General features: G+C 39.5%; 1 protein-coding gene across 1 annotated transcript; it reads right to left on the minus strand.

Moving 5' to 3' along the window:
- Positions 1 to 7831: 7831 nt before the first annotated feature.
- On the minus strand, positions 7832 to 117202 carry LOC134568671 (NXPE family member 1-like). The gene is made up of 6 exons (XM_063427321.1): positions 117169 to 117202; positions 103257 to 103360; positions 102437 to 103161; positions 39135 to 39196; positions 35696 to 35917; positions 7832 to 8645 (listed from the first exon to the last, which is right to left on the minus strand). Exons 2-6 carry the CDS (start codon positions 103353 to 103355, stop codon positions 8110 to 8112), a joined length of 1644 nt encoding a protein of 547 aa, XP_063283391.1. The 5' UTR covers positions 103356 to 103360; positions 117169 to 117202; the 3' UTR covers positions 7832 to 8109.
- Positions 117203 to 144179: the final 26977 nt, after the last annotated feature.

The following is a 144179-nucleotide window of genomic DNA, read 5'->3' on the forward strand; positions in this document are numbered from 1 at the left end:
TCCTGGCACTATAGTGGTCCTTTAACAACGTACCTTCAGATGTTTCAGCGCCAGATGTCCCCTCAATCCCAAGGAGGTTGTCTCTTCCCAGGAACTGCAGGAGCTCCTCTTCATAGGGCAGCAGGTCGGGTTCTTGTGAACCGCCTCCTGTCTTCCTGGAGGCGGCTGCTGCCTTCACCTTCCTCTTCACCATCCGCCTGATGTCGTAGTAACTGCAATGACATTTGTAATTGATTAATTACTTTAATATGTTTCTATATATATGTTTACTGACATGTTTAAAGGGATACTATAGGCACCCAGACCAATTCAGCACATTGAAGTGGTCTGGGTTCAGTGTCCCAGGTCGCTTAACTGTGTAAAGGTAACTATTGCAAGTGCAACTGCAATAATTATCTTTATGTGTTAACTCCACCTCTAGTGGCTGGCTACCAGATGGCCACTAGAGGGACTTCTGGGATGTTAGGCAACTTTTGGTCACCGCCTAAATCCCCCATCCCATGTGTATCACCCCTATTAACCCCCTGTCCCTGTGTGTCACCCCCATTAACCGTGCATCTCCCTTATTTAACACCACATTCACCTACACTGTGTATGTTACTACACAGTGAAAGCTGTGGTACAGAAATCCGTCAGATTTGTAGATCAGATTGCAATATCTGATGGATGTGCTGCACGCATGCACAGTACACCCATCCGATTGCTATATCTGAAGGATGTGCTGCGCGCATGTGCTGCACACCCATCAGATTGCTATATCTGATGGATGGGCTGCGCGCAAACGCATTACACCCATCAGATTTCTATAGCTGAAGGATGTGCTGAGCGCATGCGCGGTACACCCTTCAGATTAAAGGCCCAGCTGATCGAGTGTCATCAGAGGCGGAACACATGCTCGCGGTACCTCCACCAGAATTCTATACCTCGAGCCTGCCAGCGCGCAGCTGATCTCGCGTCACTTCTGGTGACATGGGGGCACCGGAAGTTACTTCACTATAGAAATCTGATAGATATAGATATCTGATAGAACAGCAGCGTTTTGCAACATGACAGCCACCCAATGCTTTCCTATGGGAAAGCATTGGATTTGCTGATCTTGTCAATTATGAAGATCGCAGCCAAGGAGGCAGAGCACAGCTCTGCTAGAAGGATGAGTAATTAAAGGGACACTACAGGCACCCAGACCACTTCTGCCCATTGGAGTGGTCTGGATGCCAACTCCCACTACCCTTAACCCTGAACTGTAAATAAATATTGCAGTTTTCATAAAAGTGGCGTCGCTGAAACCCCGATAGGAAAGCATTAAAAGCATTTTTCAATGCTTTCCAATGGGGAGGTCTAATGCGCATGTGCAGCATTGCCGCACATGTGCAGCATTGCCGCGCATGTGGATTAGGTCTCACCCCGCTGGGGTGGGGGGTGGGAGGGAGAGGGGACCTGCAGTGCCAGGAAAACGATTTGTTCTCCTGGCACTGGAGTGTCCCTTTAATTACAGTTACATTGCTGAGAGGGAGGTTAAACTGTGTTTTCACAGTTATAGTGACATGAATGCAAACATGTATTCCTGTCACTATAGTGTTCCTTTAAAGCTGAGCTGCACATGGAAAAAAAAGTTTTTTTCCCTCTATGTGCTTAAGTGACCCAACCCTCACTTTTAAAAGACTTTAAAAGCATAGCTGCCACTGGTGGGGGTGTGTAGCAAAAGCACATGGAGGAAAAAAATAAGTTTAAAAAAAACATGGCATAAAGAAAATAATGTTTTAGGAATATAAGTGCACTTACCGTTTCATGCGAATGACTACAGTAAGTTTACTGATAGTGCCAATACATTTTCATGCGATTGGCAGCGTTCGCGCATTAGACGGTTCGGGAGTGAGTTCGGGAGTATTATGCGTAAATTAAACGACATACAACATTCAATGCCATGCTGTTAGATCAATGTACAAAATTTGAAACGAATGGTTATACTGAGTTCGGTTGAAGCTATTCGGTATTTAGGGATTAGTTAGGGAACATAGTTTTATGTATTCAATTCATTTGGTTCAATTAAATCGTGCCGAATTAACACATGAGTTTATCCGAAACGAAAATATTAACGAATATCGTCCGAAAACGAATGGAAGAATTGACGAATTTCAGGTTCTGACTAAACTAATTTCTTTTTCGTACGAATACATTCATACGAAATGAATATTTCTGAAGTGCCCAAGTCTAATGAGTAGTTTGGTTCGTTTTAGAGGTTTGTAGAGAAAGTATATAGTGATCATGATTTTTAGCAATATCCAATATTTTTAAGGTGGTCTCAAACAAACATAAAATGCTATATAAAATTTGTGGGAATATCGAATAGTCGTGTACAGTAAATCAGAGAGGGCTCAGAATATCGAACCATCGATCGGTTACCTGGATGAAGTAGGGGGTCTATCTGTTTTATTAAATACGAGGTAATATGCTTTTAATGGGATAGGATGTTAGGAAAGGTGTGTGATTGGGATAAGTGGTTGTGGCTGTATTTACCTTATCCTGGGACCGACCTGGCTCCTAAGCTTAAGCCGCGCGTGGCTGGATCACTCCTGCCTCCACACGAGCTGCATGCGGCTTGATCTCCTCTTCTGACTTAGCCGCGTGCACTGACCGCAGTGATCGGTCACGTGGCCCGCCTGGCACTAGGAGCACGGCTCGAGTCACAAGCTCGCTCTAAAAGGGGCAGTGGGAGTCAAAAGTTGAATCAGGCTCCCATTGGCCCACGTCATTCCAGCACCCCCACACACGAACGTTTTGGGGGCGTAGGCATGACGTGGGCCAATCACTGGTGTTACAGTAGTGTACATTACAAAAAAAAACTAGAAATTTGACTGTGAAATAATAGCAGTCATTTTCGTTCACACGTGTGCGTTTTAGGGCATGCCAGGGCACAGTATCACACCAGTGCAACTCATATCTGGTGTAAAAGTAGTGTACATTAAAAAAAAAAATACAGGGGGCTTGTTGTCACCTTTCGGGGACCCTTGGTGTTGTACGTGGCTGGGTGGAGGAAGAGACCTTCAATGACATCAGTGAGGACAAGGAACGGGACATGGCTAGCTTGGTATCCAACCTTGTACAAATGGGGAGTTTGCGGTTGTGCAAATGGACTGTTTGCGGTTGTTTGCGGTGCGTTAAACGGGGAGTTTGGTCTGTCACTGTGAAGCGGGCGTAACCCTTACACTACCTGATCGATACAACATCATACCTGATGTTTTAAAGCACGTTATTCCAAACAATTTAGGAATGTTAGGTGATTTATGCCCTTTATGGATTAAAACCAGACTCTGCATCTATGTAATTTTCCATGGGAGTTTTGCCATGGAACCCCCTCCGGCATGCACAGTCCAGGTGTTAGTCCCCTTGAAACAACTTTTACATCACTATTGTGGCCAGAAAGAGTCCCTGTGTGTTTTAAAATTCGCCTGCCCATTGAAGTCTATGGCGGTTCGCCCGTTCGCGGAAGTTCCCGTCCGCCGTTCGCGAACACAAAATTTTGTGTTCGCGACATCACTAGTCCCCATACCAGCCTCCACCTATTGGTGGTGTGTGGGGGCTCTATCTATATTATTCTGGGAGGACTTAGTTTCTCCCTTCCAAGTCCCAGCACATGGGCACATGTATAAATAATTATACAGTGGCATCTAAACATCCCTCCAAAATATCTGAGTGGCTAGGGGTTTCCAATTCCCTAGCCACCTCCCTTAAAAAATAAATAAATCTGGGACTGTATTTAAAGCATGAAGTGATTTGAAGAAATGCCATGGTAAGAAATCAAACTAAGTTGTTGCTTTCAATTGGGGGGTGGGGTGTACCAGGGTACTTCTTGCACCCTACCCACTACAGCATGTGTAATGGTTATGGTGCTTGGAGTGTTCCCTTGGGTTTCAAATGTCCCGCTCACGTGATGACTTCCTGGACCGCCTTTCCGATGACATCTGCGTGACGCGTTTCGCCCGCCTTTCTGGGCTTCCTCTGACTTTATAAACCAGGACTTTTCAGTAGCAAGTTGCCCTGTTGTGGTTCTTGTATACCCAAGAGTGTGCTTTATATATTTTGATATTCTTGGTACTGACTTTGGTTTGTTTAATTGTTTCTCCGCTTTCTGTGTTCTTGACCTTGACTTGTTTTACCGTCTATGCTGTACTCCCCTACATTTGACCATGGCTTTCTCCTTAACTACTCTTTACGTTAAATCCGGTCATTCTAAGGCCCGGTAATACGTTATACCTTTATTTTAGCAGATTAGGGTCTGTATGTTTTGGGTTCTTCCAATCTAGTTCTGACAGTACAACAGGGCCATTATGGGCTCTATGGACCTGTCTCAGCAGATAGCAGTACAAGGAGCAAGAATCACTGCATGGATCAATTTGCCCAAGCAGATATATTGAAACGTACTGCTCATGTGCAACATGAGACACAATCTGATGCTGGTGTGTCAGCTATCAAGTCCTCTGCCTATGAGACCCCCACTATGCTTCGCCTGCTCATATGAAACCTCGACAACGCTATAGTGGAGATCCGTTGTATTGCTGAGGTTTCATCAACCAGGTTAGCATTAAGTTTTAAATTAATCCTCGCTCTCTCCATGGATAGGGCAAAGATTGCATTTCTAGTAAATCATTTAGCTGACAAGGCCCTAGCTTTAGCTAACCATTTATGGGAGTCCAATTCACCTGTTGTCCATAGCTACACTGACTTACTTTCGGCCTTCAGAAGGACTTTCAATGTGCCAGGTCGTGCTCATCATGCTGGCAAGTCTCTAATGAGAATAAGACCGAGATCTCGCTCAGTAGCAGAATATGCTATTGAATTTAGAACGTTGGCTTCCGAGGTTGTATGGACTAACAGTGGGTTGGTTACAGCATTCCCAGGCCCATTGCTACTGGGCAGGCAAACCAAGCAATTGCTTGGGGCCCAGAGCTGGCCCGGGGCCCAAAGCAGGGCCGGTGCTTCCTATAAGGCTGCAGCCGCCTGAGCGCTCTATATAGAGCCTCAGACGGCTGCAGCACTCCTCTCTCATCACCTCCCCTTCCCTGTAGCGTGGCCGAGCTCCTCTTCCTCCTGGCTGTCAGTCCGGCCGGGTACCGCGCGGTACAGGAGACTCAGTTTCGTGTTCCCGGCCGGACTGACAGGAAGTGCACACTGAGTGCTCACTTCCTTTCAGTCTGGCCGGGAACATAAAACTGAATCTCCTGTTACCGCGCGATACCCAGACAGACTGACAGGAGGAAGAGGAGCTCGGCCACGCTACAGCGAAGGGGAGGTGAGAAGAACATAAGGGGGGGGAGGGAGTAAAAAGAACATAGGGGGAGTAAAAAGAACATGGGGAGAGGGGGAGTAAAAAAAAACATGGGGGGAGTAAAAAAAACATGGGGGAGTAAAAAAACATAGGGGGAGTAAAAAGAACATAGGGAGGGGGAGGGGTGAGTAAAAAACATAGGGGGAGTAAAAAGAACATAGGAAGAAGGACACGGGGAGGGGGAGGGGGAGTAAGAAGGATACGGGGGAGGGGAGTAAGAAGGACACAGGGAGGGGGAGGGGAGGGGGGAGTAAGAAGGGCACACGGAGGGTTGAGGGGAGTAAGAAGGACACAGGGAGGGGAGGAGGGAGTAAGAAGGACACGGGGAGGAGGGAGTAAGAAGGACACAGGGAGGGGGAGGGGGGAGTAGAAAGACACGGGGGAGCAGTTTTAGATAATTTGCACATGTTTGTGAGAACTGAAAAATGTTAATGTGAGTGTGTGTGTGTCTGTTAGTGTGTGTGTGTGTGTGTGTGTGTGTGTGTGTGTGTTTTAAGTATGTTGTATTTAGTTATTGTGCACTTTTTAATGTATATTTGATTTTATGGTACAGTGGTGTTTTTTTGCAAATGTTCAATTGTTGAAAATGTTCAAATTTTATGCACAGTATATGCAACAGCAGTATTTGCACTGTAAACATTTGTTATTTATGCACAGTATATGCAACGCAGTATTTGCACTGTAAACCTTTTTTTATTTATATAAAGTGTGGGTCAACTTAAACTGTATGGCTATGCTGTGGTTCGTGTAGGCTTTGCGTGCGTGGGGGTGGGGGGAGGGGAGGTTGGGGGGCCTCCATGTCCATTTTGCTTGGGGCCCCCAAATTCATTCAAATGGCCCTGAGCATTCCAGGAGGGTTAAGCTGATAACATTCAGGATGAAATAGCTGCCATAGAATTGCCTTTCGACTTAAATAATCTGATCGCTTATTCTATGCATATAGATAATCAACTCAGAGATAGACATTCACAAAAGGCGAGACAAAGGAGAATGGTTATGCACCATGCCTTACCTCCCCCAGTTCGAGAGGTGTTAGTATTACGTGCCCCAGAACCCATGCAATTAGGTGTGGCAAAGTTAATCTGAGGCTGAGGAAGTATTCGGAAGAAGAGAGGGACTTTTGTCATCTTAGGGTCATCTCAGGAAGGAATGTTCCAGCCGTCCGGAAAAATCTTGCACCTAAGGCCTAACAGGGGGCCAGCCTTGGGTGTAATGACTCTTTGTCCCCTGAACCCGAAACATCTAGGTTAATATTGCCAGTTTATCTTAAGATCAAAGAACAGAACATCCTTGTTAAAGCCTTGATAGATACAGGAGCAGCAGATAATTTTATTGATTTCACTTTTGTTGCTGATTCTGCTGTTTCTGTCATTCTAAAGGCCACACCCTTGGCCGTTAAGGGCATAGATGGTAGACCACTAGGTACACCTCTCATCACACCTCGTCTCTATGACTGCGGGTATCTTGCATATGGAAAGAATTACATTTCAGGTTCTATTAAAAATAATAATAATAAAAAATATAGTACCTGTACATTGCAATAGTTGCCAGAAATGTAATCAGAAATATTTTTATTATGTAGGCATAGAACAAGAGATACATTGGAGTGTAAGAGATGGAATTAAAAAAATAACCCAAAGAGAAATATTTTGGATACATAAACTCAAAACTTTGCAACCATGTAGATTAAAAAAAAAAAAAAAAAAAAAAAAAGACATTGATTTATGTTGTTTCTTAGGTGAGTAATGTATATCAGACAGTTTTATGTATGTGTGTGTGTGTGTGTGTGTGTATATATATATATATATATATATATATATATACACACACACACACACACACACACACACACACACACACATACATAAAACTGTCTGATATACATTACTCACCTAAGTTTTATGTATGTGTGTGTGTGTGTATATATATATATATATATATATATATATATATATATATATACACACACACACACATACATAAAACTGTCTATATACACACACACACACACACACACACATACATAAAACTGTCTGATATACATTACACTATTAATTCAACTTTCATTCTTAATGACTATATATATATATATATATAGTCATTAAGAATGAAAGTTGAATTAATAGTAATACATTAATGCAGCAAAACATTTCCCAACAAAATAGAAAACAAAAGCACAAGTAGTAAAAAAAAGTAATATCAGAAAATATTAATTTTAAGTCAAATTTACCAAAAACTGTATCCCACAATTGTTGGCCATACATCACCCTTCACATACATCATCTCAGCAAATCACTAAGAAGTTTGCAACTTTCTTATCATTTTCCAAATATTAGCTGAGCTTAAGAGAAAACCATTTTCACTGAACTGCTGGGATTTACACAAAATACATAGTCCAGTATGAACGAAGATTATCTGTCCAATTCGATGCATGTACTTTGCTCCCCACTTTGCCATGCAGGCTGTCATTAAGGAGAGCGATAATTGTTTTCTTATTTATAAAAAACTTTGAGATACTTTTTAGATCATGGCATCACCAGTTAAGAAGTTGAGAAGTTTTAAGATGGGTAAGAACATTTTGGTGACATCTCTATAATCCACTAGAGAACTATCATAATCTATTAACAATAAATCCAATATTGCAGTTATATTGTTAACATAGGAAAATGAAAATGTTCCTTCTGTAATATGTTTACAATTAACCAGAGTTTGGTATCATGATATACCTTGTTATGAAGCTTTTTGAGAAATATTAGCAATGAGTATAAGTTGTAATTTATGAATTAACATATATATTCCAAGAACATATTAATTTGATTCTTAATGACACTTTCAGGTGGATGAACATTGTATGAACCAGAGGCTACTGTCATGTCCCAAGCATCAATCACTCCAATGTTAAGTCCTTTAAAGATGTCTTTGACCAAGAGATATTGAATGTAGCCGTGAAAGTCACTAAATCGCTCTACATCAGTGTTTATTTCCCTGGTATTTTCTGACTTTATGATGACCTTAGTGTCAGGGCTTCTCAAGAAAAGGCCTTCAATTGCCTTCCGTACATTGAGAAGTCTTCTTACAAACAAAGGTAGAGGAAAAGGTCTGAAATGTTGTCCAAGAGCAATGACAATAATTATATGAGGGCCACCAGCAAGCCGGTCAATTTCATGTGTGACAGTAGTATAGTCTTTGAGAGTAAAGAAACTCATAGTCACAAACGGGTGCCCATGCTTCTTCCATTGAATTAAGACCTGCCTCTCCAAGTCTAGAGCTAGCAATTGCTTGTGCCAGCCACTTCCATGAAGATCAAAAAATGTTAAACCTGCAAGAAAGTAAAGACATATTTTTTTAGTAAGATCAAAATCAAATTCTGTTTTCTAAAGATAAAATTGTTACATTTAAAAAATAATCATATTTTCTATGCTATCAAATACCAAGCACAAATCATATTAACTTGTACTCTTAAAGTTTTTTTAAAATAATGTTTTTAGTTTTATTGTTGAAAACTATACATATGCATGTGCTTAAAACTGCAACACAAATTATAAATTCATTTTTGTTTGACAGACAAGTATTTTAAAAAGTAAATTGACTCATAATATATTATATCTTGCATATAACCCATGTATCATGGCTGCCAGAAACACCTTTACACATTTGGTACATTTTACCCCTATATACCATCTCTTTATTTTCTAGTGAAACATTTTTTTTTTTTACAAATCACTTATTTCAAAACATATCTTTTTCATCTTTGCACATACAATATGTTTACATGTACATCTACTAAATGAGATGTTCAAATATCAAGCACATTTATATTTTACTTTATTGTCATTATTTTAAAGCATGAATCAATCTGACATTGTTTTCAGTTATGATACCCTGATCAGCAACAACATTAGAACCACTGACAGATGAAATGAATAACATTGATTATACTGTTACAATGACACCTCTCTGGAGATGAAATATATTTGAAAGCAAGAGAAGAGTCAGTTCTTGAATTTTAATTTATTGAAAGCAGGAAAAAAGATCTGAGTGACTTTTACAAGTGTCCAATAGTGATGGGTAGTTGGGTTAGACAGGGTTAGAGCATCTCCAAAACAGCATGTCTTGTGGTGCGTTCCCAGTATGCAGTAGTTAGAGCCTATCAAAAGTAGTGCAATGAAGAACAACCAGTGGACCGGCGTCAGGGTCATGAGCGCCCAAGTCACAATGATGTATGTGGGGAGCAAAGGCTAATCCATCTGATCAGATCAAACAGAAGAGACCGTGCAGCTCAAATTGCTGAACAACGTAATGCTGGCCGTTATAGGAAGGTGTCAGAACACAGTACATCACAGATTTCTGCATATGGGGCTGCATAGCTGCATTCAGGTCACAATACCCATGATGACCCCTGTCCACCTTCCAAAGCACCTTCAATGGGGATGTGACCATCAGAGCCAGACCATGGAGCAATGGAAGAAGTTGCCTTGTCTGATGAATCACATTTTCTATTTAGATTAGGTGGATGGTCGGGTGCATGTGCTTCATTTATCTGGGGAAGAAATGGCATCAGGATGCACTAAGAAAGCACGCCGGTGTTATATGTTAGGTGTTATGCTATGGGCAATGTTTTTCTGGGAAAACTTGGGTCCTGGAATTAATGTGGACATGTACCACCTGCCTAGAGATTGTGGCAGACCACGTACATCCCTTCATGGCAATGAATCATGGTCAATGGCCTATTTCAGCCACCCTGGAAAAAATGTTCATGAATGATTTGAGGACAAAGAGTACATGGTGTTGCCTTTGCCCCCAAATTCCCCAGATCTCAATCTGATTGAGCATCTGTGGGATGTCATAAAACAACAAATCTGATCCAAGGAGTTCCTACCTTATAACTTGCAGGGCTTAAAGGATCTGCTGCTAATTTCTTGTTGCTAGAAACCACAGGACATGTTCAGAGGTCTTGTGGAGTCCATGCCTCAAAGCATCAGAGCTGTCTTTGCAGTACGAGGGGCACCTACACAATACGAGGCAGGTGCGTTTAATGTTGTGGTGATCAAAGTATAGGCTTGTGCATGCCATGTCAGCTGTTACATTGGGGGGGACGGGACATTTTCCATGCTGTGCAATAAGAGCTTTCAAATTTGTTGGCTTATAAGTTAACCAATCAGAGTGCGCCGCAAGGCAGATAAGGGCATTGGGTAATTTTAAACTTCACTTCTGGTAATATGGGTTTATTATTGACTCCCAAAGGCTTGCATCTTTCTTTTATACAACCAAGAGTTTTTAACCATTTGCCTGCTTGCTGTAAAAAGTATAGTCCAGTCTGTATCAGTACAGGGCCATTCAGTATTAATAACTGAATAACCCCATGCACATTTGCTTTCTTGAGTTTATTTCACCATATTTTGATCACTATGTCCCATATGCTACTAAATTACCTCTATTTTTAACCTTTGTGTCACTATACCGAACTCCCTCTAGCATGTAAGCTCATTGAGCAGGCCCTCAACCCCTCTGTTCCTGGGTGCCCACGTGTCTGGTTTACATACATAGAAACATAGAAACATAGAATGTGACGGCAGATAAGAACCATTCGGCCCATCTAGTCTGCCCAGTTTTCTAAATACTTTCATTAGTCCCTGGCCTTATCTTATAGTTAGGATAGCCTTATGCCTATCCCACGCATGCTTAAACTCCTTTACTGTGTTAACCTCTACCACTTCAGCTGGAAGGCTATTCCATGCATCCACTACCCTCTCAGTAAAGTAATACTTCCTGATATTATTTTTAAACCTTTGTCCCTCTAATTTAAGACTATGTCCTCTTGTTGTGGTAGTTAGTCTGTTAGTCCACCCATTGTACAGGGCAACAGAATTTGCTGGCGCTATATAAATAATAAAATAGTAATCATTTGAATGTTTTAAAATACCTGATTCCCTTAGCTGAACTACTGGTCACTCTCTCCCAGTTTATGTCCCAATAATTAAAATCTTCAATAATTAAACTGCTATGTTTCACTGAGGGTTAATCCAGCCTCTAGTGGCTGTCTCACTAACAGCCGCTAGAGGAGCTTCCGCGATTCTAAGACACTGAACGTCCATAGGAAAGCATTGAGCAATGCTTTCCTATGGGCGATTTGAATGCACGCACCGCTCTTGCCGTGCATGTGCATTCGGAACTGAGAGACGGAGGGATCCCCAGCGCCAAGGGAGTCCGGTGCTGGAGAAAGGTAAATCGCTGAAGACACACACACACACACACACTCTCACGAACAGACGCATACACACTAGCTAACAGACACACACATTTACTGACAGAGACACACTCAGCGACAGACATACATACACACTCACTTACAAAACATACTCTCACTGACAAACACACCCTCACTAACAGACATCAAACAGACTCACTAACACACACACACAAACTGTAGCGTTACTTACCTTATCCGGGGGCCGGCCGCGGTCCTCTCTTCAAGCCGCGCGCGGTCCTGCGGCTGCACGAGCCGCGCGCGGCTCATCCGACTCTCCTAAGAGGAAGACGGGCAGTGACCGCGAGATGCAGTCACGTGTCCCGCCTGCAGCTAAGAGCGCGCCGCGAGTCTCGGGCGCGCTCTTAAAGAGACAGTGGGAGCCTAAATTGCAAAAAGGCTCCCATTGGCTCCTGTCATGCCAATCACCCCATACACTTACCTGTTGGGGGTGTGGAAGTGACAGGAGCCAATCACATTAGTTTGAAGGCTACTTATACTTACCCTTTTCCCTTAGTTCCTTGCCCTATCGTGGTTTCTGCTACAGTTCCCTTTAGTGCTTGTTGTGTTCAGTTGTGTTTCTCCGTATTTGACCTTGGCTTTGTATTCTGACTTCGTTTTCGCTTTATCCTTGTCTGTTCTGTTTGCCGGCTTGCTGATTCCTGTGTACCAGACCCCAGCTAGTTCTCGTTTACGCTGTCTCTTTGTGCCCTTAACCTCGGATCGTTCCTGACTCTGTACTTCTCCTATTACGTCGAGTCCGGTCACTCTAAGGTCCGGTAGACGTATCTCTCCTCTGTGCTGTCTTCTGTTTGGCAGGATCCTGCGTGTAGGGGTATATTCTTGCTACACAAACACACTCAGCAACAGACACACAGTAACACACCCACTGACACTCACTAGCAGACACACTCACTAGCAGACACACACACTAACACTCACACTAACACTCACGCTAACACACACACTAACACTCACACTAACTCACACTAACACTCACACTAACACACTAACACTCACACTAACACACTAACACTCACACTAACACACGCACACTAACACACACTAACACTCACACTAACACACACTAACACACACACACTAACACACATACTCACACTTACAGTAACACTAACACACACACTAACACGTTTTTTTTTAATTTAATCCCCCCAGCCTCCTTACCTCTTGGAGTGCTGAGGGGATTCCTTGGGGTCCAGTGGTGTCACCCCACGGCTGGTCCTGCGGGCGCGTGAGGGAGCACTCTCCCCTGAGTGCTTCCTCTTCAACTCCCTCGCGTGCCGCGTAGGGATGCCGGCACCGGAAGATGACGTTATCTTCCAGCTCCGGTATCAGTACGGTGCGTGAGGGAGCTGAAGAGGAAGCACTCAGGGGAGAGTGCTCCCTCGCGCGCCCGCAGGACCGGCCGTGGGGCAACAGCAGGGCCAGCCTTGGGGGGCCCGGAGCTGGCCGGCTCCTGGGCCCTCCAGGAGAAGAGGCTGGCCACAGTGCCTACATATCGGGTCGCAGGGGCGGCCTGGTGGGCCGGGCTGGTCGCAACCGCGATCCCTGTGACCCTGGTATGTACGCCACTGGTCTAGGTGCTGTAGAGAGTGTGTGCATAAGGAACATAGTGTGTATATAGGGGATGTAGCGAGTGTGTGCATACGGGCTGTAGTGTGTGTGTGCATAGGTGATGTAGTGTGTGTAGGGGTTGTAGAGTGTGTGCTTAGGGAATGTAGTATGTGCATAGGGGATCCAGAGTGTGTATGTCAGAAATGTAGTGTGTGTAGATGATCTAGTGTGTGTTTGAAGGGCCCAGAGTATGTATAGGAGATCTAGTGAGTGTGTATGTGTAGAGGATTCAGAGTGTATATAGGGATCTAGTGTGTGTATATGTGTAGATGATCCAGAGTTGGGCAAGGGATCTAGTATGTGTCTAAAATGTAATGTGTTTAGGGGTGCAATATGTGTGTGTGAGGGGTTCTGTAGTATATATACATATATGTTTGGAAGTAGTGTGTGTGTGTGAGTGGTGCAGTGTTTGGGGGCTGCTGTGTGTATGTGTGAGGTGTGCAGTGTGTGTGAAGGGTGTAGTGTATATTTTTGGGGAGTATAGTGTGTGTGAGGATGCTGTGTGTGTGGGTGCAGTGTGTGAGGGTGCTGTGTGTGAGTTGTGCTGTGTGTGTGAGTGAGGGTGCTGTGTGTGGGCAGTGTGTGTGTGAGGGTGCTGTGTGTGTTAGGATGCTGTGTGATGGTGATGTGTGTGTGATGTGTGTTAGGGTCCTGTGTGTGTAAGTGAGAGTGCTGTGTGTGTGTGTGAGGGTGATGTGTGTGTGTGTGCTGTGTGTGTGAGTGAGGACGCTCTATGTGAGAGGATGCTGTGTGTGTGTTGTGTGTTGTGTGTGTGAGAGAGGATGCTGTGTGTGTGTGTGTGTGTGTGTGTGATGGTGCTGTGTGTGTTTGGAGGGATTGTGTGTTGGGGGAGACAGGTTAATGCCAATATATATGTTTTTTTAATAATAAAAATAAACAAAATAAAACGCATTGTATTGTAAACGCATTGCATTGTAGCCTTCTTACTTTTAGCCTGGGAAGGGGGACCATGCTGCCATCCCTGGTGATCCTAGTGGTGAGTGAACTCTAGCCTGTGGGACTGGAGTTCACTCTTACGAGACCCGGAGTGTTGCCATGGCAACGCTCCGGATCTCGCGAGAGGAACCCTGTGGAGCTGCAACATAGAGCTCCTCCAGGTCCTCTCCAGTCTCCCTCCCTCCCTCCCCAGCCGGTGGCTGCATGTAACTGCCTGTGGGCCAGTGAGGGAGATCTTTGATCTTCTCACCAACCCGTCATGGACCTTGACCTCCCCTGCTGGCCTTGGCCCATGGCCATCGCGGCCCCTCAGGCATTTGCCCAGTGTGCCTGATGGGCAGTACGGGCCTGCTGATGACATCATCTGTCTGACTTTCAAATGTTTACCGTAAATTGCTCAATTCACTGCCATTTAGGAGTTAAATCACTTGGTTTATGCAGTCATACCTCTCTGCACATGACTCACACAGCTTTCCTAAACATTTCCTGTAGAGAGATCTAATGTGTAAACTTCCTTTATTGCACATTCCAATGAATTTAGAATTTCTTATCTCATGCTCTGTTAATAGCCTTCTAGAGTCGACTCTGCAGGATTCTCCTGTGTTTGATTAAAGTTCAATTTACAGAGCATGAGATAAAGACTTCTAAAGAAAGTTAACATCTGATTACAAATGAAACCATTTTTCAAGCTAAATGAGTGAGTCACAGCTAGGGTTGGGGTGGCTAGGGATGCATAAAGAGAAACATTTATTTAACTACTAAATGCAAAAGTATTGAGCAATGAAACTGCATGTGCATGAGCTATACACCCAAACTGCTTCGCTAAGCTAAAGTTGTGTTGATGCCTATTGTATCCATTTAATAAAAAAATCTAAACCAATATCTATGTTGAAAGAGTTGGTTATCTTAACCCCTTCACAATGCTTAACAGAAATTTTTGTTTCCATTTTTTACTAAACTTAACACCAGATCACTGTGCTCATGATGATTATAGGGTTAATGTTATGCTGGGTGTTTTGATGCCCAAGATAGACCATCAGCAGCCAATAAAGATGTGCCAGGTCAGAGGTCGCTGTGACATCCAGTCACAGCAATTATGGTGCTGCTGGGACATCTGATCCGCCTTCCCCACCTCTGTGTGAGTTGTGAAATGGAGAGAGATGGATTGTTGGGATACTTTGTACCCCTGCAAAGTAAAAAGTGTTAGACACTATCAAAACCCCCTTCACCCCATTCTTAAAAAAATTAACCCTTCACCTCACATCTGATCACTGCCTGCTGCGATCGGAATACTGATTCCAGTTTTTTAATGTGATCTGATTTTTGTTTTTATTTGCAGTGATTTTTTTTTAACCCTTTAGGGCTATTCGGTTAGCTGAGGGTGGATGTTGGTGTGAAATTGGGGTATGTAGTGCTACATATCCCTAGTTAGGGGTGAAAAGTTAAAAAAAAGTTTTAAAAAGTAAAAAAAAAGGATAACGTAAAAAAAAAACCCATTATTTAGTGAAAGTTTTTTTGACCATGCTTAGGAAGTTTAGTGCCGAGGAGGCCTATAATAATTTAGCAACAGACTAAGAGGAAAGAGACACTGCTTCAGATAGTGACGTTGGTGATGACTGCCAGATAATGCAGGACCCTCAGTATTGGAGGCTGTTTGTATTATAGTTACATAGTTACCATAGGCGTGCGCAGCCTATTGCATTAGGGTGTGCACCCTAAAGCACAAACACACGGCGCATGTGTATATATGTAATATATATTTATATATATATATATATACATACATAAATACACACATAGACACACACACACATACACTGCTGTATGTTTTTGCTGTTGATCCAAAAGAAGGCAAAAAACCTAGTCTGAAGCGCTTCCAATGTTGCAACAAACTAGGAAAAATGTCCTTCTTGACCCCAAAATAGCAGTCCGATATCTCCTTGGATCAAGCAGCTATTACCCCACTAATTAGAAATTATATCCCTGTATGTTATGTTTTTGCAAGTATTATCCAATTGCAGTTTAAACATCTGTATGGATTTTAATAAAACCATCTCTTCAGGCAGAGAATTCCATATCCTTATTGCTCTTTCTGTAAAAAAAACATTTCTTTGCCTTAGATGAAATCTCCTTTCTTCCAGCATAAATGCATGACCTTGTGTCCTATGTATTGCCCTGTTTATGAATAGATTTCCCCGAATATATTTGTATAATGTTATCATATCCCCTCTGAGGCGCCATTTTTCCAAAATAAAGAGATTACAATTTTTTAACCTTAGTCAAATATATCATCTTTTGGTTGAATGAAGGGTCAATTTGTTTTATGGATTGAATTGCTATTTACTGTGGTGAAGGTGGGGCTGAAACTCCGTGGCGAGGTATATAGGCTACAAGCGGGACATTTTTTGTCATAACAATTTAATTGTGTGTACCGGTGTCTGCGTACTTGCCCCCTATTGCTTTCTATGGATTGTCTGACAGATCAAAATTGGCATTAGCCAAAAGGCTTATCTGTCTGAAAGGCCCACATTGCAGTAATACTATTATGTAGCTACTTTTACTACATAATCACACAGTAATACAATAATGTAGTGTTTTAAACCATGAAATAGAGGGCGTGCTGTACCAAAATTAGAACGAGTTTCAGGGTTATATTTGCACAAGCATTCAGTGTACAGAATATTTTGGATCAGGAAAAAAATTTGAACAAGAAAAAAATTCTGCTCATACCAACTAAGAGGAATTAGAGGTAAATTTACCCATTTAACATCCACAAATATCTGTCAAAGGTACACACGGGGGCAGTGGCGTACTAAGGGGGGGTGGAGGGGGTGGTCCGCCCCGGGTGCCACCAGGGTGGGGGATGCCATGACCCTGGTCTGGGAGCTGGAGCCCCATCGTAGTTAGGGTGCCGTGCGGCCAGAACAGCTCACACACGCAAAGATCAGCTGAACTGGCTGCACGGAGGTAGAGTGGGGGCGGAGCTAAGCAAAATAGGGGCGGAGCCAAACAGGCAGCAGGGGCGGGGTTTAAAACGCCCATTACCCGCTGCTGTTACTGCTGCACCTGGAGGTGCAGCAAGATGGAATCCCTGCCTCTCCACCTAACAGGCTCCAGGGAAGGACTTCAGGGAATCCACTTCTCCTCCAGCTCATGTCTGTAAGTAATAGTGTGTGTGTATGTGTGTGTGTGACTGTGTCTGTAAAACTGTCTGCCTGTAACTGTGTATTTGTGTGTGAACTGCATGCCTGTAAGAGTGTGTTTGTGTGTGTGTGTGTGTGTTTGTGTGTGTGTGTCTGCATGCATGTAACTGTGTGTGTGTGTGTGTGTGTCTGTCTGTCTGTAAATGTGTGTGTCTGTCTGCCTGAAACTGTGTGTGTGTGTTTGTGTGTCTGTCTGCCTGTAACTGTCTTTGTGTGACTGTCTGCCTGTAACTGTGTGTGTGTGTGTGTGTGTGTGACTGCATGCCTGTAACTGTGTGTGTGTGACTGCATGCCTGTAACTCTGTGTGTCTATCTGCCTGTAACAGTGTGTGTGTGTGTGTGTGTGTGTGTCTGCCTGTGACTGTGTGATGTTGCCTGTAACTGTGTGTGTGACTGTAACTGTGTATGTGTGTGACTCTCTGCCTGTGACTGTGTGTGTGTGTGTGTGACTGTATATGTGACTGTCTGCCTGTAACTGTGTGTGACTGCCTGGCTATGACTGTGTGTGACTACCTGTAACTGACTGTATGTGTAACTGTCTGCCTATAACTATGTGTTTGACTGTCTGCATGTGACTATGTATGTGTGACTGTCTGGCTGTGACTGTTTGATGTTGCCGTCTGCTGCAGCCTTTTACTTTGTGTGTGTGTGTGTGTGTGTGTGTGTGTGTGTGTGTGTGTGTGACTGTCTGCCTGTGACCGTGTGTGTGTGTGTGTGTGAATGTATATGTGACTGTCTGCCTGTAACTGTGTGTGTGACTGTATGCTTGTAACTGTGTGTGTGACTGTCTGCCTGTAAATGTGTGTGTGGGGCTGCAGGAGTTTTGTATTGGGACAGGAGTCTTTATTAGGGGATTTGTGGAAGGGGGTTGCAGGGATTTTGTAGACGGGGGCAGGACAGGATTTATAGCAGGGGTGGGACAGGGTTTTTGTAGGAGGGGGTGGGGCACACAAGGGTTTTGTAGAAGGGGGCTGACAGCGGTTTTGCAAAGTTTCCAAATTTGTTTAATACATAAAAAAAAAAAAAAAGGAAAACATTTAAAAAATGTTACAAGTTTTTGGGGTTTTTTTGGGGGGGAAAGCCAAGCCCAGGATCCGCCCCGGGTGCCAATGCTCTAGGTACGCCCCTGCATGGGGGTACTGCTGTACTTTTGTGGGGTGGTTTGAAATAGCAACCTGCTAACATGCTCCAACATGGAACACGGACCCATCAACACCATCTGTGAAAATTCACACTTAAAAACTTGAAATGCTCCTGTCTCCTATACAACACTGTAACTTCACAAAATTGTGTCTAGGCCATTCATTTGGCTTATTGTTTTACTCAGAAGATGTAACTGAGCATAATTTGGGGGTATTTATCACAGTGGCACATATCAAATGTACAAAATACCCAGCCAATATGTGAATGCATGAAAAAATGCAATTTGTTTTTTACCACAAACACTGGCATAAATTGTTGTAAACATGGAGGCAAGTTAAGGCACAACATATGCCATATGAGTTACCCTGATAGTGCATAACTGAGAATATTATGAAGAAAAGCAGGTTGCCAACCCCATGTCAGTGCAATTGTAATACCATTGTTGCTTGATTTTTCGTTGATTAGAGACAATGGTTTATATAAGAAAGGTTGCACAATAAAGGAGTTACTGCTTGGAATTAAAAGTGATTCCAGGCATCATGGTACTTGTAATGTGCTCTTTAGAAAGAGCATAACATTTTATTTATGCATTGTGTTAGCAAAAATATAGATAAGAATACAAATATTTAAATATATATCTTCATCCCAACTGACAGGATGGTTCTTCCATCAAAAGAGCATGAATTTGTTTTTCTCTTAATAGAGAACTTCTGCTGTGTGCATGTAGCCAGGATTGTGCAGTAAAAAAACTGGTCTCTACCAGAAGAATCTAATCAATCTTAGAGGAAACTCAGTTCTTTTACAAGCTGCACACATTTTACAGTTTGTAAATAAAAGTGAAAAATAGAGTGAGAAAATAACCTTTACAGAATTCAAATCTAAAATTACACAAAAGATATAAAAGAAATGGTGTTTTGTCTTGTCATTCAACTAATGTGCTATATCTCCTCTGGTGTCCGTCTAGTTTACAGTATTACGACAAAAACCCACATACTAGAACATGTAGGGAATATCCAGAGGGGTTATCTTAAACACAGTGTCTCAGCGATGCTCCTAGTGCTCACCAAGGACCATCAGCACCACACCAGACACCATAAGCACTGCAGACCCCACAAACAGCCACCGCTTGGTTGGGGTCTCGCCGTCTCCTACCCCCCCTGGACCTACAAGGCTCCAGGTTCCAGTGGGTGAACCTCTCTTCCTTCAGAGAGCATAGCAGGAATAGCTCTTACAAGAGGGAGTATGATGGTCATAGCAATCCCTTGTAGTGATTATAGCAGTTCCCCACAACACGAGACGTGGCTGCGTGTTGAGGGTAAGAAGGTCTAAAGGTTTATTGGTACAGCTTGGATTTTTATACAACTTTTCAGGCCAGAGGAACGCCCACTGGACCTGATAGGGAACTGGGACACAAGGGACACAAACCAATAAAAACAGTGTAACAATGTCTGACACTCCCACATACAGTAAACAATCCCTCCCCTCTGCCTGTGATATAATGAAGGTTGTTAATGCATTAACTATATTATCCACAGGCAGAAAAACACACATTTTACACAAAGTAAAGAAAACACCCCAAAACACAACATATCCCCATACAAGTCACATCCCCTGATAGCCCTGATCTGAGTGAACAACATATCCAAAATTCACCCAGGTCAGAGCAGGGGTTGAATAAATTCCTGGAAGTCTCTTTTTGACCGACCGCACGCATGTTTTCATGCCCCAAAAAGTTCTGTTTGTGGGGACTTAGTTGAACTTAGCTGGAGGTGGAAATCCCAGCGGTGTTCGTGCCGTCGAGTGTCCGATTTGAGTTCCATGAACTTGATGATAAAACACTGCTGAACCCGTTTGACTAAATTAAATGGCCGCTGCCACGTGTTCGAATGTCAAATGGCGGCCACTTCGACAACTTCAACACTTCGGCTGTATCCGAAGTGCCACTTCGACTACTTTGACTGTAGCCGAAGTGCCCCTTTGAAAAGGTAAATTTGTTCCAATAGAAGTAAAAGAGGCAGAAACAGTGCCTTAGAACCAAATAAGTTACAGGGGCCATAGTCACATGGTAAAAGGCTGGCAAGTAGTCCTCTCCAAAACCCAGTGGCGAAGTGACTTTTGTCACAATAATAAAGATCCCTCATGTTTACATTTTGTGACCTTTTTAGAAGAAAAAAATTAATTGTTGAGGAAAAGACAATTCCAGGGAACTTAGCAAGGTGGAAAGTAAATAGATTTTTGAATTACAAACTTTAAGCCCTTATGGCTTGAATTTAGATTTTAAATGAATCAATTTTTTATAAAATAAATATATATTTGTGTTCTGGACCATCTCAGTTCGGGGCCATCTCAGTTATGAAATTAATTGAGATAAAGTTTTTTACCTTTAATAAGCAACGTCGATTGAGGTGTGCCGATACCGATGTAGGTGATAGGCCTGTAAATAAAGTGGGCAAAAGGAATACCAATCTTGCTCAAAATATATTTATTATGAAACAGCATGTTATAGTACATACATATTTATGAGGACATCTTAACGAATGCCCTTTGTATTTCCTGTGCTGCTTGGGGTTTATATACTATGTAAACTGATGACTTCCAGCGACCTAAGGTCTTGATAACATGGACTGGAATTGTAGTGGGGTAGAAGTATTACCGTATATACTCGAGTATAAGCCGACCCGAATATAAGCCGAGGCCCCTAATTTTACCCCCAAAAACTGGGAAAACTTATTGACTCGAGTATAAGACTAGGGTGGGAAATGCAGCAGCTGCTGGTAAATTTCTAAATAAAATTAGATCCTTAAAAAATTATATTAATTGAATATTTATTTACAGTGTGTGTATATAATGAATGCAGTGTGTGTATGAGAATACAGTGTGTGTATGAGAATGCAGTGTGTATGTATGAGAATGCAGTGTGTATGTATGAGAATGCAGTGTGTGTATGAGTGCAGTGTGTATATGAATGCAGTGTGTGTATATGAATGCTGTGTATGAGTGCAGTGTGTGTATGAGTGCAGTGTGTGTGTATGAATGCAGTGTGTGTGTATGAGGATGCTGTGTGTATGAGTGCAGTGTGTGTGTATGAATGCAGTGTGTGTGTATGAATGCAGTGTGTGTGTATGAATGCAGTGTGTGTGTATGAATGCAGTGTGTGTGTATGAATGCTGTGTGTATGAGTGCAGTGTGTGTGTATGAGAATGCTGTGTGTATGAGTGCAGTGTGTGTGTATGAGTGCAGTGTGTGTGTATGAATGCAGTGTGTGTGTATGAATGCAGTGTGTGTGTATGAATGCAGTGTGTGTGTATGAATGCAGTGTGTGTGTATGAATGCTGTGTGTGTGTATGAGTGCAGTGTGTGTGTATGAGAATGCTGTGTGTATGAGTGCTGTGTGTGTGCATGAATGCAGTGTGTGTGCATGAATGCAGTGTGTATGAATGCAGTGTGTGTGCATGAATGCAGTGTGTGTGTGTGTATGAATGCAGTGTGTGTATGTGTGTGTGTAATGCAGAGTGTGATGCAGAGCCTTGGTGGGGGGTGGGCATTTTTATTTTTTAATTATTATTTTAATATTTTTTTGTTTCATTAAATTTTTTTATTATTATTATTTTTGTATTTTATTATTATTTTTTATTTTATTATTATTTTTATTTTATTATTTTTATTTTTTTTATTATTATTAATATATATATACACATTTTTTGTCCCCCCTCCCTGCTTGCTAGCTGGCCAGGGAGGGGGGCTCTCCTTCCCTGGTGGTCCAGTGGATGTGCACTGTGTAGGAGGGGGCTGTGGGGGCTGCAGAGAGATGTTACTTACCTTTCCTGCAGCTCCTGTCAGCTCTCTCCTCCTCTGCCGGTCCGTTCAGCACCTCGGTCAGCGCCCAGTGTAAATCTCGCGAGAGCCGCGGCTCTCGCGAGATTTACACTGTGAGCTGACAGAAGAGTTGAACGGACCGGCAGAGGAGGAGGAGAGAGCTGACAGGAGCTGCAGGAAAGGTAAGTAACATCTCTCTGCAGCCCCCACAGCCCCCAGTCTGTATTATGGCAATGCAAATTGCCATAATACAGACTCTGACTCGAGTATAAGCCGAGTTGGGGTTTTTCAGCACAAAAAATGTGCTGAAAAACTCGGCTTATACTCGAGTATATACGGTAACTGCAATAACTCCGCTAGTAGACTTAATCAGCATTCAAGAGAAGCGTAGCGAGCCAATCCCATTCCAATTTCCCAACAACTGGACAATACACAGCTTTGGGAGTTTTTATTGAGCCACAGCTGGCTTTTATACAATTCCCCATGCAAGGGGTTTCTTTAATTACAGTCCAGGGGTTTTCCCCTGGTGGACCTTGTTGGGAATAGGCAACAAAGGCACATTTCCCAGACTCCTTTTCTGTACTTGGAAAAAAATTGCGTAAGGACAATGATAAAACATGATAACTCCCATAATATTAATCAGAACTCAACAAAAGACACTTCACCGAATAGCAGGGATCTGAGCGCAAACTCTGTCAAAATACCGCTCAGATACATTTGGTACAACAGGAACGCCATTCGAGTGAAGGTTAAACCGGTCAACCACGAGGCAAAGCCCCAAAACAGTTCCATGTGGTTGTATGCTTTGACCGGTTTTCTTTCGGGAGTTTTCACTATGACACTAACGAATACAATTGTTCATGAAATGGGTAGTCGTGTGCCTGGTGTTCATTTATTCAATTCAGTTGAATGCCACTCTTTCTAGACGAAGGGAAATGAGCGCACGAACAAGATGGAAGTACATCGTGTTTGTGCGGTCGAGTGTCCGATTATAGTTCCATGCACTCGACGACCAAACAACGCTGTGCGTTTGTGCGCAAAGATGGCCACCGCCACGTGTTCGGTCATACGAACGGCGACCACCCATCCGACCATATAGAACTTTGTGGTTTTCTGGTGTTACAATAGTCAATTTGAGGCACATGACTCCTTTGGGTGGTCTCCACATTCAGTGGTTGGTTCAACTGATGAACATTATATCCATATTCTGTTCGGGAACCTCAAATAGTTGAACCAACTCAGCCTCTTATACAAATAAGTGGCTAGTTTTGCCACAGGAATGTCTTGGCTTTAGGCTGTAGATGCTGCCCCTATCCTAAATGAGTGTCCAGAATATTTGTTGGAGTTCAAGCCGAGTCGCGTCAATAACAGGCGTACATACACCATGAATTTAGAAGTGGTGAGGATAGCCCCGTGAAGTGACAGGAGAGGGAGTGAAGTGTGAGTTGGTACAGTAAGTAGGTAGGCATCAAAAACTTTCACTGGGCACCATAAATTGTCGGTGGGGTAGTATGGGATATGAACGGGCTGACCCATCTGATTAGTTTTGGTTGTGGGTAGGCTCAGAAGGTAACGGTCTTGCTGTTTGTTGAGGTATGAGGTGCAAAGGCAACCTTGACCATTATGTTGGCCCCCTAATAGTGGATTCTCGTGGTCTGAGAAAGTCGTAGAAAGCCAAGTATATGGCTGTTTTGATGATGGAGTTAGTAAGAGATTGAATGGTGCTGTATATAGTAAGTCTGACATATGTTTGAACAATTGCATGTCAATTGGTAATCTACGTTGTGGGGTAAGACTGTTGGCCTTGGATATGCCCTTAAATATGGTCTTGATGGGGTAGGCTGTGAGGAAGCTTGGATTGTTCGGAAAAGCTGAGAACATGTGGTGTTGCATTCTGGTCTAACTTAATGGTTTTATGAGATAGCTTCAAGTTGAGGTGGCAAAAAGTGGCGAAAGCCACCAAGGTTGTTATGTCGAACCAGTTGGCCAGGAAGTGTTCTGTCATGAACCTTTGGTACAAGAAAAACGCCCTGTCGTATGCGCTGTGTGTGTTTTTGCATAGGGCAAGTTTTGTCAAAACTTTACTATGGTGTAGTAAATCATCTAGTTCATAATTAGATCTTGGAGCAGGGGGCGGTCGTGGCCAGTAGTGAAGCGGTAGGTAGGGACATTCTGAATGCCTAAAATTGGAAATGAGATAACCGGTCTGCAGCAGTGTTAAAAATGCCTGGTACATGGTAGCCTAACAGGTAAAACTAGTGACAGGCTGCCAACCACATCAGTTTCCTAATAAACCTCATTATCATTAATGAGGATGAGTGGCCTTTATTGATGATGTGGCAGATTACCAAGTTGTCTGAAAAGCATCGCACCCCATGTCACTGCTGCTGCTACTATAGATTAAACCTCAAACAGTGCTGAGTTCTTGCAGAACCCCTCTATGTGTCGCACTTCCTGTGGACAACTACCCAAAAGCCATTTGTTTCCAAAAATGGCCGCTAAATCAGTGGGTGCTGCCGCGTCCATCCAAATAGTAGGGGAGTCTATGGATACTTGTGGGAGGAACATGCTTCTCCCGTTCCAATTTGAGAGAAACATGTTCCACATATGGCCTGATGGTCAAGGGACATACGGCAAGCAATCATTGTGTGGAGGTTGGCGTTGTTTGTGCCACTCGTGCCTTCCCCAGCGTCTGTATTTTCAGTATTGGTTTGCATCAGCCTTAACAGCTGTCAGTAGCTGGGAAAGGGATGCTGCGTCTGTGTAGCTTGGCTGTGATGTGGGGAACAGTCCATGATCTTATGGACACTGGGCTACCGGTGTCTCCCTTGCATGTGGGGGTAGCGGACCTGGCCGGAGTACTGGGGATTGAGATATCGTCTCCATCTAACGAAACAAAACCTGGGACATACTGAAATATAGGAATCATATGCTTAGGATGAGGACATATAATGGCATGCTAGCTAGTGCCAAGAGGCGAAAAAATCACTAGGTTGGTGACAAGTGAGTTCCTACTAGTTGCCAAGTGGCTTGAAAGGCTCTACCTATGAATTGGCGCAAGGGGTATCCTGCGTGGTGTTGGCCTCTCGGTGAACATATAACCAACTGGTGTGTTGGTGTGATGAGTGAGGCCCTTTCTATGCACAAGCAAGTCGGCTAGCTATGCCTTGGCACATGAGGCATATTACCTCTTGCGTGGAGGATGGGTGTTGGCCTCGCGGGATCACTATGTCTATGGTGGAGAGTGCCTGGACAAAATTACCTAGTTGGCCTCTACACGAACCTTTTCAGCCAGCTACCTTATTAATCTTAACCCTGAGAAATGGAGCGGGAGCAACGTACCTGTCAGTCAAGTGTCTGCTTGTATATGCCTCGTGGTAATCTGAGCTTCCTGCTAAGAAGGGAGGCCTAAACAACAAGGTGAACAATACAATAGAAGGAAGGGGGTAATTATATACATGTTTGTATGGAATACCAAGTCCTGCTGAAAGCCTCAACCATACGTAGTCTTTGAATCGCCTACCGCCTACCTACCTATGACTTTAAGGTGACGTGTCAAGCTTGTCTTAGCTTGAATTAGGGACAAGGTTTTGATGACAAAATGTAAATGTAATATGGACTGACAGTGAGAAATAAATATACCCAATGGGATGAAATAACAGTAGGGCTGCGTCACATACAAGGGAGCGACTTATTAAATGAAACTGAAAAGATATAACTGGTATGTGAGCGCTCCAATTAATTATGCAGATCTACATAAAAATCAAGATGAAAATATCAATAAACTTAAAAATGACCAATCTCGCCGAGATCACCACAATAACCACCATAAACCACAATTGAATGTACTGGGTGAGTCTTATCTGAATCAGAATACTCTACACATATATATAAGAGTATAACAAAATATCATTTATTGTATAATAAACTAATCATAAAAAATGAAACAACATCTCAAAACGTCCAGTATCAGATGTAATCGTGATGAATAGTAAGGGGCCCCTTATTCATATTCTTGTCAACAAAGGACTGATGTAAAAAATCCGAGATGTGCACATTAGCATAAAAACTATATGTGAACTCAAAAAAGTTCAAGCAGTAGGCTCCAGTCCAGTCCGTGAAAAAAAATATATAAGTGGATAAACGGATAGTGCCCAGACGACCAAGCCGTCTTACGGAGAGGGAGCTCAAACACCAGCCAAACACCCTGGTCAAGACTAAGAGGGAAGCGATAGGGATGGCCCCAAAGGTGAAAAATCACATCCAGATATGGAAAACTATGGGGATATCACTTCAACAACTTACCCTATCCGTCCGACCATCGGGTGAGAAACTGGGAGCACATAAACTCCAAACCGTGAGGGCTGCAGGAAAAAGGCCGTTCTCGCCAGGTCGCTTGCCGAAAATCAATGGCGGGTCGTAAAGGACGAATCGGCTGGGAAGTTCAAATCCGTCGGCGGTGTGGTGAGGTAGCAGACAGCACGTCTACGCGTTTCGTCCTAGCTGGAGGACTTTTTCAAGACAATGTCTGCTGTCTAAGAGCCGGGTTTATATACCCACTCTTAATTGATTCATAGAATGGTCATGATTGTTAATTGATTCATAGAATGGTCATGATTGTTAATTGATAAACTGAGATCATTACAGATCTAAAGTAAATGGTCATAATTGTTAATTGATAAACTGAGATCATTACCGATCTAAAATAAAATATGCTGCAAGTGGATAGAAAAACACAAAATATAATAAATGAAAACATATATCCTTATTAGGACAATCTCATATTATTAACATCGAAAAATTTTATATATATAGACATAAAATAAAGATTAAAAATATATTTTTATTTTTACTTTTATTTTTACTAATAAAGTATTTCAATCTCAAGTTTAACAGAGATAATTAATCAATCTTGATTTGTGAGCCTTTTTTTAAAAATAATAATAATGATAATATAGTAAGGTTTTGATGAGCCAAGCTTGTCTAAGCTTGGGGTCTTGAATCTGTAACATATGTCAAAAGTGTCATTGTGGTTCATTGACTGCCTATTCAGTACAGTCTTGAACCTTGCATACACATATGCTCCTGATAAGTGAGGTTGCAGTAAAATACAACATTAAGAAATGCTTAAACGTAACATGATGCATGTACCGATAAGTAGGAACACAAAACTTGAGACCTCTGGTATAGGTCAATGAATCACGCAAAGCTGACCTAGAGATCAAAATGACAAATACTGAGTGAAATAGACAAACGAATGCCATGTTCCAGGCCTAACATATTAGCCAATCACACTGAATGTAGGCACTAATATCCTACAAGGAAAAAAAACCAATGTGTGCTGGCACTCAATTAAGTGTTAGGTGCCGGTATTCGAGGTATAACCCCACAAATAACCTCCAATAAATATCATACAAAAATATGAATACCGCACTCAATAAATGATGTTAAGTAATAATTAAACCTATGCTCAAATTCATAGTATTTATTGAAAAGCTTGTAAGAATAATTCATAAAGTTAACGGTATTTCATCAAAGTAACACATAATTCATCTTATATACACCAACTATGTACAAACATCTATCTAGACACAGTATCCTCCTATGTGTAATGAGTAGTTCAATAAGCTCAAAAAATGAAAAATAATGAAACGAAATGAACAAAAGAGAAAAAATGAAAAAATATATTTGAAAAAATATAGAAAATCTATATTGAAAAAATGAGAAAAAGAGAAAAAAAGAAAAAAGGAAAAAAATGAAAAAATGAAAAATATGAAATAAAATACAAAAAATGAGAGAAATGGAAAAAATGAAAAAATATACAGAATGCTAAAGTCCTGATAAATAAGAGTCCAGTATATAGTGCACTATATGTTTGCCCACTATCTGTGGGTTGGTCTCACCAATGTCGTCTACTTCTTTATGTAGTATCCTGTAGGAAGATGCTGTAGTCTGTGAGAGATGGTCTGAATGGAAGGGATGGAACAAATTCCTGATAGTAGGAAGAGTGATCGCCACCCTGTATCCGCTGGTGGCTGGTCAAACCTGTTTTGATGAATGAAGTTAATCAGCAGTATCAGGCTCTGTTAGAAGCGAATTGAAGTCACTCGTAGGGCTTTCCTTGTGAATGGGCATGGGCTGTATGGGCTGTATTCATCAAAACAGGTTTGACCAGCCACCAGCGGATACAGGGTGGCGATCACTCTTCCTACTATCAGGAATTTGTTCCATCCCTTCCATTCAGACCATCTCTCACAGACTACAGCATCTTCCTACAGGATACTACATAAAGAAGTAGACGACATTGGTGAGACCAACCCACAGATAGTGGGCAAACATATAGTGCACTATATACTGGACTCTTATTTATCAGGACTTTAGCATTCTGTATATTTTTTCATTTTTTCCATTTCTCTCATTTTTTGTATTTTATTTCATATTTTTCATTTTTTCATTTTTTTCCTTTTTTCTTTTTTTCTCTTTTTCTCATTTTTTCAATATAGATTTTCTATATTTTTTCAAATATATTTTTTCATTTTTTCTCTTTTGTTCATTTCGTTTCATTATTTTTCATTTTTTGAGCTTATTGAACTACTCATTACACATAGGAGGATACTGTGTCTAGATAGATGTTTATCCTACAAGGAACCCTGTTACTATACAGAAATGTCTATTACATGCAACAGTACCATAACTGCAATCTGTAAATATCCTAACAAGGGCACCAGGTGGCGATATGCCAGTCTGTAACTGATACCAGGTGTAAGAAAAGTCTGAACCTGCTTAAAAGTCTGAAACCTAATGTGAGGCTTAAAATTCAGAGGGAGCCTGCTAAGATAGGAGATGATTACATGGCCACCCAATAAAACCCTGTTTACCCTAGGAGTTTAACACTAGTATCCAGGTTTTATAACCAGAAACATGTACATAGCACAGAGGGAAACTCTTACGATTATTGATAGCAATTTCTAAGTTTGCTTTATAAAGTATTCACTAATAATTCCAGTGATACTTGACATATCTTTGCGTGTGCATAGTACAAAACAGAGATAAAATTAAATGCATGCACAAACAAAACAATATCTATATTGTATACATATATCACCTATCTGTATCTTTCTTAAGTATGGACTGTTGTGATGGATTAGTGTGATTCCCGCTATGTGGCCTCAGTGGTGGCTAAGAGTGATGAGAGTGGCATTCCTGATGTGAGCTTCTCTGCCGGCCTGATGGGAAGAGGCAGGCAGAGATACTGTCCCTAACAGGCCGAGGTAGACCGCAGGTGTCTATAGAGGGAGCCTAACACAGTTCCAAGTGACCGACAGCCAGAACCAAAATCCGCATGTCATTATTACAGCGTGATCTAACCCTGGATCTGGGATTTTTTCCTAGTCGGTCGACAACCTTCGTAGATCATCTATGTAGAGGATTCACCTTACTAGGTCACCTGGAGCTTAAATTTTTACCCTACGTTCAAGATGTTCTTGACGCTGTGGCCGGTGGGGTGTCGGAAAACTTACCTGGAGGTTATGCAGCCACTACGTTCTCTGGACCGTTCACTTTGTTCTTTCCTTTCAACGCTCCCCATCTACTGTTGTCCATTCCTACATTGGCGAGATGGGTTTCATGTCTACTATATTGGCTGGTGTCAACATGTCGTTTGTTGCATCCCACTTGGCACACGGGAGTTTGACATCCAAGGCCTCGGAGAGCGGTTGTCGTTTGGAGGATACATTCCGGGCTGTTGTCTAGTGGCGAGTGTTGAGTTTTGTGACTCTTTATTCCAGGCCGATTGATCGCATTGCATCTCATACGGTGGCTCAGCTTTGAACTTGCATAATAGGAGCCTCCGTGTCTTTAATAAAATTCCCAGATTTTACTATTAACATGACGTAAATTCATGATTTTATTAAAGACATGGAGGCGAGTATTATTCCCGCCCACCCTCCCGGTGTTGGGTTTCGGATGAGATGCTGTTGGACTTTCAGGTATTTGGCAATCCAGTCTGTTTGTTGTATGCGTTTATTGTGTATATTTACTGAAGACGTTTCAATTTTCCATGGTTTGGTTCTAATGGTAATTTTCTCTATTATAGGTTTGAGTTCCTAGACTGCTCCTGACGAATTTATTTGGTGAGTTTCAGTTTCGAGTTTGGATTTTACCATATTTCTCTCTTTTTTGTAGCTTGAAGTTCGGTTTGTTGCCGTCTCCTGTTCTTACCGGTGTGTGACGTCAGTATCTGTTTTTCCTGGTCTTCGGATCGCAAGAAAGAGGGGGACTGTGGGAGACACTGTTTTGTGATTGGTTGCCTGTGTGCCTATGCAGTTTTTTCTTTAATTTTGATATATTTATATTTCTCTATCTTTGCTGCTGAGAGTAATAAAGAAAGAGATATGCATAATACTCGCCTCCGTGTCTTTAATAAAATCATGACTTTATGTCATGTTAATAGTAAAATTTGGAAATTGTTTACTATTCCAACTTCTGAAACAGTGAAGTGGTGCTTATCTAATTATTGTGACACCTCTAAGAATAAATCATATATAAGAGCACCCATCAAATTCACAAATACGTTGATCATGAAGATCTATCATATGTAGCCAGTTTTAAAAGACATATTGTGTATATTATTCATAATAATTATTCAAAGTAAAGCTTGTATCAACTATGAATATTTTATTTCCACTTTCTTTATTAATGCAATCCCTCTTCCTTTTATTTTTCCACCTTCTTTACCTTAATTTGACCTTAGCGGATAATTAAAAAAAAAATTGCTTTCTTTTTTTTTCCCCCTTTCCTTCCCATTTAAATGTAATGTGCGTTAAGGTCTGCAATCTAGAAAGTTTTAGCAAACCTCTAATAAACAAAAAATAATATGATAATAATATTTAAACCACATTATGTGTAATATTATCAAGTATTCAAATTGTATATTTGAGTCTCATTCTTATTTAGTGATATAAAGAGTGATTATCATAAGTTATGACACCCTAACAACAAATAGTGACTATGTTTAAAAACATTTAACAGTAGATATATCGAATTTGCATTTAGTGTGCTGTTTATTTATTACTTATACCTTAGATTTAAATAAATATGTTTCTTAAATAGATGCTTTTAAATAGATGTTTTTCAAATGTGATATCTTTCAAATTTGATGTCTTTTAAATATGATGATTTTTAAATATACTATTTTTCAAATAAAGTTGATGGATATGATTAGTTTATCAATGTGGATGTATTTTCCTAAGATTTGATTAAGTTTACACTCTGTAATATACTTTGAAGATTTTAGTATGTTTGCCATTAGAAGTTTGCCAAATCAAGTGGTCTGGCAATGTCTAATGTCCTCGGGCACAAAGTAACAATAATGTTTTTCTGCGTGTCAGGCTGAACGTGCGCGCATGCGCGGTAACGTGCTTCGTCACTTTTGCCGCAATGCGCACACGAAACGAGCTGAGCGAAAATGAAGATTTAAAAAGCTGGAACAGCTGAGGACATACAGCTCTCGAAAAAGTCCTTTGGACGAAACGCGTCGAGCAGAGATACCTGTCATCACCTCCCTAAAGACTCCATCATCTCCTTGCCTGGCTGATCATTTCAAGAGGCATTGACATTGGAACTACATTTAAAGGGATTTTAACCCATGAGAGGTTGACAAGCGTTTTTGCACAACTAGACATAAGTCTCTTTGTGCCATCTTCTTTGTGAGTGTGTATTTTTATTGTCATTTTGGATGTTTTCTGTCATTAAATACTTCACTATGTATGTTTTTATTCCTCTTTTCATATGATCACCATGCAATATATATGGTAAATATACGCACGACTTGTGATTGTGGCGCCCCCACTGGTATATGTCTTTGTACTATACTTCTGGTATACTTGTATAAATTTTTGGGAATTGGGAGTGATCCCTTATTTGGAGTGGCTGTCCTGCACTATTTATGCACTTTATCCCATACACCGTTTTGATATTTTAGGATGATACATTTTTAAACCACATTGTGAAAAACACCAATTGTTTACTATTCCAACTTTTTAAACAGTGAAGTGGTGCTTATCTAGTTATTGTGACACCTCTAATAATAAATCATATATAAAAGCACCCATCAAATTCACATATACGTTGATCATGAAGATCTATCATATATAACCAGTTTTAAAAGACATATTGTGTATATTATTCATAATAATTATGCAAAGTATTGCCTGGATCAACTATAAATATTTTGTTTCCACTTTCTTTATTGATGCTTTTATATTTCCACCTTCTCCCTCTCCCTTTTATATTTCCACCTTCTTTACCTTAATTTCAGCTTAGCAGAAAAAAAAAATTCTATTTACATTTCATCTATCTATTCTAATTTTTTTTTAATTGCATCCATTCCACAAGTTTCTCATTTGAATCAAATGTCTACCTTTTATCCTCATGAGTTAAACTTATTTTTAAGGGATATAGCCATTTATATTTGATCTCATGCTTTCTTAATATTTGAGTAGCCATAGTAAAAGTTTTTCTTTCTGTCTTGTATCGTATGATATATCTTGAAAGACTTTTATATTACGGAAACGATCCGAATTTGGCTGTTTTTCCCTTCTGGTTTTTAGAACTAATTCCTTGAAATCATGAGAATAAAAACATGCACTTATATCTCTTGGACTATCTGACGGAATTGTTTTCGGTTTGTATATTCTGTGGCATTGTTCTATTAATTGATCATGATCGTTTAATGAAATTCCCAGAGCGGTGAAATAATCTTTCAAAACTTGTTTTATGTCTTCATGTCTTCCCCCTTACACAAAATTTCTGAAACTAAGATTTTTTCGTCTGCTGCGGTCTTCCAAATCATTTAATTTAAGTTCAAGATCTAACATCCTGCGTTGTTATTTATTGCTTTCGTCTTTTAAATTGTTTACACAAAAATTAATTTCCTTTACTTGGTCTTCAAACTTCTGTAACTTCCCCGCTAATACATTTATTTCATGCTTAATTTCCACTTTGATCTCATCTGCCATAACGGCCAGTTCCTTTTTTATATTCTCCAAATTAGCACTCAAACCTAATTGTAATTTTGCTGTTGTAATAGGTTCTTTAACAGAAATATGTTTTCTAGCATCTAGCTCTAGACTCTCTAGGCTTGTGGTTGTGTCGTCCATAGAGGGTTTAGTGGTATTTTGTGTATCTCTTTTTTGGTGAGGTGAAAAATACGTGGGGAGTGTTTTGTCTTGTGTATTATCTTTCTTCTCCTTTCGCGTAATAGATTTGGGATCATGGGATTTTTTAGAAGTCATATTTTAATTGACTTATTGTATTTTCCAACAAGGGCAGTGTTTAAAGGGCAATCCTTTTCTCTTTACTTTCCCTTTTTTCCCCTTCTTTTCCTTCTTTCTTCCTCTTTTTGTCCTTTTTTTCCCCCCTTTTTTTGCCTTTATATTTTTTCTCCCCTTTCTTTTTGCTTTTTTTTTCCTCCTTTCTTCTTCTCTTTTTCTCTTCCCCTTTCTCTCTTCTCTTTTCTTTTTTTTTTTTTACGTAGATATAAATTTAGAGTTGCATTGTATTGGACATTATATACACTGCTGTTTCAAACTGTATTAAACAGGCCTTTTGTAGAAAGAAAAAATAGAGAGCTTAACCTGTATTCAGAATTCAGCGTTTGACTTTTGTGACATGGTGAGAGGTAAACAGTACCTTATCCAGTCAGAAGGATTTTTTTAAAAAAAAATTTGCCTTTACCTTTGGGAATTGTCCAATATCAGCATTCCCCTCTATCGGTCGAACCAAGTCCACTGAAGACCACCAGAGAGAAATGTATATCTCCTGACGTACAGCAGGAACAATCACCTCAGGCACCACAAGCAGCCTGCGCCCAGCATGAGGAGAAAGCGTAGCCGCGGCAGAAAGACCTAGAAGATTCTTTAATGTCGAAATGTCGAAATCACATTTCTTCTCAGGGAAGATAAATTAGTGAAAGATTAGTCAATTATGACTGGAACACGTCAAATATTTTCTGAGGAAATGGACGGTCACATCGAAAGATTAGCCTTGTTCATGATCCTCCGAAGAGGGATTTCCATGCACTCAAACTCCCCATAGGGACCGCACCTCCTCTTCCATCACAACGGCTTCAACACGTCAGCACGTCAGCACGTCATGACGCAGGCCCCCCAGCAAACTCCTATCTTAATGTTACAATACGTTTTCAGAATTGGGCAATGAGGTTAAACCAAATCATATTATAAAATGGGAAGAGGAGTTGGGTAAATCCTTTCCTCTTTCCCAATGGTTACAAACTATTAAGATAACTAAAACAGCATCCCATAGCCTCTCTCATTGGGAAGCATTTGTTAAAATATTTATGAGATGGTACTTTGTAGCTCTTAGATTGGCACATATGCATGCTCAGAGATCACCATTATGCTGGAGATGTTTATGCGAGACAAGGTGCTTACAACACATTTTTTGGGGAGTGTTCAAGGTTAAAGCAGTTTTTAAAACTATTAGTAAAGTGATAAATAGAATTGTAAAAAAGGAAAAACCTCCCTTTCAGCCAGAATGCTATTTACTTCATTTAATCCCTTCTTTAGCTGATTTGCCACATAGGGTTGTGATTCTTAACCTTTTGGTGGCTGCGAAAATTAGTATTGCGGCTCAATGGAAAAAAAAGAGAGAGAGAGAGAGAGAGAGAGAGAGGAAGGAAGGATAAGAAAGGAAGGAGTGAGAAGGGGGAGAGAAAGGGGAAAAATAGAGAAAAAGAATAGGAAGATGGAAAGATAAAGAAGAAAAAATAAAAGTATATATGTGCATGTGCATGCGCATGTATGTAGGTATATGTAGATGTATGCGTATGCATGCATATGTGTATGTATGAATGTATATAAGTAGATATGATGGTTAAGCCTGAGTATAAGAAGGATTTCAATGTAAAAGGATAAGAGCTGGAAGGATGAATATAAATAGGACAAAGTCAAATTAAAGACGTGTACAACTGGAGGCATAGGGATGTGTTTTTTTGTGTTTTTTTTTTTGTTTGATAATCAAGTGTATTATGCAAGAGAATATTAATTCTATGTTTTGGTGTTTATTTCTTTGCTTGTTTGTTTGTTTATTGTATTTTCTCTGAACTGGAGAAATGTATTTACATTTATTGTAAAGAAAAAGAATTAATAAAAATGAAATATTGAAAAAAAATGTCTCAAAATTTTACACTGATATGTAGTTTAGCTAATCTGACCCGAAATTTAACATTCACCTTTAAGTCATTTTGAATTCCTGATAATTCTCATTTTGGTGACTAGCCTTAATAATGCAAATTTTCTTTATAAAAACATACATACATAGATATGAAACAATATCTTAGACACTTACCTTTCATGAGTTTTGGAAACAATTCAATCCACTGGCGGATAGTTGAATCTCCCATGAGGTAAATCATTTTTCCAGACAAGCACTCGTTGATTTGAGACAATGGTTCATATGAAGAAAGATTGCAGAATAAAGAGTGCCAAACATTGTTTAAGAAATAGCCACCTGGAAATGGTGGAGACATCCCAATTCTACATTTTGGCTTTACTTCAATTGTACTGTTTCCTGAAACATGAACACGTAAAAAAAATACCAGGTGCAAAATACAGTTTGACTTTTCACTTAGATGTTCTATGGTTTTAAATATTAACTCACAGATATTTTGTACAGGAAATAATCCTAGTGGATGGCACTCCTGGCACTAAACCCCTACAGCATGCTGCAGGTTGTTTTTTTATTTTGGAGGGGTGAAGGGGGGGGGGATTATTTACAATATTTGGTGGCACATATATGATGCTAAGTCTGCATCCAGGATAAAATGCTTCATATTGGGAGCATGTCATTGGAATTTGTGTCTTGTACCATTTTGATATTTAATATATAAAAGTGAACTGTGTATAATGGGAATTTATATGCTTTTCATTCAGAATATGTAGTTGGAAGCATCTGTTTTTTTCATCACTGGTTTAAAAAAAAAAAAAGAGCTGAATGTGACAATAATACCATTAGCCTCAATGAGTCACATTCACATGAGCACATCATTGGGCATATGAGCAAGGTGAAAAGAAGATTTGCAACAGGGTTGATGTTCCAGGAGGGATAATCCAAATGGCAAATGATTTAGGTAAACTACAAAAATGGTCAAAGCTGTGGCAGCTGACATTTAATGTGGATAAGTGCAAGATAATACATATTGAGTATAAAAAAAACCAAGGGCAGAGTATAGAACATTTCATACACACTAACCTCAACATCTGAAGGAAGGGACTTAGGAGTAATTATTTCAGATGACTTAAAGATAGGCAGGCAATGTAATAGAGCGACAGGAACTGTCAGCAGAATGATTGGTTGTATAGAGAAAGGTATTAGCATAAGCAGGAGGGAAGTGCTCATGCCATTGTATCAAAGATCTCCCTCACCGGCCTCCTGGCAGTTTGTTAATGGAGCGGGAAGAAGCTAGGACCCGGAAGCCTGCTGGACAGGAGGAAGATCCAGGAGGCTGTGATCCTCCCGCAGGTATGCAGGTTGGCGCGTTGCCACGCGTTACCATGGCAACGCTCTGACAGGGCTCTGCTTACGGTAAGAAAATAATGAAATCAGGCACCAGTCGGAGGAGCTGCAGGCTAAAGTGCATGCAAAACTAATGGACCACCAAGGATTGCAGTGATCTGTCCTCTCCTTCCAGGCCAGAGGTAAGAAGGATGGGGAGGGAGGGGGGAAGGGGGGGGCAGGGACTGGGGGGTTGTGCATAACATTTTCTTTTCCTCTTTTTAAGTTAAAAAAAAATGATTTTCTCCCAAATCCCCCACCACAATATAGACCCCTGACACACACTACACCACCTCACACACATACTGCACCCCCAAACACACACACACAGAACCCCTCACACACACACAGCACTCCACAAGCAAACACACAGCACTCCTCATGCAAACACACACCTCACACACACTCTGGACCCCTCTCACAAACACAGCATTCCTCACACACATACTGCACCCTGTCACACAGACACACAGCATCCCTCACACAAACACACTGCACACCCTCACTACACCCCCTCACACACACACATACACACACACAGAACCCCTCGCACAAACACTTTGCACCCCCCACATACACAGCACCCCCCACTAACACACACTGCGCCCCTCACACACACACACTGCACTCATCTCACACACACTGCACCCCTCTCACACACACTGCACCCCTCCCTCACACACACACACTGCAGCCCTCTCTCACACACACTGCACCCCTCCCTTACACACACACTGCAGCCCTCTCTAACACACACTGCACCCCTCCCTCACACACACACACTGCAGCCCTCTCTCACACACGCACAAACACAATCTGCACCTTTCTCACACACTCTGCACCCCTCACACACACACTGCATGCCACACACTGCATGCCACACACACACTGCACCCCTCACACATACTGCGAGTAGCAACATCATCAATACCAGCTAACATCACACCAAAGAGAAGCAGTTCCAGCCATCACATTAGGAGTGAGTTAATTAAATGTTAGATCAAATACAGTAGGCTAAATTTTAAGTTGATAATTTTGTATGGCCCGCGAATGATGTTTTAAATATCCAAATGGCCCTTGGCAGATAAAAGGTTCCCCACCCCTCAGGAAACATTACTTTACAAAAAAGGGTAGTGGATGCATGGAATAGCCTTCCAGTTGAAGTGGTAGAGGTTAACACAGTGAGGGAGTTTAAGCATGGGTGAGATAGGTATAAGGCTATCCTAGAGTTAAGTAAATGCCTACCTATACACATGGCATAATTACCTGTGAAATGTGATCAAGTATATGGAAACAATAAGAGAAACTTGATAAAAAAAGATTGCAGGCGCATGTACATTCAGTAAGCAAACCTTACTAGTGTACTGGTGATGTTACTATGACAAGGACTGGAAGATGCTCCTTTCTTTAAATGTAGTTCGTTGGTTGGACAGTGCAGAATGAGGATTAGTTCCAATTAGTTAGGCTGACAGAAAATTACTTTACAGAGATGGAATAACATTAGGTGTCGGAGGCTGCTGCAGATGGCAGCGAGATGACTTATTCTATGGTCTTGTGGGAGGCGAGTGAGAAGGCTGTACCCTAACAGTCTTATTGGTGGCTCTCAATGCTTACTAAAGGTCAAGCAATCCAAGTTTGCTGTATTGATTATGGTGCCAAGAGTGCCCTGGTCCCCCCATTGTAAGGAGTCAAAGTGTTTTTGAATTAAAGGTTTAACTTCTTGCAAGAGATCCTGCATGACACAGCTCTGCAATTTCCTGAGAGCTGGAGACTTCCTGGCAGGAACGTCTGTTAGCTCATTGGCTGCGACCAATCAGCTGACATTTATTCCATAGTAATAATCCTAAATCATCTTTGCAGAACACCACAAGACAATTCTTGTGGTAATGCCCCAAGAGCCCTAACCTTTTAGGAATAGTCCTTTTAGTCTCCCACCTCAGACATATCATTATCAAACGTGTAAGCAAAATATTTTGTGCCATGTGCACATCAATATAGTTTTTACCTCACTGTTAATCTAATTCATCTGTTGCTTTATCTCTGCAAATATCATTAAACAGAATTAGCCGTAATCATACAGCCTTTCTACATACTATGAAATCATTGGGACATCTGCAATGCTTTATTTTGACATGACATGACGTCTATGGTGTAAGATCATACCAAAATAGATAACCAATGTTTTAGCTTCATATGTATTCTATTAATAATTAAAAAAAAATGGCAAACTTACTCTGACATTTCAAAACAGCAACTTCTTCAACATTTATGCCGATCTCCGCTCCAATCTTTGATCTTTAATTCAATGAAAAAAAAATTACCTCAACATAGACCACATTTTTTTTATTTTTTTTTTATTTTAACTATCCCTACTCTGAATATGACACAATTGAATAAAACTTCAAAAATAACTTGTGAAATGTGTTAACCTATTTTTTGAGGTACTCCATTATCTTTTAAATTTATAGTAAATATTTTGTAAATGATGAATCCAGTTCAGATAATTCAAAGCCAGGTCAAACATGCAAATGGAGAGGAGAAAAACATTGTTCAATTTCTTCTCTTATTGTTATTGCTATATTTTTTTCATATAATTCAATTAAAAAAAAGATATATTATAAAGATGCAATTACACCATAAACAGATCAAGGCATCTTTTTTCTAAATGACCTTCAAATTGCAATATGAAATAAAAACAAAAAATGGATTATAGGAAAGAGGGATAAGTAGGTTCCTAGTGAAGGTCATTTTTCTCCTCCTTTCTCTTTCTTTTCTTTCTCCTTTCTATTTCTCTCTACTTAGTTTCTCCTTCCCTTTTTCTGTCTTCTCTTTTCTCTGCCTTAACTTTTCAATGTAACATTTTTCCTTTCCTCTTCTCTTCCAATCATTACCAAAAATATGATGGACCAATGTTCGAGAAGAGTCTAAGAATGGTCTTCACACCATTGAGCCAACGGAATTAGACTAATTGATATGACAGGTCATGCGTCCCATCATATCTCTCTGTTCTAGATCCTGCAGTACTTTAGAGATAGTGAGCATTTCACAATCTAACAATATCTAATTTTACTGCAGTTAGTATATAAGAAATTAAGAACCTATGTGATATTTGAGGACATGAAGTATACAATGCCAATAACAAAACCTTAATAGTAAATAGAATATTAACACCTTTTATATTTGGAATACTTTTTTGGCAGGGTGGGAGGGGGGTTAAATGAGTGCCAGAATTGTACTAGAAGGGGACCAAACCACCACATATGTGCAACATTCCACAGCCAAGCCAACATACCACATCCAAGCCAACATAAATGAAACTGACAGCATTATTTACTACAGTGGGAATCCAAGGTAAATTCAAGGTGAATTCTAAGTGAATATGAAATTTAAGGCTAGAGTATCTGCATGTTTGCAGCCCATTTGTTTTGACCTTAAATTCGAAATTAATTTTGAATTCACCTTAAATTCTCACTTTAGTGATAAATCCTTGTGAGAATGACATATGTGCACAGGAATAAAATTGTTTTATTAATTTAATTGTGAGCAACACATATAGAAAATTTACAAAGGCTATACTGACTGCTAAGTGCAAAGGACACAGTTTAAAACTGTGATAAACAGGGAGGTAGGATGGAGGCACACATCTGCATGATAGAGTGTTTATCAATATGTGTTAAATGTAAGGATAAAAAAAAACATTAGTAGTGACTGTCCCCATTCAACATTGTGTTTTATTTAACTTTTAGCATGTTTATTTGGAATGACACACAAGGTAATGAAAAATAAAAATGACAACGTATTTTATTTAATTTGTGATTAACTTTAAGTGGCTCTACCAGCCATGTGGCTCTACCAGCTTTAACAATTGCCTATATGCCTAATAGATTGCACTATCCACAGTAGTGTAATGGAGAGAAAATTCTGAGGACGGAATAAGTGAATTTAGGCTTGGAGTGGATAAAGAAAGGGTAGCCGATAGGCCTATGATCATACGTCAAGATGAAAAAGGGGGGAGGGGGAGAAACAGACCTAACATGAAACTTTGGTGTATTTTTTTGGTCATCAGTTTCAACTATGAGGGGATCATTGGATGCTGATAGCAGATTAATGCATTCTAGCATGCCTACGGGGAGTGCTATGATCCCGGTGTGTAAACACTGAGAAAACCTGTGAACTAGACATTCCACCAAGTGAGGGGAAGGGTGAGATCTTAAATAGTACATCAGGCTGTAAATGTGACCTTGGTCAGTCATTGTTTGAGATTCATGTGCCTGCGTTAAAATTATTGCAGATTTGTGCTTTGACCAAAAATACAATGGGCTGTCCAAGTTTATCTTTCAAACCTCCCTGTTCAGGTTTGCCAGAGAAATTTTCGTAAGCAAGGGAAGTAGACAGGTCCGTTTCAGAAGGGCACAAATTAGTGGAATGGGATGTGGATGAATAGATTACATGAGGTTTCAAGCCCGTGAAATGCCGGCAAATCAGCTCTGAATCCAACTGGCTCCAGTAGGTTTGAATATTAAATTGAGCCAGAGCTGCTGCTGCCTTGAGTTGATCATGCATCCCAGAAACAGAATTGCTTGTACCCGAGTAAGTTCCAACTTCTCTGAATTCGGGAAAAAATTAAGATTCTGAAAAAGATTGAACACAAAATGGCCTTGTATCCTGTTGCCTTGTTTTCAGTGACTCTGATCCTGCTTCCTTTGGCCTTGTATCCGGTGGCATTGCATCCTTTTTGACACTGAAGTATATCCTGCATCTCTGAGTCCTTGGTGCCTGTTTGGCCCTGCCAGTATACTCCTATTGGCCTACAAGACTATACTTTATACTCTGCCTGCACCTCCCATGCTATACCTAGGTTTATTGTATTTGGCATTGTATTATTGTAATTGTATGGTTATCCTGTGTCTTTTTTGTTTTGGTTTTCACGATATATTTATTTGTACTCACATTCATTGTGTGCTGTCATTACTCTCTGCAAATTGGGTTCCTGCACTTAAAGGGATATTGCTGTCTCAGGGCAGCACCCCTTCCTACCGTGACATAGCCCAAACAACATGAGGGTTATGCTTAACAAGCCATGGGAATCCAAGTGTAATGGGACAAGAAGGGGCAGCAAGTATCTGGAATGTGATGAGTTTTGGGGAACACACAAACTCAGTGTTTGGGTGATCAACCCCACTTCCCAACACACAGGGTCCACCAGTGCAGCGCTTTAAATATATTTACACTTACCCCTTAATATATGTAGGGGATTTTCTACATGTAAAAAATAAAGATATATATATATATAATAGTGTAGTATATTACTTTACAAATATATCTTAAAGTGAGTGTGTGTACAATAAACATTTTATAGAGCCTTTTTTGTTATCCGCTCTAAACAAAAGGCAAGTCTGGGCCTTTTAGGTGGCACCAGGAGATCTTCTTCTGTGGTTTTTTTCTGCAGCAGCAAAATGGAGATAAAAGCTGAGAAACAGGAACAATCTCGGTGTAGCTAATTTAACAATTAAATAATAAAATATAAAATTGCCTGCTCACCTTGTTTGGAGCCTGTTAGATAACTGGCTCCAACATTTTCACTTAGTGTAAAATTCCTAGGGTGACACTTCCCTGTTGGAACTGGAAATTCAGGATGAAGATAAAAAGGGGGACTTTTAAATTTGAAAAGGTGTAAATTTATTACAAATAAAATAAAAGTTGAAGATACAAATATATTTAAACAATAAGTCCTGGCAAGGCTCCTCCTCTTTTTCGTAATTGACCAATCCTGGGAGGCTTCCCTACAGCTGTTGCTGGTATTTCTCATAATGAGAAGAGTTACGTCCTGGTTGTCCGTGAAACCGGAAGTGATGTCTGGTTTTCAGTCCGTCACGTCACATCCTTTGTAGTTCACTTTTTCTACATGAACCATATTACTCCTCTCAAGATTTTTAGCGATAACTCATTACCGGTTTGTTCCACTCGATTATTCTCATGTATATTTTATTAATATTAAGGTATATGAGAGAGGAAAAGAAAAGGGTATAAGTTTTTTATATATGATCTTCATCAAGAAAATAATTTAATATACATTTAAATTCGTAAATTTGCATCAAAACTTCAATTCCATAGATTTAAAGTGAAAGTATGCACACAATAAAAATACATTCCTAAAAAATATGTCAAAACATTATAAGAAGTTAACTATAGGAAATGGCCTAACTCAAAATCTTCATTTGGACCCATGGGACTGAGGGTATTTAAATTAAAAATCCATCTCATTTCACATTTCCCTAAACGCTGTATGATGTCATGTTCCCTCCAATTTGGTGTCACTTTCTGTATTGCTAAAAAGTTTAAGAATTGTGGATCACAATTATGTTTTTCCTTAAAGTGTCTTGATACACTGTGTTTCTCGTATCCATTTTTAATATTCCTGATGTGTTCATTTAATCTTACATGTAGGGAGTGCTTGGTTCTTCCTACATACCATAACTGGCATGTACAATTAAGCAAATATACAATATTTTTTGAGAAGCCTTTAAACGCTTAGTGCATTTATATTGATGTTTTTTTTTTGTTTTAATTATCTTTATTTAATAATTTTTGTTTTGTACAGTCAGCCAATATATTAGATGATATTCGTTAAACATATCAAAAGCATTTGTGGATTTTGGTTTTAGTTTACATCATATTCAAATCACAAATGTATTGTCCTGTTATAAAAAATATCGTAAAAAAATACATCATAAAGCGTACTTTGACTGACTTACTAAAAAATAAATACATCTTTCACACATTCATTCATACTTTCAGACTGAGAGATAGATCCATCCCAGCTAGTTATCATCAGTCAGGAGTAAAAAAGAAAAAAAACATAGTAATTGTGCATATTGTTACTTCAGTATGGGCAGGGATTTAGTAAGCGGGGAGGCCATATTGTTTAGGGTGAACATCATTGAGTCTTGAATTGTTTTCCATTGATATCGATGACTATCTATGATCGTTCCTTTAAGCAAAATAAGTATTATAATCCTATCCAATAAAACATCTTGATGAGGGACAACTAATGATCGTCCAGGACTATATCAATGTTTCTATACATAGAAGAGGTAGATAATAGTAAGTCAAACCCACGGTTCCCATTTATCTTGACATTAGGTTATAAAAATGTAATAGAATTACCCGTTTTTTCACCACCTTTAGATCATTACAATACTGTTATAGTTAACAAATAGTGGGGGGCTGCCCATTTTCATTCATAGATTGACATTAGGTTATAAAAATGTAATAGAATTACCCATTTTTTCACCACCTTTAGATTATTACAATACTGTTATAGTTAACAAATAGTGGGGGGCTGCCCATTTTCATTCATAGAATGATATCACTTTGTTTAACCACAGTTTGTAAATACCTTTTTCAAGAGCTGAGCTCGATATGTTATTGGTAAGATTATTTTCCATCGAGAGTTGGTATTTGATTTGATTAATAAGATGTGTTTTTTGGAAGGGAATAGATGATTTCCAGTTTCTGGCAATTATAATTTTGGCAGCCACAAAGCAATGAGATGCTATGCATTTAGTTTTTTGTGTGTCCAAATTCCAGTTATAATGTAAAATCGCTACGGCTGGATTTTGTTCCAATCTTTTATGAGACAACTCATACAAAACATCGTAGGTCCATGACCATAATATCTTTACAATCGGACATTCCCACCAAGTATGTATATATGTCCCAACAAACGACCCACACCTCCAACATATATTCTGTGAATGTGGGTACATCTTTGATAGTCTAGATGGAGTATAATACCATTTATATATTAATTTAAAATGGCATTCTACCAAATTTATACCATGTAAATATTTTGTTAAGTGAGAAATAGATGAGCACCATTGTTTTTCTGATATTCATATGTCTAATTCTTTTTCCCAGTAATCTATGATCTTTATAGCTATCTGACCTATTTCTTTTAACAGGACATTCGCCAATGATGTGACTTTTTTCTTGGATCTATTACAAAATATGATTTCCAATTGGTTAGAAATTGTAGATATATTATCAATAATAGAGGAGTGTAAGTAATGTTGAATCCTTAAATACGTAAAGATTTCTCTAGATGGTAATTTATAGGTATCTACGATCTGTTGAAATGATATTAATCTATTGTCAATAGTGATGTACCGAACTGTTCGCTGGCGAATAGTTCCCGGCGAACATAGCATGTTCGCGTCCGCCACCGCGGGCGAACACATGCGGTGTTCGGTCCGCCCCCTATTCGTCATCATTGAGTAAACTTTTACCCTGTACCTCACAGTCAGCAGACACATTACAGCCAATCAGCAGCACACCCTCCCTAGCAGACCCTCCCACCTACTGGACAGCATCCATTTTAGATTAATTCGAAAGCTGCAACCATTTTTTTTTTTTTTTTTTTTTAGTGCATATAAATGTTACAAGTAGATACTACCCCCAGACACTCTGTGTTACTGCATATACTCCCTCCAGACACTGACACAGAGCAGAATAGGGACTGTTCCCCCTACATAGGGTCACTTGGCAGATATGGATTGACACCTATCCTAAGGATCCCTGATAAACACTGACACGGAGCCCTCCATGGGTGAAGATGGATTAATTTTTTTTTGTGCTCGGGTTTTTTATTTTATTTTTAAGTTCGACGGGTATGATGGCTTTTTATTTGACCTTTTTTGGGGCTAAAAAAATGAAGATTTTAGAAGAAGAAGACGTTGAATAGTAAGTTGAATTTTACTTTACAGGGTAGTAATTTTATTCCCCCTTCACTATTTTTTAGGGTGAGGGGGGTAGGTAGGGGCTTTTTTATTTGGCTGTGTGACTAGGGGCTTGGGGACACACACTGCATACACTATACACACACTACACACAATATACACACACTATACACACAATATACACACACACTGTACACACTATACACACACTGTACACACTATGCACACACACACTACACACACTGCATACACACACTACACACACTGCATACACACTGCACACACTATACACACTGCACACACTATACACACACTGTACACACTATGCACACACACACTACACACACTGCATACACACACTACACACACTGCATACACACTGCACACACTATACACACTGCACACACTATACACACACTGCACACTCTATACACACACTATACACACACTGCATACACTATACACACTCTACACACACTGCATACACACTGCACACACTGCATACACTATACACACACTGCACTAACTATACACACACTGCATACACTATACACACACTGCATACACACTATACACACACTGCATACACACTATACACACACTGCACACACTATACGCACTATACACACACTACACACACTACACACACACACTGTACACACTATGCACACACTGCATACACTATGCACACACTATACACACACAGTACATACACACTGCACACACTGCACACATTATACACACACTACACACACTATACACACACACTGTACACATTATTCACACACTATGCACACACTATACACACACACTACACACACTGCATACACACACTATACACACTGCGCACACTATACACACTATACACACACACTATACACACTCACTATACACACAATATACACACACTGTACACACTATACACACTCACTATACACACAATATACACACACTTTACACACTATACACACACTGCATAAATATACATTTAAAAAAAATTGCAGCTGTTTTTTACATTTCAAAGTTGGGGAGGGGGGTGCCAAATAAAGGATCCGCCCTGGGTGCCAAATGCTCCAGGTACGCCCCTGTATAGAGGGGAGCCATGTTACTCTGTATATAGAGAGGAGCCATGTTTACACTGCATATAGAGGGGAGCCATGTTACTCTGTATATAGAGGGGAGCCATGTTACACTATATACATTGGAAACATGGCGTCCTCTATATACAGAGTAACATGGCTCCCTCTATATACAGAGGGGAGCCATGTTTACACGGTATATAGAGGGAAGCCATGTTATTCTGTATATAGAGGGAGCCATGTTTACACGGTATATAGAGGGAAGCCATGTTACTCTGTATATAGAGGGGAGCCATGTTACACTGTATATAGAGGGAGCCATGTTACTCTGTATATAGAGGGAGCCATGTTTACACTGTATATAGAGGGGAGCCATGTTTACACTGTATATAGAGGGAACCATGTTACACGGTATATAGAGAGGAGCCATATTTACACTGTATATAGAGGGAGCCATGTTACTCTGTATATAGAGGGGAACCGTGTTTAGACTGTATATAGAGGGAAGCCATGTTACTCTGTATATAGAGGGGAGCCATGTTACACTGTATATAGAGGGAGCCATGTTACTCTGTATATAGAGGGAGCCATGTTTACACTGTATATAGAGGGGAGCCATGTTTACACTGTATATAGAGGGAACCATGTTACATGGTATATAGAGAGGAGCCATGTTTACACTGTATATAGAGGGAGCCATGTTACTCTGTATATAGAGGGAGCCATGTTTACTCTGTATATAGAGGACTGTTTGCGGTGCGTTAAACGGGGAGTTTGGTCTGTCACTGTAAAGCGGGCGTAACCCTTACACTACCTGATCGATACAACATCATACCTGATGTTTTAAAGCACGTTATTCCAAACAATTTAGGAATGTTAGGTGATTTCTGCCCTTTATGGATTAAAAGCAGACTCTGCATCAACTGTGTAATTTTCCATGGGAGTTTTGCCATGGATCCCCCTCCGGCATGCCACAGTCCAGGTGTTAGTCCCCTTGAAACAACTTTTCCATCACTTTTGTGGCCAGAAAGAGTCCCTGTTGGTTTTAAAATTCGCCTGCCCATTGAAGTCAATGGCGGTTCGCGCGGTTCGCTGGTTCGCGAACATTTGAGGAAGTTCGCGTTCGCCGTTCGCGAACCGAAAATTTCGGGTTCGCAACAACACTAATTGTCAATCATAATATCAGAAATAGTATCTATACCGTGTTCAAACCAAATATTCAAGGATAAGTCAGTTACATTCTGCTCAATTACCGCCAAATAACAAGTCTTTGGTATCTTGTTTACATAACCCAACAGTTTTTTGATTTCTTGCCAGGTGTTTAACGATTGGCTAAGTATATATGATTCAATCTGCGTAAAAAATTGGGATTTACCCAGTAGTTCCTTCCATATCAAGAGTTCCAATTTATTGGGCATCACAACCTGTGACTCCAAAATATGCCAAGGTTCATCTAAAAATTGTGGGTCTTGAAGACAGAATATATGTCTTATCATATTTGCATAATAAGTAATAATAATATTAGGAAAATTTAAGCCCCCATTCGTTATTCTCTTAGACAAGACTTTAGAACTAATTCTCGTTTTTTTGTTTTTCCATATAAACTTGGAAACATATGATTGAATCATATTTAGCCAAGACCTTGGAATTTTCATAGGTACCATGGAAAATAGGTAGGACCACTTTGGCAGTATATATGAGTTTATAATGTTAATTCTGCCGATCCAGGTAGTCTCCAAATTTTTCCACTTTTGTAATTTATAATTCATTTCTTTGATCATTGTAAGAATATTGATCTCCATTTTATCCTCAATCTCTACTGGTATAGTAATCCCAAGATATTCTATTTCCTTATTAGACCAAATGAAATTATATAGATCCGATAATCTCTTAACCGCATTCTGTGATAGGTTGGTATACATGGCAGTTGATTTCGAGATATTAAGCTTGAAATTGGAAATCAAACTGTAAGATTCTATTTCTTGCATAAGAAAGGGCAAAGATGATTCTGGTGAGGTCAATGATATCAAAGCATCATCCGCATATAAGGATATTTTTAATTCGGTGTGTGCAATGGGGAATCCTTTAATATTATAATTATTCATTATAGCGATAGCCAAAGGCTCCAGAGTTAAAATATATAAAAGTGGGGATAGTGGGCATCCCTGTCTGGTACCGTTTCGGAGTGGGAACCATTCAGCTAAGATGTTGGGGCCCACTGTCCTAGCAGGGGGGTTGGAATACAATGCCATAATTGCATTACAAATTCTGCCCTGGAAACCAAACACAGTCAGTGTCTCCCTAAGATATCCCCACCCGACCCTGTCAAACGCTTTCTCAGCATCTAGAGACAGGGTCAGGAGGGGAATATTGGATCTATTGGCGATGTCCAATATGTCTATTATTCTTCTAGTATTGTTAGAGGACATACGACCTGGCACAAACCCAATTTGATCTCGATGGATCAGTTTATCGATAACGGTATTTATTCTAGTTGCAATAATTGCAGAATAGATCTTCATGTCAACATTTATTAGGGCAATGGGTCTGTAATTTTTTGGATCATTAGGGTCTTTTTTAGGCTTTAAAATAGGGATTATGTTGGATTGGAGTAGTTCTTTGGGTGCTGATTTTTTTTCAATGATCTCATTAAACAAATCGGTTAAGGGAGTAACCAATAGTGGCATCATATATTTGTAAAATGCATTTGTATAGCCGTCAGGGCCAGGAGTTTTATTCCAAGGTAGTTTTTCAATTTGTTGTTGAACTTCTGCATGTGTAAATGGTAAATTAAGGAACGCTAATTCTGCAGGAGAAATATTTGGAATCTGAATGTTTCCAAGATATTTTAAAACATCACTATTTTGAGGAGTATCATTGAGATTATATAACTGTCTATAATACTGGTTAAATTTTTCTTCTATTTGAGTTGGAGTGGTATAGGTACCATTTCCATCTATTAGTTTTTCCACTCTATTTCTAGCTTGGTGAATTTGTAATCTTTTTGTAAGATTTTTAGAGGCTCTGTTTCCCATATGATAATAATTCACTTTTAATTTGTTTATATTGATTTGAATTCTTTGTTCTTCTTTAAAGTTAATTACATTTTGTGTTTGTTTTAATAAAGCTCTTAGTTCCTCTGAAGATTGTTGTTTATTTAAATTGGAGAGCCTGTAAAATTCAATATATAGGTCTGCCAAAGATTGTCCATTATTTTTTTTAAAGATATGTCCCATTTTAATCAGGTAACCTCTTGTTACTGCTTTTTGTGTACACCAATTAGTCGAACAAGAGGTATCCTGAGGGCAATTCTCCTCAAAAAAATGGGTTATTAGAGACTCTAAGTAATTTCTATTCTTCTCGTTTTCAATTAGTAAATTATTGAGTCTCCACGAGGAAATTCCAGAATGGGGAACAGTGCCTATTTCCATAATAATGAAGCTATGATCTGCCCAAAGATTTTGCTTAATCCTAACTGTGTGGATAGTTTTTAAAGAATTTGGATTGGTTAAGCATAAGTCTATCCTAGAAAATGATCCATGTACATTTGAATAATGAGTATAATCTCTCTCGTAAGGATTGTAAATACGCCATGGGTCACAGAGATTATATAATTTACATATATTACTAAATCTTTTCGCTTGTTTGTGTATTTTTTTGTCTGTATTAATCAGCACATGGGATTGTTTATCCAAAGTAGGATTTAATACACAATTAAAATATCCAGCAATAACCAATGTGCCCTTGGAAATTTTCTCTACCTTGGTCATTAGATGGGAAAAAGTAGTCATTGGATCTACATTAGGTAGGTACAAATTCACCAGCGTATATAACTTATTATCGATATTGCACACTAAGATAATATATCTAGCCTCTTTATCCAGTTCACAATGAATAACTTCCAATTTGAGGTCATTCCTAAAAATAATTGCGACACCCCTTTTTTTTCTATCAGTCAAGGACGCATGAATGATTTTTGAGTATAAGTCTCCTCCCCAGCTTTGTCTAGAATTTTTAAGCCAATGGGACTCTTGAATGAAGGCTATTTGAATTTTGCCTTGAATTAAAGAATGATATAGCCTATTCCTCTTGTTATTCGTATTTAAACCCTGCACATTAGAACTCAATACTCTCAAAGATAGTATACTTCAGTGTTTAGGTGATCTATCATCTCAGTCTGATTAACATTCCTAATTTTCGGGAAGGGCAGGCCGATTGAGGTCTGACCCCACCCGGAAATATCGCATACCTTAGGTAGAAATTTCTACCCCATCCTATGGAGCCCATAAGGTCTCCGGAGTAAATGTAGCAAAACTACATATACATTGGGGAGGGCTCTGAGAGGGAAAAAAAAAATTAATTCGATATTTATACAGAGATGAAGACCTTGTAAATAGAAAATAAATTAAGTTGTTATTTTTAAAGGATAATATAATATATATCCTCTGAAAGTTAAATTTGTGATTTATAAGTTGTGTGTTATCAGCGTTATCAGAGAAATTTAAGATAAGAATGTATACATAGTATATGTTATCATACAGTGATAATAGACCGCAAGGGATTATCCTAAGTATAGGTATAAAATTGTGATATAATAGTGATGTGTTTTACTAAAAAAAAAAAAAAAAAAAAAAAAAAAAAGTGAAGGAGTTTGCCCTAATTTCTATATTGACAATGGATCCAAAATATTTATAGGGTCTTTAAAGATATTGTCAATATCATATTAAATAGTGTGTGGTAATCATTTTCATAGTCAGAGGTTGAATATCATTCTATATAAATGAATGAAAGGAGAATAAGGGAAAACAAAAACAGAAGAAGAAAGAGTAGCCTCGTACATAAATATTAAATTGAGTGTCTCTCCTCTTTTCCCTTTCCCCCTCCCCTTTCCGCTTTCCTTCTCTCCTTTCCCTTCCTTTCCTTTCCCCTTTCTCTTTTCTCTCCTTCTTTCCCTTTTTCCTTTTTTTAAGATATTTTAGTGTTTATCCTAAGGAATGGGTATATATTTTGTGTCCCATGTGTTATCCACATCTATATAAAATTTAAGATATCAATGTGTAGATAATGTGTGTATATCTTACAAGTATTAATAAACCAAAGATTACCCTGAATATAAGTGTGGAGTTACGATGTGTTAATAGTGTCTCTACATCGATCAACAATAAAGAGAATAATAGGATTTATCCTAGTTTGTGTAGTGACTATACGTGTATAATTTCTATAATGTCTTTAACAAGAAAAATTGTCAATAGAAAAAAAAAAAAAAAGGAACGCCCTAGCCCCCCAACGAGACACTCTATATTCCTATTCTGTTGTCAGATTCTTTAGTTTTAACCATTGTATAAGTTTTATATTCGAATCAAATGTCTCCCTGATGCCTTCAAAAGTGAGGGCTATTTTTAGTGGGAATAGCCATTTATATCTAATGTCTGATTTTCTGAGAATTTGTGTAGAAGGGTAGAAAGATTTTCTTCTCATTCTGGTAGCGAATGATCAACCTGGATAAACCTGGATCTTCCCAAATTGGCCGGTAGTTGTCGGATTTGATCTTGCAAGCCGAAGTACTTTGTCTTTAAATTCCGATGAGGTAAAAGAAACGATAACGTCTCTAGGTATGTCTGCTTGTAGTGCTTGGGGTTTGAGCATCCTATGACATCGTTGTATAATATTGTCCGATTCACAGATGGGTAAGTTCATGGCTTGAAAATATTGATATAAGATCTGTTTTAAGTTTTCCTGCGGTCCTGTTTCTGGAAAATTTCTGAACCTCAGATTATTGCGTCTACTTCTATCTTCCATGTCGTTTATTTTCAGCTCAAGTTCTTGGATTTTTTGATTCATTTGTTTATTTTCGTCTCTGAGAGAATGAATATGAGAATCGATTTTGGCTATTTGATCTTCAAAATTTTGGAATCTTGCCATAAGTACGTGGATTTCCTGTTTAATTTCGAATTTAATTTCAGCAGTACTTATTTTTAATATGTTCTTGATTACAGACAGGTTAGCGCTTAGGCGATCTTGTAATTGAGAAGCTGTGATCAGATCCTTATTATCCTGAATCGTAATGTTTCCCACATTAGTCAATGATTCCTCCAGATTGTGTTTATTATTTTTTGTATTATCTTTCTGCTGTTGTGGAGAGAAATATTTAATGTGAATATATAGCTTTTTTAATTTTGTTGTCTTAGATTTTTCTTGAGGCCTTAATGAAGTCACTGCTTAGTTGACCGGCCCTTGTTGTCAGTTTTAATGAGATAGCAGAGATTTTAAGTCTCAAGTTTTCCACTTAGACAGTAAGGATAATGCAGTTGTAGAGTATAATTATGCATCAATTGGCTGTCTTCTTTTAGTGTGAAAATGTAGCCTTTTTAATTTTGTAGTATTAGGTTTTTCCTGTGGCCTTAATGAAGTCACTACTTAGTTGACCGGCCCTTGTTGTCAGTTATAATGAGATGACAGATTTTTTAAATCTCGGGTTTTCCACTTAGGCAATAAAGATAGTGCAGTTATAGAATATGAATATGCGTCAATTAGCTGTCTTCATTTAGTGTGAAAATGTAGCCTTTTTAATTTTGTCTTAGATTTTTCTTGAGGCCTTAGGCCTTCTTGAGGCCTTAATGAAGTCACTTCTTAGTTGGCCGGCCCTTATTGTCAGTTTAATGAGATAGCAGATATTTTAAGTCTCGCGTTTTCCACTTGGGCAAAAAGAGTGCAGTTATAGAATATAATTATACATCAATTGGCTGTCTTCATTTAGTATATATATATATATATATATAACCTTTTTAATTTTCAATATATTATTAGAAAAAAATAGTAATTCGATATATGAATTTATGATTTGTAGTATAAGTTATATCTGGGAGAATTATGAAGTAGTAAACTTATCTGAGGTTTCGTCTTCCTGTTTCATGCAGGGTTGCGATTTTGCTAGTTGTTATGACTTTGTATTGTTCAGAAAATTGAAGTAGACATTAGTGGGTATCCATGCGATATCGTCAACGTGTAACTCGGAAGCCGGTAATACACCAGTAATACGCCAGTAGTAAGCCTGCTAACCCCTGCTTTTATATTATAAAGAAGGCCCAGCTCGGAGAGTTTGGTGTCTCGTGTGGGAAGTTTAGGCGTTCATAGCAGCGTGGTATATCTCGCCATGCTCTACAGAGTCCTCCGCCCCTCCTCTTCCGTCACGCCCGCCGTCAGTACGCCGTCAGCACGTCATGACGCCCGCATTTATATTGATGTTAAAGCATATTCAGTTGCTATTGATCACATCAAATGACATGAGATATTTATAAAACTCATATTAGATGTTTGTAATTAACTAGTAGTGTATGTGCCAAACAAGAAAAGAAACGTAAAAAAATAAAAATTAATGAAATTAAATAACAAGATAAGAATAAAATTAAGGAGAGGAGGGCTATAAATTAATTACATACAGTGATATTGGATATCATATCAAATGTTGAAAAAGTAATTATAGTCTCAAAAATAAATAAATAAAATATGTGGAATAAAATAAAAAAATAATAATAATAATAGGAAATGATTGTAATTGGTCAGTGTCCAACTTGTCTGGTTACAACTACATGTCTGTTCGTCCACCCATTGTAAAGCGCTGCGGAATTTGTTGGCGCTATATAAATAATAACATAATAATAATAAAATAAATAATCTTATCCAATTATATTAAGTATAAAATTACTTAACTAAAAGCTAATATTTTCTGGGTAAAAGCTGATACAAAATCCACCAGACTGGGTTTCATGATAGCTCATGATAAAGATTGATATCTCAAACTGCAGACTGGAATATTAATCAAAATCATGAAATAAAAATTAGAATATCAACCGTTATCCAGGGGAATATTAATCTACATGAATCTAGGGAATATTTACCAGATAAGAACTCTTATAACTAAAGCTGCAAAAATGTAGTTACTGGATTAATTAATCATAATTAATTACTCTGAAAACAGTACTGAGCTGGTTAAAATTCTGTGCTAGCTGGTAAATAGTGAAGTACTGAACTGTTCGCTGGCGAATAGTTCCCGGCGAACATAGCGTGTTCGCGTTCGCCGCGGCAGACGAACACATGCGCGGTTCAATCCGCCCCCTATTCGGCATCATTGAGTAAACTTTGACCCTGTGCCTCACGGTCGACAGACACATTCCAGCAAATTAGCAGCAGACCCTCCCTTCCAGACCCTCCAACCTCCTGTACAGCATCCATTTTAGATTCATTCTGAAGCTGCATTCTTAGATAGAGGAGGGAAAGTGTAGCTGCTGCTAATTTGATAGGGAAATTGATAGCTAGGCTAGGGTATTCAGTGTCCACTACAGTCCTGCAGGACTCATCTGATCTCTGCTGTAAGGACAGCACACCAAAAAGCCCTTTTTAGGGCTAGAACATCAGTCTGCTTTTTCTTTTTCTTTTTTTTTCTGTGTAATGTAATTGCAGTTGCCTGCCTGCCAGCTTCTGTGTCAGGCTCACAGTGGATACTGTGCCCACTTGCCCAGTGCCACCACTCATATCTGGTGTCACAATAGCTTAAGCTTGCATTTAAAAAGAATTATTTTTTTCACTGTAATAGATTGAATAGCAGTTAGTTGTCTGCCAGCTTCTGTGTCAGGCTCACAGTGGATACTGTGCCCACTTGCCCAGTGCCACCCCTCATATCTGGTATCACAATAGCTTAAGCTTGCATTTAAAAACCCCAAAAAATTTTTCACTGTAATAGATTGAATAGCAGTTAGTTGTCTGCAAGCGTCTGGGTGTCAGGCCTTCAGCGTGTACTCTGCCAACCTCTGCCAGTCCACTTTGCCACTCATATCTGATGTAACAATAGGGTGCCTTTAAAAAGAAAAAACGTTTTTCACTGTAAGCTAATAGCAGTCAGTGTCCTTCAAGCTGGTGTGTCAGGCCTTCAGCGTGTACTCTGCCAACCTCTGCCAGTCCACTTTGCCACTCATATTAGGTGTGACAATAGCGTGCCTTTATAAAGAAAAAAGTTTTTCCACTGTTATAGATTGAATAGCAGTTAGTTGTCTTCAAGCGGGTGTCAGGCCTACAGCGTGTACTCTGCCAACCTCTGCAAGTGCACTTTGCCACTCATATCTGGTGTGACAATAGCATGCCTTTAAAAAGCAAAAAAGTTTTTCACTGTAAGGAAATAGCAGCCAGTGTCCTTCAAGCTGGTGTGTCAGGCCTTCAGCGTGTACTCTGCCAAACTCTGCCAGTCCACTTTGCCACTCATATCTGGTGTCACAATAGCTTAAGCTTGCATTTAAAAACAAAAACATTTTTTTCACTGTAATAGATTGAATAGTAGTTAGTTGTCTGCAAGTGTCTGGGTGTCAGGCCTTCAGCGTGTACTCTGCCAACCTCTGCCAGTCCACTTTGCCTCAGAGTGGTTAGGCGGAGCTGTGGTGCGGGCCTGCTGCCAGGTCACAACCGGATACGCCTCTTGTACTGCGGTTTGAGGAACAAAAGCTGAAGTCAGCTCCCCCAGGTCGTTGCCCAAAATAACGTCAGCGGGTAGGTCCTGCCTGCCCCACCTCCACGTTTCCGTGCCCCGCTCCACAATTCAAATGTACCCACTACTTTATAAATGGCTCCACCTGCCACCCATACAGCATCACAGTCTCCAGTTAGGAGGACCGACCAAGCATCTTTTTCTATCTCACGGTTCCTAAAATCGCTGCCATATACACGTCCACTGATAGGGGATGCAACAGGGATTAAACTGATAAGAATAGTACAACTTAACACACCTTTATAATAACGCAGAGAGAGGCAACGCAGAGAGAGGAGTCTGAAGAAGAGGAGTCAGAGGAGGAAGGTGGCTTTGAGGAGGTGGAAGACCAAACACAGCAGGCGTCCCAGGGGGCTTATTGTCACCTTTCGGGGACCCTTGGTGTTGTATGTGGCTGGGTGGAGGAAGAGACCTTCAATGACATCAGTGAGGACAAGGAACGGGACATGGCTAGCTTGGTATCCAACCTTGTGCAAATGGGGAGTTTGTGGTTGTGAAAATGGACTGTTTGCGGTGCGTTAAACGGGGAGTTTGGTCTGTCACTGTGAAGCGGGCGTAACCCTTACACTACCTGATCGATACAACATCATACAGTAGGTCCCCCCCCTCATTATTTTTATGGCCCCACCCACTGCTCTCGGGTGGGGGGGGAGGACAGTAAGTCCTCCCATTGTGATTTATGCCCCCCACCCACCGCGCAGGGGTGGGGGCCGGGGGGGGAGGACAGTAGGTCCCCCACCTTATCCTTATTTACTGAATATTTCCCTGTATAACAATGTTTGGCATTTAGTGAATATTCCCTATTCTGCTCTGTGTCAGTGTGTATCAGGGTCTCTGAGGACAGGTATCAATCCAAATCTGCCAAGTGACCCTATGTAGGGGGAACAGTTCCGATTCTGCTCTGTGTCAGTGTGTATCATGGTCTCTGAGGACAGGTGTCAATCAATATCTGCCAAGTGACCCTATGTAGGGGGAACAGTCTCTATTCTGCTCTGTGTCAGTGTGTATCATGGTCTCTGAGGACAGGTGTCAATCCATATCTGCCAAGTGAGCCTATGTAGGGGGAACAGTCTCTATTCTGCTCTGTGTCAGTGTGTATCAGGGATCATTAGGATAGGTGTCAATCCATATCTGCCAAGTGACCCTATTTAGGAGGAACAGTCCCTATTCTGCTCTGTGTCAGTGTGTATCAGGGATCCTTAGGATAGGTGTCAATCCATATCTGCCAAGTGACCCGATGTAGGGTCAACAGTCCCTATTCTGCTCTGTGTCAGTGTGTATCAGGGATCCTTAGGATAGGTGTCAATCCATATCTGCCAAGTGACCCTATGTAGGAGGAACAGTCCCTATTCTGCTCTGTGTCAGTGTGTATCAGGGTCTCTGAGGACAGGTGTCAATCCATATGTCAAGGTGTCAATATGTCATATGTCAGGTGTCAATCCATATCCATTGTGATTTAGGAATGTTAGGTGATTTCTGCCCTTTATGGATTAAAACCAGACTCTGCATCAACTGTGTAATTTTCCATGGGAGTTTTGCCATGGATCCCCCTCCGGCATGCCACAGTCCAGGTGTTAGTCCCCTTGAAACAACTTTTCCATCACTTTTGTGGCCAGAAAGAGTCCCTGTGGGTTTTAAAATTTGCCTGCCCATTGAAGTCAATGGCGGTTCGCCGGTTCGCGAACGTTTGCCAAAGTTCCCGTTCGCCGTTCGCGAACCGAAAATGTAATGTTCACGACATCACTACTGGTAAAACATTGTCTTAGAACTTTTTGTATTGATCACCTGAGTAATTAACGAAATCTGTCCAGCTAAGTCTAATGAATGGTGTTTACAATAAGCAAACAATCCACATATGTTTGTAAATTGTAGTAGCTAAGATTATATTTTAAGATCCTGAAAAATTCTGTCTTTAAATTATAATAATCCATACGCTAATAAACTCATATGGTTCCTTATAATTTAACAAATAGTAAAATTCTATTTGCTGACTGCCTTAATCAATAGTGTATGAAGAACATATTCCATATACTAACCTGGTTAATTGAAAGTGTCATGAACTAACAATCCTATCACTCTAAAGAGTGTGAAATTGTTACTGAGACTGATACTGTACTATGCCATATCTTGGTCAAAATTATTGAAAACTATTCACTAATTACCATGTATATTTACACTTATTGAAAAAAATAAATATTCTAATTTTTATAAAAAGTTGTGATATTAATGTATGAAATATTACATTCGAACAACGTGCTCTAGATCCAAGAGTTAAATAGTGGGAACTCTTCACTTTTAAATTAATCATTGGGAATCTGCTCCAATAAATAATTTTTATACAAATATTATTTTTAATTAATGAAAATTAATTAATAATAATTAATCCCCATAAATAACCTCACAGAACAGCGGCCACCCAGATGAATACTTAGAACACTGCGGTGGAAAGTTTTACAAACGGTTAATTAGGCTTAACAAGCTCCCGGGTGGAACAGAGCTTTTTAAACAGTATTTTAGCCAGGTCTATTGCAGGGGGGCATAGTCTTGAGGCAGGAGGCTAACAAGCAGGCAGCTCCTAGATCAAGGGAAGAACTCAAGGGAAGACTAACCAGGTACCTGACCTGCTGCTTGCCGGTATCTGAGTTAGTCAGGCAACCCACCCAAAAACAATTAGTTGGCCAGGTAGCCTCCGGTGCCAGGATCTGTCCTACAGGTCCAAGGCTGCTGAATGGGTGTCCGTCCCCCCCGGTCTCTCTAGTTATCCAGGTTTGGTGCAGTCTGGGCTTAGTGGGTAGAGGCCAGCAGCACTCTGTCCCATAGCCAGTGCTTTTGCTGCATGGGCCTGTGTGTGATCAGGCCCTTGACAAGGAAGAAGGGGAGGGCAGAGAAGCCAACAGCTTTCTTTTTTTTATGGGTGTGACTGCTACTTTTCCCCAAAGCTCAAGTCCAAATTCTGCTCCTGCTGTTCGCTGTTCTGAGTGAATAATGTCTCCTTTAGGAGTTGTTGTGTCTACTGTAGTGCTGTTAGTGATGCCAGCACTTTTTCTGGGTGGACCTGGGGACAGTCTGGCACTGCAACACTGAGACTGGTAGGGCAGAGGCTGGAGAGGCTGCAGAGGCTAGCAGCGCTCTGCCCTGATGCCAGCTGTTCTGCTGGGATGGCCAGTATATCATCAGGCCCTGGATAAAGGGAAAAGGGAGGGCAGAAGCCAGCTGCTCTCTGTCCAGATGCAAGCTCTTCCACTGGAATGGAGTCAATGGATACTGCTGTCTCAGCCTCTACTCCCAGGACCCATTTTGGAACTTGCTGCTGTGGGAAGGGATCGTCCACCTCCGCCCTCTGGTATTCCTGCTGTGGCTGTTGAGGGTCTAACATGACTGTAGATCTGGTGCAGAGACCGCAGTCCCATCTGCACCATTTGGTACAGGGGTGCTGCCCCCCTGTAGTTAGGAAGAGGGACCAGTTGTCTCCTCTCCCCAGGATGCTTTCTGCCGTAGGGTAGAGGGGCCGACCATCTCCTCTCCCTGTAACTCCAGCTGCCGCTGGGGAGAGAGACTGGTTGTCCCCTCTCCCTGCATTGTACACTGCTGCTGGGGAATACGACTGTCCCTACTCCAAGTACTTCAAGCTGCAGTTGGGGATCTGGGCCGGCTGCCCAGCATCCCTGTAGGGCGGTGGAGAGACCTCGGTTCTATCCACCTGCCGACTGGGGTCTTCCCAGGGCCAGTGGATGAGGTCCCCTACTTCTGGAGCTGGTAGGGAAGCAGGGGGTACCAAACCCAGGTTTCTCCAGCTGTGGGGTGGTATTTCTGGGTCCGCTACCCAGCTCTCCTGCTCTCCCTGCAGAGTATGTTGGGGCCGAATTGAGCTGAGCAGGTGTTGGTTATCCTGCTCCAGCTCCCATTCAATGGTTACCAGATGGATCAGGTTTGGTCCTAGGTTGCCAGCTATAGGAAGATCCAGCTGGGCTTCCCTATAGTCGCATATGTCCCAAAATCGGGACTCTCCAGCACTCCTGAACTCCGGTTTGGCAAAGTCCTCCCATAATAGGCCAGGCCATCGTAATCCTTGCCATTGGGCTTGTCATGCTCAGCCATTCAGGAAACATGCTCAATCGTGTACCACCATAGTACCTGGTACGCTTCATCAAGCCACAGTTCCTTCCCTACCAGTCTCTCGAGCTCCATCACCCACTCATCCAGGGGCTGCTCTCCCAGGAGAGGCATCCGCAGCACCACTCATACCTGTAGCCGCCGTTCCTCACTGGGGAGACTCTTATCGCGACGATGCTTCATCCCAAAGCTCCTTTCTAGTGACATCTCTGTAGTCCAGTATGTTCTCCTCAAATAAAGGCCCATTCCGTTGGGCCAAGTGGCGCTGCAACCTCCAGTGAAATTCTTCCTCATCGTATAGGAACGCTGTCCAGGAGCTAGCTGGCTCCATACTGCTGCAGACAAGGATGCTGTATGGGTACTAGCGTTGCCCTCAATTATAATTCCATAACGATTCCAGTGTCTCCAGGATGCTTCTATACTCACTAGGAAACCATCCCACTGCTGCCACCAAATGTGATGGACAGCCTGGCACTCCGACCGGGTGCCTCTGCCAATCGCTGCTCCCTTGCTGTCGCCGAGTTCCATAAGCACTGCACCAGACACAGCTTAGCTGGGGTCTCGCGTCCTTTCTGGTCCTGGACCAAACTCCTGGATCCAGTTACCAGTGAGAAGACTTCTCCTCCAAGAGAGTATAGCAGGTATAGCAGTGTAGCTCTTACAGGAGCTGGTGATTATAGCTGGCATAGCTGTTCCCTACAATCGCGAGATGTTGCAGGGGGAAGATGAACTGTTTAATGTCAGCCACAACTGGCCTTGTATACAGGTCCTAAAGCAAGGGGCACTCCCCCTGGACCTGAGAGTAGACTACAGTAAAACATACACACAATTACATTAGCTCTCAGGTCCAGGACACTCCCACATAAAACAAGATAATCCCTCCTCTGAGATAACTGAGTCAAGCACTGCAATTATCTGCAGGCACAGAAAACATGTGTTTTTACAAAATCCCCATAATGCCTTTAACCTCTTAAGGAAACATGACATGTGTGACATGTCATGATTCCCTTTTATTCCAGAAGTTTGGTCCTTAAGGGGTTAAACACATAAAAACCCCACAAAAGTTACATCCCCGGATACCCTCGATCTGGGTGACCAACATATCCAAAAATCACCCAGATCGGTTAAGGGATTTAGGAATCTCATGGAAGTCATAATTTGACCGACAGCACACATGGTCCCATGCCCAAAACAGTTCCAGAGAATCAGGGCTTGCAGTCAGTCTAGTTCAGTAGTTTAAAACCCGAACAAACTACCGAACATAGTCAATGTTATTACCCTGGAGATTGTTCACATTGTTTGTGGGAACGTTTCCACCGAACAGTGCCCTTCTAAGTTGTGTAGAACCGAACAGGCGATCCTGGAAGTCCAGCGGTCTTCGAGAGTTTCAGTGTCCGAAAACAGTTCCATGAACTCGCCAACCAAACACCGCTGCCTGCGTTTGCGGGAACAAGATGAACGCAACATCGTGGTCATTCATGCGAACAGCAGCCACCCAGACGAACACTTAGAACACTGCGGTGGAAAGTGTTACAAACTGTCAATTAGGCTTGACAAGTAGTGATGTACCGAACTGTTCGCCGGTGAATAGTTCCTGGCGAACATAGCATGTTCGCGTCCGCCACCGCGGGCGAACACATGCGGTGTTCGGTCCGCCCCCTATTCGTCATCATTGAGTAAACTTTGACCCTGTACCTCACAGTCAGCAGACACATTACAGCCAATCAGCAGCACACCCTCCCTAGCAGACCCTCCCACCTACTGGACAGCATCCATTTTAGATTAATTCGGAAGCTGCAAGCATTTTTTTTTTTCAATTTATTATTTTTTTTTTTAGTGCATATAAATGTTACAAGTAGATACTACCCCCAGACACTCTGTGTTACTGCAGATACTCCCTCCAGACACCCTGTGTTACTGCAGATACTCCCCCCAGACACTCTGTGTTACTGCAGATACTCCCTCCAGACACTGACACAGAGCAGAATAGGGACTGTTCCCCCTACATAGGGTCACTTGGCAGATATGGATTGACACCTATCCTAAGGATCCCTGATAAACACTGACACGGAGCCCTCCATGGGTGAAGATGGATTAATTTTTTTTTGTGCTCGGGTTTTTTATTTTATTTTTAAGTTCGACGGGTATGATGGCTTTTTATTTGGCCTTTTTTGGGGCTAAAAAAATGAAGATTTTAGAAGAAGAAGACGTTGAATAGTAAGTTGAATTTTACTTTACAGGGTAGTAATTTTATTCCCCCTTCACTATTTTTTAGGGTGAGGGGGGTAGGTAGGGGCTTTTTTATTTGGTTGTGTGACTAGGGGCTTGGGGACATACACACCATACACACTATAAACACACTGCACACACTATACACACACTACACACACACTGTACACACTATGCACACACACACTACACACACTGCATACACACTGCATACACACACTGCATACACACTGCACACACTATACACACTGCACACACTATACACACACTGCACACTCTATACACACACTATACACACACTGCATACACTATACACACTCTACACACACTGCATACACACTGCACACACTATACACACACTGCACTAACTATACACACACTGCACACACTATACACACACTGTACACACTATGCACACACTGCATACACTATGCACACACTATACACACACACTACATACACACTGCACACACTGCACACATTATACACACACTACACACACTATACACACAATATACACACACTGTACACACTATACACACTCACTATACATACAATATACACACACTTTACACACTATACACACACTGCATAAACATACATTTAAAAAAAAATTGCAGCTGTTTTTTACATTTCAAAGTTGGGGAGGGGGGTGCCAAATAAAGGATCCGCCCCGGGTGCCAAATGCTCCAGGTACGCCCCTGTATAGAGGGGAGCCATGTTACTCTGTATATAGAGAGGAGCCATGTTTACACTGTATATAGAGGGGAGCCATGTTACTCTGTATATAGAGGGGAGCCATGTTACACTATATACAGTGGAAACATGGCTCCCTCTATATACAGAGTAACATGGCTCCCTCTATATACAGAGGGGAGCCATGTTTACACGGTATATAGAGGGAATCCATGTTATTCTGTATATAGAGGGAGCCATGTTTACACGGTATATAGAGGGAAGCCATGTTACTCTGTATATAGAGGGGAGCCATGTTACACTGTATATAGAGGGAGCCATGTTACTCTGTATATAGAGGGAGCCATGTTTACACTGTATATAGAGGGGAGCCATGTTTACACTGTATATAGAGGGGAGCCATGTTTACACAGTATACAGAGGGAGCCATGTTACTCTGTATATAGAGGGAGCCATGTTTACTCTGTATATAAAGGACTGTTTGCGGTGCGTTAAACGGGGAGTTTGGTCTGTCACTGTGAAGCGGGCGTAACCCTTACACTACCTGATCGATACAACATCATACCTGATGTTTTAAAGCACGTTATTCCAAACAATTTAGGAATGTTAGGTGATTTCTGCCCTTTATGGATTAAAAGCAGACTCTGCATCAACTGTGTAATTTTCCATGGGAGTTTTGCCATGGATCCCCCTCCGGCATGCCACAGTCCAGGTGTTAGTCCCCTTGAAACAACTTTTCCATCACTTTTGTGGCCAGAAAGAGTCCCTGTTGGTTTTAAAATTCGCCTGCCCATTGAAGTCAATGGCGGTTCGCGCGGTTCGCTGGTTCGCGAACATTTGAGGAAGTTCGCGTTCGCCGTTCACGAACCGAAAATTTCGGGTTCGCGACAACACTATTGACAAGCTTCCGGGTGGTCTCTGGTTCGTGCGGCTGTTGGTGAACCGAACTATATAATCCCAATTGCATGAACAGAGACTTTTTTAAAGTATTTTAGCCAGTTTGTTCCTCCTTACCTCCCTGGGCTTGGTTTGCTGTGTTGTCCCATTCTGTCACAGCAGCAGGATTGTGAGACAAAGGCTAGGAAAATAGACTCTTTGTTATGCTTGTCTTGGAAACTGTTATTATTGTTCTTTGTAAGTTTGGTAGGTTTTGAGCTTGTCGTGGCTCAAAACCTGGTGAGTTTAGGGGTATCTGTTTATACCCCTACCATGGTTAATTAAAACATTGGCACTTTACTTTATGTTCATGTTAAAAATATTGTTATATGTTTAGGTATTTAGATACTGATCATTGCCTTTTTCTATATAATTGTGGAGGATACTGATGTGGTTTGGCGGGGTAAGGGGCAATTACTTTTTCAATGTTAATTTATTTCAAATATATGTATACACACATATACATATACACATATACATATACATATATACATATACATAAATTTTCAGCCACATTTGCAAGCCCAGGTAAATAGGTGGCCGAGTAATGGTAAGTTCTGAGGGAAAAAAAACTGTAATGCTTCATAGGGCAAAGCAGCCGTAACAGCCCTATCGTTTTTACAACAACCCCTAAATGGGAGCATTCACTCAGAACAGCAACACCAGCCTTTGGGCGTAAAGGATCACTATAGGGTCAGGAACACAAATGTGTATTTTTGACCCTATAGTGTTAAAACCACCATCTAGCCCCCCTGGGCCTCTCCTTGCTCTCTAAATATAGCAAAATCTTACTCAAGTCTGAAGCTGTAGCTCTGCATGCTTTTGCCTCAGCATAAGCAAGCTGTCTGCTGACATCATCACAAGTGCTGGCCTGATCCAATCACAGTGCTTCCCTATATGATTAGCTGAGACTTGCTTAAGAAGTGCTTGCTTAAGTGTTTAACTTAAAATGCAACTTATTTTAACTTGTCCAGTATCAAAATGATTTAACTCCTTCATGGCAAGCATCTTTAGTACTTAGTAGAGCACCTTTTGCTGTTATGACCCTCTGCAAATGAGATGCATAGCCAGACACCAGCTTCTGGCAGAATTCCTAAAGAATCTTAGCCCATTGTTCATGAGCAATGGCCTCCAGTTCGGCAATATTCTTGGGTTTGGGTGCTGCAACCTCCTTATTCAAATCCCTCCAGAGATTTTCTATGGGGTTCAGGTCAGGTGACTGTGATGGCCACTGTAGAATTTTCCAGGATTTTTTTTGCAACCAAGCCTTGGTAGAATTTGAGGTATGCTTGAGATCATTGTCTTGTTGGAAGGTCTCACAGATGGCATTAGGTTTTCTCCTAGGATTTCCTGATACTCCACTGAATCCATCTTGCCTTACTGCAGGTTTCCAGTGTGAGAGGATGCAATACAGCCCCAGAGCATCAAGAAACCACCACTATGCTTAACTGTAGGCAGAGTGTTCTTTTCAGTGTAGGCTTCATTCTTCCTACTCCAGACGTACCGCTGACCCATTGGGCTGAAAAGCTCCAGTTTTGTTTCATTGCTCCACAGAACAGAATCCTAAATCTTCTGTGGCTTATTTATATAATTTTGAGCATGTTGGAGCTGACTTTTCTTGTGCTTTTGGCCCAGTATTGGTGTACATCTTGGAGTTCTGGCACGGAAACCTGCATTTAGTACATGCCTTACTGTGCTTAATGAATCCTTATTGCCTGTGCCAGCAAGTCTTAATGCAGGTCTTTTGCAGTCTCTCAAGGGTTTTTCCACAACCTGCCTTCTAAGAAATCTGGTTGCAGCCATTTATAATTTCCTTTTTCTTCCCCATCCAGGTAGTGTAACAACTGTTCCTTTAACTTTGAACTTGCCAACTATGCTTCCAACTGTGTATCCTGTTCCTTGTTTGTGAAGGGTGTTGGTATCCTGTTCCTTGTTTGTGAAGGGTGTTGGTCTTCTCTTAACGGTGCGGCCCATTATTTTGACTTAGTCATATTTCTAACATGCAGTCAAATGTGACACTCAGACCCCTAGCCAGTTCAGGTATATTAAGTGTTCCGGCTCAAGCATACCTGCTGCAACTACTCAATTCCTTGATTGGTTACATCAGGTGTGCTTGAGACAACAACTGTTTTGCATATTTGTGCTGTTTTGAGGGATTCTATTCAGGGGGCTGAATAATTTTGAGACTCGAGAAGTCATTATAAGCTGAGTTTTCAATAGAATTTGGGGAAACCACCTGAAACATCCATTGTGTTGAGCTATTTAAATTGCTTTTGTTTGATTTGTTCATTGCAAACAGCTGAAAGTCTTTACATTTTGCTTTGCTGGCTGTGTTTGTATTTTATTCTGTTTTTAAGATGTCTTTTTTTACCTTTAAAAATCCTTGGATTTCATAGATTTCTGGCTACTTTTTTGGATTTTATTGAGAACATTTTGACAACTTACATATCCTTGTTGAGGATCATACTTAAAAATCAGAGCAGGTGCTGCTCTAAAAACTGTACAGAAAACTGTAAAGAAAGCGCTATATATTTATTTTGTGTTTCATATGCCACTTCTGTTTTGGGGACATCTGCTGCTTACACATCCTTGAGTGTGTATTATATTGCTCAACACTACATTACTAGAGCTTTCAAGAAGCTATGTTGCCTCTAGATAATACACTATAAGCCTCTGTTTGTTACATACTATTGTGTTGTTTGCGTTATCGTACCTCCTGAAGAATACCACCAAAGACTGTGCTATGACGTATCATTCCAGAGTTTGAAGAGTAAGTTGAGGAGGATCAATACACTTGATCCTTTACAAGAGAGTTTTTATTTATATCCATTTCAAACATCTGTAGTTTATGTTACAGATTCATATATCCGTTCACTCAACTACCAGCCTTTGTCATGAGTAATTTCCATATTGGTAACCTAGTCTCACACTAGGATCAATGCCAAATTCTTTACCAAGTGTCAATTTCCTATCTCTCACTCAAAGGTTTTTCTATTGCTCCTGGCAGTGCTAGCTAATAGATACAGCACACCGCTAACGATAGTTTGACAATGTCCCCAAACTAGGCAAATCTAGGCAAAATTATTATTTTTTTCCTAATACCACACCCCCCAAAATAAGTATTTTCTTTCCTCCAAACAGTTAAAAACTTTATATTGGTAAAATAATATCATTCTAGGATAAGAGACAAAATGCCTGCCATCCCAAGCGCCAATCTCCCACTTCAATTTTTCTTTCTTTTGCGTAATGCTAGAAGTAGTCTCACAGTAGAATCAATGACCCAAACTATCAGTCACTCCGACACAGGCACAGCAAGAGTAAGAACACACAAAATCATTGCAGATCTGTCTTCCTCTGTGGCTGAAGCCAAAGTGTCTACAAGAGTCCTGTTTTGAAGTATAGTTTTTATTGCTCCTTATTTTTCTCCTCAATTGGTCACTTCACTTGATCTGTGAATAAAAGAAACATTTTGTGGATGTCCCTTAACCATCGATCATCTTTATTTATTTTTTTGCTACTTCTTAATTGGACAGGAGATCCAGCCTTCATGATTGAGTAGACATCTTGCCCATCAAGGGAAGTAAACTGTTTATTTGACCTCCCCCCACCCAAAAAAAATCAAGCAATCAATCAATCAATCTCCTCACCTTTCCACATCCTTTTTTATTGTTCCAGGAACTACACTATTAATCACTAATGGAAATGACCATGGTCTGGCACCTGCTGATTGGTTTCCCTGAGATTTTTGCATGTGGCGGTTTGTAAATCTGAATTTATTATATTATTATAACTAAATGCATTTATGGAATCAGAGAGGCTCTCTCATGGCATAGTGCTGGTTCCCTTGAGAACAATATCTTGAATCTCACTCCTCATAACACAGACTGCAGACTTCATCACATTAAGTCTTTAGTAACTTAAAATAATTTTACTATACTTTTTGATTATGCACTCCTTCTGGGCTTAATATTAGGTTCTCTATGTTACCCCCATGTATTTATTTAATTTATTTTCCTCACCAGTAACTATATCATATCTCTGGCACTGTAGAATGTTGCAAATTAAAAAATCTGTCTCTCACAAGAAATAAAAAAAAAAAAATGAAAGAAACACAAATCGTTAAAATAAATTGATTAGCATTTGCAGATGCTAGATACAGCAGCAACCTAACCACTAGACTTGTGTATGGGGACAATATTTGGTTAATTTTTGGTTAATTTAAGTTAGAAACCCTGAAATTCTGTTTGGCTGAAATTCTGTGTTTATCAATCCAGAACAAACCAAAATTCTGCTAAAAAATTCAGAAACTTCCAAAATGCAGATATCTGTTATAAGGTGCTGTTTAGCAAGTAGCTTCCTAATTTGGTACCTTTATGTGAAATTGCATATTTAATAATACCAAATCTAAGTGCTGTTAAGTAGATAGCTAACTAATTTGGAGCCCTTATGGGAGATTGACCTTTTTAAGGACATAAGATCAGGGTGATGTTTAGCAGATAGCCACCCAACTTGATAACCTTGTGTGGGAATGCGCTATTTAAGGATACCAAAGACACGACATATATATTGGAAGGCTTGCTTGCCTTGAAGTTGTTGGAGGAGCTTATGGACCTTTAAAGGGGACTCCCCCCACCCACCCCCCTCTTCCCTACTGGGATAGGTCTGACGAGATTCTGGCTGATGAGTACAGAACCATCTACTTCCAGTTCAAAGGTCATGAACACAAACTGCCTGAACTCCAAACAAGCTGGTCTTGGCCTAATGTGGCCCACGCAAGTATTTGTTTTACCTCACTCTAGTAAACAGGCGCCTCACTAGAAGCTCATGGGGCACTTCCGCATCCAGCCCAGCCACGGCTTCTAGAGCTTTTTTCAACAAAACCATAAGTTTGTTTGTTTGTTCAGCCATTCGCATATGGAAAATTGTACTAGTAACTCAAATTCAGCCTATTTTAATCGTACATAGCATGCCTCATTCTTACTGTATTTGGCAGTGATGCCTCGTTCTGCTTACTGTATTTGGCAGCGATGCCTCATTCTGCTTACTGAATTTTGGTCCACACTAGGCCATATCGACTTTTATCATATGCATTTTAGTTAGTCATCCTGCAATTTAATGTTTTACTCTACATTTTAAAGTTGTTGTTTTTTTTGTCTGTCCTGGGCATTCATGCACTTTTTGAGCCTTCATTGTTTAGTAATCACATGGCTAGGTGTTGCAACTGACTGTCTAAATTTATGTCAGGTCCAAACTTGGGCCTATACACGTGGTAAAGGAATGAAAATATATAAACTTGTATATACATTCTCTGTACACATAAATATAAAATTCCTTCTTTTGTGTAAAGGAGAATATCTTTTAAATGTCTTAAATCTTCTTACTGAATGACCTCAAATTCATAAAACTATCATATGCATTTCAGTAAGTCAAAATATATAAGATACACCTAGAAAAAGTAAAAGCAGAGAACATACATAGTGAAACACCATTAAGTAGAGTGGTCCCTGCTAAAAGTATTGCACTCACAAAATAGAAGTGTGTTTCAAGTCCGTCAAGGTATATTTGAAGATCTTGTAAAGGAATTCCTTATTTCTCAGGCATACATGCAAAAAAAGAACTGAACATAGTATAGGACTGTAGATGTAATAAAAAATACAATTTATTTGAAACACTTATGTAACGGACCGTTTCAGCATAAAAGGGAATAAAATCCGTTTAGGCGATAATCCCCTTTAGATATACCAGCAGCTACTGTAAGCACAGATTTCCCGAACTCCCAAACTGCAAGGATTCACCAACTCTCGAACAGCAGACACACAAACCCTGGAAGCAGCCGAACAGGAAAAGCAATACGAACAGCTTACACTCCTGGCAGTCGGCATACAGTCCCCTTTCCCCCCCAAGAAAGAGACAACACTCCAGCTTCAGGGTTAAACAGCAACAACACTGATTTATTCACACACAGGCTTATATGAGATTCCCCCATGCAAGGGAGGGATTTGCAATACACCAATCCAGTTTAAGGTACAACCCACAGGTTCCCTCCCCTCAGATAACCAGTTAACATAGCCGATTTCAGTTCCATGAATTTGGCTACACATACCGCTGACCTCGTTCGAATGAACAAAGATGGCCGCCGCCACGTGTTCGTTTGTCGAATGGCGGCCACTTCGACTACTTCGGCACTTCGGCTGCATCCGAAGTGCCCATTTAAAGCTGCAGCACTGTTCCAAATTATTTAAAGGGACAGTCTTATACAATCCCATCTGCTAAAAGAGTCTTTAACAGGTAATACCTTCCAGGGGCCATAGTCTTAAAGGGTATTGTTACCCAAAGTCTCAATATGGCCCCAGACAGTTCTTAAAGGGCCAGCAGCAGCCCAATATAGATCCATTAGCCCAAATAACCCAGGGGCCATAGTCAGCAGGTAGGAGGCGGGCAAACAGGCTTCTCCAGTTCATAGTGGCGAGGTTGGTTTCGCCACAACTTACAAGAAGTGAAAAGTAAAAATGCTCATCAGATATCTGTGTCCCTCCTTCAAGATGGTAAATGGAAGCAGCAGGTAACAGGAATCACAGGCAGTAAAACAAAATAGCTCTACGCGTTTCGTCTATATATAATAGACTTCCTCAGGAACAGTTGAATAAAAGCAAATAATACAAACAAACCAAATAAATCACAATCAAAAGTCCCATATGTTCAGTCTTCTTTTAAATGTCCCCCTCGTCGTATTCCGCTTTTCATCAGCCAATCTGGGCGCATATGCGTTCCACCCGATCAACCCGCGGCAAGGGGGACCGGACAGGGAAGTGAAAATCAAAAAAAGAAAAAAATTGGAAAAGCATTGAAAAAGCACATTTAGAGTTGACAAACTTATATATTAATATAATATCCTATATAAAATAAGATCATGAATATTCAGGAGGTCAAAACATGTAATACATTGGTGTATATATAGATCCACCAGCACCATAAGATGTTACAAAATATAAACAGTTGTGGTTACACTCATAATCATAATAAAAGAGAGAGAACCTGGAGTACACAAAATAAAACACTTGTAATGAAAAAATAATAATAATCAATTATAAAAAACAAAAATAATGATGATAACAATAGAACAAATAAAAATAATAAAAATAAAATTAAAATTAGAAATAATAATGATAATAAAAAATAACAAATATCAAAAATAAAAATAATTATAATAATAAAATAATAAAAATAAAAATAAAAATGAATATATAAAAATAAAAAAAGATCTATAATAAAAAAGATATATAAAAAAGAAAAAAAAAGAAAAGCAGACTAAAGAAAACAAATTAAATCAAACTCTACATTCAACCCATAAGGTTGAAGGGTTTTTAGTTTGTGAATCCAGACTATCACAAACTAAAAACCCTTCAATCTTATGGGTTGAATGTAGAGTTCGATTTAATTTGTTTATTTTAGTCTGCTTTTCTTTTCTTTTTTTCTTTTTTTATCTTTTTCTTTTTATATATTCATTTTTATTTTTATTTTTATTATTTGTATTATTATTATTTTTTTATTTTTTGATATTTTTTTTTTCTTATTGACATTATTATTTCTAATTTAAATTTTATTATTTTTTATTTTTATTTGTTCTATTATCATTATTATTTTTGTTTTTTATAATTGATTATTATTATTTTTTCATTACAAGTGTTTTATTTTGTGTACTCCAGGATCTCTCTCTTTTATTATGAGTGTAACCACAACTGTTTATATTTTGTAACATCTTATGGTGCTGGTGGATCTATATATACACCAATGTATTATATGTTTTGACCTCCTGAATATTCATGATCTTATTATATATAGGATATTATATTAATATATAAGTTAGTTTGTCAACTCTAAATGTGCTTTTTCAATGCTTTTCCAATTTTTTTTCTTTTTTTGATTTTCTCTTCCCTGTCTGGTCCCCCTTGCCGCGGGTTGATCGGGTGGAACGCATATGCGTTCCAGCTGCCGGGGAATGACGCAATGAGAAGGAGACCGGTCTTCTGGGTTGGTGGAGCGCATATGCGTTCCACGGACATTAGGCGGAAGTCCCTATATGGACATGGATTACAGATTACACAGAACACCTGACATCAAGCGCCCAGATTGGCTGATGAAAAGCGGAATACGACGAGAGGGACATTTAAAAGAAGACTGAACATATGGGACTTTTTATTGTGATTTATTTGATTTGTTTGTATTATTTGCTTTTATTCAACTTCTCCTGAGGAAGTCTATTATATATAGACGAAACGCGTAGAGCTATTTTGTTTTACTGCCTGTGATTCCTGTTACCTGCTGCTTCCATTTAACATCTTGAAGGAGGGACACAGATATCTGATGGGCATTTTTACTTTTCACTTCTTGTAAGTGTTTCAAATAAATTGTATTTTTATTACATCTACAGTCCTATACTATGTTCAGTTCTTTTTTTGCATGTACGCCTGAGACATAAGGAATTCCTTTACAAGATCTTCAAATATACCTTGACGGACTTGAAACACACTTCTATTTTGTGAGTGCAATACTTTTAGCAGGGACCACTCTACTTAATGGTGTTTCACTATGTATGTTCTCTGCTTTTACTTTTTCTAGGTGTATTTTATATATTTTGTGCTAATTTGTGAGGATTTGAGGAATCCTTTTTTACATCCTAGAATATAAGGGAAGTTACCTTTATTTTTATCTTTACCATATATTGCTGCACTTGGGTGGTCTGTTGAGAAACATATACACATATATTTCAGTAAGTCACCCTACATTTAATGTTTGTCTGCCTTTTGGGTATTCAGGTACTCATTGGGCCAACATTGTTTGGTAATTTACTGTATAGTAGATATACCCCAAGGGACAACTTGCATGCATTTAATAATGCAATTTTCATTGGAGTATAATCTAAAACAGCAAGCTAAACCTGCAGTTCTCTTGTCTGCTGCTTTTGCATTCCCTTACTTTCTAACACCAACCAGACTTTCTTTGTATGGTCTACATGCACTAGGAACACCATTCAGTCATGTTCAGTTTAAGCAATGAAGTTTTATATCTGATGCTAATATTACTGAGATATTCTAGCATTATTATAGCATTTCCTGTTGCTTTCAACCCTAATCTGCTATGCCAGCTGTGTAAGCATAAGTATTTATCATCCTCCTAAGCATTCCAGGTGTAGGTGTTTTTAATGTTCGTCTTATATCTCCTGTCTTTTCCTATGTATTATGTACGGCGATCACGGCCGCTAGCCTGTTAAGCCACTCTGGCCTCTGTTCCCGTTTTCATTCTGTCCAATACCTCGTTTTATTGGCCTCAGTGCGTGTGTATTGTGTGATGTTTTATAAGTGTTTATATACAGTTTCTGTTCTTTTCACCATTTCATAAACTAGATGATTATTTTGTAACTATCAGGTTCTCTACCATCTCATCAACAACATGTCTTAGTTACATACACAAACTCCACATCCATTCTCTGATTCACATCCTATCTTCATCCGCATTAATCCCAACACAGCCCGCACAGCCACCCTGAAACTCAGGATATAAATTGGGATACGCATATTTCCTACTCTTGGCATCACTATGCCTTTACAGTGTGTGTTCATATACCCTGTAATGTGCAACCTGCCACAGGCTAGTTCGCCACCTTGTTTGGTCATTCATTAAAAAAATTTTACATTTTAGATTAAGAATATAATGTATTTTTTTAGGTTCTGGGTAGTACGTTTATAGGCACCTAGTATACGGATAACATTATTTTACAGTTATGTAGCGGTACTATTTCCTCAATCTGATTATCATAATGCCACAAACAGGTATTACCTTTGATGTGGCATATTAGATGAGTTACGATAGACGATACGCTTTGGGCCACACTGTCTATATTTACATATGCATTTCTGCACAGTCTATGGTTTTGCTTACAAACATATTTATGTGTCATAAATAGAGATGTCCCGAACGGTTCGCAGGCGAATAGTTCCTGGCGAACATAGCTTGTTCGCGTTCGCCACGGATGGCGAACATATGCAATGTTCGGTCCGCCCCTATTCATCATCATTGAGTAAACTTTGACCCTGTACCTCACAGTCAGCAGACACATTCCAGCCAATCAGCAGCAGACCCTCCCTCCCAGACCCTCCCACCTCCTAGACAGCATACAATTTAGATGAATTCTGAAGCTGCATTTTTTTTTTTTTTAGACAGAAGTGTGTTATATTTGAGCATGCTAGGCTGAACGTGCATATATCATGGCTAGTTGCACTGAGGGTATGATTATATAGCAGTACATTGTTGTGAAAGATGGCTGTCATGTTTAGGGTGTAGCTTGCACGTTATCAACTGTGTATTTATATCAGCAGCTCCACCACTAGTTATAAATCAAGTGTGAGTCGCCCCATGAGATGAGACTAGTGAATAACATAATACATGAACGATTAAGGTAAAGGCATGTAAGGAACTACGGCAATAAACTCTTTAGGAGGTGAAATAATGGCATGTTTAAACGCTTGCTACTTTACAATTAGTTAATGTGCAGTGAGCAGGTCATGTGATCAAAGGCATGGTGTGGAGGATCGTCTATAGTGGGACATGCTTGGCAGGCTGCTGTTTACTGCTTGTGCTCATCCGATCCCTTCTGGGCGCCAGGTGCAGACCCTGGGAGTCCCTGATACCTGGAACAACAAAGGCAAGTCTCTGGCTAAGTGCCGGGTTCACGGCTTGAGGTGGTGGAAGCTTGTTTTGTCGGGTGGTCGGATCTGTCCCGGTGGTGCTTCACGTCCGGTGCGGGATTGTAGTGGCTTAAGGTGGAGGCGAGTGCTTGACGTGGGGCAGGCTCTGCATTTCTGTTTGTGCCTCCAGTCCCATCTTCGATGCCTTTTGCGTTGGTGGATTTTAATGGGGACTGCTTCGCTTAGCTGTGGTGGAGCTTGTTGGGGCTGTGGTGGAGCTTGTTGGGGCTTCCTGCTTGTTATTTGTTATCTTGTTATTTGTTATCTTGTTATCCAAAATTGATTAAAGAGTCTGTCCAGGTTAGACTCAATATCCTGCCATGCTTTGCTGGTACCAGGAGGACACGCGGCTGCCGCCATATTGGGAGAGTCGCAGATGAGTATGTCAGCCTGGGCGGCTATGCTCTGTGCGTCCATTAGCTCCAGACAGCCTCTCAGGGGTGGACCGGGATAACCCCCACCGGTCCGAGGGCGGGGGGTAACGGAGCTCCTGCCGGGAAGTAGCTGCTCCTGGGCATCCCAGGATCGGGAGATCGTCCGCCTCTCCCGCCCGGTGAGCACCAGGCCACACTTGCCACGCGGAGGTAAGTAAGACTCTGTCGAGTTGCTGACCACTATTAACCATGTCGGGTGGGTCAGGTAGGAGCAACATTGCTGGGTCATCCCCTTCTGGGGTGAAATTCGCTTGTTGATAGCTGCTTAAAGTGAGATATTGAGGGAGCTCACACGAAGTAAGCGCATTCTTAGTAAGAGGAGGGACAGTGTAGCTGCTGCTGATTTAATAGGGAAATCGATAGCTAGGCTAGTGTATTCAGTGTCCACTACAGTCCTGAAGGACTCATCTGATCTCTGCTGTAAGAACAGCACCCCAAAAAGCCATTTTTAGGGCTAGAACATCAGTCTGCTTTTTTTTCTTCCTGTGTAATCTAATTGCAGTTGCCTGCCTGCCAGTGTGTGTGTCAGGCTCACAGCGTATACTGTGCCCACGTGCCCAGTGCCACCACTCATATCTGGTGTCACAAAAGCTTGCATTTAAAAAAAAAAAAAAACACTTTTTGACTGTAATATAATAGCAGTCAGTTTCCTTCACACGTATGCGTTTCAGGGCCTGCCAGGGCACAGTGTCACACCAGTGCAACTCATATCTGGTGTAACAGTAGTGTACATTAAAAAAAAACTAGAAATTTGACTGTGAAATAATAGCAGTCAGTTTCCTTCACACGTGTGCGTTTCAGGGCCTGCCAGGGCACAGTATCACACCAGTGCAACTCATATCTGGTGTAACAGTAGTGCACATTTAAAAAAAAAATAATAATTTGACTGTAATAGATTGAATAGCAATTAGTTGTCTGCAAGCGTGTGTCAGGCCTACAGCGTCTACTCTGCCAACTTCTGCCAGTGCACAGTGCCACTCATATCTGTTGTCACAGTAGCTTGCATGCATAGTACCACTAATCGAAAAAAAAAATGACAGGCAGAGGCAGGCCACCCCGCAGGGGCCGTCATGGTCGTGGTGCTGTGATTCCCTTTGGCCCTAAAATAATGCCCAGTGTTCAGAGGCCATGTACTCTGAACTCGAAAAGTTTGAGGACATAGTTGACTGGCTAACACAGGACACCCAATCTTCTACAGCTTCCGCTCGGAACCTTGACGCACCATCCTCCTCCAGCTTAGCTTCGGGCACCTCTCAAGTTACCACTCGCCCGCCTGCCGCCACCACCAACACTAGCACCACAGCCGCTTCACTTGATCTGTCAAAGGAGTTATTTACACATCAGTTGGAAGAAATGAGTGATGCGCAACCATTATTGCCAGAGGATGTAGATAACAGGGATAGGTCTCAGTCAGGCAGCATTACACACATGGACATACGGTGTGATGATGATGATGTTGTACCCGCTGCTGCTTCCTTTGCTGAGTTGTCAGATACAAGTGAAGCGGTTGATGATGACGATGCGTCCGTGGATGTCACGTGGTTGCCCGCTAGAAGAGAAGAAGAACAGGGGGAAAGTTCAGATGGGGAGACAGAGAGGAGGAGGAGACGAGTTGGAAGCAGGGGGAGGTCGTCGCAAGGAGCTAGTGGCACGCTGTTGCCACCACCAGAATGCCGTCATTGCAGAGCTCAGCAGTGTGGCATTTTTTTTGTGTGTCTGCCTCTGACAACAGCGATGCCATTTGCAACCTGTGCCAAAAGAAACTGAGTTGTGGAAAGTCCAACACCGACCTAGGTACAACTACTTTGCGAAGGCACATGATCGCACATCACAAACGCCTATGGGATCAACACATGAGTACAAGCAGCACACAAACTCAAAGCCGCCATCCTCCTCCTGGTCCAGCATCTTCAGCCACATCAACTACTGCTGTCCTCCTTGCCCCCTCTCAACCATCCGCCACTCCGTCTCTCGCCTTGAGCAGTTCCTGCTCATCTGCCCACAGTCAGGTGTCTGTCAAGGACATGTTTGAGCGTAAGAAGCCAATGTCACAAAGTCACCCCCTTGCCCGGCATCTGACAGCTGGCTTGTCTGAACTCTAAGCCCGCCAGCTTTTACCATACAAGCTGGTGGAGTCTGAGGCGTTCAAAAAATTTGTAGCTATTGGGACAGCGCAGTGGAAGGTACCCGGACGAAATTTCTTTGCACAAAAGGCAATCCCCAACCTGTATTCGATTGTGCAAAAGGAAGTAATGGCATGTATGGCACACAGTGTTGGGGCAAGGGTCCATCTGACCACTGATACCTGGTCTGCAAAGCATGGTCAGGGCAGGTATATCACCTACACTGCGCATTGGGTAAACCTGCTGACGGCTGCCAAGCATGGAATGCGTGGCTCTGCAGAGGAGTTGGTGACACCGCCACGACTTGCAGGCAGGCCTGCTGCCACCTCCTCTACTCCTCCTACTCCATCCTCTTCCATAACCTCCTCGGCTGAGTCCTCTTCTGCTCCTGCATCTTGCTCCACATCAACGGCACCCCCCCCCCCAGCTCCCCAGGTACTATTCCACATCCCGGATACGGCAGTGTCACACCGTCTTGGGGTTGACTTGCCTGAAAGCAGAGAGTCACACCGGACCAGCACTCCTGTCCGCCCTGAATGCACAGGTGCGTTAACGACTATTTGTATGACCGGGGTGCTAGGACAGCCTCTGGGGAGCTGGGAAATTTTTTGCCATGTTACTGGACGCTCATGCGCAATGCCTGTAGGCTCATGCGTCCTTTTGAGGAGGTGACAAACCTAGTCAGTCGCACCAAAGGCCCCATCAGCGACATTATACAATTTTTTTTCTTCCTGGAGCAGGCCCTGCGAAGAGTGCTGGATCAGGCCGTAGATGAGCGTGAAGAGGAAGAGGAAGAGTTGTGGTCACCATCACCATCAGCATCGCTTGCTGAACCTGCAGCAACGCTGGAAGAGGATTGTGAGGAAGAGGAGTCAGAGGAGGAATGTGGCTTTGAGGAGGAGGAGGAAGACCAACCACCACAGGCATCCCAGGGTGCTCGTTGTCACCTATCTGGTACCCGTGGTGTTGTATGTGGCTGGGGGGAAGAACATACCTTCAGTGAGATCACTGAGGATGAGGAACGGGACATGAGTAGCTCGGCATCCAACCTTGTGCAAATGGGGTCTTTCATGCTGTCGTGCCTGTTGAGGGACCCTCGTATAAAAAGGCTGAAGGAGAACGCTACTAGACCCCCGGTATAAGCAGAAAGTGCCTGAAATGTTACAGAATTACTGCAAGTCGGAAAGGATGCCGCAGTTCCAAAATAAATTTAAAAATATGCTTTACACAGCGTATAAGGGTGATGTCACAGCACAATGAGAATCTAACAGGGGAAGAGGTGAAAGTAAACCTCCTCCCACGACCACGCCAGCAAGCACAGGATGCTTTACAGACGTGTTTTTGATGGAGGACATGCGGAACTTTTTAAGTCCTACGCATCGCCACAGCCCTTCGGGGTCCACCCCTTAGAGAATGACTCGACCGATAGGTAGAAGACTACCTCGCCTTACCTGCAGATATCGACACTCTGAGGAGCGATGAACCCCTTGACTACTGGGTGTGAGCTATCCCAATTTGCGATAGAACTTCTGGCCTGCCCCGCTTCAAGTGTCCTGTCAGAAAGGACCTTCAGTGCAGCAGGAGGTATTGTCACTGAGAAGAGAAGTCGCCTAGGTCAAAAAAGTCTAGATTACCTCATCTTTATTAAGATGAATGAGGGATGGATCCCGAAGGGACTGACAGTGGGCGATACATTCGACTAAAAAAGGCCTGATGAGGGGGACGTTACAGGGATTAAACTGATAGGAATAGTACTACTTAACACACCACTCCTATCTGGTGGCCCATTAGATTACACGCGCAGTGCCCCAAATTTGAAGTAGGAGGACCAATCAAGCATCTTTTTCCATCTCCCGGTTCCTAAAATCGATGCCATATACACGTCCACTGATAGGGGACGTAACAGGGATTAAACTGATAAGAATAGTACTACTTAACACACCACTCCTATCTGGTGGCACATTAAATTGCACGCGCAGTGCCCCAAATTTGAAGTAGGAGGACCGACCAAGCATCTTTTTCATCTCCCGGTTCCTAAAATTGATGCCATATACACGTCCCCTGATAGGGGAGGTAACAGGGATTAAACTGATAGGAATAGTACTACTTAACACACCTTATAATAACGCAGAGAGAGGCAATGCAGAGAGAGGAGTCTGAAGAAGTGGAGTCAGAGGAGGAAGGTGGCTTTGAGGAGGTGGAAGACCAAACACAGCAGGCGTCCCAGGTGGCTTGTTGTCACCTTTCGGGGACATTTGGTGTTGTACGTGGTTGGGTGGTGAAGAGACCTTCAATGACATCAGTGAGGACAAGGTACGGGACATGGCTAGCTTGGTATCCAACCTTGTGCAAATGGGGAGTTTGCGGTTGTGCAAATGGACTGTTTGCGGTTGTTTGCGGTGCGTTAAACGGGGAGTTTGGTCTGTCACTGTGAAGCGGGCGTAACCCTTACACTACCTGATCGATACAACATCATACCTGATGTTTTATAGCACGTTATTCCAAACAATTTAGGAATGTTAGGTGATTTATGCCCTTTATGGATTAAAACCAGACTCTGCATCAACTATGTAATATTTCATGGGAGTTTTGCCATGGATCCCCCTTTGGCATGCCACAGTCCAGGTGTTAGTCCCCTTGAAACAACTTTTCCATCACTGTTGTGGCCAGAAAGGGTCCCTGTGGGTTTTAAAATTCGCCTGCCTATTGAAGTCTATGGCAGTTCGCCCGGTTCGCCCGTTCGTGAACATTTGCGGAAATTCGCGTTCACCGTTCGCGAACGGAAAATTTTATGTTCGCGACATCTCTATCTACCTCTATTCTGAGCCATTAATATTAGTTAGCTCCTGGATTATCTGCACTATCCTTCTGAGTGTTTCTCCCTGTCATATTTATGTGTCATGTCTAATTATATTTTGAGATTTCCCTAAATATGATTGCATGGTGTAACACTACATTTCCCGTCTGCGGATATTTGGTCCTGTGGCTTTTCGGGACGCCATGGGGCCTTTATGGGGGGGTACAGTGGTACTCATGAGGTCTTGCTAACATCCATTTCCTTATGTCTTATCAAATCCTATTCTTTTACAGGTTATCAATTTGGAGCATCATTTGCTCTTCAGAGCTCGCACCCATTTGTCAGTTACGGTTCTTTCTGTAGGTTACAGACCTCTCTTTCCCCTCTCTGCCTCCTTTAAAGGATACTGCAGATTTCAGTTACAGGTTACAACCATACCATACAGAACTAAACTAACTCTTATACAAATTCAGGTAAGTTTTTAGCCACATGACTCCCCCGTAATATAGTAGATTTTACTGGCTTAAAGGGATCTGGGTGACCAATAGATGTTAAGTTTCTGGCATCTCTGCCTTGGAGTTAGTGGTCCCACGAGGCCAACACCCATCCTCCATGCATGAGGTATTATATAGCCACCTCGCAGATGTGTATTAAACAGTATTCTAGTAACCCTTAGGTGAACTAGTAGTTGTGTGTCGGGGACGACCCTATAGGGGGTAACCCTACTATCACATTAGATACTTTTAGATAGTTACTTTTTTGGAGTCATTACTTCATGACTAAGTATAGTTTTGTTTAAATAGCTCAGTGAAAGGCATTTACTACTTTATATTATCTCTTGTTTGTCTATATTGTTATCCCTTGTATATATTTTCTCTATCCCCTGTATCCCTGAGGTTTAAGGTTACTTTACCTTTTTTAACCACATCTATTAAACGTTAGATTTTAAGTGTTTAATTTATTTAGGATCCCAGTTAATTACAGATTATGTACTCTCTCTCTCTTTATATTTAACGAATTGGATCAAGGGTTAATCCTAGGCCCCTTCCCCACACCTCTCTTTGCTATTTGGTGGACAAATCCATTAGGTGTTGTCACAGGGAAACATTCTTTTAACCCCTTAACGACGAGTGACAGCAGGGGAAAGCATTAATGAAGAGTGACAGACCTCGTCCGTCACGTGTTAAAATTAACCCCCGATCGCCGCAGTGCCAGCGATCGCGGGGTTAACGCTGTTGCTGGGTGCCTCCGAGTCAGGGGCAGACAAATCCCAATATCCCAGCCCATGTGATCGCTGTGATGTGATGGGGTGTGATTTTTAGTCATCTGTCTGATTGGTTACCGAATCTTGGCTTGGTCTACCGTTTATCCTGTCTTCTCTGATCCTTGACCTCGGCTTGTCCTATCGTTGTTCCGTTTCTCTTTACTCCTTTGACCTCGGTTTGTATCTTGACAATTATTTGCTTGTATAGCCCAGCCATTCTAAGGACCGGTATTACAAGTTTCTCTCTCTTTGTAGTCTGTCTGTGTTTTGGTTTTGGAATCCATGACAGCTTTGCCCGGGACGCAGATGACTGGGAACAACCCCGGATAAGTTTACCCCAACTATTCCCCCTTTTCACAGCAAATAGTATGCACTTGTTCATAATTTGAATTGATGAGCTGCCTATACTTAAAAATATATGTGGCCTTTGAGAGGTAATTTGCAGTCCTGAGCTGCTAAAATGAGACTTGGACTCAGCATCCACTTTTGAAAAATATGGAAGTGGTGTGTCTCCAATGTGCCCCTTCAACATCCACATAACCCTGAAAAATTATTTTTTACCAGATACTTTGGCATCTATTGGTGAAAAATGGGGGCATGTTAAGGCACAAAATGCAACTTCTGAGATACCCTGGAGTGTCTACTTTTACAAATGGTAGGCCTTTGCGGGTTTTATTGCAACAGTCAAACTGTTATAATACCCCAAACTTAAGCATAGGCTCATTAAATCCGTGTCTCAAAATTCTACTGTGAGTACTGAAAAGGACAGGTCTCCTACATGGCACTGTAGCTTCACAAAATAGTGCCAAAGACATACAATGGGGGTGTCCTTTTACTCAGAAGACTTGGCTGAACATAATTTAGGGGGTTTGAACTTAGTGGCACGTGTGAAATATACAAAATGCCCAGCAAAAATGCAATCCATATGAAAAAAAACGCACAAAATTATTTTTTATCAGATACTTTGGCATCTATTGGTGAACAAATGGGGGCATGTTAAGGCACAATATGCACCTTATGAGATACCCTGGAGTGTCTACTTTTACAAATGGTAGGCCTTTGCGGGTTTTATTGGAACAGTCAAACTGTTATAATACCCCAAACGGAAGCATAGGCCCATTAAATCCATGTCTCAAAATTCTACTGTGAGTACTGAAAAGGACAGGTCTCCTATTTGGCTTTAAAAACTAGTTGGAATCGTCACTGTTAAAACTTCTTAATTTCTTCTTGTCTTCAGTTGATTGATATATATACACGTCTTTTGTATATATAGTCTTGGGCCAACTTTACAAAATACACATGCGAAGTTCTTTGTTATAAGTTTGTGTGCCAAAAACAAAAAAAATCACAATTTTACTCCAATATTGAGCAGAGGTTGGCAGTGAAATGGCTATGTAGAAAGTGTCAAAACAACCTTAGGTAAATAGCCTGTGATGTCTACTTTATATAAATATATATATTTTTGTGTGGCAATTTTGTTTTCTTTTATGGCTATTAAGCTTACAAGACAAACATACCAAATTCTAAAATCGCTCCACATTAAAAGTTTATTTTACTCCTTGTGCTTTGTGACCTGTAACTACCAAAAAAACGTAAAATCCCAGACACATTATATATTCTGTAAATCAGAACAACTAAATTAATTTAATTTCAATTACTTTCCTTAACCTGCACTAATTATGTACACACAAAACTTTTCATTTTTTTTGCATATTTCAGTTTTTTTTATAATAAATAAGCATTTATATATATATATATATATATATATATATATATAAACAATACACAAGATCCAGCGCACTCTCCTATCCACTAAACAGCAACTTCAATGTTGACAGATTTTATTAGTTTGTAAAAGTTTTTTTTAAAAACACCTAATCTAGGCAAAAAAATGGGGATTTAGTTACATTATATGATCATACATTGCATAAGCCTGCCACAACGTCAATGTACCCCATCTTTGGCAGGTCCTACTCTCACAGTCTAATGTCTGCTCTTATGAGATTAACCACTTACTTGGGAAAAAATTCCATCTGAGGCTCTCTGCAGTACAAGGCTAAATAGGGACCTGAGATGAGGCACCTGTAACAGGGAGGGGTGCAAAACCAAGGAGTTGTCTAGACTCCCAAATATATATAGGAAACATGGGGGGATGGTTGCACTCACCTAAACATGCTTAAATGGGGTGCTGCTGGGGGCCATATTATACAATAAACAATACACAAGATCCAGCGCACTCTCCTATCCACTAAACAGCAACTTCAATGTTGACAGATTTTATTAGTTTGTAAAAGTTTTTTTTAAAAACACCTAATCTAGGCAAAAAAAATGGGGATTTAGTTACATTATATGATCATACATTGCATAAGCCTGCCACAACGTCTTCTGTATTGTTTATTGTATAATATGGCCCCCAGCAGCACCCCATTTAAGCATGTTTAGGTGAGTGCAACCATCCCCCCATGTTTCCTATATATATATATATATATATATATATGTGTGTGTGTGTTACATCAAATTAAAGCCCTTTCTGTCCTTTAACCCCTTAAGGACCAAACTTCTGGAATAAAAGGGAATCATGACATGTCACACATGTCATGTGTCCTTAAGGGGTTAAAAAACGGTATATAATATGTGTTGGTGCAATTAATTAGTAAAATGCAAATTGCAGTTGAACACAAACAGCAAAAAATGCTGTTGTCATTAAGTGAAAGACAAGCTTCTGAAGCTCTGTCCTTAAGGGGTTAAAAAGAGGCTGATTATTGATCTTTCTGCACCTCACTCCTCCACCATCCCCAGTTTAAATTCTTTAATTCCATCCAAGGATTTCTTTCTACAATATGCCACGATAGACAATGCGGTCCAAGCTATCATATCAGCTGGTGTTGGGGCATGGTTAAGTAAGACCGACATTGTAAATGCCTTTAAATTACTCCCAATTCATCCTTCTCTATGGCATCTTCATGGTGTTAAGTGGAGAAACCAGCATTATTTTTTTTCAATAGGCTGACCTCTGGTTCAAAAAGTAGCCCAAACATCTTTGATACTTTGTCAAAGCCTAATGCTGGTTACTTCTTAATTCATGTAGATGCCCATCAGTACTACACTATTTAGATGATTTTCTCATCATAGAGTGTAATGATAATCCACCACATAATCTACAGAAAACCATACAGCAGTTTGAGAGTTTGGGTGTCCCAGTTTCGCCTTCCAAAACAGAAGGTCCCGACACCATAGTCAGTTTTCTTGGCATTCAACTCGACTCAGTGGCTATGGAATCCAGCTTACCAAGGGATAAAATTTAACGCATCCTAGCAGGTATTGATGATTACTTACGACTCGGTTCCTGTAGCCGTAAGGAATTTCAATCATTGCTTGGATTGTTAAATTTTGCGATGAGAATAATCCCTCAGGGCAGGCCATTTATTTCACGGCTTCTTTATTTATTACCATGTCTTCCCCCCGAATACGGAATGGTTTCCCTTGATCACCAGGACACAGCAGATTTACGGATGTGGCAGAAATTCCTATGTCAGTGGAATGGGAAATCTATGTTCATCCCTCCTATTTCCGACAATTCCCCAATGTTCTGGTCAGATGCAGCGGCTTTCACTGACTTTGCAGCTATTTGTGGTGACCAATAGCTGTGGGACTGTTGGCATCCCGAAACGGAAGCTTTTGAGGCTTTTAATCTGACTTCAGAATTATTTGAAGTGTGGCCGCAGCAGCGGCCTGGGGACACTCTTGGTCTAGGCAAACTGTACAGTGCTTTTCTGACAATCAAGTGGCATGCTATATCAGTAATAAGGGTTGTTTCCCTTCTCTCATTATCATGAGGTTCATGGTAGCTGCTACTCATCAATTCTTTATATGGTGTACACATGTTCCCGGTAGTCACAACACGGGGCTTACCATTTATCTCGCTTATGTTTTTTTAGGAATTCTTCCAACTCTACACCAGTGGCAACTCCGGTCCCTCAATTTCAAGACCTCATCATGGATTGGGTCAACTCCTGACGCATTGCAGAGTACTGTCACAATACACCCTGTCCGACAACCCTAGACGGTCATACAAAAGAGCTGTCAAAATTTTAATTAGGTTTACTAAAGGGTTTCATGTGGTAGACACTTTCTCTATGGAATCTTTAGTAGCTTTCACTTCCTTTTGCCACCTAAAATTACAACTATCTTATAACGCAATTAAACTGTATCTCACAGGGTTACAACATCACATGCTGTCCCTATATCCAAACAAACAAACATTCTTATCCTCATATCAAATGAAAACTGTATTAATAGCAATACAGAGATGCAGCACACCACAAACACCTCAGAGATTACCTTATTCAGGTCTCTATCATATATCTTGGACACTTCACCATTCGAACCAGAGACTAATCACACTTTTAAAGCCGCCATATACTTGGCCTTTTTTTTTTTTTTGTATAAGTGTGTATTCGTATTTTCATCATAGAAAAACACTATAAAACATACATACAATTATTAGACGAACGTACAATTGTAAAATAATCAATATTGTTACATTACATATAACATTCTTCAGATGTTGGGAAAGTGCTGGATTGGTGCAGGAATATTCTTGTCCTATATTTTTAAACTTTACTTCTTTAAGCTCTAAAGTACATATTTTACTCAAACTTCATGTAAATATTGATATCAGATCCAAACATTTTTCTCCTAGCAATTTATTCTTATTTATAGTGCTTTTTCTCCAACATATACCCGTTTCCATCTTTACTTGTGTTGTTAGTTGTTTTACCCATTGTATGTAACACATTTCAGACGACTGTTTCCCATTCCTTGCCACAAGAATTTTTACAACTAAAAAGCTGTGTGTGACATATTGAAAGAAATATTGTAATGTTGTCAGATCTGTCCAACCCAGATGCAATAGTGCTGTTACTGGCATTTTGTCCATTTTAATTCTGACACACTTGTATAAGAATCTATAAACCTGATCCCATAGTTTTTTTAATTTTGTCACATCTCCACCTTATATGTATATAGCTTCCTACATCACCAGCACATATTTGACATGCTAGCATTCATTTTATTTTACTAGATGCCATCTGTTGCATACTTTAAAATGCTTCAAACAGTATTATATTTTGTATGTTTTTCTTTGTTCTAACTAGAGTTTCGCCCCTAACACAGATATAAATTTCAATATTGCACTTAATTTCCCATTTTCTAAACTGTTTTGGCAACATAGTTTTAGATATTGATCTTATCAACGAATAACATTTAGATAATAATTTTGTTGATTTTCCGTTTTCAAAAATGTGTTTCAAATATAATGAAATTTTACTTTTTCCTTAGTCTAAATGTTTTAACAATGATTTAACTCTTAAGTATTGAAATATTTCAGATGTAGGTCGGTTGTATTCTAGGGCTAATATGAATGTTTTCATTCTTCCCTCTTTTATTGTATCATTTACATCTCTAATATTATTTTCTCTCCATAGATCTAATTTTAAATCATCTGTTAGAGATTCCAATATTTCTAGTTCCATAAATCCTATATTTTTCATCTTTTTTTCTTATGTTATACCATTAAGAGAAAATATTAGTTAAAATTATATTTCTATTATCTTTCAATACCAAGGATCTTTTGTTCTGCCAAATTAGCTTATTTAAATCTTTCTTATTCAAAGATTGTGTTTCGAGAATAAACCATCCTGATTCTCTTACTTCTTTTTTAGTTAGTATCTGAGTATGATATATTATGCTAGCTTCATGTTTTTTTGATACTGGGGAAGTTCATACCTCCCTGCCCCAAGGGGTTGGTCAATTGCTCTAGATTAATACGAGGTCTTTTCCCTCTCCAAACAAAATTTCTAAAACTTTTCTGTATAATCTCCAACCAGCTAGCAGGTATTTTTAGAGTGATCATTTTGAAAAATTAAGTACATTTGGGAATTATATAAGCATTTATAATATTAATTCTTCCCAGTCAGCTTAGTAGCAAAGTGTTCCATTTTTTTTTAAAGTTAAACCTGTGCATTTCATCAACTTCAGGAAGTTGATCTCTGATATTCTATCTATATTATCTGACAATATACCCAGATAATCTAAACTTCCCTTAGCTTCTTTGAAGCCATATGGATCTAAAAAAATTTTTTTTCTATCCACGTCACAATTTATTTACAGAACCACCGATTTATCTATGTTTATCTTATAGTTAGATGTTTCTCTATATTGGGTTATCTCATCCATCAGATGAGCAACGGAAGCAAATGAATTGGTCAGGGTCATTATAGTGTCATCCACATACATACACAATTTCAATTACTTGGCGGCTGCTGGGATCCCCGTAATACCCAAATTTTCTTATTCTTATTGCTAGATGCTCCATCAAAAGTATATATAGTATTGGTGACAGCGGGCATCCTTGACGGGTGCCATTGCCTAACCGAAACCAATCGGAGCATAAATCTATTCCCACCACTCTAGCCATCAGTTCTCGATATATAGTTTTAATTGCTGCACTCATCCAACCACTAAAGCCTTTTCTGCATCCAATGACAGGGTCAGAAGGGGATTCTTCGTTCTCTCTCCCAATCCAAAATATATTGATCAAGCGCCTTGAACTGGCACCTGCCTGTCTGATAGGAACAAAAACCAATCTGGTCTTCATGGACCAGGCCCGGGAGCACTTTTTTTTAACCTATCTGCCAGTATTGCTGAGAATAACTTTGAATCTACATTTATTAATGAAATCAGACAGTAGTTCTTAAGCTCTTGAGGATCTTTGTCTTTTTTTTTTTAGAATCGGTAGAATATTAGCCTGTAGCATTTCTTTTGGCCCTACACCTTTTGCCACAGTCTCATTAAAAGCATTTAATACATGATCCAATAATATATCTTTGTAAATATTGTAGAAACTATTAGTCAGACCATCTGGGCTGGGAGTTTTTAAATTGTCCAATTTTTCCATGGCTTGTTTAAATTCTGCCAAAGTAAAGGGTACATTCATGGTGTTATTTTGTTCCTGTGTTAGTTTAGGGAAATGTATCTTTGAATAACTTGTTATTTGGTTTCCTTTAGGTTGTTTTGGGATATTGTATAGTTCTTCATTATATGCTTTGAAGATCTTAGCTATAGTTTCTGCATTCTGCTAGCATTGCCTGCTGTTACATTGTCTTCCTACCTTTAAGTCATCTGAAATAATTACTCCTAAATCCCTTTCCTCAGATGTTGAAGTAAGTAGGGTATCAAATATCCTATATTCTGTCCTTGGGTTTTTACATCCAAGGTGTAGAAGTTCATTTTCATTTTCTCTAGGTTTTTATTAATGCGTTCCATTTCTTTTTTATTCATTTTATTTTTAATATCTTCGAATTGTTTTATAGTTTCATTGGATACATGTTTTTGCTATTTTTAGATCGCTTATAGTACTCTCTCTCTCTCTCTCTCTCTCTCTCTCTCTCTATCTATCTATCTATCTATCTTTATATATATAGATGTATATATGTATGTGTGTATATATATATATATATATATTATTCCTCCCTCAAAACGCCTTTTTCTCTTTGAATTTTACTTTTAAGCTTTATCAAATATCCTCTAACTATGGCTTTGAAGGCGCACCAGGTCGTTGCATACGGCAATCCTTCCGTTTTGTTTTCAATAAAGTACAATTCTATTAAGTTTCTAATTTGATTTTGGTTTTCTATATTGGACAGAATATTATCATCCAGGTGATACGTATTAAAAGGTTTGTATTTTCTCTTTTCCTTTATATCAAACAAATTATAACTATGACCCACCCATGGATTGTCCTTTATAATTTTCTGCATTTGTTCTACTAGGCTGTTCTCTCCCAAAACCAAATCAATTCTAGACAATGAGTGGTGTACTCTCGAGTGGTGTGTGTATTCTTTGTCTTCTGTATGATATACTCGCCATATGTCCAATAAGTTATTTTCTTGCATAATAATTCTTAAGATGTTAGTTTCTTTAATTGTTTACTCATTTTTCTATTTTCTTTAGTTAATTTTTTTTTATATAATACCGTATCTGGGACACATATAAAATCCCCTGTCATAACTAACAATCCTAATTTAACTTTTTCCACTCTTTCCATTATCTTCTTTAGATACTTAGTTGGTAATACATTTGGCAGATGCAGATTTACAAAAGTATAGTTAACCGATTCTATTTTACAAACTAAAATCTGGTATCTACCTTCATTGCCTACCACAGAGTAAATTATCTCCTTATTGAGCCTTTTTGAAAAAATAATAGCCACTCCTCTTTTTTTTTTTTTTGATCTCTCTATAGATGCTTGTGCGACTGTCAGACAACTCATATTTCCATCTGATTTTGTCCTCCCTTTTCCAGTGAGTCTCTTGTATCATTGCTATATCTATCCGTTCCTTTTTGAGTAGTTCATATAAAAGTTTTCTTTTAAATGGGGTGTTTAAACCCTGTATATTCATAGAAATTCACTTTAGAGTTATATCCTAATTATTTACTCATTTTCTCAATCTCCGCATTCCCCACAAAAGCAATACATACAACTTCTCCTATAAAAAGAGGCTCCCAACCCTCTCCGTATGTATTCCTTAACATAATTGCCCATAATGTCAAGGGCTAAGATCTACTAAATGATCTCCAAGCAGGAGTATTTAAAGGGTGGATCTAGGCCAGTGATTTCCATGCATAAGATTCCCCTTTTTATTGTTGACAGTTCTAAACAGATTCTGTTTGGGTACCAAAATCTACGGTTATATATGTTTGGACCATTATATGTCGAACACAGAGCGTGAATAGGAGCATAAAGAAAGGAGTTAAAACTAAAACGAAAACTTATACTGTGAGTTTGCTAAGTGAGTAAATATCTCGCTTCTTACGTTAAAATGTTCTTATATACACTGTTGCTATATAATACCCTTGAATTTATGTTTTCTTTATTTATTATTGTGTATATTTTTCTTTATTTTATCTATTCCCCAATGTGCTCATCCTAATTGCTTGATATATTATTTATTTTCTTTGTTTCAGTTTCTCACTCGAGACTACCTATGCTATTATATTGTTGTTTTGTTCCCTTTCCTTTTATCCCTTTTCTTTCTTTCCCTTTCTTTTGTGTGGAAAATATCTATTTTTCTCCTATCTCTTGGCCTTATATATTTACTTTTCCTTTCCTTCTACCAGTGCTTTTTTTGCATTGTATTGTAAATGTATCCAGTAATCACTCTTCTAATTCCTATAAAAGAAAAGAGAGGGGAAAAAAAGCCCTTTGTCATAATCCTCTGTGTTTTTTCTTATTACTGTTGTGACGGTTAACTTTGTGTCTTGCTCAATCCGCTATTTAGTGTCCTGTGCATATTTACACAAAAATAAAAAAACAACAGCAACTTTTCTTTCTCCTCCTCTTCAAGCTTTTCATATTGTGTCCTTTTATTTATTTATTCTTTTCACTTTATTTGTTCTGTTGTCCATTCCTCCAGTTCTCTTGCGTCCACGAACGATTTCTTTGTATCTTTCCAGAAAACTGTTATGGATCTGTTAGGCTCCCATCGGTATCTTATATTATGTTGTATAAGTGGCGTCAATGCTGTGGAAATTTTTTTCCTCCCTATTCTTGTATTTAGTGAGAGGCCTTGATAAATGCTTTGAGATGTTTTTAAATCTTTTAAATCTTTCTTCTGTTATCTTCATAGTTCTGCTTGCTTGGATAATTTGTTGTTTTGTACGAAATGAGTAAAAAGAGACCAGCGTATCTCTTGGACATGATTCCGGAATGTTTTGCGGTTTTCTCACTAGGTATATGTTTTCAATCACCAGTTCTTGATTTGAGAGTTGGATGTTTAGCATTGCAAACAATTCCATTAAAAGTTATTCTATTCTCTCATAGGTAATGTCCTCAGGAATATTTTTTATTCTTATATTTTTCAATCCTTGTCTGTCCTCCAATTGTTTTATTCAGGTTTCTAAGTTATTCAGATCCGTCTTCATTTTTTTCCTGCTCCTCAGATACTGCTGTATATTGAGATACAATTCTTTCTTGATTTTCCTCTATTTTGGTTATTTTCATACCAAGTTCTTCTATTTTATTTAATTGACTTGTGCTGGTATTTAGTTCCTTTTTTAACGTCTCTGTTTGAGTTTCCAGGTTTATTTTAATAAAATCTTGAAGGTTAGACATGGAATTTCTTCTCTCTTCCCGTAGGGATTCTTCTCCATAAGAGTTATCTACTCCCTGTTTATTTTGACGTGAGAAAAAGGCGGATATGTGTTTGTCTTGTTTATCTTTTTTTAGTTCTTTTTTTGGGGGAGGGGGATTTTTACCATAGCCATGTTCACTGCTTAGTTCACCGGACCCCTTTTTTTTTCTTTTCCTTTTTCTTTTTCTTTCTTATAGCTTGCTCTTTTTACTTCCCCTTTGTTTTCCTCTTTAATCTTTTTCTTCTTGTTATTATTTATAGACAAAACTTTATGGTTTCCACTCATATAAGTTATGCTAAACCCTTTCTTTTTCTTCCCTCAAACCAATTTTCCTTTTTATTTTCCTTTATCTTTCTGTATTTTTTTTTTACAGGGATTCAGTGTTTTTCGGCTATCAACATAAATATCACTTTTTGAACTTCAAAACATGCCATCACCAGTTCTTTCTTTTTTTTTTTTTTTTTAATTATTAAATATATTTGCTTTTAGTGGTATTTCCCTACCACCCCCTTTTGCCTCCTGGGTTCACTGTCAGTGTGCTAATGTAGTTGGTTTAAATGTTTTTCAACTTCCTGTCTGCCACCTCCACTCTTCAGCACGCCACGATTAGTGCTCTTGTCTTTCCCTTCTCCATGCTCCTCTCTGTTCAGACGCCACTTACTCTGCCGGCCCGTCAACCCCTTAGAACCCGCCTCCTGGTGCGTACACACATCATGTCATCACGTCCCACCCATTTTCTTAAGAGCTTGGGCATATACTTGCCCTTTTATGGGTTCCTTAGACCTAGCAAGTTCACAAAATAGGGTCATGCCTTAAAATATCACAACTCATTAAACACGAAGACCATTATGTGCTCTCTCTGCAACACACCAAGACCAGTCAACCGGGTCAAACTGTAGAAATCCCTTATTACCCCACATTTAATAAATGATGTCCAGTGAAATCATTAGATATATATCTTGGCCACATTCCAATTACCTCGCAGTTAACCTTTACTTATCTTACATGGGACCATTCTCCCTACAAGCAAGTTCATGCTTTATATCAGAATCCTTCTAATGAGACTAGGTTTTAATCCCATACATTATTCCGGACACTCATTCTGGATAGGTGAGGTTTCAGCAGCCTCCAATAGGAACCTTCCAGCCCATGTTATCAAATAATTGGGGCGCTGGAAGTCAACAGCCTACTGCCGATACATACGTCAACCAGAGAAAGAGATAAGACAAGCATTCCAACACTTAGCATTGTATATGTTGTGATAATGTTGGGGATTGTTGAATGAATCAACTATTTTTGGCACACTTAATTTTTGCCCACTTTATTTACAGGCCTACCGATCTGTCGGTCTTTGGCACACCTCGAATGTTGTATATCTCTACAGGTATGGTAAGGTGTCAAGTCCAAGATATGGCTTCTTGTTGCCCCATGTTGCCCCATATTTGGCAAAATACTGTATATACTTGAGTATAAGCCGACCTGAATATAAGCCGAGGCCCCTAATTTTACCCCAAAAAACTGGAAAAACGTATTGACTCGAGTATAAGACTAGGGTGGGAAATGCAGAAGCTACTGGTAAATTTCTAAATAAAATTAGATCCTAAACAAATTATATTAATTGAATATTTATTTACAGTGTGTGTATATAATGAATGCACTGTGTGTGTATGAATGCACTGTGTGTGTGTATGAATGCAGTGTGTATGTGTATGAATGCAGTGTGTGTGTGTGTGTGTGTGTGTGTGTGTGTGTGTGTTGCAGAGCCTTGGTGGGGGGTGGGCAATTTTTTTTTTTATATATTTTTTTAGTATTATTTTTTATTATTTTTTTTTTCGTCCCCCTCCCTGATTGATACATGGCAGGGAGGGGGGCTCTCACTCCCTGGTGGTCCAGTGGATGGGCACTGTGTAGGAGGGGGCTGTCAGGGAGCTCTTACTTACCTCTCCTGCAGCTCCTGTCAGCTCCCTCCTCCTCCGCGCCGGTCCGTTCAGCACCTCTGTCAGCTCACAGTGAAAAATGCAAAAAACAAATATGAATGCTAACTTTGGCCAGTGTTTGCGACTAAGTGGCTACTTATATTAAAAAAATATATAATGAATGCCATTCTATGTGTACCGTATATACTTGAGTATAAGTCGAGTTTTTCAGCACATTTTTTGTGCTGAAAAACCCCAACTTGGCTTATACCCGAGTCAATTTACATTGCCATAATACAGACTGGGGGCTGTGGAGGCTGCAGAGCACCTCTGCCAGCTCCCAGTGTAAATCTCGCAAGAGCCACGGGGTCATAGTGCGGCTCTCGCCAGACTTACACTGTGAGCTGAAAGATACAAAGAAGGTGTGGCTATAAGGCGCTTAACGCTTATTTGGTGCAAACTTATTTAGTGTAGCTGCTATATGCACTTATAGTGGATACTCCAAAACCACTGAAATGTTGAAACCAAAAAAAACAGAATACCAAGCAGTGAGTTTAGAGTGTGAGAAATATTAAACCACCACTTGATATAGGTGCAGCGCTTTCACAGTATAATGTAAATAATCCTTATGCACTTACCCCTTACAATAGGCACGGGGTGTACATGAAAAATAAACAAAGGAAATATATAGGGTAGTACTGTCAGATAACTTGATAATAGAGTGAAAAATATAAAAGGGGGAACTCACATTGTAAAGAGCCTTTTATACGGGTATAGGCTCTAAACACATCAACCAGTGTGCCTTTCAAGGTAGGCAGCAAAACCTAGAAATAGAAGATGCTCCTTTCTTCCTTCTGTCTGCGAATTATATCTCCAAAATAAAGCACAAAAGAAGACTCCTAGTGCAGATTTATCTTCAATTAAATATTGTAGAACACAGGTATAAATTTGGTGCTCACCTTTTATAGAGCCTTTTGGGGACTGGCTCTAAGTGCTGTAGGCATCAGTGTCAATTTAGAGGTGACACTTCCCTCAGGTGGATACCAGATATATGGAGGAGATGGAGTAAGGGTATTTAAAAAATTACATTTATTGAAAATCACAAGAAAATATATATATATATATATATATAAAATGCATACGAAGTTGCATGTATAAGTATACTACTACTAGAATGTCCAATCTCCTCTTCTCCCAGAAACGCGTTTCGCCGTCCTTATCGGCTTCCTCAGTCTGTACTTGTGAGTCTGCTGGTATCCAGTTTATAAAACATCAATTCGCGCCCTTTTCCTCGCCGTCCTGCAGCTGAATTTCATTTCCTGGTTAGATGCCGTCGCGTCACTTCCGGTTCGGCTTGTATTGCCGATACATCATTTCCGGGCTCCAGTTGTTCCTACAACTCCCAGCATGCTTCAGTTTGTCCTTCCGTTTTTTTCGAACCTGCATGTAGGGAATGAGCTGTGCAGGAAAAAGGGGTCCTCTACCATTGCTCAAAAGTTGATATGTAATTAATGTATTTCATAAAACTCTCTTTAGGGTAAAACATTTATCAACTATCCTGGTATATTATAGCATACATATTTTTTCATATTCAACCAGGAACAGCAAATAGTTTTCAAATAATTTTCAGTATGAGGTAGACAGGGATATACAAATGTTAATATTTAAAACATACAATGGTCATTATTAGTTAAAATTTCCATAAAAATTACGTTTGCATAACAAATAAATGAACAATAAATAGTATAAAAAATATATATGGTCGAAAAAATGTATTATAAAAAATGACATAACTCAAAATCAACGTTAAGACCAAAAGGAACAAGGGTATTAAGGTTAAAAATCCATTTCATTTCTGTTTGGCCAAGTTTTTTGATTACATCTTCCCCTCTCCAATTTGTCTCCACCTTCTCAATAGCAAAAAATTTTAAAAAACTTGGGTCACTATTGTGTAGTGTTTTAAAATGTAGGGATACATTATGTTTTTCATAGCCTTTTTTGATATTTCTTACATGTTCACTGATACGTATATGTAGGGGGCGTTTTGTTCTCCCCACATAATACAGATCACATGGGCACTGCAGGATATAGATAACCTTCTTGGAGAAACATGTGGTCATAGTTCTCAATTTATATTCCTTTTTGTTATGGGGGTCTTCAAAAGATGTAAGGTGTCTCTTACTGCTGCTAGTGCCCCTACAGGCCAGACATTGTCCACACCCAAAAAAACCTAACTTATGAAAAAAAGGAGTCGACTTTTTTTCTTTGATGTACTAAAACATAATGTATCCCTACATTTTGACCATTGTATGTTTTAAATATTAACATTTGTATATCCCTGTCTACCTCATACTGAAAATTATTTGAAAACTATTTGCTGTTCCTGGTTGAATATGAAAAAATATGTATGCTATAATATACCAGGATAGTTGATAAATGTTTTACCCTAAAGAGAGTTTTATGAAATACATTAATTACATATCAACTTTTGAGCAATGGTAGAGGACCCCTTTTTCCTGCACAGCTCATTCCCTACATGCAGGTTCGAAAAAAACGGAAGGACAAACTGAAGCATGCTGGGAGTTGTAGGAACAACTGGAGCCCGGAAATGATGTATCGGCAATACAAGCCGAACCGGAAGTGACGCGACGGCATCTAACCAGGAAATGAAATTCAGCTGCAGGACGGCGAGGAAAAGGGCGCGAATTGATGTTTTATAAACTGGATACCAGCAGACTCACAAGTACAGACTGAGGAAGCCGATAAGGACGGCGAAACGCGTTTCTGGGAGAAGAGGAGATTGGACATTCTAGTAGTAGTATACTTATACATGCAACTTCGTATGCATTTTATATATATATATATATTTTCTTGTGATTTTCAATAAATGTAATTTTTTAAATACCCTTACTCCATCTCCTCCATATATCTGGTATCCACCTGAGGGAAGTGTCACCTCTAAATTGACACTGATGCCTACAGCACTTAGAGCCAGTCCCCAAAAGGCTCTATAAAAGGTGAGCACCAAATTTATACCTGTGTTCTACAATATTTAATTGAAGATAAATCTGCACTAGGAGTCTTCTTTTGTGCTTTATTTTGGAGATATAATTCGCAGACAGAAGGAAGAAAGGAGCATCTTCTATTTCTAGGTTTTGCTGCCTACCTTGAAAGGCACACTGGTTGATGTGTTTAGAGCCTATACCCGTATAAAAGGCTCTTTACAATGTGAGTTCCCCCTTTTATATTTTTCACTCTATTATCAAGTTATCTGACAGTACTACCCTATATATTTCCTTTGTTTATTTTTCATGTACACCCCGTGCCTATTGTAAGGGGTAAGTGCATAAGGATTATTTACATTATACTGTGAAAGCGCTGCACCTATATCAAGTGGTGGTTTAATGTTTCTCACACTCTAAACTCACTGCTTGGTATTCTGTTTTTTTTGGTTTCAACATTTCAGTGGTTTTGGAGTATCCACTATAAGTGCATATAGCAGCTACACTAAATAAGTTTGCACCAAATAAGCGTTAAGCGCCTTATAGCCACACCTTCTTTGTATCTTTCAGCTCACAGTGTAAGTCTGGCGAGAGCCGCACTATGACCCCGTGGCTCTTGCGAGATTTACACTGGGAGCTGGCAGAGGTGCTCTGCAGCCTCCACAGCCCCCAGTCTGTATTATGGCAATGTAAATTGACTCGGGTATAAGCCAAGTTGGGGTTTTTCAGCACAAAAAATGTGCTGAAAAACTCGACTTATACTCAAGTATATACGGTACACATAGAATGGCATTCATTATATATTTTTTTAATATAAGTAGCCACTTAGTCGCAAACACTGGCCAAAGTTAGCATTCATATTTGTTTTTTGCATTTTTCACACACAAAAAAAAATATGAAAGCTAACTTTGGCCAGTATTTGTAACTAAGTGGCTACTAAAAAAGACTGGACAGCTCTCTAATTCTCTAGTTTTGCAAATGGTATGCCATCATGGGTGTTGTTCTCATTCCTGGGCTACGATACGGTCTCAAAGGCAACATTACTAATTTGGCAAATTTCAATGTGTATAAACTGAGAAATTTAACTTTCCAAAACTCCATAAAAGCTGTTCATGGGTGGTACTGTTGTACTCGTTAGACGTGGCTGAATACAAATATGTGTATTTTATTGCCATAAAAGCTATAGTATTATGACATTCACAGTTAAAATGCAATGCAGAAAATGCAATGCATAACATTTCCTAATTTCTCACTTTTTTTACATTTTATTCATATTAAGTTATGTTTCTTATATAAATATTATAAATATTTGATGTGAAATGAAAGCCATGTTTCTCCTGGACAAAATTATATATCATATATTCTTTCACTTAATGTGAAAGAAGTGAATTACGGTTAAACAGACATATAGCATAAATTCCAGGTTTTGTTAATGTTTTTTTTTTATAATCAGAACTTGTACAATTGCCTCCATCCTTAAGGGGTTAAGGGAAACAGGTTTTTTTTTTTTTTAAACCTCGTAAACAGCACTCTCATATCTCAATTAATAGAAGCACAACTTAGTATAGTTGCTTGTCTGGATCTTGTCATGACTTACAATGTCCACTTATTTTCAAACATTCAGCACTAGGAAAAGAGGGACCATAATATGGTATCATTTCAGATTAATAAAAAAATATATATGTGCTGTACAAAAATGTGTAATGTTAAAAAAGGCCTTGCAAATAAAAAGTTTTTTTAAGTATGTTTCTGCCAAAAACATTAGGGGTGAAAGTGTTGGTCCATTGAAATCAATGATGGGTGAAATAATCAAGGAGGACCAGGACAAAGCAGAAATCCTAAATGTTTTTTTGCTTCAATGTACAGGGAAGAAGAATCTATGGCTGTAGATTTGAAAATCCCTGTTACAAAATCCCTACAGCAAACAGGTAGTTGGTATACACAGAATAAAGTGCTACCGAAATTAAATAAAGTTAATGAAAGTAAAGCCACAAATCCAGGTGGTGTTCACCCACCCATTCTTATGGAGCTTAAGGTAGAAATGTGCATACAACTCTTTTAAGCTATCAGGGTTCTTTTCTTTCAGGAATTGCACCAGATGACTTGAGAAAAGCATATGTAGTGCCTATATTTATAAACGGTTCAGTTTAGAATGAAATGAAACTTCACATCTCAAAACTACTAGTTCTTTAACCCCTTAAGGACACATGACGTGTGTGACATGTCATGATTCCCTTTTATTCCAGAAGTTTGGTCCTTAAGGGGTTAAATTACTGTATAATGTACAATGTGTAAGTAATGTGACCAAATTCTATTATGAAATAACATGTTTCATATCTCATCACACCAGACAACCTTTTTTCCACATGTTTCGTACCACCGGTATGCTTTCTGGTAAACTCCAAAGAAAATTCAATATATTTTTTTTCTTCAGTGACTTCGTCTTGCCACGCATCTGTGAAGACTGGATTATCCTTTTGTAATTTTTTCCCCATCTCAGCTTTGCCTCTTTTCAGCGCTTCCACTGTTATCATTTGCCTCTTGCTTGCTTCTCTGACTATTGCTTCCATACCTGTCACTGACTTTTGGATGAACGTCTCGAGGCAGAGTTGCTATTGTGCTGTATTTTTATGTGTTAAATAATAAATTTATGGGCCTTCCAGGGGATATTTAACCCCTTAAGGACGGAGCCAAACGTACTCGTTGTGAACGAAACAAAATGTAAACAAAACCTGGCATTTGCGCTATATGTCTGTCCAACCGTAATTCACCTCTTTCATATTAAATGCACCCCCCCCTTATTATATATAATTTTATTTAGGGGAAACAGGGCTTTCATTTAATATCAAATATTTAGCTATGAAACATAATTTAATATGAAAAAAATATAAACAAATGGGAGAAAATAAGATTTTCTTTTACTTTTTTAGTTCTACATGACATTTTAACTGTCAATGTCATAATACAGCAATAAAATACACATATTTGTATTCAGCAAAGTCTCACGTGTGAAACAGTACCCCCTATGTACAGCTTTTATGGTGTTTTGGGAAGTTACAGGGTCAAATATAGCGTGTTATATTTGAAATTGAAATTCGCCAGATTAGTTACGTTGCCTTTGAGACTGTATAGTAGCCCAGGAAATAAACTTACACCCATAATGGCATACCATTTGCAATAGTAGACAACCCAAGGTATTGCAAATGGGGTATGTCCAGTCTATTTTAGTAGCCATTTGGTCACAAACACTGGCCAAAGTTAGCGTTAGTATTTGTTTGTGTGTGAAAAATGCAAAAAACGCCAATTTTGGCCAGTGTTTGTGACTAAGTGGCTACTAAAAAAGACTGGACATACCCCATTTGCAATACCTTGGGTTGTCTACTATTGCAAATAGTATGCCATCATAGGGGTAATTTTCATTCTTGGGCTACCATAGGGTCATAAAGGCAACGTAAGCAATCTGGCGAATTTTAATGTGAAAAAAATGAAACACAAGCCTTATATTTGATGCTGTAATTTTTGAAAACACCATAACACCTGTACATGAGGGGTACTGTTGTACTCGGGAGACTTCGCTGAACACAAATATTTGTGTTTCAAAACAGTAAAAAGTATTGCAGCAATAATTTCGTCCGTGTAAGTGCTGTTTGTGCGTGAAAAATTCAAAAAACGTCACTTTTACTGGCGATATCATCGTTGTAATCCATTTTACTGTTTTGAAACACTAATATTTGTGTTCCGCGAAGTCTCCCGAGTAAAACAGTACCCCCCATGTACAGGTTTGATGGTGTCTTGGAAAGTTATAGGGTTAAATATAGTGCTAGCAAATTAAATTCCCTATACTTTCGGCATGGGTTGTCAGGCAGGTCCAGCTAATTGTAATTAATTAGGATACCTAATTATGTAAAAATATTACATAAATATATGTGTAGAATTAATATATGTATATATATATACATATGTGTATATATATATATATATATATAATTTTTTTAAATATTTTTATTTATATATAGGTGTGTATATATATAGTGATATATACGTATATATTTATGTATATAAATATATATATTATTTTGTTCTACGTGTATTTTGATATAAATATATATATATTAATATCACAATACAGTTAGAACGAAATAAAACACATCTGTATATTTTTTAATATTTTATTTTTAATTATTTTTTTATTTTATTTTTTTACGTATTTACATATTTTTTTATATTATATATATATAACAATAATTATATATATATATTTAATCAGTATCAGTCTACGTGTAATTTGATATTAATATATATATATATATATAATTATATATATATTAATATTAAAATACACCTAGACAGTTTATGTGTGTGTGTATATGTGTATATATATACTTAGATCATATATAATATATATATGATCTAAGTATATATTTTTTTTCACACTTATTTCATTTATTTTAATTTTATTTCCAGCCAGCAGGGGGACTAACTGTCATTACAGTTAGTCCCTCTGCTGGCATTGCTGCAGCCAGCTATCCCGGCCATGTGATTGCAAGGACCTCACTCTCACATGGCCCGGGGGGGGCTGAAGAGGACGGAGGTGCCGCGGGGGGCTCCCTGGGAGTCCCCCAACCGCGATCGCCGGCGAACGGGTAAGTAACAAAAAACGGAGGGCGTACAATTACGCCCTGCGGTGTTTAGAGCCGCTTTTAAAAGGACGTAATTGTACGCCCTCCGGTCTTAAGGGGTTAAAATATGCAGTATTTTTTATATCCCAACCCTTAAATGGACACTACAGGCACCAAGACCACTTAATCTCAATGAATAGTTTAAATGCCTTTAGTGGCTGTCACAATGGCAGCCACTAGAGGTGCTTCTGCCAAAACATCCAATTAAAACTTAGCTATTTCAACCAGATGGTCTCACAGAGACCATCTTAATGGCGCAGTGTTGCATTTTTCCATGAAATAACACTGTTTCCAGTGCTTTCCCATGATCTTGATGATCTCAGCCAATGAGACATGCCAACAAGACAGAGATAACAGTTTGGTTGAGTGCTGAAATATTAGTAAATCCCCTCTTTCAAGCCCTCACATTGTGTGTGGAAGGGGATATTACACACAGATAAAAACTAAAGCATTAAGAATACATGTTTGTATTCTTCCCCAGAACTTTATCCTGGACTTGCTTTAATCACTCTTAGGGCTTCATGATGCTGTTTATATTACATTGCACCCTAAAAAAGTCTGAAACATTTGACAAACAGGTGAATTGATTTTTAGATCATTCTACTCTTTATTTGCACAAAGGGGTAAAATAAAATGACTCTTCAGATAATTATATATGCCATAGCTTATTTTCGGGATTTTGACTGTTGTGTCATAATAAAAACATATTCAAAACATTAGGTATGTCCTGTACAGAAAATGGCAAGAGTACGTATGCAAGGCTAATAAATTGAATCAGCAAAGCCTAATTTTTTAAATTATAATACTATTGCGACTTGGCACCGGGTAATTACAATTTTTTTTTTTGTCAGTTGGAGTGCAAGAGCTTCATTTTTGTTATATATTTATATATCTATATGTCTGTGTAGTTAAGAAGAAAATACATAATGGTTAATTGTGTATCAATCAAAAAGCACACAGATATACATAAGTAGTGTTAAACAAACAAAGTCTCTATAAAAATTAATAAATAAGCAAGGTTGTTAAAATATCGTAAGAAGAAATAATATATTTACCTAGTAAACATGCTCTTCTCTAATTTAGTAAGATATGCATGATTTTTGTTCTGACTCTTGAGTGAGATTAGAGCTTCACATGGTACATTTTGAGGTTTCAGGCAGTAGAAAAATTCACCATGTATTTTATCTGCATATTCACATTGTTCTTCTTGTGACTCTAAAGAAAATCCACATTCCTTGTGAATCTCTTGTGTTTTGTTGAGAAATTTTCCAATATAAATAATGTTTTCATATCCCATATTTCGGGCTCTCCATAAAACAGAAACACCCTCACTTGGATGTAATAAAACAATAGATATTCTCACATTGCCTTCCCACGATAGTGTGAAATTAATAAGGTAGGATCCATTGTTAAAGTCTTCAATCCTTCCAGAAGCTCCAGCTCCAAGACTTTGGGAATAAATTCGAGCTCTTAAGAAATCTCCCCCATAAGTCTTCTTATTTCCCAAGAAATCAAACATGTCAACTCGGACAGTTAAAGAATCTCCAATACAATACTTTTTCTTGTAATTTAATATGATTGCCTTGCTGTTTTTAGCACTGGTGGTCTTATTTAACCAAGTGAAAGATATATTAGGAATTGTGTGATTTATGTCATTGTAAATCTGATATATCTTTCGGTCAATGTCATCAGAATTATGAAGTGTACTCGATTCATTAACGTCCATGTGTGAAACATTGTGATCTGAATAAGTTACTTGATGAATTGAAGAGTTTAAAGGCTGGTGAGAAAGCAACAATGAAATAATGATTAGAATTAAATTATTAAACAGAGAATTTTAGCATATGATAGTATTTTAGTCAATAAAGCACGTACCTGGAATAAGCTCCGGTGAAAGCTGAAGCTTAACGCTAGAAGAAAAATCACTGAAAAAAACAATATTTTCTTAAAGGCCTTTGTATCAGATGTGGACATGTTTTCTGGGGGAAAAAGGGAAAGCCATTATTGCAACAGTAAACCTCCTCATACTACTCTTAATAAAACACGTTCAGGCTTTTTGTCCATCAAAAACAATTGTAAAGGTCATGTAGATATTTTTCTTGTTGTTCAGATTTTTCTTAGTTAAGCAATAAATATATAAATGTGACTTTTCTTGTTGTGTTACATGTGTTATTTACATGAACTGTCAGTAACTGTTGATTTTTACAAAACAACCATTTAATAATGCACATTGTCTGGCACTAATATGATCATTTACGAAAATGAAAATTCAAGGTTAATTCAAGGTGAATTTGAAATTTAAGTAGCCCGAGTAGCCATACTGAAAGCATAGCTGACATAGAGAATTTTGCCAGTTCAGCTTTTTTGACCTTAAATTAGAAATCGACTTTGAATTAACTTTGAATTCTCAATTTAATTAATAACGCTGACAACCTATTTTTTTTATTTTTTGGTGTGTGAGGGGTTGTTGTAAATGATCGTAGTTTCCATTTCTTAAGCATACAATTTTTGTTAATAAGATGTTAACTTTCCATCACTAGTTACTCCATCCCTCATGTTTGTCACTCTTCATGAGTGATTTAAAAAGATACTCTGGTAACCACAACAACTTTAATAGGTATTTGTTTAATATGCTATATTTTTTTTTTAACACTTAAATCTTTATTATTTTTTGCACAACAAATTCTACATCTTAAGCACTCCTTCTTAGCCACGCCCCCTCATACCAAATAAATACTTTCTTATTAATTGTATGCATGCAGCTCGGTTATTGATAGCACTAGGTGATCTGAACTACAAAGCAACTTTCATTAGAGGACAAACGGGGAGACATACAGTAAGGATATCACTTCCTGTTTTTCTGTAGCTTCTCTGACTGCATGTGGCCAATTTGTGAGTAAAAAGCAGCTTCCTCAGCTTTGTATACAGGGGCAGACTGAGCACTCGGGCAAAATTTGGGGGCCCGCCTGTGCTGCAGTATTGTAACGACTCAGCTGGGGAGCTCAAAAAGCTCCCCAGCCAGCCTGCACTCAGTAAGGGGCCCGCACGTCCCTCTGTGGGCCCCTCTTACTAAAGAAGTTCCCCCTTGGTTGGCCCTGCTGTAACTGGCAGCAGAGAGCTTTGTAGCACACTGAGAGACAGCTGAGGGGTCTTATCAAAGACCCACAAGGCTGCCTCTCACTGTGCCTGTCTTGTGCAGTCTTTGGCTCTTTGGTGGGAAAATGTTTTTATCAGAGGCTCCAGGAGCAGAGCCTCTGCCATGAGATGAGCACAGCATGCATTCTGCCTGTAACTGATCAGGGCAGCCCCATGCGGAGCTGCTCTTTCTGTGTTACAGGCAACATGCCCCCGCCACAATTCCATGGCCAATCAGAAAGGGAGCTCCTAAGGCCATTTGCATGCAGAGGAGGATGTTGGACTGTTTGCACCAGGGGTGCAAACAAGCCAATTCTGCCACTGGACCACCAGGGATATGGATATCTCCCCTCCATGGACAAAGGTAAAGCTCAAGGCGGGGGACACACATATTATTTAACTTTTTTTTCCCACTGCTCATATCTCTCTATTCCCTACACCCACTACAACCCTTATCACCACCTACACCTACTACAACCCCTATTACTTTCTACACATACTACAACCACTACTACTCCCTATACCAACTAGAGCCCCTATTACCCCCTGCACCCACTACAGCACCTATATTCCCTGTGCCCACTACAATCCATATTACCCCCTGCACCCTCCACAACCCCTGCACTTACTACAACCCCTATTATCCCCTGCACCCACTGCAACCCCAACATCCACTACAAGTCTTATTATCCCTTGCACCCACTATAGTTACTGCACTAACTACAACCCCTATACCACCTGCACAGACTACAGCTCCTGTTACCCTCTACAGACCCTATTACCCCCTACACTCAATAAAGCCTCTATTGACCCTTGCATCTACTAAAGCTCCTATTACCCCCGGCAGCCTCCATTGCTCTCTGCACCCACTACAGCCCCCACCCCCCCTGCACCCTCAATGGCTAACCCCTGCCCCCACTATTGCCAACATTACCCCTTTCCTGCACTATAGCCCCATTACCTCCTCCCCACTATAGCCCCTATAATTACCACATGCCCCTGTTTACACGCACACTGACCTTTTTACACATGTAAACCTGGGTTCACAAACTAACTACATGCTAATATGGCCTTGGATTTACACACACATACAGACCCTCAACAAATATTTCCCTGCATACACCCACTGATGAAAAAAAAACAAAAACATACATTTAAAGTAACATTAAAAACACATGCATTTAAACATGTATTTCTGACCATATAGTGGTAAAAACACCATTTAGGTCACCGGCATCCCATTTCCCATCTTAAAAAGGTAATAAACGTACCTTTATTCCAGTTGTGCTGGCTCAGCCCATGTTCTGCCCCCTTGGCTGAGATCATAATTGGCCAAAAAGAAAATACACGTACACTTTTCAGAGCTATAGGTTAGTTCAACTTGTGCGCTTGAACTGTATATTACCCCCTTAAGCATGCCAGGAGAATACTTTCCCTTTTTAAATGCTTCATAAAATAGATGGTGTGCAAAAGAAGAAGGGATAAGAGGTTAATATGGTGTAGTATTTTCTGTATTTCTCTATTGCTGGCTAAATATATCAAAATGGGTTTCAAACTAGCTCGATCAGAAGTTAATACCTGACAAGATGGTCGCAGATTTCACATATCCACATGGTGCTTTATAGATCCACTGATCATGCTTCTTACAACAAATATACTTAATACTGGGATGCTCGTCCAGCACTCCTGGATTCAGATAAGTGGTCTAGCTTTATAAACTGTGATTTTTCTAAACTATACATTTATAGAATCAGCTAATCTCAGTGCATGGCAGTTTTAATGGGAGCAAGCGCTCACTGAATCTGCATTCTCTTTTTCGTTCTACATATTGATTGAGGAACTTTCTTATCTTTTGCTTAATATCTGCTCCTGCTGATTGCTCCATGAAGAAAATGTCAACCAGAGGACTATACATTTGAATACTGTCGGTGGCCTAAATGTACATATACCTATTGGATTTGAAAAAGGCTAACTGAATTTAATGCCAGTAAGATGTTTGCTTTCATAACTAATTTATGCTATATGACTGATCTTTATATTGTTGACTGACCTATGAGAACCAGTTGTAAGCATACATGAGAACAATAGTGTTGAGTCATGTTTTTATTGATTGTATGAATTAAGCCACAAAAGGCTACAAAAGAAAGCTCCAGCTTCAATAAATGCATCATACAAAGAGTTTTGTCACCCTTCCACCCTGTGCCAAAATATATAATGGCAAGCAGAGAGAATCATGATACAAAAAATGCCCACAAAAGAAAACATATATGAAATAGTTTCCCCCACGCCCCCAGGCCCACCCAAAATAAAAGAGTAGATTGAACCCAGATATACATTGAAGAAATGCCCTCCAATATGGCTGATCACCAGAAAGAGGTGATCAGATAATAATCAAGGACTATCAACTGGAAAATTTTTAACCAAGAATTAACAATATTATGAAGGAGATTAGAGACAATCAAAATAATCTGAGAAAGAAAGTCCAAGAGAATGATGACCTTTTGTTAAAATTGGACATGACCATACAGCAAGATGATGAGAGGGTTATAAAGCAGAATATCAAAATTATTTATCTAGAAAGGAAAGAAGCAGAATTGGTGGATAGATCCAGAATAAATAATCTGTGACTCAGAGATATTGCAGAATCCATTACTGTAGACAAATTAGAATCCTTTAAGATTGAAATTATAAATCCCCTTGCCATAGATACAGCTGGATATAAACATATTTAATAGAGATGCCACAGGACTATCAAACCATCAGGAGTACATGCATCAAAACCAAGAGATGTGATTATCTGTTGTGTGTCTACCAAGCTCTTTTAAGTCACCTTATGACCAATTAAATAATTTTCTAGACCTTTCATTCTACACTAGGACTTAGAGACATCATAATGCAGACTTAACAAAGAGAAATAACAGTGTCAAATATAGATGGGGGTTTCCGGTAAAATCATCTCTTATGACTATAGTACAATTATTTGTGATTCACCAGACAAACTCAGAAGTTTGATTAAGGAAAATAACTTTAGTTAGTTTATAGTGGTTGTTTTGAATTTACGATTAATTAGGTGTGTTTTTTTCCTCACACAGAGTTGCGTTGTAGTACAATACTTGTGCTGCATGCTATTATTTTGAATACTTGCACAACATTATTTTATGACTATGCACTGTATTTTTTTCCACAAGAAAAAATGGGAAGTATTTTTCTTGTTACCTTTTTTTCCCTATATTATGTTTTAGCACAACTGATAGATTTTGAGGTTTTGTTTCTTCAAGTACAATTGTGTTGTTGCTGCACAGTAAATGTATACATTATAGAATGACTACTTTCACACAATTATTTGATAATGGTATGTATTGTATTTTTAGCACAACTTTGAAAAAGAGGGAAATAAAAATCTTTCCTTCTTTTTCTTTTCTTCTCTTTTTACACAATTGTGTCTCAGCACATCTAATTGATTGGGTAGCATCATTTATTCAAGAAATAAGAGAAATTGCAATGTAAGCTATTAATCCATTAATGCATACAACACTGTTTAGCACATCTGATAGAGCAGGTGGTATTGTTTACTCCAGAAATAAGAGCACTTTTATAAGCTAAGCAAAGAATTTATGTAATGCATGCAACATAGTTGAAGAAGTACTTTTAATTTTATTTATTGCATATAACTTTTGTGACAATCTATCCTGAATAATACAATCCTAATAAGTTACAATACACAACCCATTGGACTTACAATCAGTTAATAACTGTATGCAAAAATGTTAAAATGTTAGATTAGAACATCTCTAATATTTCTATGCCGAAATCTTTGCTGTATAAGTATATTTTCCCTTTTACTACTCATTTATATGCCTTGTTTTTCCCTGTAACCACTTGCCCTCATTGAAAATGGCCGACGGAGTGTTCATCCGCATAATGCTTTAATGAACTGCTCACCCCTCCTCCATACCTACAAGACTGTTACGTCACGTCTTGTGATGAGAAAAAAAGGGAGCGTTGCAAGCTCAAATGATTATGATGCGGCCACGAGGTAAAACTGAAAACTACATTACTCACCTGTAACGGTAGTTACCCAGCCCATGAGCCAGCAGGGGTCCTCTGATCAAACCACACATGGCTCGAGCACTCCTGCCTCCAGGCGAGCCACATGCGTCTCGAAAGCTCCTTGCAACACTCTGATCGGACACAAGGCCTGTACAGTATGGTAAATGCTACTCGCATTGCGAGCACTTTCTTAAAGCAGATGAAATGACGTCGGCTCCCATTGGCCCATGTCATTTCGGTGCCCCCATTCACACATGTTTTGGGGTGCAGGCATGATGTGGACCAATCAAATTAAAAATAAAGGTATTTAAACTTACAAGGCCCTAGATTCTGTGCCATATTGTGGTTTCTGTTCCCAGTACCCTTTAGTGTGTTCCTAGTGATTTGTATTGTATTCTGGTTTTGACCTTGGCTTTGTTTCTTGACTCTGAGTTTCTCTTTTACCCTTGCCTGTCTTGTTTGCTCTTCTGATTATTACCATGTATCTGACTCTAGCTAGATCTTGTTTTCGCTGTCTCTCCCTTACCCTGACCTCGGCTCGTATTTCGACTACGCTTTTCTCTGTTTAACGTTAAGTCCGGCCACTCTAAGGCCTGATAAGACATTTATATTCCTTTTATCTGTTCCTTGCTATCCTAAACTCTGCGTGTTAGGGTTACACTTCTTGACACCATCATGCCACGGAAGAGGCTTGCGACGCATCACTTCTGGGCGACACTCGCGACCTCGGAAAAATCAGAAAGTAGAACAGCACACCAGATTCCACTAATTAGACTGAGATTGCCTATATAAACTGAGACATTCTCCATGATTATCCACACTTCTAAAACATAGAAACATAAAATGTGAAAGCAGGTAAGAACCAAAATGAGCCTTTAATTGAGCTATCTGTTCTAGTGACCTTGAACGAGCTATTTACACCATGTGAATTTCTATTATTTTATTTACCCAATCAAAAAAAGTTTAGTTTGGCATGATCTCCCTGAAGTAAACCCATGTTGTCTCTGATCATGAAAACCATGTGATTTTAGATGTTCAACCATCCTATCCTTTAACATGGTTTCCATCACTTTCCCCACTACTGGAGTAAGGCTTACTGGCCTATAGTTGCCTGACTCCTCCCTACTACCGTTCTTGTGAAAGGGCACAACATTCACTAATTTCCAATCTTCTGGGACTACTCCTGTTAACACTTATTCGTTAAATAAATCCGTTAAAGTTGCAAATTCCATAGATATGATTAAAGAAATCCTTAGTATACCTGTGGTACAGCAACACAGAAAAGGTTCCCACCACCTCATGTATTTTGTATTGAGATTCCACACATAATCATAGTTGTTTCACAAACCGATACTCACAAACACACACACAGGCACATGCAGATATATACAGATGCAGGTGGAGGCATACACAGATACACAGATACATGGAGATACAAAATATACAGACAGATACACACATATATACATACACAGATACCCCATAGAAAAGCATTGTGTTAGTTTGCACCTCTAGCCTATCTAGTGACAGCCACCGTAGATGGATTTTAAAATGTTTTACATTGCAGTCACAGCCACTGCACAAAGACCACTTCGTTGAAATTAACTGGTCTTTTTTACTTAGAGAAGAATTGGCTTATTTGCTTTTCAAAGAAGTATTGTTTGTGTCTAAGTTATTTTCTATGAGAATCATCTGATTGAACACAAATCCTAACTACAGGATTAAGATTGAAACTACATTGAGGCGACTCACCTAGATCTGCAATAAAGGTGAATTAAATATTCACCTTTATTGCAGTTCAACCCGTGCAGTGTGAGCCGCATCAGAATCAATTGAGCTCGCAACACTCAGTAATCTAAAGAGTTTAAGTAACACTCCAATTAGAAATAGCTAATATATAAGATATATATATATATAATTTAATTTAATTAAAAAAAATTAATTGGAGTGTCCTTCAAATTACCGGACCCCTCCATTTCAGCACTGAAAAGATTGCAACGTTATTTACTTTTTTTTTTTTTTTTACAGAAATGAGGCACATTACAGTTTAAATATCTATTTTTGTTTTTTTAATTAAAGCTTTCCCTTAATATTCACCAATAATCAATTCTTGGAACATGTTACTAATTCCTTATAATGATTAAATGATGATGAGCTTTGGATACAGCACATGCTTTCTTGTATGTTATATTAAAGTAACATAATTTAGATTTTTAGAGCATTAGAGCTAAATTGATTCTTTATATTACAATTTAACTGGTTGAAATTGTATTTAATGATAAAAAGTAAGTATTTCAAAGTATTAGACTAAAATTTCTATTGAGCAATATACTCATGAAACAGTATTTATTATACCTTATATTTCTTATATTTGTCTTTTTACTTTCATAATCATTTTATTTTATCATTGCGAAACTCACAGATGCCTTCTATAATGTACTACCATATCAATTAGGTCATAAACTACATGAAATTGGGAAAATGGTAGATTTGGGAAAATGGTATGTTTGCAATCAGACTTTTATATTTTCTTTGGAAAGCAAAGTCTAAGTTAGAAAACAAACATTTTTTTTTACCCCTTAACCCCTTAAGGACCGGCCTTTTTTTGCGATGTTTGTACGTTAAGGACCAGAGCAGTTTTAACACTTTTGTGGTGTTTGTGTTTAGCTGTAATTTTCCGCTCTCTCATTTACGGTTCCCATACAAGTTATATATTGTTTTTTTCAAGACAAGAAGGGCTTTCTTTATATACCATTATTTGTATTATTTCATATATTGTATTTAAAAAAAATAATAAAATATGGTGAAAAATTAAAAAAAAAACATGTTTTTGGACTTTTACTTGAAAAATCTTTTACGTATCTACAAAAGCTAATGAAAAAAACTGCTAAATAGATTCAATATGTTGTCCCGACACAGTCCGTGAATAATGTAAGCTATAACAGCCTGTACCAGCTATAGATAAAACTGGATTGTATAAATTGTATAAAGCTGATTTAGCTAAAATAACATAGTACAATAATGTATAAATCTTCATTAATAGCAGTAATGATTAAAACACTTATGGATGATGAACAAATCACAATAAGAGGAGCAGATAAGGGGGGAGGTTTAGTAGTATTGAACACGACAGACTACAAAGCAGAAAATGATAGGCTTCTCCAAGATGTCCAAACATATCAGATTTTAAAAAATAACCCTACCAAAGAATTTCAAAAAGAACTACAAATTTTATTAGAAGAAGGAAAAGAGAGAGGCATTCTAAATAAAAAGGAATTTGACTATCTATATTGTAAATTCCCTAGAATGGCAATATTTTATCATGTACCCAAAATCCATAAAACCTTGACCAAACCACCAGGACATCCCATTATTTCAGGTATTGGTTCCCTAACTTCTAACCTATCAGAGTATGTTGACCAATTTCTCCAAAAAATGGTTCCAAAATTACGATCCCATCTAAGGGACACTACCCATATTACTATTTTATCAGATATTCAATAGGATAAAGATTTTATTCTGGTCACAGCAGACGTCACATCCCTGTACACGGTAATTGAACACTTACAGGGATGTGAGGCCCTTCAATATGCATTAGCAACTCATTCGGAATTACAAAACGATCAAATAGAGTATATTGTTAAATGTGTAGCTTTTATACTCAGTCATAACTTCTTTTGGGGCAACAACCATCACTACCTCCAAATTGAAGGAACAGCCATGGGGACCAGATTTGCGCCTAGTTATGCCAACTTGTTTATGGGAAAATGGGAAGATGAACACATCTGGTCCAATAACCCATATGGCGCAAATCTGGTCTCATGGCACCGCTACATAGATGACTGTATTTTTATCTGGAAAGGAGATAGTTTAATGCTTGAAAATTTTAAAGAATATTTGAATTTTAACCCTTATAACTTGAAATTTACATTTACTCAATCCATGGAAAAACTTGAATTTTTAGACTTGGAAATCTATATTAAGAATAATAAATTAGAAACTAAAACATTTAGGAAAACGGTAGCATGTAATAGTTTTATTCCACATGATAGCTTCCACAAAAAAAGCTGTTTAAATAATATTCCATTTTGCCAACTTAGGAGGATCAAGAGGAACTGCTCAGAACCTGACATTTGTGAAGAACAAACTACAAGGATGATGTCACAGTTTCAAGCAAAAGGATACTCAGCAAAAATACTTAATGAAGCTCTATCCAAAACCTCCCTCCTAACAAGAGATCACATTTTAACAACTAAGCCAAAAACCAGTAATGCTAATTCTGAAGCTCCAGCTTTTATAACTAGATACAATAACCACACTCATGCTCTTAAAAAAAATCCTACAAAAGAACTGGAACATCTTAAAAGGGGATCCCCAATTAGATGCAATATTAGACAACAAACCCAGAATAATATATTCTAAAGCCCCAAATCTAAGTTTATTATTAGCTCCAACGACTAAACAAGAAAAAATAAAAGAAGACAGTAATATTATTTCAAAGAAAACTTCAGGTTTCTGGAAATGTGGAAGATGTCAAGCCTGTAAAAATAATCCAAATCAGCCAACCAAAACTCTACAATTTGTCCATCCTCAAACAAAAGAATGTTTTAAAATTAAATCACAATTAACATGCGACTCCAATGGTGTAATATATCTACTAAAATGTCCATGTGAAAAATTATATATAGGGCGCACAAAAAGATCCTTTAAAATAAGAATGGGAGAACATATAAGAAATATCAAAAAAGGTCTCCATACCCATAATTTTTCTAAACATTTTGATATAAAACATGCACGAAATCCTGGAGGTCTTAATTTTATGGCAATCCAAAAAGTCAAAATTCCATGGAGAGGAGGTGACTTAGAAAAAGGATTAGATAAAGCAGAGGCAGGTTGGATATTTAAACTAGAAACATTAGAACCTAAGGGACTTAATATGGATTTTGAGTTGCGAGCATTTTTATAACCATTCTTTTATAACCGTTTTTCTATATTCTTTCTTATATTTTTTATATTCTTATATTTCAATTCTTTGGTCATCCAAGGATTTTTTCTCTTTGTCTGGTATCATATTTATATTTTTATCCAATTAATGCACTATTTATTAACTGTCTTATTACGAACTAATAATCTCTTTTAATGTTCTTATCTAAGATTTAGATCAATTTGTGTTATATGGACCATTTTTGTATTCATAGTATTTTATTCAGCTAATATGCTGTTATATTTATTTCCATTCTTATTTCAATAGAGTTTCTAGAAGTATTTTTTATGTACTATGGTTCTCTTTTTTCTAATAACAATAATGTGTGTGATTGAAGACTTTTTTAACATGAAATGCATTTGAATTGTATCCTATTATAATCATATTAGTGCTTATATGAATTATAGTTGTGAATAAGATTGTACATTTTTAACAAATTAGAGCAAGTATGGATTTTAACTTGAAAGGGTTAATAAGAGCCAAGATAACCGCTGGCTATATAAACCCGTGGGTCTCTCCTGCTCAACATCCTCTGATGAAGTGAGCAGTAGACTCACGAAACGCATAAGGACTTTTACTTTGCACTTTCTGGCACTACCGTAAAGACGACCGGGCTGCATTTGGAACGCAGGAGGATCGGTGACACGCACGCGGCTTTCAGCATCATCTGCCGACAGGACGAGTTCCTAACAGCTGCTAACATCGGACTTTCCCGATTCCAGCACAGCACTAATAGATCTTTACCAATTGTAATTGCATTTTCCATTTTACTTTGTGGATAATAAATTCCTTTTTAACAAGCAAGCACTATTGAATTTTTCACAACAGTCTCGGCAAGAACGGAGGGGTTTTATTTTCCCATCAAACTGCAGGTCATTACTTATGACCTGTTAGTTATTTTATTATCTATTCATTCATTTTAGTACAGAGTTATATGATAAATCATTACTGCTATTAATGCAGATTTATACATTATTGTACTATATTATTTTAGCTAAATCAGCTTTATACAATCCAGTTTTATCTATAGCTGGTACAGGCTGTTATAGCTTACATTATTCACGGACTGTTATGAACTTTTACTTCAAGTGATACAATTGTATCAATATAGAGACATTCCTTATACTATTGGACTCATTTTTATCAAGCACACTTATATTGTATTTATTCTCTTCATTCAAGGTCCATTCTTTTGGACCTTACTTTTCCACACCTAACATGTACATATTTTTTTAAAGTAGATAACCCAGGGTATTCAAAATGGGGTATGTCCAGTCTTTTTTAGTAGCCACCTAGTCACAAACACTGGCAAAAGTTAGCATTTATATTTGTTTGTGTGTTAAAAATACAAAAACCGCTAACTTTGTCCGGTGTTTGTGACTAAGTGGCTACTAAAAAAGGCTGAACATACCCCATTTGCAATACCTTGGGTTGTCTTCTTTTGCAAATGGTATGCCATCATGGGGCGAATTCTCATTCCTTGGCTACCATACGCTCTCAAAGGCAACCTAACCAATCTGACAAATTTCAATTAAAAAAAAAAAAGTAAAATCAAGTCTTATATTTGACCCTGTAACTTTCACAAACACTATAAAACCTCTACATGTGGGGTACTGTTATACTCAGGAGACTTTGCTGAACATAACTATTAGTGTATCAGAACAGTAAAATGTATCATAGCAACAATATCCTCAGTGAAAGTGCTGTTTGTGTGTGAAAAATGCAAAAACTTCACTTTCACCGACAATATCATCGCTGTGATATGTTTTACTGTTTTGAAACACTAATATTTGTGTTCAGCGAAGTCTCCCGAGTAAAACAGTACCCCCCCATGTACAGGTTTTAGGGTGTCACAGAAAGTTACAGGGTTAAACACAGTGCTAGCAAATTAAATTATCTGGACTTTCGGCCTGGATTGGCAGGCAAGTCCCTCAAATTGCAATCATTAAAATTACTTAATTAGGTAAAAATATTACATAAATACGCACGTAGAATTTTAATATATATATACATATTTATATATTTGACGTCTACGTGTATATTTATGAAATTATTTATGTAATTATGTATATGGACATATGTATATTTCATATTATTTTTATTTATTTATTTATACATAGATATATATATATATATATATATATCATTACATTCTAAGTGTATTTTGATATAAATATATATATATATATCAATATCAAAATACTGTTAGAATAAAATTGCATATATATATATATATAATTTTTTTAATTATTAAAAAATAATTTTATTTTTTGTTATTTATTTTTAACATATTATTTGTATTTTATAATATATATATATATATATATATATATATATATATACCATATATATAGTAATTATATATTGTATATATTCGTGTGTAATTTAAATATAAGTGTATTTTTATATTAATATACGTATATATAAATATAAAAATACACTTAGTATGACATTATATATATGATATATATATATATTATATATAGATATAATACATGTATATATATCATATATATATATAAATATATATATATATATATATATATATATATATATATATACATATTATTATTTTTTTACACTGATTGCTTTATTTTTTAATTTTCATTTTTTATTTTCTACTTGCAGGGAGACTGCCTGTCAGCACAGACAGCCCCCCTGCAGGCAGACACATGGACACGTATTGCGGTCATGTGATCAAGTGATCACGTGGCCGTGGGGTCTTGATCTGCTGAGGGGAGACTGCCCGGGCAGACAGGCAGTCCCCCTGGACCGGGAGGAGCGCTGATCGCCACCGGGGAACCGACGGCGATCAGGTAAGTAGCCCCAGACTGTTATGACGGTTCAGGACCGTCAGCGGTCCAAACGCACGTTTTACCACTGACGGTCCTGAACCGTCAGCGGTCCTGAAGGGGTTAAGGACCAAACTTCCGGAATAAAAGGGAATCATGACATGTCAGACATGTCATGTGTCTTTAAGGGGTTAAACATGACTTAAAAATAAAGATGAAAAAAGACTTGTAGATGGCATTAATACATTTAATTAAAATCCATATTTTTAGAAATTGATGCAATACTATAAAAAGTCAGAGTATTTATTTTGTCTACAGTGAATGGTAAAACTGTTCCCAGACAATTTCTTAAAAAATTAAAATACATTTATCTGCAGACTTCTAAATAGAAGCAGACTTCTGAGTAGAAATATTAATAGAAGTAGTAATAAAGGAAATAATAAAAGCACAGCTACTTTGGGATTCTCACAAAACTCCAGATTGTAGTGAATTCAAATCCAGATGGCAACGTTTTGGCAAAAATGCTATTATATGCTAAAATTGCAATTATAGTCTATATTTTGCCATACAAATTTTAATTCACTGCAATGTTAGTTTAGTGAGTACCCCTATTAGTTTATTTAATAAAATCAAATGAAATTACTTTCATTATCTTAAATCTATAGTACAGACCTATTTTGTTCTTTAAACTTGAATGTTATACAAAATATTGGAAGAATTATCTATATTTGTTTACAATCAAAATATTACTATATTATACATTAACAATCATATTAAAACCAAATAAAATTACATTTTAGTCTGAGTATTTCACACTGTGCTGAACAATACCTTACGTCCTTTCCTGTGGATATTCTTTGTTGTTAAGAGGATGTACTGAAGGTTTGAGCTGTAGAGTGAAAGTTACTTATTTACAATAACAGCAGGTAGCTTCACAGAAACACCTTTAATGAGAGGCATAAAGGGATTCATTTGTCATGTTGCTCTATAGTGCACGTAACATAATCATATTTTTGTGTGTGTGTGTGTGTGTGTGTTTGTGTGTGTTCTATAAAATATATATTATAATTTCCAGCAGATTTGTGATGCAGTTTAATTTAAAACAATGTTCCTAGCCAGCAGTAGAACTCCTGATTACATTTGTTTTTCAATGAGGGTATTTTTTGTGGATCAGAATTAGAGGGATTATTGACTGGTTGGTATGGCTAAATATGATAGATGGGCAGTAGTGATGTCCTGAACAGTTCGCCAGGAACCATTCGCCGGCGAACATAGCGTGTTCGCGGTCGCGAACACGCGCAATGTTTGGTCCGCCCCCTATTCGTCATCATTGAGTAAACTTTGACCCTGTACCTCACAGTCAGCAGACACATTCCAGCCAATCAGCAGCAGACCCTCCCTCCCAGACCCTCTCACCTCCATGATGAATAGGGGGCGGACCGACCATCGCACGTGTTCGCGACCGCGAACACGCTATGTTCGCTGGCGAACGGTTCCTGGCGAACTGTTCGGGACATCACTAATGGCCAGTATAAGGTGTAAATGAAATAAAACCTTAAAATGCACAACCATCCCTGCTTCTGCTAAATAGTAATAGTTATTTTAATACTTTTGTAGTGATATGGCATCAGAAGTGAATACTGGTATATGAGTGGAACATAGGCATTAAAATAATAATGGACTTATGGAGTGTGCAAAACATATTCAATTAAATAAATAGCTTGATAAATAATGGCAAAATATTGTAAATGATGTATAGGATATATAAATACATTTGTGGGAAAGGACATACAGAAGAGCTGAAGATGCTTCATTAATGAGTATCGTATTTTAATTCAGGTTTATAAAAGCATTGATTTCTATGAGAAATGTGAACGCTTATAATTAAATTATATTATGATTAAATTATGCACCACCTCCCTGGCTGCCAGTCCGATTTCAAGGGAAGTTTGGTTCCTGATTCAAGCTCCTCCAGCGAACTGAAGTGGCAGGTTTGCTCTATTTGAGAGCATCCTCCCCCATTTCTCCTCACAGACCACATATCAGAGCAGTGTTCTTTCTGTTCTGTTGTCAACGCGCATGCACAGAGGGACAGATTCATTTATATATTACCAATGACAAATAGCAGCAAAAGTTGCAAGCATGTTTTTGTTTTTTTATTGGTGATATATCTACCTCTAATGGAATTTTGATTGAAATTACCTATTACATGATTTCAGTGATTATTATTATTCATTGGGGTATATCTACTAAATTGTGACACCCTCCACCATTTTTAGGTGTAGTGTTCCTTTAATGGAATTTTAATTGAAATTAATTACAACATTATTTGAGTGATTAATGGCATTATCTGTATTATTCTTTAACAGTAATAATATTTATAAAGTAGGAACATATTCTGCAATGCTATACAATAGGTGGACAGATACGTCAGTAGTTGCAACAAGTAAATTCGGATGTATAGCAGGATATATTCTAGTACAAACAAGATTACGGTAACATGGGAATGGAGCATGAATAGACACAAGGTAAAATGCACTGCAAACATTGTTGTTAAGTTTAATTTACAGTATAATAAGAGTTACAGACATCTTTGACATGTTTAGCAGAAAAGGTAAAAGAGAGACAAAGAGAGCCTTGTCAATAGCCGTGCAATTCTTGAAGGAAAGTATACTAGGGGAAAGGCTAGTGAGGAAGAGATGTTTTCTTAGAATTCAATGCTTAACAGGTTTTTCAGTGTAACCTCTCCCCACATGTATTGCATTTTTTTTTTATTCTGTCATGGTGTATTGCCTGTTATTCTTTTTATTATCTTGTGGGAAAATTTGAAGCAACATGTAGTGTGCACTGTGGCCAGAGGACTCTGTGACTCCCTTACAGCTTTATCAGGAAGTGGTATAGTATTGGTATTTATCTAAGGCTTAGATTTTTTCATGTTCTCCCCATGCATTTTACTGGCATTGCACTAGAGCTGAGGTAATTGATTCACTGGCAACCTAACTTATGGTACTATATGAGAAGAAGCCTGCAGTATCATCATTTATGTTAATATTCTCCTTTACACGGAGGAGAGGTTGGGGTGGATGTGGTGACATCAGATGTATAAATACATCAACGTCAACCAGTAATCACATGGGTGTACTGCTTCATCAATAAAGAAATAACTTTATTAAGTTGACAGGAAGTGAACATTCTTACACTGCACTCTGTGATTTTATACTTGGATAGGTTCACATAGAATTTGGCATATTTTCCTGCGCCAATTTTTTGGGGCTTTGTTTTATTAGTATTTTGGGAGAAGTACTTAAGGCACTTTTTGTACTTCTTTGAATAGTTTATGTGCTGATTAGTGATGTCCCGAACTGTTCGCTGGCTAATAGTTCCTGGCGAACATCGCATGCGCTGTTCGGTCCGCCCCCTATTCATCATCATAATAGAGTAATCTAAGAGTAAACTTTGACCCTGCCTGTACCTCACAGTCAGCAGACACATTCCAGCCAATCAGCAGCAGACCCTCCCTCCCGGACCCTCCTACCTCCTGGACAGCATCCATTTTACATTAATTGTGAAGTTGCATTCTTAGTGAGAGTAGGGACAGTGTAGCTGCTGCTGATTTGATAGGGAAATTGATAGCTAGGCTAGTGTATTCAGTGTCCACTACAGTCCTGAAGGACTCATCTGATCTCTGCTGTAAGGACAGCACCCCAAAAAGCCCTTTTTAGGGCTAGAACATCAGTCTGCTTTTTTTTTCTATGTAATGTAATTGCAGTTGCCTGCCTGCCAGCCTGTGTGTCAGGCTTACAGCATATACTGTGCCCACTTGACCAGTGCCACCATTCACTCACTGGTGTCACAATAGCTTGCATTTAACAAAAAAAAAAATACAATTTTGACTGTCATAGATTGAATAGCAGTTAGTTGTCTGCCAGCGTGTGTGTCAGGCTCACAGCGTATACTGTGCCCACTTGCCCAGTGCTACCACTCATATCCGGTGTCATAATAGCTTGCCTTTAACAAAAACTAAACTTTTTTGACTGTAATATAATAGCAGTCAGTTTCCTTCACTAGTGTGCATTTCAGGGCCTGCCCAGTGCCACCACTCACTCACTGGTGTACCAATAGTTTGCATTTAAAAAACAAACAAAACTTTTTGGACTGTAATATAATAGCAGTCAGTTTCCTTCACGAGTGTGAGTTTCAGGGCCTGCCAGGGCACAGTGTCACACCAGTGCAACTCATATCTGGTGTAACAGTAGTGTACATTTAAAAAAAAAATACAATTTTGACTGTAATAGATTGAATAGCAGTTAGTTGTCTGCCAGCGTATGTGTCAGGCTCACAGCGTATACTGTGCCCACTTGCCCAGTGCCACCACTCATATCTGGTGTCACAATAGCTTGCCTTTAACAAAAACTAAACTTTTTGGACTGTAATATAATAGCAGTCAGTTTCCTTCACTAGTGTGCGTTTCAGGACCTGCCCAGTGCCACCACTCACTCATATCTGGTGTCCCAATAGCTTGCATTTAAAAAAAACAAAGCTTTTTTGACTGTAATATAATAGCAGTCAGTTTACTTCACGAGTGTGCGTTTCAGGGCCTGCCAGGGCACAGTGTCACACCAGTGCAACTCATATCTGGTGTAACAGTAGTGTACATTTTACAAAAAAATATAAAATTTTGACTGTAATAGATTGAATACCAGTTAGCTGTCTGCAAGCGTGTGTGTCAGGCTCACAGCGTATACTGTGCCCACTTGCCCAGTGCCACCACTCATATCTGGTGTCACAATAGCTTGCATTAAAAAAAAACTTTTTGGACTGTAATATAATAGCAGTCAGTTTCCTTCACGAGTGTGCATTTCAGGGTCTGCCAGGGCACAGTGTCACACCAGTGCAAGACATATCTGGTGTAACAGTAGTGTACATTTAAAAAAAATATATATTTTGACTGTAATAGATTGAATAGCAGTTAGTTGTCTGCCAGCGTGTGTGTCAGGCTCACAGCGTATACTGTGCCCACTTGCCCAGTGCCACCACTCATATCTGGTGTCACAATAGCTTGCATTTAAAAAAAACTAAACTTTTTGGACTGTAATATAATAGCAGTCAGTTTCCTTCACGAGTGTGCGTTTCAGGGCCTGCCAGGGCACACAGGGCACTGCCTAAACAGGCGATAGGATGATTTTATAATCACTGCACTGTTAATTTCAGCACGGTTTGGGGTGTTTATTTAACCATGGGGAATTGGAGCCATATTTGAGCAAAGTTTATAAGGGATTCCTGTCTACTAGTTAGCCCTCTCTATACAGGACGGCTGCCTATAGCAGTAGATAGTGTGTGACTTTTTAGCACTGATACAAAGTGCTTTACTGTGCCTTGTCTGTTTCCTGTGGGCTACTTGAATTGGGACAGGAGGGAGTCTTTAGTTTTATACATTGGCTGATTAGTTGCTTTAGGCTGGAGACATAGTGCCTCATACACTGGGCACCTATATGTCCTTCAGCAATACCTGCAAACTAGCCCTGAGTTAGACTCCTCTTATAGCTCACTGAGCTCCATTTTTTCCTCTTGGTTTACTAGTGTGTTTATTATTATTTTCTATTTTTTCTTTTTTCATGTTTATGATTCAATAAATGTATGGTTTTTATCAGCTACATTAGACTCAGACCTGTATCCGATTAAGTGCATCCTAGACCCCTCGGCCTTAGGACCACTTTCCTTTTGTTAGTCCCCTTCAAACAACTTTTCCATCACTATTGTGGCCAGAAAGAGTCCCTGTGGGTTTTAAAATTCGCCTGCCCATTGAAGTCTATGGCGGTTCGCCCGGTTCGCCCGTTCGCGAACATTTGCGGAAGTTCGCGTTCGCCGTTCGCGAACCGAAAATTTTATGTTCGTGACATCACTAGTGCTGATAAACACAATCCTGCTCCATAGTTTTTTTCTTGTATTCTGTGAAATTTACTTCCTCATTCTGTTATGTCAAGTGCCACATAGGCCACAGCATTAAGCTACACTACATAGTATATCCTTGTCTGGTCTCTCTACTTTGTTTCACTTGTGCATTAATACATGGATTGGCAACTGGCATAAAGCAGTCACTTATTGGCCAGCTGCTGACATCTGCTGGTAAAACTAGTAAAGTACAGTATGTCAAATTTATATATTTATATGTATAGAAATGTTTTCTTTGTATCAACTAATAATCGTGTTTTCCTTATGTACTTTCACTGCAGGTATGGCCATAAATACTCACTACTTCAGTTTAACATACAGGGTAATATTCTAGAGTCCAAATGGTCTTGTACCAAATAGGGAAAGCCATCCGGCTGTGTACGGGCTATTTGAACTGCAAAATCCAGACATTGTTCATGTTTATTAACAATGTCTGGATTCTGCAATTCAGGCTCCAAATCGGCTTCAATTTTTAAGCCAGTTAATCTACTCCAAAATGGGACATGGGCACAGCGTAAAAATTGAAAGTTTGAAAAAAACTGGAATGGCTATGTCTCAAATGTGCCCCTTCAATGTCCACATATACCTGGCAAAGGTACATATGGGGGTATTGCTGTACTCAGCCGACATCGCTGAGCAACATCTGAAGTATTATACAGTGGTAGCACACATAAGGTTTGCAAAATATACTGTGCAAACTCACTTTGTGTGTCAAAAAGGCAGAGAAAATGCTTATTACCACTGCACTTGGTACAAGCGAGCGGAAGAATTATCCCACGCTAAGGTTCAAAATATGCCTTTTGAATTGCCCTGGGATGTCTTCTTTAAGAAATGGTACGCCTTTCTGGTGTAGTTGTAATATGTAGCCTGCTCAAGTGCTCCAAAGTGGGACATGGACACATCAAAACCCTTAATGAAAATTCACACTTAAAAACCTGAACTTGTCACGTCTCTTTTACAGCTCTGTAACTTCACAAAATAGTGTCTAGGTCATACATTGGGCATATTGTTTTACTCAGAAGATGTAACTGAGCATAATTTGGGGATTTTTATGACAGTGGTACATATCAAGTGTAAGAAATACTCAGCAAAAATGTAACGTATATGTAAAAATGCAATTTTCCCCCCTCACCACAAACATTGACATAAATTGGTGAAAAAAAGGTGACAAGTTAACGCACAATATACACCATATTAGATACCCTGGGGTGTCTGCTTTATCAAAAGAAAGCCCTTTGTGAGGTTATTTGAACAGTCACACTGCTATAATACCCTAAAATGAGACATGTCAGATCCATCTAGGAAAATTCTAACTATAGAAACTGAAATAGCCTTCTCTCTTATATGGCATTGTAGCTTTACAGAAAAGTGCATACAATAGGGGTATCGTTATACTCAGCAGATGTAGCTGAACACAATATGGGGTTCTGTACAGGGATAGCACACACTAGGTTTACAAAATACACATTACAAAAATCTTGTTATATGTGTATATGCCAAAATAGAGAAAAAACACAATTTTACTCTAATATTTAGCAGAGATTGGCGATGAAATGGTTACTTAAAGTGTCAAACTAACCTTAGGTAAATAGCCTGTGATGTCAACATTATATAAATATATACTTTTGTGTGGCAATTTTGATTTCTGTGGTGGCTACTAAACCTACAAGACAAACATACCAACTTCTAAAATTGTTTCACATTAAAATTTTATTTTAGGCCTTGTATTTTGTGACCTGTTACTTTCAAAATAAGGTGAAATCCTATACATATTATGCACATGCTATTATTGCCAAAACTGTAAAAAAAATAATTTTTTCTCATTTAGTGGCATTTTTTATAATTAATGAGAATTTATCTATGTATATGTGACATAAAATTAAAGCCCTGTTTTCCCTCTGAAAAATGGTATATAATATGTGTTGTATCAATAAATGACAGAGATACAAATTGCGTTTGAACACAAACAGCAAAAAAATGCAAAAATGGCTTGTGTCCTTAAGGGTAAGACAAGCTTTTGAAGCTGTGTCCATAACGGGTTAAGAAGTGGAAAATTCATAGAACGCTTGATACCAAGCCAAGGTCAGATATACCAAGAAAGATTTCAGTCACAACTGCCAGAAGAATTGTTCGAGATATGAAAGGGATAAAAATGAAGTACATGACTACTGTACATGGACAAGACTACATTTTTAGAAATAGCAATTGTTAAATGTCAGCTTAAAGTGAAACCTGTCACAGACCATCAAAGAAATTACCTTTTGACCTCGCTACCAGAAATACGTGTTGTTGGTTACTGAATAAGCAATATCGTGTTTAGCTGATGTGATCTTGTCATGTTAGTTTTGCTGTAACTTCTGTCTATAAATATGTTTGTCTGAGCCCTAATACATTGGTAGTAGCCCAAATTGAAACACGTTGTCTGTGTATCACTGAAAGGCTGTCCCCGAACGTTCGGTCCAAATGTGAGGTGCATGGAACGCTTTGCCCAGCAAATTATCCCAACAGGATACAAAGAAAAACCCACACGTAACCTCAGGAGAAATAGCGGCTGCTCTAGAAAAAGACTGTGTGGTTGTTTCAAGGAGCACAATACGACAATACTTAAACAAAAATTAGCTGCATGGTCGAGTTGCCAGAAAGAAGCCTTTACTGCACTAATGACACAAAAAAAGCTTTGTTACAATATGCCTGACAGCACCTTGACACACCAAACAGCTTCTGGCACACTGTAATTTAAAGTGACAAGACCAAAATAGAGCTTAATGGTCAGAACCATAAGCGCTGTGTTTGGAGAGGAGTAACAAGGCCTATAGTGAAAAGAATACCATCCCCACTGTGAAGCATGGTGGTAGCTCACTGATGTTTTGGGTGTTTGTGCAGTGGTGTACACACAAACCATGGGGCCCCAGTGCAAAAATGATCTGTGGGCCCCCCCCTTTCCCCCCCCCGACAGACACACACACACATACATAAGACACACACACACACATAGACACATACACACAGACACATACATACAAACACACACAGACATACATACAGACCGACACACAGACACATACATACAAACAGACTGGCACACATACAGACACACACACACACACATACAGACAGGCACACATACAGACACACACACATACAGACAGACAGACACACACACACAAGACACACATACATACAAAGACACATACATAAAAAACCAGACAGGCACACATACACAGAGGCAGTCACATACAGACAGACAAACAGACACACACACAGACAGACATACATACATACAAACATACAGACAGACACACACACACACGAGATGCACATACATACATACAAACAGACAAGCAAACACACATACAGGCAGACACACACACACACACACACACAAGACACACAGACAAAGATACATACATAAAAAACCGACAGGCACGCATACACACAGGCAGACACATACAGACAGACACACACACAGACAGACACACAGAGACATACAAACATACAGACAGGCACACACACACAAGACGCACATACATACATACAAACAGACAAGCACCCCCACATACAGGCAGACACACAAAGACAGACACACATACATACACAGACAGGCACACACACATACATACAAACAGGCAGACACACACAGACAGACCCACATACAGACAGGCAAACACATACAGACACACATACATACAGGCAGACACACATACAAAATGTTTAAGTCACCCTCCTGTTTCCTACCTTTAAGGTGCAGGAGGGTGACTGGGGTCCACTGGTGGCTCAGGTTGATAGGAGTCAGAGTTCCCACTCTGACTCCCTCTGCTTCCTCCAGCGCATCTCTCAGTGTTAGCTGGGAGGAGGGACGTGCGGTCACTTCCTCCCAGCTCTGTGTGAGCTCATCACAGGGGGCCCGGTTGCGCTGTTAAAGTGTCCAGCGCTGACCGGGCCCCCTTGCAATACACATCCATCGGTGGCCCTGACAGAATAGGCCACCCGATGGACCCCTTGGACGGCGGCCCCAGCGGTTTGCCGTGCAAGATGATGTTGGCGGATACCTGGTCACAGGGGTCCGCAGGGCGGCCGGGCCCCCTGGAGTGGCGGGCCCGGTCGCAGCTGCGACCCCTGCGACCGTGGTATGTGTGAGCTCTAAAGGCACGCAGAATCTTGTGAAAATTGAAAGTTAGATTAATTGAAATTGAAAATTGAAAGTTAGATGTTATCAGAAAATACTGGCAGACAATATGCATTCTTCTGTATGAAGGCAGGGTATGGGATGCTCTTGGACTTTCCAGCATGACAATGACCCTAAGCACAAGGCCAAGTTGACCCTTTAGTGGTTACAGTAGAAAAAGGTGAATGTTCTGGAGTGGCCATCACAGTCTCCTGGCCTTAATATCATTAAGCCACTCTGGGGAGACCTCAAACGTACGGTTCATGCAAGAAGACCAAAGACTTTGCATGACCTGGAGGAATTTTGCCAAGACGAATGGGCAGCTAGCAGCTATACCACCTTTAAGAATTAGGGGTCTCATAGAAAACTATTACAAAAGACTGAACACTGTCATTGATGCTAAAGGGGGCAATACACAATATTAAGAACTAAGGGTATACAGACTTTTGAATAGGGATAATTTCATATTTTTCTTTGTTACCATGTTTTGTTTTATGATTGTGCCATTCTGCTACAACCTACAGTTAAATATGAATCCCATAAGAAATAAAAAAAATGTGTTTTGCCTGCTCACTCATGTTTTCTTTAAAAATGGTACATATATTTCCAATTATCCAGCCTTGTGTTTATGAACTTTTATGGGAAGCTCCCAGAAGCACGCTATCTGAGCAGAATGCTCTCCCTGGCTGTTCCCACCTCCTACAACCTCCGATCCAGTACCAGCACTTTAGTTAGTCTAACTCAATTGAGATATGTAGGGAGGGATCTCTTAAAGGATTTTAGGTTTGGGGAAGATTTGAAAGTGTGCGGGAGGTCGTTCCGTAATTGCTGTGCTTCCTACATAGCAACGCAATTATGGAACGACCTCCCGCACTCTTTCAAATCTTCCCCAAACTTAAAATCCTTTACGAGATCCCTCTCTACACATCTCAAAACAGAATGCACCTGTCATGGTTGATTATATATTTCTTACCTCTTCTACGTTACATTTTTTATATATTGTGTATAAATATTGTCTTTGTATTCTATTGTACCCTACTGTATCAATGCAATGTTTTGTGAACCCAGGACATACTTGAAACCGAGAGAAATCTTAATGTATCTTTCCTGGTAAAATATTTTATAAATAAATAAAATAAATTCTCCAAGGGTATGCAAACTTTTGAGCACAACTGTAGCTCACCAGGGGCACTTGTGATATTTATCCCTAGATATTTTATGGATGTTTGGGCACAGTGGAACGGAAATTGTTCCCGCAATTGACTCTTTTCTGATTGTTCTACCATTAAGTTGAGTATCTCACATTGGTCCATGTTGACCTTGAAGTTGGATAGACAACTATATTTGGTCATTTCTTGCAAGAGTGGGGGTAACGATTTGGAAAGATTTACAATTGTGAATAATACATCGTCTACAGATGTGACACTTTAAGTTCTTGGGTCCCCACTCTCATACCCTCTATTTCCTTATTCTTCCTAATTGCCTGGAGGAATGGTTCGAGCACTAGAATGAACAGGAGGGGAGATAAGGGACATCCCTGTCAGGTTCCATGATGGATAGGGGCTTGGAGAGTTGACCCCTTATTTTAAGTCTTGCCATAGGGGTAGAGTAAATAGCCTCAATCCAACCGAGCCATCTGGGCCCAAAACCAATGGTTCTGAATGTCGCTATAAGAAGGGCCAGTCCACCCTGTTGAATGCCTTTTCTGCCTATATAGCTAGTAAGAAGGAAGGTACTTAGGCGGTTCACTCCCAGTGGACTGGACTGGTGGTGTTATCTTTTGCCTCCCGTGTAGGCACAAATCCGGCCTGATCAAGGTGTACTAGCCCAGTCAGTAAAGGTCTTAAACGTACTGACAGCATTTTGATGAACAATTTTACATCAACATTGATCAGTGAAATTGGGCGATTTATTTTTTACCCGGCTTAGGGATAGTGATGTCCCGGACGGTTCGCTGGCGAATAGTTCCTGGCGAACATAGCGTGTTCGTGTTCGCGGTGGCGGGCGAACATATGCGATGTTCGGTCCGCCCCCTATTCGTCATCATTGAGTAAACTTTGACCCTATAACCATATAAATGTTACAAGCAGATACTCCCCCCAGACACTCTGTATTACTGCAGATACTCCCCCCAGACACTCTGTGTTACTGCAGATACTCCCTCCAGACACTCTGTGTTACTGCAGATACTCCCCCCAGACACTCTGTGTTACTGCAGATACTCCCTCCAGACACCGTGTGTTACTTCAGATACTCCGTCCAGACACTCTGTATTACTGCAAATACTCCCCCCAGACACTGACACAGAGCAGAATAGGGACTGTTCCCCCTACATAGGGTCACTTGGCAGATATGGATTGACACCTATCCGAAGGATCCCTGATAAACACTGACACAGAGCAGAATAGGGACTGTTCCCCCTACATAGGGTCACTTGGCAGATATGGATTGACACCTGTCCTCAGGGACCCTGATACACACTGAGGGGGAGGACCTACTGTCCTGCCCCCACCCCTGCGCGGTGGGTGGGGGCCATAAAAATAATGAGGGGGGGGGACCTACTGTCCTCCCCCCGGCCCCCAACCCTACGCAGTGGGTGGGGGCCATAAATCACAATGGGGGACCTACTGTCCTACCCCTGCGCGGTGGGTGGGGGCCATGAAAATAATGAGGGGGGGGACCTACTGTCCTCCCCCCGGCCCCCACCCCTGCGCGGTGGGTGGGGGCCATAAAAATATTGAGGGGGGACCTACTGTCCTCCCCCCCTGCCCCCACCCCTGAGCGGTGGTGGGGGCCCTAAAAAAAACAATAAGGGGGGACCTACTGTCCCCCACCAGCCCCCACCCCTGAGTGGTGGGTGGGGGCCCTAAATAAAAATCCACCCCCCAATCAAAGGTGACTAGGGGTCCCCAAGCCCCTAGTCACCCACCCCCACCCCAAAATAAGTTACCCCCCTACCTACCCCCCACACCCTAAAAAATAGTGAGGGGGCAATAAAATAACTAACCTGTAAAGAAAAATTCAACTTACCATTTGACGTCTTCTTTTTTCTAAAATCTTCTTGTTTCAGCCCCAAAAAGGCCAAATAAAAAGCCATAAGAACCGATGCACTTTAAAAAAAAAAAAAAAAAACGAGCGCCCAAAAAAATTAATCCATCTACACCCATGGAGGGCTCCGCGCAGACTGAGCTCTGCAGGGTGGGGGAAGGCTTATAAAGCCTTGCCACGCCTTGCAATTAGGCTAAGAACACTCTGATTGGCTGGTTTAAGCCAATCAGAGTGCTCTTTGTCATTTTACACAGCGTGGGAAAATTCTAAAGAACTTTCCCACGCTGTGTAAAATGACACAGAGCACTCTGATTGGGTAGATTCCAAGCCCACCAATCAGAGTGCTCTTTGTCATTTTACACAGCGTGGGACAATTCCAAAGAACTTTCCCACGCTGTGTAAAATGACACAGAGCACTCTGATTGGTTAGATTCCAAGCCCACCAATCACAGTGCTCTGTGTCATTTTACACAGCGTGGGAAAGTTCTTTGGGATTTTCCCACGCTGTGTAAAATGACAAAGAGCACTCTGATTGGTGGACTTGGAATCTAACCAATCAGAGTGCTCTGTGTCATTTAACACAGCGTGGGAAAGTTCTTTAGAATTTTCCCACGCTGTGTAAAATGACAAAGAGCACTCTGATTGGCTTAAACCAGTCAATCAGAGTGTTCTTAGCCTAATTGCAGGGCATGGCAAGGCTTTATAAGCCTTCCCCCGCCCTGCAGAGCTCAGTGTGCGCGGAGCCCTCCATGGGTGAAGATGGATTTTTTTTTATTTATTTTTTTTAAATTGCGTCGGTTCTTATGGCTTTTTATTTGGCCTTTTTTGTGGCTGAAAATAGAAGATTTTAGAAAAAAGAAGACGTCAAATGGTAAGTTGAATTTTTCTTTACAGGTTAGTAGGTAGGGGGTAGGTAGGGGGTAACTTCTTTTGGGGTGGGGGGGTGGGTGACTAGGGGCTTGGGGACCCCTAGTCACCTTTGATTGGGGGGGATTTTTATTTAGGGCCCCCACCCACCATTTAGGGGTGGGGGCTGGGGGGGGACAGTAGATCCCCCCCCTCATTATTTTTATGGCCCCCACCCACCGCGCAGGGGTGGGGGCGGGGGGAGGACAGTAGGTCCCCCCATTGTAATTTATGGCCCCCACCCACCGCGCAGGGGTGGGGGCCGTGTGGGAGGACAGTAGGTCCCCCCCCAGTGTGTATCAGGGTCCCTGAGGACAGGTGTCAATGCATATCTGCCAAGTGACCCTATGTAGGGTAAACAGTCCCTATTCTGCTCTGTGTCAGTGTGTATCAGGGATCCTTATAATAGGTGTCAATCCATATCTGCCAAGTGACTCTATGTAGGGGGAACAGTCCCTATTCTGCTCTGTGTCAGTGTGTATCAGGGATCCTTAGGATAGGTGTCAATCCATATCTGCCAAGTGACCCTATGTAGGAGGAACAGTCCCTATTATGCTCTGTGTCAGTGTGTATCAGGGATCCTTAGGATAGGTGTCAATCCATATCTGCCAAGTGACCCTATGTAGGGGGAACAGCCCCTATTCTGCTCTGTGTCAGTGTGTATCAGGGTTTCTGAGGACAGGTGTCAATCCATCTGTCAAGGTGTCAATATGTCATATGTCAGGTGTCAATCCATATCCATTGTGATTTAGGAATGTTAGGTGATTTATGCCCTTTATGGATTAAAACCAGACTCTGCATCAACTGTGTAATTTTCCATGGGAGTTTTGCCATGGATCCACCTCCGGCATGCCACAGTCCAGGTGTTAGTCCCCTTGAAACAACTTTTCCATAACTATTGTGGCCAGAAAGAGTCCCTGTGGGTTTTAAGTTAAGTTAAAGTCCCCCCTAATATGAGTATGAGTCCCATCTGCGTGTTTATTGATAATAGTTATTATACATCTCAGGGCGACACATTGTTTTTTGTTAGGGAGATATATATTGGCTAATGTGACCGGGAAAGATGCTATCAGGCCTTTAAGGATGATGTATCACCCTGATTCGTCAACAGAATAGTGAGTGTAGGTAAATGGTACATTGTCACATCCTGTTCCTGTCTGCGGATCATTTCTGGCCTTGGCTTCTGATATCCAGTACTCTTTTTACAATTCTTGTTTAGTTTTTCTTGGTTTTTCTGGTTCTCTGTTCCATGTCTGGTTTTCTTTATGCTGGGTTTTCTGGGTTAATCTGTTACTGGTATTACCAGTCTCCTGGATTCTGTTTAATATTTGTTTTTGTTGCCACACCAGTGTTTCCTGCTAGCAGTGGTCTCATTCCTCTGCTTCTTTCCTTGCAGGTAAGTACTGTGTGTGTTTTATTGTTGTACTTTTAGTCATGCATATCTAGGCAGTTAGGACCCACCATAATTGGAGTACTTTGGCACAGTGGTGCGCTGCATACATCCTGGCCATTTATGTATGTCTAAATCTCCAATGTTTATTACATATATCGTACTTAGATATTTCTACTTTTTTTGCCGTGTATCTCTTGTCTTGTTTTATTTTGTCTTGTATTCCCAGTTCATGCACAGTCCTGTCCTGCCCTGTCCATGCTCTGTTCTTGTTTCCCTCATGTCTTGTGTACATGTTCTGGGTTCTGCTTTCTGTCCTGCTACATTTCTGGGTTCTTCTAGTCTTGTCTTGTTATGTTTGGTGCCTGTTCTAGTCCTACCTTGTTTCTAGTACTGGATACATATCTGCATAATGTCAAGCTCCTGGAATCCGCAGAAGCTGCATCAGGGCCCTGGTGTGTGGCCGCTCAAACCCTGGTGCTCAATACCAGAAGGCGTTTGGTTACCCTGCACCAGACCCCGATAGTTCATTTCCACGCTGTGACTCCTTCCATCATCAGGCATGCAGGGGTCCCAGTCTTCGGACACCCATGACACATGAGCTCTGATTAAGATTGCCACGCCTCTAGATTGGCTGTGTGTGTAGTTATTATAGTAAACTAATGGGAATTCTCTATGTTTAGGACGTGTTAGCTAGGTTTCCTCAAGTGGATCTCCTGTAGAAAAATGTCCGGTTTTGTTCTCATAAGATATCTCATTACCAGAACACACTTTTCAGGGGTGTTAAAGACTCGTGGTAAAAGTCCCCATTTAATTTTGAATATTTTGTGTCATTATAAACTGCGGGTAGGGTGTTGCTCCCCAACAGGCACCTCAAAAAAACAACTAGAAATTAGAATTAAATTAGTGCGCCTAAGATAGGTGGCACATAAAAATGAAGCAACAATATTGCCTAGATATGGAATCTGTGCTATTCCTGTCTTTTTTTCTACCTGTATCGGTGGGACAGGAATAGTGCTAGGTAGGATTCGATAGGGCCTACTTGCACTGCTCAGTGATCAAAGGTGCGGGGAATGATTACCTATTAATTGTTTTAGGTGATTGAAGTGCTGGATCCGAGGTCCAGGGGTGTTAAAGTAATCAGTCTCTTCTTCTTTATGAGTGAGCACCACTCCCAGTGACCGATCTGATGGGCAGGCTGTGTGAGAGTTTTGGGCTTGTCTTTGGTGACGTTAGTGGTTCTGTCTTTAAGGTCCCGTTGGTATGAAACTTGTCCTGTTATGACACATGTTCTAGTGTCCCTTGTACTGTAGAACACATACTCAAATACAAATGTGAAAGCTATGAAGTAAGATGTAGGTAGAGGTATAGTATTCACTGAGCAATAAAATAATATCAACATTAACATTAAAATACAATTAAGAAAAGATGCAATTAACCAAGGTTTTACACCACATACAGTACTGGACTTACGTTTCCCAAGCAGCATATTATGGCTAAACATAGCTTACATAAACATGTAAGACATGATATGCTCATGGCCATCCTGCCAGTCTTTTATGGAGTTCATGTTACAGATAGTAAAGGTACTCCGCTCTAGTTGCAGGGTGTAGTGGCAGGAGGCACGTAATTTTGGTCAGGCAGCAGGGTTGTGTAAATCCTATAAAATGGAGCATTCAACCTGGTCCGATCTTGGGATCTCTTGTCGTGCTTGTGCGACTGAGTGGTTGGGAGTGTTTTTGGTTGTTGGACGCTTCCTTGTTGCAGCCCTTGTCCATCTATCCCTTCGAGGCAGAGATGGTGCTTGGTTTTGTGCCAAGTGTAGTACCAGTCTGATGTCTACATGTGGCAGTACACAGAACTGTATAAAGTCTGATACATCTCTGTGGGATGTGATGGTTACTTGATGTTCTTCATGGTGTACTATGAAGGAGAAGGGGTACCCCCAGCAGTATTTAATTTGCCACTCCTGCAGTGCTTATGTGATCGGTCTAAGGGACCTCCTGGCCTATAGTATAATCCACTATCGATCCTGGTAGATCTGTATGCAGTCTCTGCCTACTTGCAAGACTGGTGAGTTTCTGGATTGTTTTAAGATCTCCTCCTTGAGACTAAAATAGTGAACCCTGCAGATTACGTGTCTCAGAGTTTCCTCTGTCTCCTCTAGGTCACAGAGCTCGATGGGCTCTATGAAGGATGATCTGAGTATCAGGCGGTCATTGAAGTATTGCATTAAAGAGTCATCATAGTGTGTCCTGCAGGTTTTCTGTAGTACCTTGAGGTTCAGGTGGGCACCTAATTCGGAGATTATTCAGTTTCCCTCTATTATTGAGGTCCTCCATTTGGGAGATCCTGCCTGCCATGGATTCCTGCTTTTGTACCACCTGCTTTTGTAGTGTGCCCCGGACTGATGCATTTTTCTCTTTGAGGGAGTCTACCCTCTGGCCTACATGTCCGTCAGCAGCACTGAGATTTTTTCTTGTACGGATGACTCAAGCCTTGCCAACATCCAGGCTATATCCTATTTTGAGGGTAAGTTTTGTATGAGTTTTCTGAGGTCTGGTTCCCTTGAATAAGTAGATGGTTCAGAGATGGCCGGGCTATGTGGCGGGGAATCTGGTTGGCAAAGATGGCACAGCCATACTGTCCTCAGCATTCGCCGTTAGAACTTTGGCTTTATCTCTAAAGTATTTGTCGAGTTCCACTGCTTTTTTTGTGGAACTTGGTTCCATGTGGTCTTGGGAGGCTAGATATTTTTTCTTGTTCACCATTTTCCATTTTTGTGAGATTGTTTGGCCTGTTTATGTATCGGTAAGCTGGGAGCTCTCCGAGAGTGCATCTACCCCATTTTTTCTCTTTTTATGTACAATTTAAATGTATTATCACAGGAATACATAAAGTGTTGCCAGCTCCAATATGTTTCTTTATATATTTGGCATGTCAAATAGAAGAAAAAATATTGCATTTTACAGATTACAATCTTTGTAGCTTGCAAATATTTTACGAACAAGCATGGCATTGCCACACCCTGTAATACACCATTTGTGAGTGAGGTTATTCTTAGATTGTGTATGTTCATGACTGCAGCTATTTTGTCTCTTTTGATATTTGTTCACTCTAAGACTCTTTGCATGTTCTCATTAAGTGCACCCATCACTTATTTAAAGGATATGTAGAAAAAATCCATATAGTTATAAAACACCAAAGCGCAAACCAGTAGTAGTCAAGGGGTTAATAGGCAAAATTGTATGCTCAGCAGTATCATTGCTTGGCTTGGCAGTATAATTATATTTGGGATTGAAGTTTTAGTGCATGTACCTATGCTTGTTTCCACTCAAGGTCAACAGATGTTACTGCTCACACTCCCACACCATTATTGTAAGATATGTGCCAACAATGGGGATGTGTATTATATTGTGAGAAATGGTAAAAAGGAGAGGATAACTAACATTACTTTGTTTGTAACTGATAACGTGCATATTTGCAAAATGTACAACTCTGTTTTTCAGAACCAGTTTAACTGCTCCTCACTCTATTGCAATAAAGACATGATCCTATACATCTACTACTCCGGCCTATGACTGATTAATTGAAAATGGCTTTTCAGAATGTATTGGCTATTTGGCTAACAGATATACAAGGCTTCTGTTTGACTTTATTTGTAAATATAAGTATAACTGAAATAATAAAAAATAAGAAGAGACAGAACAAGTCTGGTGACATTCTTAGCATATCATCCAAAAAGTGGAAATTACGCATCAGAAACATGACTATGTTGTGGATACCCACAATAGTTTTCCCCAGAACTAAGGGAACATCCTCCACAACCTATTAGCACCATAATTAGTATAACAACATGTAGTGGTTATGGTGCTTAGACTGTTACTTTAACCCATAAGTAGCCGTAATTAGCACTAGGAAAATATTTTGAAAAGACTATTGCCATTTAATATAATTATTTATACATTATTTTGATAGCATGATATATATGAATATTTTTTTTTTATATATAGATTAAGAACTCACCTTCATCAGGTCTGAAAACGTTAAATGTAATATTTGGAAAAGTTATTTTGAACTTGTGGTTGTGTTTTATTTTGTTTTGTTATATATATGAACAATATGAGTTGAAACTTATATTATAATACTATAAAAATAGTATTACATTCATCTTTTGGGTCAAATAAGGACACCAAAATCTTTGAAAAACTTTAGTTCAGCCGAATCAATTCATAAAAACAAAAATAAGTTTGGGTAGTCAGATAGTTGTACAGGTGGAGATCCATGCAAAAATATTTGGGGAAAGCAATTTGGACAAGTCAAAAAAAGCATTAACCCCTTAAGACCGCAGCCAAATGTACAAGTTGTGAACGAAACAAAATGTAAACAAAACCTGGCATTTGCTCTATATGTCTGTCCAACCGTAATTCACCTCTTTCATATTAAATGCACCCCCCCTTATTATATATCATTTTATTCAGGGGAAACAGGGCTTTCATTTAATATCAAACATTTAGCTATGAAACATAATTTAATATGAAAAAAATGGGAAAAAATAAGATTTTTTTTAATTTTTTTAATTCTACATGACATTTTAACTGTCAATGTCATAATACTGTTTGCTTTTACTGCAATAAAATACACATATTTGTATTCAGCAAAGTCTCACGTGTAAAACAGTACCCTCTATGTACAGGTTTTATGGCGTTTGGGGAAGTTACAGGTTCAAATATAGCGTGTTACATTTGAAATTGAAATTCGCCAGATTGGTTACGTTGCCTTTGAGACTATATAGTAGCCCAAGAAATAAATTTACATCCATAATGGCATACCATTTGCAATAGTAGATGACCCAAGGTATTGCAAATGGGGTATATCCAGTCTTTTTTAGTAGCCATTTGGTCACAAACACTGGCCAAAGTTAGCGTTAGTATTTGTTTGTGTGTGAAAAATGCAAAAAACGCCAATTTTGGCGAGTGTTTGTGACTAAGTGGCTACTAAAAAAGACTGGACATACCCCATTTGCAATACCTTGGGTTGTCTACTATTGCAATTAGTATGCCATCATAGGGGTAATTTTCATTCTTGGGCTACCATAGGGTCATAAAGGCAACGTAAGCAATCTGGCGAATTTTAATGTGAAAAAAATTAAACACAAGCCTTATATTTGACGCTGTAATTTTTGAAAACACCATAAAACCTGTACATGAGGGGTACTGTTGTACTCGGGAGACTTCGCTGAACACAAATATTTGTGTTTCAAAACAGTAAAAAGTATTGCAGCAATAATATCGTCCGTGTAAGTGCTGTTTGTGCGTGAAAAATGCAAAAAACTTCACTTTTACTGGCAATATCATCGTTGTAATACATTTTACTGTTTTGAAGCACTAATATTTGTGTTCAGGGAAGTCTCCCGAGTAAAACAGTACCCCCCATGTACAGGTTTTATGGTGTCTTGGAAAGTTATAGGGTTAAATATAGTGCTAGCAAATTAAATTCCCTATACTTTCGGCATGGGTTGTCAGGCATGTCCCGCTAATTGTAACTAATTAGGATACGTAAATATGTAAAATTATTACATAAGTATATGTGTAGAATTAATATATGTATATATATACATATGTGTATATATATATATATAATTTTTTTATATTTTTATTTATATATAGGTATATATAGTGATATATACGTATATATTTATGTATATAGATATATATTATTTTGTTCTATGTGTATTTTGATATAAATATATATATATATATATATATATATTAATATCACAATACAGTTAGAACGAAATAAAACACATCTATATATTTTTTAATATTTTATTTTTAATTATTTTATTTTTTATTTAACGTATTTACATATTTTTTATATTATATATAAATATATATATAACAATAATTATATATATATTTAATCAGTATCAGTCTACGTGTAATTTGATATTAATATATATATATATATATATATAATTATATATATATATTAATATTAAAATACACCTAGACAGTGTATGTGTATATATGTGTATATATATATATACTTAGATCATATATATATATATATATATATATATATAATATATATATGATCTAAGTATATTGTTTTATATTTTTTACACTGATTTAATAAATTTTATTTTATTTCCAGCCAGCAGGGGGACTAACTGTCTTTACAGTTAGTCCCCCTGCTGGCATTGCTGCAGCCAGCTATCCCAGCCTCGCAAGGACCTCACTCTCACATGGCCCGGGGGGGGGGCTGAAGAGGACGGAGGTGCCGCGGGGGGTTCCCTGGGAGTCCCCCCAACCGCGATCGCCGGCGTGGGATCGCCGGCGACCGGGTAAGTAACAAAAAAACGGAGGGCGTACTATTACGTCCTGCGGCGTTTAGAGCCACTTTAAAAAGGACGTAATAGTACGCCCTCCGGTCTTAAGGGGTTAAAATGGGCCAATCGTCATACAGAAAAATTATAGATTTTATTTCTACTCCTTTTTTTACCTCTATTGGTCACATATCATTTAATCTATGAATATAATAAATATGTAGTTATTGTCCCCTAACCATAAATCATCTTTTTCCCCATCAAACATCTCTCTTTTTGGTGCCGCGGATGAAGCTCTGAATCACAAATCAAGTGAACATTGCAGGAGTAGTTAAATTGGCTATAGGTCCATGTGGCATTTTGGAGTTATAGAAGTTGGACTATTCATCGATCAAGCTAAATTTGGACAAATTGCAATTTGTCTGTAAACAAATGCGCAAGTGTCATGCCAAAGCATGAGTTGGCATTTGATTCATGATGTAGGTTTTGTACATGCTGGGATAACATTGATTGTAGGCTTTGATCTAACACCAGGCCTAAGCCAATATATGTAATTACTAGATAACCATCACCAGAGCTGGACACAGGGTGTCATAAAAGGTATTGGTGCATATGCTCTGACTTTGGTTTATTCATAGCATACTGTGAACTAGGTGCAAAGTTTTCCTACATCTAACATCATAACCTTAAAAACTGTGAATAAAACTGTGAGTATTATCTGAAAGCCATATCATATGTAAGCTATGTATTACGATGTTTGTGTCAATTGCTGTTGTGGAATGACAATCGTTTGTACACCTATGCACAAAAAAAAAAAAAAAAATGAATTGCAATCACATGGAATATGGTGATCAAAATTGCATAATAAGTTGAAATTGAATATGGAGGGTGATGTATATATTTACCTTAACCCTAATAGGATCTAGATCTTTATAAATCGATTGATCTTTCTTTTTTCTGGATGCTGTTAAAGTACCTTTTAAAGTACCTAATTTTTCAACTATGTCTCCTTATGACCTATCAAACAGTGTGATTAATATTTTGCTTCATATAGAAAGAAAGGCTAATTTGTTGTTACCGTTTTTATGGTTGAAACATTGTGTCATTTGTAAATATAACCGATACGAGACAGGGTCTTCCTATAAGTAACAAGTATATTGGAGCATCTTTGTGTGGACTAACACAGCAGCTTTCAATACTTTGACTTACAGTATCAATACTGATTGCAATCATTATGTCTCTATCTATATACGTTAGGTTATCTACCCATTTACCAATGTACTGCTGTTATGTTTATGCGGACAAGCACCGGGCCCTACAAGAAATGTTTCACTGGAGTGCAGGCAAACAATATTTATATATATATATATATATAAATTCTAAGTACTTTAAGTAATTTATAAACTATTTTTAAACTTTTTACTAACTTTAAAAAACTTTCTTACAGGCATATGTCAGGGGGACTGCCTGACATCCAAGGACTCCACGATCATATGGCCCATGAGAGCCGAATCAGCCAGATGGGGTATGCCTGACAGCCAAGGGGATCGTCGGGGAGCTGGTAGTAAGGATGGCGGGGGCTTTCTATGCCGCACGCCGGCGATTAGGACTGGCCCCTTAAGAACGCCCGCCATTCTTGAGGGTTTAAGGACATAGGCAATTGTACAAGTTCTAATCAAAACAAAATCATTTTGTTAAGGAAAAACAGGGTTTTTTCACATTTAAAATATCAATGTCAGTAACGCAGCCTAAAACACATAGCACGCAAAATACATACCACCAGAACAGCACATCCTGCTTTAGTTGTGGTAGTAAAAATCAAACTCTCAGTTTGTAAATTCAGAGAGATGCAATGTTATAACTGCGGCAAATATGGCCAAATTCAAAAAGTATGGAAAATAAAGACATTTTCTAAATTTCAAAACAAGATACAAAAACAGACATATCATATGAATATCAATCATCAGAAGGATGATAGAGATGATGAACATTTTTAAAGTACCACTTTACAGACTAACAAAGGATAACAATGATATGGACATTATAATGTTTATTGATGGAAAACAAAAATGTCTCTGGACACAAGAGCTGCAGTATATCTTATGACATGGATATATTGGAAGAAGCTTGGCATTTCATAAAAACTTAAGCCAACTTCAATTAGGTTTCAAACGCATTACCAATTTACATTTTGGCAAAAAAGGGATAGGGCTCCATTGCTGGTAAGAAATTAGCTGTAGGAATTCAAATTGTGGGATTGCCTAAACATTAATGCAATATTTGGGAGATGAACAAAGATAGTGAAAATGATGCATGGATTGAATCACTATCAGGTTTTGACTAAAGCCCAGGACAACTGAAAAATCATCAAGTAGAATTTGCGTTAAAAATTGGAGTAAAGACGGGGGCGGGGCCTGACAGCCAAGATGGCCGGACGTGTCCTGTGAGAGCTCCTTCACAAGAGGGCCCACAAATACTCAATCAGCCTGATATAATGAAGCAAACCACTCAAACTACCCAGCTCTTGAACCAGGACCTCACACGGAGCAGAATGGTACCAGCCCGGTGCCAAACCGCCACGGGAAAGCCTGAACCGGCCACGCGGCCTAATGCTAAGAGGGGCCGAGAGCATGGAGGAGGCGGCCGATCCCCTGGCTCGAAGCCCGCTCACAAGCGAGACAAAAACACAGCCCTGCAACCCCCCCCTTTGGACCGGCGGGGGTTATCCCGGTCCACTATGGGGATGGCAACCCCTGTGAAACGACGAAACCACACAACAAACGAACGGGACCCACGAGGCCCAAGCAAGATGGCAGCGACAGCATGGGGCGGACGGGGCCTACACACGATGGCGCCCCAGGTCCAACCTGCAACGAACAAGTGCTCGGTCAAGCCACCCTGTCACACACCAGCATTTTATGACCAACTTGGCACCAACCTGTGGAAAGCACTAAACGCCAGGAGCTGGCTCTATAGGCCGGCAATGAAAGAGGCAATGGCGTGGCTTCGTCCTGCTACCCGACGCCGCTTATGCGGTCACCCACCCAGAGCCCCCAGAGCGGCCCTTAGACAGAAACAAGGAAGGGGGCTGGGGCGGCGGAACATGGAGTCGGACCTCGCAAACGGCAATACTGGCTCACACGCACACCAGTGCAGGTCCACTCGGCGCACCCGACCCATTCATCTCCCAGCGGCATTCAAAGCCCCCGACCGCGGCTACATGCCTCTGCGACACAGGAAACATACCGACAGCGTGAACGCTAACCGGAACGGAGACGGAGCTTCCCTATGGGAACACTGGGCCTGTAAAATGAAGAGGTCGGCCTTGGAGCCAGCTGGGGGCCGGAAGGCGGACTTCCCTTGCTTGCACCGAACCACATACGCAGATTCAAGCCCGGACCCGTTTGACACCAGAAGCCTGCAAAGGAACATGACACAACTGAGCCGTGACATTGTAAAATACAGTGACTCCCACGCCTCTATCAGGTACTTTCCGCAGATGGGCATCGGCTGAACTCGGAATGATTGCCCAGTACACATTACCATAACCCACTACTGTGGTACTGAACCCCTGCAAGAACCAACGGACTGTCTCTGGTGTGCTCATGTTCCCCCCCCCCCCGGCATGATATGCTTTATTTAGCTAACTCTGTTACTGTGCTAGATGAGGGCAGATGGGGGGCGGCACAGACAAGATGAGGCTGTATAACCCTGTTATTTTGAATTTTAGAGTGGGCTGTTATTTAGATTTGTGCCTATTTTGCTTCTGTGTTATTAGTGTTCTTAGACCAACGACTAGCAAACTTACCGACGTTAGATTTCTTGATAGCTCACTCTAGCTTATGCCACCACAGTCTTAAGCCAACAAAGAACTCATCTGTTTTTCCTTGTTCTTGTGAAGGCACTAAACTGTACCCTGTAAACCGCACAGACACACCAGTTACATGTTAAACATTATTGAATTGTATAACCCATTGGGCCCAGGTGGACCAACACGGTAACTTATTATGCAAGCCAGGCAATCGCTACTAACACTAGGCATAGCACTGACGGGCTTCTTATTTAGCCCCCACAGATCAGCCTTAGCTCATGCCACACAGCCTGTACGTTTACGTGTAACACTTAGGTGATATGGTCGCACCTGCCATGTAATACCTCAAGCTAGCCTGTTTCAACTGTGCTACCTACCGGATCCTATGATCCATAGCCTGTATTTTAATCCACTGATTGATACTTATAACATTTAACCTAATGTTTAACCACTGTTTCTTTAAACTGTGAGCTTATTGTCTACACACGTGAAATCACCTGTAGGACCTCTAATATTTTGGCAAGTTGCTTACCGGATCTTGTGATCCTTAGCCTGTATTTTCTAACTACTGTTTTAACGACTAAAAATTTTAAAATTTATCTATGTGTAATCTGTCGCCTGACTAGCAGGACCTAGCGAGATATTAATCCGGATCCTACGATCCTTAGCTTGCAATTTCAAATTGGAGATTATCTACGTTACTTTAAAATAAAAAAAAAAAATTAGGCATTGAAAATCTGGAAATGTACTTTAACTTTGTGTATTGTTGTACCGACCCTATAATGTAACTCGCTTTAACGTTTCCTCCGTCTTCTCTTCTGTACCCCATACTATATGCCTTAATAAAAATCAGATTGACAAAAAAAAAAAAATTGGAGTAAAGACAACATTTTCGTAACTAGGAACAGTTCAGATACCCCCATCAGATATATGATGCTTGGGAGGCATGACTGCTTTAATGTTTTCTGTCGATTAAGATTATGTAATTAGGCCCATCGTAATTGTCAGCACCAGGCCCAATGGGCTCTTACATGACCCTGTCAAGGAAGTGCATTGGTCTGCATTGGTGAAGAGGCACAGATACTTGGCAGTATGTTCCCCCTGTTTGGAACACTTTCAGGTTTCCTGGTACATAGCCTGAGGCCCACATCTATCTATTGTGTGCTGATCTATTATGTACTGCACTTCTCTCTCATTTATTGTAAGGTCAAAGAATGGAGAAGCAACTGAAAATATCTCAAACAATACATTTTTTCTATTTGGATGTGCCTGTTAGCTATATGTAAGAGAGATGACAAGATGAAGACATATGGGTGTGTCAAATAAGGTTAGAGAAAAATGTGTAAATGTAAATAGAAATGTATAGATTTAAATTTGCTTTCTCACGCCTCTGGCTGTATTAGTCATTTTTAAATTCTGTACCAGAGGCCTATGTGGGTTTTGTTCTAACAATGGCATTGTTGACAGCGATCGCAGTTGTCCCACCTGGAATTTGCTACTTTCTAAGTTTAATTTTTGACTGAAAAATATAGTCAGAAAATGTGCCTGTGAGGCATCATGTTTGCTGCTATGTAAATGCTTAAAATTTACGCCGTGCATGTGATTAACTTATTTATTTATAAAATATTTAACCAGGAAGGATACATTGAGATTTCTCTTGTTTTCAAGTATGTCCTGGTTCCACAAATCATTGCATTGATACAATAGGGTACAATAAAATACAAAAAAACAATATTAATACACAATATATACAACATTTAGTATAGAACTAGTAGGAAATATATAATCAACCATGACAGGTGCATTCTGTTTTGAGATATGTAGAGAGGGATTTTAGGCCTGGGGAAGATTTGAAAGTGTGTGGGAGGTCGTTCCATAATTACAGTGCTCTGTAGGAAAAGGAAGATTGGGCTGTTTTTTTTTTTTTTGTATTGAGGTAGACTAAATAAAGTGCTGGTACTGGGTCGAAGGTTATAGGAGGTGGGAACAGTCGGGGAGAGCATTCTTCTCAGGTAGGGTGTGAGCTTCAGAGAAAAGCTGTTAAACTTAATGCTGGAATATAGGGTGTGTCTGAATTCCAGCGACAGCCAGTTTAGTTCTTTTAGCATGTCACAATGGTGGGTCATGTAATTAGATTGTAGCACAAAGCGTCAGAACGAGTTACAATGTGTTACATTTATTAATGTGGGTTTGCGGTGTAGGTGCATATACTACATCCCCATAATCAATGATTGGCA

Source organism: Pelobates fuscus, chromosome 7 (genome assembly GCF_036172605.1).
Source record: "Pelobates fuscus isolate aPelFus1 chromosome 7, aPelFus1.pri, whole genome shotgun sequence".
NCBI classification, from domain to species: Eukaryota; Metazoa; Chordata; class Amphibia; order Anura; family Pelobatidae; genus Pelobates; species Pelobates fuscus.

Bases quoted from the DNA above. Each gene is read 5' to 3' on its own strand.
- LOC134568671 (XM_063427321.1), bottom strand. From the start codon at position 103,355: ATGTCCACATCTGATACAAAGGCCTTTAAGAAAATATTGTTTTTTTCA. The intron at 103,162-103,256 runs GTACGTGCTTTA...CTTTCTCACCAG, and splicing joins TTCACCGGAGCTTATTCCAG to CCTTTAAACTCTTCAATTCA. The intron at 39,197-102,436 runs GTAAATATATTA...ATTGAATTAAAG, and splicing joins GAGAAGAGCATGTTTACTAG to ATCAAAGATTGGAGCGGAGA.